This window comes from Denticeps clupeoides, chromosome 6 (assembly GCF_900700375.1).
Source record: "Denticeps clupeoides chromosome 6, fDenClu1.1, whole genome shotgun sequence".
NCBI classification, from domain to species: Eukaryota; Metazoa; Chordata; class Actinopteri; order Clupeiformes; family Denticipitidae; genus Denticeps; species Denticeps clupeoides.
This window is the reverse complement of record NC_041712.1, coordinates 1-116,552: the sequence shown is the minus strand read 5'-3', so window position 1 is coordinate 116,552 and position 116,552 is coordinate 1. Positions and strand designations below refer to the sequence as shown.

At 41.4% G+C, this 116,552-nt stretch overlaps 2 protein-coding genes, 1 long non-coding RNA gene, 2 other non-coding genes and 47 pseudogenes across 12 annotated transcripts; 51 read left to right on the top strand and 1 right to left on the bottom strand.

Moving 5' to 3' along the window:
* Positions 1 to 9,305: 9,305 nt before the first annotated feature.
* On the top strand, positions 9,306 to 27,659 carry LOC114793101 (dixin-like). 6 transcript variants are annotated; one of them, XM_028984793.1, is made up of 21 exons: positions 9,306 to 9,482; positions 10,611 to 10,737; positions 10,813 to 10,938; positions 11,011 to 11,263; positions 13,370 to 13,489; positions 15,751 to 15,818; positions 15,899 to 16,017; positions 20,907 to 20,996; positions 21,255 to 21,308; positions 21,593 to 21,643; positions 21,713 to 21,817; positions 21,894 to 21,947; positions 25,542 to 25,592; positions 25,691 to 25,762; positions 25,840 to 25,920; positions 26,047 to 26,208; positions 26,628 to 26,694; positions 26,775 to 26,883; positions 26,954 to 27,062; positions 27,147 to 27,258; positions 27,398 to 27,659. In XM_028984793.1, the coding sequence occupies exons 1-20, from the start codon at positions 9,474 to 9,476 to the stop codon at positions 27,228 to 27,230; spliced, it is 1,911 nt and encodes a 636-aa protein (XP_028840626.1). In that variant the 5' UTR covers positions 9,306 to 9,473; the 3' UTR covers positions 27,231 to 27,258; positions 27,398 to 27,659. The 6 variants fall into 6 exon arrangements, with proteins under 6 accessions (XP_028840626.1, XP_028840625.1, XP_028840623.1 ...); XM_028984792.1 differs by having other exon boundaries at positions 10,608 to 10,737; XM_028984790.1 differs by lacking the exon at positions 9,306 to 9,482 and adding an exon at positions 9,965 to 10,113 and having other exon boundaries at positions 10,608 to 10,737.
* Positions 27,660 to 31,040: 3,381 nt separating this feature from the next.
* elmod1 (ELMO/CED-12 domain containing 1) lies at positions 31,041 to 50,586 on the top strand. Of its 3 annotated transcripts, XM_028984521.1 has the most exons (12): positions 31,041 to 31,261; positions 33,108 to 33,161; positions 34,155 to 34,300; positions 34,482 to 34,510; positions 34,592 to 34,689; positions 34,787 to 34,916; positions 36,602 to 36,735; positions 48,195 to 48,263; positions 48,539 to 48,562; positions 48,751 to 48,801; positions 48,890 to 49,023; positions 49,143 to 50,586. In XM_028984521.1, the coding sequence occupies exons 2-12, from the start codon at positions 33,145 to 33,147 to the stop codon at positions 49,316 to 49,318; spliced, it is 1,008 nt and encodes a 335-aa protein (XP_028840354.1). In that variant the 5' UTR covers positions 31,041 to 31,261; positions 33,108 to 33,144; the 3' UTR covers positions 49,319 to 50,586. The 3 variants fall into 3 exon arrangements, with proteins under 3 accessions (XP_028840354.1, XP_028840356.1, XP_028840355.1); XM_028984522.1 differs by lacking the exon at positions 48,539 to 48,562 and having other exon boundaries at positions 31,044 to 31,261; XM_028984523.1 differs by lacking the exons at positions 48,539 to 48,562; positions 48,751 to 48,801.
* An 11,498-nt stretch (positions 50,587 to 62,084) lies between these two features.
* LOC114793278 (uncharacterized) lies at positions 62,085 to 62,203 on the top strand (annotated as a pseudogene).
* Positions 62,204 to 62,591: 388 nt separating this feature from the next.
* LOC114793267 (uncharacterized) lies at positions 62,592 to 62,710 on the top strand (annotated as a pseudogene).
* A 142-nt stretch (positions 62,711 to 62,852) lies between these two features.
* On the top strand, positions 62,853 to 62,971 carry LOC114793241 (5S ribosomal RNA). Its single transcript, XR_003750231.1, has one exon. It is a non-coding gene; the product is annotated as a 5S ribosomal RNA (ribosomal RNA).
* A 132-nt stretch (positions 62,972 to 63,103) lies between these two features.
* LOC114793201 (5S ribosomal RNA) lies at positions 63,104 to 63,222 on the top strand. The gene has a single exon (XR_003750213.1). It is a non-coding gene; the product is annotated as a 5S ribosomal RNA (ribosomal RNA).
* A 121-nt stretch (positions 63,223 to 63,343) lies between these two features.
* Positions 63,344 to 63,462, top strand: LOC114793208 (uncharacterized; annotated as a pseudogene).
* A 364-nt stretch (positions 63,463 to 63,826) lies between these two features.
* On the top strand, positions 63,827 to 63,945 carry LOC114793211 (uncharacterized; annotated as a pseudogene).
* Positions 63,946 to 66,339: 2,394 nt separating this feature from the next.
* Positions 66,340 to 66,458, top strand: LOC114793277 (uncharacterized; annotated as a pseudogene).
* A 160-nt stretch (positions 66,459 to 66,618) lies between these two features.
* On the top strand, positions 66,619 to 66,737 carry LOC114793259 (uncharacterized; annotated as a pseudogene).
* Positions 66,738 to 67,557: 820 nt separating this feature from the next.
* Positions 67,558 to 67,676, top strand: LOC114793206 (uncharacterized; annotated as a pseudogene).
* An 817-nt stretch (positions 67,677 to 68,493) lies between these two features.
* On the top strand, positions 68,494 to 68,612 carry LOC114793275 (uncharacterized; annotated as a pseudogene).
* Positions 68,613 to 68,772: 160 nt separating this feature from the next.
* On the top strand, positions 68,773 to 68,891 carry LOC114793204 (uncharacterized; annotated as a pseudogene).
* Positions 68,892 to 69,430: 539 nt separating this feature from the next.
* LOC114793245 (uncharacterized) lies at positions 69,431 to 69,549 on the top strand (annotated as a pseudogene).
* Positions 69,550 to 69,988: 439 nt separating this feature from the next.
* Positions 69,989 to 70,107, top strand: LOC114793203 (uncharacterized; annotated as a pseudogene).
* A 538-nt stretch (positions 70,108 to 70,645) lies between these two features.
* On the top strand, positions 70,646 to 70,764 carry LOC114793244 (uncharacterized; annotated as a pseudogene).
* Positions 70,765 to 70,924: 160 nt separating this feature from the next.
* On the top strand, positions 70,925 to 71,043 carry LOC114793251 (uncharacterized; annotated as a pseudogene).
* Positions 71,044 to 71,864: 821 nt separating this feature from the next.
* LOC114793274 (uncharacterized) lies at positions 71,865 to 71,983 on the top strand (annotated as a pseudogene).
* Positions 71,984 to 72,143: 160 nt separating this feature from the next.
* On the top strand, positions 72,144 to 72,262 carry LOC114793202 (uncharacterized; annotated as a pseudogene).
* A 539-nt stretch (positions 72,263 to 72,801) lies between these two features.
* On the top strand, positions 72,802 to 72,920 carry LOC114793235 (uncharacterized; annotated as a pseudogene).
* A 1,276-nt stretch (positions 72,921 to 74,196) lies between these two features.
* LOC114793250 (uncharacterized) lies at positions 74,197 to 74,315 on the top strand (annotated as a pseudogene).
* An 820-nt stretch (positions 74,316 to 75,135) lies between these two features.
* LOC114793273 (uncharacterized) lies at positions 75,136 to 75,254 on the top strand (annotated as a pseudogene).
* A 160-nt stretch (positions 75,255 to 75,414) lies between these two features.
* Positions 75,415 to 75,533, top strand: LOC114793284 (uncharacterized; annotated as a pseudogene).
* A 539-nt stretch (positions 75,534 to 76,072) lies between these two features.
* Positions 76,073 to 76,191, top strand: LOC114793223 (uncharacterized; annotated as a pseudogene).
* Positions 76,192 to 77,291: 1,100 nt separating this feature from the next.
* LOC114793272 (uncharacterized) lies at positions 77,292 to 77,410 on the top strand (annotated as a pseudogene).
* A 160-nt stretch (positions 77,411 to 77,570) lies between these two features.
* Positions 77,571 to 77,689, top strand: LOC114793249 (uncharacterized; annotated as a pseudogene).
* A 539-nt stretch (positions 77,690 to 78,228) lies between these two features.
* LOC114793214 (uncharacterized) lies at positions 78,229 to 78,347 on the top strand (annotated as a pseudogene).
* A 160-nt stretch (positions 78,348 to 78,507) lies between these two features.
* LOC114793283 (uncharacterized) lies at positions 78,508 to 78,626 on the top strand (annotated as a pseudogene).
* Positions 78,627 to 79,447: 821 nt separating this feature from the next.
* Positions 79,448 to 79,566, top strand: LOC114793271 (uncharacterized; annotated as a pseudogene).
* A 160-nt stretch (positions 79,567 to 79,726) lies between these two features.
* Positions 79,727 to 79,845, top strand: LOC114793248 (uncharacterized; annotated as a pseudogene).
* An 819-nt stretch (positions 79,846 to 80,664) lies between these two features.
* LOC114793270 (uncharacterized) lies at positions 80,665 to 80,783 on the top strand (annotated as a pseudogene).
* A 160-nt stretch (positions 80,784 to 80,943) lies between these two features.
* Positions 80,944 to 81,062, top strand: LOC114793282 (uncharacterized; annotated as a pseudogene).
* Positions 81,063 to 81,882: 820 nt separating this feature from the next.
* LOC114793269 (uncharacterized) lies at positions 81,883 to 82,001 on the top strand (annotated as a pseudogene).
* A 12,225-nt stretch (positions 82,002 to 94,226) lies between these two features.
* Positions 94,227 to 94,825, bottom strand: LOC114793115 (uncharacterized). The gene is made up of 3 exons (XR_003750200.1): positions 94,707 to 94,825; positions 94,583 to 94,627; positions 94,227 to 94,505 (listed from the first exon to the last, which is right to left on the bottom strand). It is a non-coding gene; the product is annotated as an uncharacterized LOC114793115 (long non-coding RNA).
* A 2,821-nt stretch (positions 94,826 to 97,646) lies between these two features.
* Positions 97,647 to 97,765, top strand: LOC114793246 (uncharacterized; annotated as a pseudogene).
* An 820-nt stretch (positions 97,766 to 98,585) lies between these two features.
* LOC114793268 (uncharacterized) lies at positions 98,586 to 98,704 on the top strand (annotated as a pseudogene).
* Positions 98,705 to 98,864: 160 nt separating this feature from the next.
* On the top strand, positions 98,865 to 98,983 carry LOC114793262 (uncharacterized; annotated as a pseudogene).
* Positions 98,984 to 99,793: 810 nt separating this feature from the next.
* Positions 99,794 to 99,912, top strand: LOC114793261 (uncharacterized; annotated as a pseudogene).
* A 2,858-nt stretch (positions 99,913 to 102,770) lies between these two features.
* On the top strand, positions 102,771 to 102,889 carry LOC114793281 (uncharacterized; annotated as a pseudogene).
* Positions 102,890 to 103,328: 439 nt separating this feature from the next.
* LOC114793258 (uncharacterized) lies at positions 103,329 to 103,447 on the top strand (annotated as a pseudogene).
* Positions 103,448 to 104,165: 718 nt separating this feature from the next.
* LOC114793260 (uncharacterized) lies at positions 104,166 to 104,284 on the top strand (annotated as a pseudogene).
* Positions 104,285 to 105,002: 718 nt separating this feature from the next.
* On the top strand, positions 105,003 to 105,121 carry LOC114793266 (uncharacterized; annotated as a pseudogene).
* Positions 105,122 to 105,925: 804 nt separating this feature from the next.
* LOC114793257 (uncharacterized) lies at positions 105,926 to 106,044 on the top strand (annotated as a pseudogene).
* Positions 106,045 to 106,762: 718 nt separating this feature from the next.
* On the top strand, positions 106,763 to 106,881 carry LOC114793276 (uncharacterized; annotated as a pseudogene).
* An 807-nt stretch (positions 106,882 to 107,688) lies between these two features.
* Positions 107,689 to 107,807, top strand: LOC114793280 (uncharacterized; annotated as a pseudogene).
* Positions 107,808 to 107,967: 160 nt separating this feature from the next.
* LOC114793212 (uncharacterized) lies at positions 107,968 to 108,086 on the top strand (annotated as a pseudogene).
* A 1,471-nt stretch (positions 108,087 to 109,557) lies between these two features.
* On the top strand, positions 109,558 to 109,676 carry LOC114793213 (uncharacterized; annotated as a pseudogene).
* A 160-nt stretch (positions 109,677 to 109,836) lies between these two features.
* On the top strand, positions 109,837 to 109,955 carry LOC114793265 (uncharacterized; annotated as a pseudogene).
* Positions 109,956 to 112,993: 3,038 nt separating this feature from the next.
* On the top strand, positions 112,994 to 113,112 carry LOC114793256 (uncharacterized; annotated as a pseudogene).
* An 810-nt stretch (positions 113,113 to 113,922) lies between these two features.
* Positions 113,923 to 114,041, top strand: LOC114793254 (uncharacterized; annotated as a pseudogene).
* Positions 114,042 to 114,843: 802 nt separating this feature from the next.
* On the top strand, positions 114,844 to 114,962 carry LOC114793253 (uncharacterized; annotated as a pseudogene).
* Positions 114,963 to 115,402: 440 nt separating this feature from the next.
* LOC114793252 (uncharacterized) lies at positions 115,403 to 115,521 on the top strand (annotated as a pseudogene).
* Positions 115,522 to 116,552: the final 1,031 nt, after the last annotated feature.

Genomic DNA, 116,552 nt, shown 5'->3' with positions numbered 1-116,552 from the left:
ATTGACAGCATGTCAGGGTTGAATAAAATTCAGCGGTCTTGAATAAAAAGAGCAATCACTGCAAATATTGACTCTTTACATAAACTTGATATTTGTGTCACTCTCAAACCTTTGGCCACAACTGTACATATATTGTATATTGTAAATATATTTTTGTGCGTAAGTTTTATTTCGTAGTTTTATGATTGAAATAAACGACTCACTCTGAAAAAAGGACTGTTTGGAATACAAACTTCTGAAATGAATTAAAAAGCCTCTGTAATAATTGTGTTGGGTAAAAATAATGAAATAATATTTAACAACTACATTTATATAGCAGAATGCAGCCTATATCACAATAATGAGATGCATATCAAAATTATTTCACAATTTTATGTTGATATTATATATCATTATCTTATTTGTTCATGGTTATTTATGTCATTAAGTCATTAAATTTCATTTTATTTAATTTTGGACACTTTCCATAATTAAGTAGTAAAAATAATAATGGTATGTAAATTTACTATGAGGTCACCATGGCACACCCCCCACCCTCTTCCAGGTTCACATTTTTAATGGGTAGGTCGGCTACATTAGGAGTGCAGCCCACAAACCCTGACAGCTTTGGGAGTGAAACTGAGTATCTGACATGTAACATCCACACCGTAGATGTTGTTTTAGGAGAGTAGGATATATACAACAATAAGAAGGGTACACAGTGGGTCTCCCACCATATGCACAGTCATCAACACAAAATATGTCTGATAAATGATAAAATTCACCATACCCCCAAATTTGTTTTTACAACTTGATTACTGGTGTTGCTATATTAGAAAAATCTTGATAAAAATCCTGGGGACTGCATCCACATGTGTTGTGGTGGATACGGCATGTAACAATTTAAACCTGAAAGTGATGAAAGTATCTTTGGAAAGATGCCTATTCTTCACAATTAACTTTACATTTACATTTACGTTATTTGGCAGACGCCCTTATCCAGAGCGACTTACAACGTGCTTCCATGTTACCATCAATGATGTGATCAATTCTGGTTCACTAGGACCCCCAACTATGAATACAATCTTTTTATTTTACTCTCTTGTAGTTTCTATACATAATTCAGACAATAAGGTTACAAGTTCATCTAAATATTCTCTAAAGAGGAAGGTCTTGAGATGCCATGTGAAGGTGCTCAGTGACTGAGCTGTTCTGACCTCGAGGGGAAGTTCACTCCACCATCGAGGGGCCAAGACAGAGAAGAGTCTAGATGAGCGTCTTCCTTTTACCTTCAGAGATGGAGGGACCAGGCGAGCAGTACTGGAGGCTCGGAGTATACCAGGTGCAGTGCGAGGTGTAATAAGGGCTGTGAGGTAGGATGGTGCTACTCCATGTTTGGCTTTGTAGGCCAGCATCAGTATTTTGAACCTGATGCATGCAGCTACTGGGAGCCAGTGGAGGGAACGTAGCAGAGGGGCGGTGTGGAGAACTTGGGGAGGTTGAAGATTAGTCGTGCTGCTGCATTTTGTATGAGTTGTAGAGGTCAGATGGTACTTAGTGGTAGACCAGCTAGAAGGGAGTTACAGTAGTCCAGTCGTGAGATTACTAAGGACTGAACCAGTAGCTGGGTTGCCTGGGTTGACAGATAAGGACGGATTTGTCTGATATTCACAATGCTGTTCAAATAGTGTGAGGTTTTCTATGGATGGAGAGACATTGAGGTCCAGGATCAGCATTGTGTCACACTCATCATGTATAAGCATTGTGGCAGTGGTGGCCTAATGGTTTAGGAAGCAGGTAATCAGAAGGCAGATCGGAATTCGGCACCTTGGGGAAGGTACCGTCCCCACACTGCTCCCCGGGCGCCTGTCATGGCTGTCCACTGCTCACCAAGGGTGGTGGTTAAAAGCAGAGGACACATTTCGTTGTGTCACCATGTGCTGTTCTGCAGTATATCACAATGACACAGTATATCACGTCACAGATGAGGGTTGTCTAGGCCTGACCATTGAGGAGACAATCAGCACAACACACTGACTGATCATGTCACAAGGGGAAGTAGCTGTAATGTATGAAAACTGGATCAAGAACAAACAGGAAGGCAGGATGTAACGTACGTACACTGAAGTGGTTGGATGGTTGACACCACAGCTCATAAAGGACTGTGTATGCACCATTCTGCAACACATCATATATTAAAAGTTGTGGTGTTCTGGAGACATGCACCCTACATCCGCAGCAGTAAAAAATATGTAGCGCCGTGTGGGCAATCATCTACAAGAACTACATGAACTACAAAACAAACCCTACATTTGTGAGAAGCTGATGGAACCCATGGAAAATCTTGCTGATCAGCGGTGAGTGAATTCTGTCAATAAGGGGAATTATTGTGGTAGAAACACACCGTCAAATGAGTCTGTGAAATTTGAACTAACCATCATATTATGTAACATCATAGATGATGAAGTAAGCAACAGTGCATGTCAGAACAATGCATGCAGCAGTTTTAACCAATGAACAACCTTTAAAAGCATATAAAAATTACCAGGAGAAGATCTAAAGCAGATGGGGGAACACTACCAAACCCTGTCATGGAACTATATCCTGTAACAGCGCGGTGGTAAAACAAGGTCTGACAAGCGAGTCTCTGATTGGTTATCAGAACAGGACATGAAACAGAAGGCCACAAAGTCCCAGGTTCAAACTCCACATACAGGTCCCTAATTAAGACGCCTGTAGATGTGACCAGTGAAGATTAAAATCACTCTGTTTAAATTATGTATAACAAAGGATGCAAAGGACAAAAATGTGAAGTTTAAATGCAAAACAGGAGACATAATGAGGGTTTCAAAACAGAGGGGCGTTTGCAAAACTAAATGAATTTTATATTGTAATTTTATATTATATTGTTTTTATATTAAAACTATATCAGAAAAACACCTCTCAACAAACTGAAAGATTATGATGATGATGATGATGATGAGGAGTTACAAAAAATGTACAAAATAGCAATTTAAAGTTGAGAACATTTTTGGAAAAAAAGGTGAAATTGTTTATGCTCTTCTTTGCTTGATTTACATATTCTGTCAGGATTGAACCTGATGCCTTCCTTCTCAAAATCCACTTTGCATAATTATTAATAGTGAGTATTTTGAGCATTAATTGTAAGATTGAACAAGTACAATGCAAAATGTTAATATATCTGAAACATGGGTAATGCGTATGTGTGCACAATTATTGAACAATTATTGTGTGCAGAATTATTACAATACAATTCTACTATTTCATTTTTATTAACACTTGTTAAAGTGAGAATTCCGTAAAATTTTTTGTAATTTAAACAAAAACTAGTGATCAATATTCCCTACCATTCTTTTAAAAGGATGAGATTTACATTTATGGCATTTATCAGAGGCTGTCACGGGTGGGCTGGACATGGCGATGAAGGAGGACGCATTCGCACGATTTCACACGACAGGGGTTTAATACAATCTTCACGAGAAGTTTGTGTAGATACAAATCTACACGCACAATGACCCGACGGTGAACAGACACGAACAGGATAGTTTTATACAATTATATAAATATTCACCAGGTGAACACGATCAGGGAACATTACACGAGACCAACATGAAACTCCGGAGTAACCCCTGCCGGTCCGGATCATGACAGTACTCCCCCCTCAAAAGCACTACTACTGGGAGTGCCCCACAAAACAGAGAAAGTCCATAAGGACGAGTGGCGGCTGTCCTGCACCGGCGGCGTCAGGCCCGGGCCAAAGCACGGCTCATCCGTGGGGGACCGGCGTCCTGTCCGCCGTCCGCAGGCACCGTCACTCCGGTCAGTCTCCAGTACGCCCGGCTGGAAAGTTCTCCGCCTCCCTCGTCTCGGTTCACGCCGGGAGCACCTGAACTGCGCGACCGGTCTCCTCGACCCCACGGTAGCTTTGTAGGCCATCGAGGTCCGGTCGCACGGATTTGTCGGTACTCCCCCGCCTCTGGAATCGCCAGGGGGAACATGGGACAGCGTGACAGATCCTCTCGACCCCACGGTAGCTTTCGTAGGCCATCGAGGTCCGGTCGCACGGATTCGTCGGTACTCCCCCGCCTCTGGAATCGCCAGGGGGAACATGGGACCGCGTGACAGATCCTCTCGACCCCACGGTAGCTTTGTAGGCCGTCGAGAGTCTGTCACGCTTGGGGAACTGATAAAACATGACGTGGATCATGGCGGGGAACGTCGCTGGAATCCGGACGAGACGGCGGCGTCGGGGGACGTCCATACATGGAACCTTGAACCTGGAACTGTGGGGCAGACGTCCTCCCGACCAACCACGGCTCCCTGGATCTCAGCGGGGCGTAGATCGGCTGCGTCCACATGGTGCGTGTTCATGTTCCCTTGTCTAGTGTATTGTGTATTAAACCCCTGTCCTGTGAAATCGTGCGAATGCGTCCTCCTTCACCGCCATGTCCAGCCCACCTGTGACAGAAGCCCTTTTCCAGAGGGACTTACAGTAGTTACAGGGACAGTCCCCCCCCCGGAGACACTCAGGGTTTCGCTGGCAGATGAACTGAAATATATTCATTTAGTAATTGTAAAATGTACAACTAGTTTTTTTAAATAATGCTTCTAATTCTGCAGTGTAGATGTATGTCTGATATTACATTTCATGCACAAACTTTGCAAGCCTCACATGCCCTCAGCTTCATGTGCATCCAAAATGCTTTCCTACTAACTACTGCTGGATGGACCGAGGATGTTCGAGGATATCTCAGAAGAATGTAGAAATAATTATTTACCGTGTAAAACACCGTATTAAAAAAACTAGAAACTCTTCATCTACAGGGCGGGGCGTCTGGAAGGTACAAAGGTCCAGTGTCCAGCTGCACAGCCGAGTCCAGACGCGGAAACAGGCAGAAGAAATGCTGCACGGTCCGAGCGCTGCCATGAAACACAATGGGAAACAGTTTTACTAAAACCCTCGAAAAGTAAGTAACCCGCACCGAGAAACGTACTTCGTGTGATTCGTTTGCGTGTTCGTTTCATGAACGCGTTTACACGACGCTTCTCGTGTTCTCCACCAGGTGGCGCGCTGGGCCAGCGCCATTTAAAAGGAGACCGAAGGAAGGTAAACTCTTCTTCTGCAGCATGGACACTTCATGTTAAGGTTCAAGTTTAGTTAAAGGGCAGATGTCGGTAGTAAATCCCCGCCAGTCCTCTTGTATTTTTGGACAGTATCATGATGTCTGGTAGTAAATTCCCGCCAGTCCTCTTGTTTTTTGGACAGTATGATGATGTCGGTAGTAAATCCCCGCCAGTCCTCTTGTATTTTTGGACAGTATCATGATGTCTGGTAGTAAATTCCCGCCAGTCCTCTTGTTTTTTGGACAGTATGATGATGTCGGTAGTAAATCCTCGCCAGTCCTCTTGTATTTTTGGACAGTATCATGATGTCGGTATTAAATCCCCGCCAGTCCTCTTGTTTTTTGGACAGTATCATGATGTCGGTAGTAAATCCCCGCCAGTCCTCTTGTATTTTTGGACAGTACGATGATGTCGGTATTAAATCCTCGCCAGTCATCTTGTTTTTTGGACAGTATGATGATGTCTGGTAGTAAATCCCCGCCAGTCCTCTTGTATTTTTGGACAGTATCATGATGTCGGTATTAAATCCCCGCCAGTCCTCTTGTTTTTTGGACAGTATGATGATGTCTGGTAGTAAATCCCTGCCAGTCCTCTTGTTTTTTGGACAGTATGATGATGTCTGGTAGTAAATCCCCGCCAGTCCTCTTGTTTTTTGGACAGTATGATGATGTCTGGTAGTAAATCCCCGCCAGTCCTCTTGTTTTTTGGACAGTATCATGATGTCGGTATTAAATCCCCACCAGTCCTCTTGTTTTTTGGACAGTATCATGATGTCGGTAGTAAATCCCCGCCAGTCCTCTTGTATTTTTGGACAGTATCATGATGTCGGTATTAAATCCCCGCCAGTCCTCTTGTTTTTTGGACAGTATGATGGTGTCGGTAGTAAATCCCCGCCAGTCCTCTTGTATTTTTGGACAGTATGATGATGTCGGTAGTAAATCCCCGCCAGTCCTCTTGTATTTTTGGACAGTATGATGATGTCGGTAGTAAATCCTCGCCAGTCCTCTTGTATTTTTGGACAGTATCATGATGTCGGTATTAAATCCCCGCCAGTCCTCTTGTTTTTTGGACAGTATCATGATGTCGGTAGTAAATCCCCGCCAGTCCTCTTGTATTTTTGGACAGTACGATGATGTCGGTATTAAATCCTCGCCAGTCATCTTGTTTTTTGGACAGTATGATGATGTCTGGTAGTAAATCCCCGCCAGTCCTCTTGTATTTTTGGACAGTATCATGATGTCGGTATTAAATCCCCGCCAGTCCTCTTGTTTTTTGGACAGTATGATGATGTCTGGTAGTAAATCCCTGCCAGTCCTCTTGTTTTTTGGACAGTATGATGATGTCTGGTAGTAAATCCCCGCCAGTCCTCTTGTTTTTTGGACAGTATGATGATGTCTGGTAGTAAATCCCCGCCAGTCCTCTTGTTTTTTGGACAGTATGATGATGTCGGTAGTAAATCCCCGCCAGTCCTCTTGTATTTTTGGACAGTATCATGATGTCGGTATTAAATCCCCGCCAGTCCTCTTGTTTTTTGGACAGTATGATGATGTCTGGTAGTAAATCCCTGCCAGTCCTCTTGTTTTTTGGACAGTATGATGATGTCTGGTAGTAAATCCCCGCCAGTCCTCTTGTTTTTTGGACAGTATGATGATGTCTGGTAGTAAATCCCCGCCAGTCCTCTTGTTTTTTGGACAGTATGATGATGTCTGGTAGTAAATCCCCGCCAGTCCTCTTGTTTTTTGGACAGTATCATGATGTCGGTATTAAATCCCCACCAGTCCTCTTGTTTTTTGGACAGTATCATGATGTCGGTAGTAAATCCCCGCCAGTCCTCTTGTATTTTTGGACAGTATCATGATGTCGGTATTAAATCCCCGCCAGTCTTCTTGTTTTTTGGACAGTATGATGGTGTCGGTATTAAATCCCCGCCAGTCTTCTTGTTTTTTGGACAGTATCATGATGTCGGTAGTAAATCCCCGCCAGTCCTCTTGTATTTTTGGACAGTATCATGATGTCGGTATTAAATCCCTGCCAGTCCTCTTGTTTTTTGGACAGTATCATGATGTCGGTAGTAAATCCCCGCCAGTCCTCTTGTTTTTTGGACAGCTCTTCTCTCCTCTGTCTCTGCCAGGTGCACCACCTGCTCCAGCTCGCCAGGTATTTTTATGACTGGACATGTTGAATAGTCTTTTCATTGTTGTATAGGCCGCTGTAACCTTTTTTTACATTTGTCCCCAGACAGTCGATGGCCGACTACACGACTCGGTGCCTGACGTGCCTGTTTACGCGAGGGTGCAGAAGGGCCAGCCCAGGGTGCGACCTCATGACGTCCAGTACGCTGACATTTACCCGCTGAAGTCCCCGCAGACGGACAGCAGGGGGCGCCCGAGCGAGACAGAATACGCCAGCATAGAGTTCCGCAGGGACCCGGGGAGACCCCCAGAACAGTCCACCGAACCCGCAGACCTCCTCATCCCGCCCGGCGCCCTGCACACACCCATGCCCAGGGCACAGAGGAAGAAAGGCGACGTTTTGCAGGGGGCTGTGCTGGTGTGACGTCAAGTTATAATTAAAGTCACTCGTGTCTGTTTAAATTCCTCAATCAAGAATTACGTTTGTACTTTTTTGTACCACAAGCCAATCAGATGGTTTAAGAAATCGGCACTCATTCACTAATGACGTCATACGTTGTGCTCTGTCACCAAGGGTGCAGAATCAGTGGAAGTAATTGTTTATGTCATTGTGAAATCCTTCAGCACAGCACACAGAGACACAGTGAAACGCGTCCTCTGTATTTAACCATGGGCATGACAGGCGCCCGGGGAGGCGGTTCATGGTACGGTTCGGGTAAAACCCGCTTTTTTATTGCCACTGAATAACCTGTACACTGAACTAGATACAGCTTGTCCTGAAACTGCACAGAATGAGGAAATATCAATGCAATAAATGTGATGACACCAAACGTCAGGTGCGTCGTGGCGAGTTTATTCTGCAAGATACCGTCTGGGGAGAAAAGATCTGGTTTAGCCATGGTTCTAATCGCTCTGGTGCTGTAGACATCTGTTTTAATAGATGTCCTGGAAATGTTGTTGCCTCCAAAGCTGATGAGTTGGGTCACTGGATAGTAGTTGTGTTAAATGTTGAAGGATATTTCATCATATTGTTGTTTATGGGTACGTGAATCCAAATGAGAATAACTTGTTATTGTCAAAATTAACAGATGTTATTTCTGAACTTAAAGACATTTACAACTAAAACTTTATTGTGTAGGTGGTGATTATAACCTGACACCAGATGACAGATGTCCTTCTAGATGTCATAGGGAAAGTTTGAATCCTACTTTATTCGAATCTATGACTATAAATGGATGTCAATTTATAGACAGAAAATGAAATAACAAATTAATAAGAAACAATCTAACTTCAATATTGTTTCCAGCCACCTTAAAAAGAAAACATTTAAAGATTATGATGTTATCTCTTTAAAGAAAATTAGAACCAAATACCTCTCTTTTCCAATACCACTGAAAGCTAAAGAAAATCCTTTTTAAAATGATGTATGACATTTATCCCTGTAATGATCTTTTGCAAAAGAAATTTGGTACAAATGACAATTCCTGTGTTTTCTGTAACTCTAATATTGAGACATTAGAACACCTCTTTTTGTTTGCAATGCCACACATGTTTTTTGAAGTGATTTTCAAAACTGGATAATGTGTAAAAAATCAATTCCACCTTTGAGCTTTGAGATAATAAGTGTTGGTCTGATAGGAGATGAAGTATCAGAAAACTGTAATAATAACTTAATTCTTCTGGCCAAATTTTTTATTCATAAGTCTCGATTTCTAAACTCAGCCCCATTTTAAAGATTTTTTAAATGAAATAAAGTTATTCAAGGAAGTGCTAAATCATTGTAAAAATACTAAAGCCCAATCATTATACCAATATATAGACAACTTAATTGAAGTATTGAAAGTCCTCTTATAAGTGACAACGATCAGGACTTTTGTTTTTCATATTATGTTTTTGATTTAATTGTTTGTTGTTGTTTTTTTTCTTTTGTTATGGTGCTATAGGTTGTACTATTTTGTACTATCTGTGCTCAGTTTATAATGTTCTGATGACATTCCTTAAAATGTGAAATGTGCCTTGTAATTTGTGATACTAAATACAGGTTCAGGAAAAAAAAGAAAGAAAAAAAAGATAAGAGTTTTCTGGTTACGGGCGCATCACGTGACCTGTAGCGTCATCTGCTTCGCGACTTCCTGCCTTCAGTTACGTCACGTCCGGAACAGGGTCACCATGGCAACTGAGGAGGCGAGAGAAGTACAGCCAGGTTAATGTCGCACCATGTTCCCGGTGAGTATTATATTAATGGAATTTTTATATTACCATGTGTAAGGTACATTTTAATTGCGTTTTCCTGTTTAATGTGGTAATGGAGGTCTGGGACATTAAAATGGACATGACTGGGATTTCACTTGTTCGTTACAGTAGGAACAATTACGTTTTTTTTGTTCTAGTTCTTTTATTTCTGCAGGATTCAGCGTGCATGGTTGGTTTATTTTTTTACCAGCAGGCTAGTGCAGAAGGGGAAGTGTAAACCATGGAAGGATGTGGTTTTGTGTCGCATATTAACAACTGTGGTTTTGTCTCATTTTTGTTTCGACAGAAATGGTGTTTGTGTTGTTCGTCAGGTGTCGTTCGTCGTGCCGTTACAGAAATATTTACGCTTGTTTCAAGAGACTACGCTTCTTGAAAGTCCTTTTTCACATCGTCAACAAAGTTAAAGCGCTGCTACGCGGACGGAGGACTGGTAGCCATGGCAACGCAGTGTGGCTGCGGCGCACGCATGCGCAGTGCGTGTCCGGTCTGCGCGTATCCTGTTTCACGCTAATGGGGGCTTCCCAAAAACTCAAGCCGCGGAGGGATGATCGCGTCTTTATCTAAAGGGAATCTGCTTGACGTGCTGCAGGAAGGTTTCAATCAGGTAGTTACCGCAATTCGCCAGGAAGTGCCCTGCGCGCATCACTTCTGCGACATTTTAGCAGCTTAAAATGACGAGATGAACAGCGGGCCCGTTGTTGCTGGAACCACCGGACCATGTGGCATTTTTACAGGATTTAGTTTTGTCACTTTGCAAGTGCCTGTCCCCAGGAACACTGTACCTGTAAAAAGTGAACACTGGCTAAACTTTTAATTCAGCATGGTATATAAACCGATTCGTTTAGCCAGTGTAGGGTGTGCCAGTCAGATCAGGGTCCTCAGAGTCATGGCCGGTGAAAGTTCGACTGAATGGGAGGCTTTACCCTGTCAGGAGGGATGAGGCTGGGGTGCTGACCACTAAAGCTCCTTTGACAGCTGGCATCCCACCATGCATCAGGATTAAACAAAGCCGCATTGTCTGCAGGGTGAAATTGGATGGTGAATACTCTGGTTAGTTGTGCCGGATCTCAACTGCATTCTTTGTCTCTTTGTGTTCAGCAGCAGCTGGCTGCATACGTGTCCTGGGTGAATGGACAGCTGCAGAAGAAGCCAGGAGTCAAACTTGTGCATGACCTCCATCAGGATCTCAGAGACGGTGTGGTCCTGGCTCATCTCATCGAGATCGTTGGTGGGTTGTCTGCTTTCTTTCGCTTCTTCTGAACTGCACTGTTGCAGATATCAGGATCTTTAGTCCTGTTTCCAGCGGAAGAAGTCCTTGATGGCATACACTATACCCCCTGTGACACCCAAGAGAAGAAGGAGAACGTGGAAAAGGTTCTGGAGTTTATGACGTCCAAGAGGATCCGTATGCCTCAGGCATCATCCAGAGGTGTGTAAGATGTCCTCTGTCCTCCATCTCTGGGTCACGACTGCTGCTTCACTTTTTTTTTTCTCATGGTAGATATTGTGGAAGGAAACCTGAAGTCTGCCATGAGGCTCATCCTCGCGTTGGCGGCCCATTTCAAGCCCTCTGCCTCCTCTGACCACAGGACATGTGTCAATACAAGGAGGAGCCTAGCTGGAGCCTCCACCAATCACAGACCTCGTTCTACCGTGGCAATGGCACAGACTGCGGTGGCAGCGCTCACTGCAGCCCGCCAGGATGCCTCTCGCCCATGTAGAAGCGTCCGCACCCTGAGGCAGGAATGGAGCAGGTGAACGTTTTGTAGTAGTTAGTTAGTAGTAGTTAGTAGTAGTTAGTGGGGTATAAAACATTTTTTAAATTTTACACAAAAATAAATATTGAGATTGGTACCGGTCCCTTAAAAACTTTGCCAGTGTGGATGTCTGTTCCTCTGTGGTGGTGGCCCAGCAGGTGAGGAAGCGGACCCGTAATCAGAAGGTTGCCGGTTCAAATCCCGAACCGCCAAGGTGCCACTGAGGTGCCACTGAACAAAGCACTGTCCCCACACACTGCTCCCCGGGCACCTGTCACTAAGGGTGATGGTTAAATACAGAGGCCACATTTCATTGTGTCACTGTGTGCTTCACTGTCACTTCACTTTTTTTTAAAAACTTTTTCAAAGTAGCTAAGTAACTCAAACTAAATTCTAAATCAAGTAATTATATGTCCTTCATTAGAATGGATTAAAGAATGAAATTAAGGTCATGATACATGCGGCAACTTTACCAACAGTCAGTGGTGGAAAAAGTACTGAAAGAATTTAATTAAGTAAAAGTACCATTCTAACCAGCAACCTTCTGAGTTGTCCTCTAATAATTCTCAGAATGCGCCGTTTCGGTGTCTGTGTGCATAAAATTCAAATGAGGAGGAGAGAGGCGGGACAAGGATGAGAGCGGCAAATCAAAGTGTGCGTGCATTTGTGGAAATGACGCCATTAACATTTACACTTACAGCATTTACCAGACGCCCTTATCCAGAGCAACTTACAATCAGTAGTTACAGGGACAGTCCCCCCCTGGAGACGCTCAGGGTTAAGTGTCTTGCTCCGAGATACAATGGTAGTAAGTGGGATTTGAAGCTGGGTCTTCTGGTTCATAGGCGAGTGTGTTACCCACTAGGCTACTACCACCCTAATACACTTCTTGGACTCTCAGACCATGAGAAACAAAAGGAAGAAACCAGGCACTGCTCATCACCAGGCCAATATCATCCCTACAGTGAGGCATGGTGGTGGCAGCATCATGCTGTGGGGATGAACTGGGAGACAGCAGCAATGGGTTTTGTGTGTAGAATTCTGAGGAAAAATGCCTTTAATAAGGCTGTAACATGGCAAAATCTGATCTGAAAAACTGATGCACTATGAATACCTTACAGATGCACTGAATAGGCTATTCTACTTCTACATGCTGTCATGCTGAAGGCTGTAAAAGGTTAGACGGCAGACACTGATCCTAATTATCTGGGCAACTGTTATCTCTAACAGTAGTCAAGTTGCCATTTGTGTTAAACAAATTGTGAATTTGTAATAACATAAAAATAAAAGATTACCTACTCTGTGCTCCAAGTGAGCTTGAAGCATCATTGTTTTCATTACAAGTAATAGAATTACACAAAGAATTTCAGGATACCTTTGCATTGGTTGTTGTGCTGCGTTCTGCCCAGATACAGTTTTGCTATATTCTGATTGGCTGTTGTGTAGGCCTTTTCTTTTTTGATTGGCTTGTAATTGACCAGCTCTAGGACCCAGAGGAGATGTCTTGTTTCATAGTGAGGCGCTTCTGTCCATGGTCTGAGATAATATGCTATTTACTTTCAGTTTGGGCGGAATTATTATTACTATTTTTTTTCTGCATTTAATTTTTTACCTCGTTCCCAGGTGTGGTGGTTGGGGGTTGTTCCAATGTAGCGAAGTAAAAGACTTGGGTTCAAATGTACTTGAGTTAAAGTAAAATTACCTATTTCAAAAACAACTTTAAAAATTACAAGTTACTCACAAAAACTACTCAATTACCGTAACGTGAGTAAATGTTATTCGTTACTTTCCACCTCTGCCAGCAGTGGACAACCTGGTGGGTCATAGGGCAGCGGAAACCACATAGATGGATGCTGAAACATTTACAGTACATCACTGCTCTCTTGGCCTCAACATTTATGTCAAAATATTTTTTTTCATTTTCAAACGTGTAGCCCCTGTAGCATATACATGGTGGTTGGCTAATGGCCGATTGAAGCTCACATGTGATTTGTTGCTTGCATTGGATGGTCTTGGCCACAATAACCAAAATTGTTCAGCTGGAAATGAAATATTTGGTGGTACTAGCGGTACTATGTTCACATTCATTGAATTTTGTTGCAGCCAGTGCAGCAGTGTGGATGAGAAGGTTGGTGGTTCTTGCCGGACTGTTCGGGCCTTGGTCCAGCAGTATGAAGGACAGCATAGGACGCCTGAGGAAGACCCTGGCATAAGGCTGTCATGGTAGGTGTCTGAGCTTAGCATGCTAGTCTCCCACATGCCAACTTCAAACATTACAGCTGTTAAATGATAAGGCCTCAATGCTTTTACATATCTTGGAAATTGAATTTGACATCAGTGATTAATTTTTATTTATTTTATTGATAAATGATATGTGTGAAATTGTGTGTTGCTGGAGCAGTAACCTAGTGGGTAAAAAACTCCTCTGAACCAAAAGATCACATTGTGTCCCTGATCAAGACACTCAAGACACCGGAATGTCTCCAGGGGGACTGTCCCTGTCACTACTGATTGTAAGGTGCTCTGGAGGACATTTAATTTATTAGAACTTGGGCTCTGGCTACGATCAGTTGCTATGCTTACAGCTCAGTTTAATCGGTCTTCTGTCCCAGTATACATTACTAATATTGTAGCCCTAGTTTTCAGTCTTGGTCTCGCTTTACGCAGTTTTGACTACAACACTACAGATCATTTCTTGATGCAGGTTGGAACAGGGTTTGTGATGCATATGAACTAATAGGCTGGAAAAAGGACCTATGACACACTGACACTTATATTACATTTACAGGCTTTACCAGATACCCTTATCCAGAGCGCCTTACAATCAGTAGTTACAGGGACAGTCCCCCTGGAGACACTCAGGGTTAAGTGTCCTGATCAGGGTCACAAAGGTTGAAGTGGTGTTTGAACCTGGGACTTGAGGCTACTTTCATTTGGCATAAATCTTTGGCATAAAATATGCCCTGTGGTGGTCTGGTGTTCTGGGATGAGATCCGGTTATTACATGGTTAGGGATGCTGAGTGAATGAGTGAGTGTTGTAGGTTGTTGGTAAGAGCTGATATCTGACATCGATGAAGTGATTAATTCTGGTATACTAAGAAGGTTACAAGTTAATCTAAATATTCTCTAAAGAGGAAGGTCTAAAGCTGCCATTTGAAAGTGCTCAGTGCTCCAGGGGAAGTTCATTCCACCACCGAGGGACCAAGACGGAGAAGAGTCTAGATGGGTGTCTTCCTCGTACCTTCAGAGATGGAGGGACCAGGCGAGCAGTACTGGAGGCTCGGAGTATACCAGGTGCAGTGCGAGGTGTAATAAGGGCTGTGAGGTAGGATGGTGCTACTCCATGTTTGGCTTTGTAGGCCAGCATCAGTATTTAGAACCTGATGCGTGCAGCTACTGGGAGCCAGTGGAGGGAACGTAGCAGAGGGGCGGTGTGGGAGAATTTGGGAAGGTTGAAGATCAGTCGTGCTGCTGCATTTTGTATGAGTTGTAGAGGTTGGATGGTACATAGTGGTAGACCAGCTAGAAGGGAGTTACAGTAGTCCAGTCTTGAGATTACTAAGGACTGAACCAGTACCTGGGTGGCCTGGGTTGGTAGATAAGGGCGGATTCGTCTGATATTGTAGAGAAGGAATCTACATGAGCAGGAAAGGTTGCTGATGTGAGTCAAGAAGGAGAGTTGGTTGTCTATTGTTACGCCAAGGTTGCGGGCTGTTGTAGAAGGAGAGAGCTGTGAGTTGTCCAGGTAAATAGCAAGATCCTGATGTGGTGAAGAATCTGCTGGAATGAAAATTAGTTCAGTTTTGGTGGGATTGAGTTTGAGGTGATGGGCTGCCATCCAAGATGAGATGTCAATTAGACATGCAGAGATTTTGGAAGCAGCATGTAGATCTGTGGGAGGAAAAGAGAAGACAAGAACAAAAAAATTACTTTTGAGGAACACAACTGAAAGATAAAATCAACTGGAAGATCATGACATTGTGTATTCCTTAATTTGATGTTATGATGTACTAACACCACACTACTAAAGCAAATGTATGAACACATTAAGTAGTACATGTTTTAGTCCTGCTCCTGGAGTGCCACATGCCAGAAAACCACACTGCTTACAACCAATCATGTGAACAACCAGACCAGTTGATCACTGTGGCAACCACTAACAGGAGCAGCAAGATGGAGACCATGACGACATGTGGCGCCTGCTTATTAAGCTGACTGGAAGTTGAGGAGGATGTGTGTAAACTCTTCCTCCTCTTTTGGCTTCTCCCATTAGGGGTCACCACAGCAGATCAACCGGTCACCTACAGCTAATTTAGAGATGACAAACATGGGGAGAGCATGAACATCAGTTGTGACCACAGTAGACCAAACCAACAGCAAAGTCTATATGTCTTTCTACATCTTTACCCAACCAACAGCCTCTCGCCTTTCATCCATCTGGTTGGTGGCTGGTTTATATCTCCTTTTTTTCTCAACCTGACAGCATTGGTTCTTCCAGCCCCACACACTCTCCCCAAGTCTCCACAGAAGATGGGGTGGCGGCTAAAATTGGTAGGCTTTCATCTATTTCATCAGAAACCAGGGTGCAGTGTTCTGTTTCCTGAAGGTACACGTTTCTCCCCGCTGTACAGCCGGCATGCAGCCTGATTGGATGCTGGGGGGCAGAGATTGGGATGATCAGATATGTGACCAGCAGGAGCAGTTGGAGACAGAGATACAGGAGGCCAGGAAGATGGTGGTTAGCTTGCAGGTGTGTTCTGGTGAAATACACCAAAAACACACACACACACTCACACACGCACACACACACAGTGGGTACAGAAAATATTCAGACCGCCTTAAATGTTTCACTCTTTGTTATATTGCAGCCATTTGCTAAAATCATTTAAGTTAATTTTTTCCTCATTAATGTACACACATTGACAGAAACCCCCACAGCATGATGCTGCCATCACCATCTTCACTGTTGGGACTATATTGGACAGGTTATGAGCAGTGCCTGGATTTCTCCTCACATACTGCTTAGAATTAAGGCTATAAATTTCTATCTTGGTCTCAACAGAGCAGAGAATCTTATTTCTCAACATCTTGGAGTTCTTTTGCTAACTTAATGCTGGCTTCTTGTGTCTTGCACTGAGGAGAGGCTTCTGTCAGGCCACTCTGCCATAAAAAAAAGGGGCAGTGGTGGCCTAGCGGTTAAGGAAGCGGCCCCGTAATCAGAAGGTTGCCGGTTCGAACCCGGATCTGCCAAGGTGCCACTGAGGTGCCACTGAGCAAAGCACCATCCCCACACACTGCTCCCTGTGCACCTGTCATGGCTGCCCAATGCTCACCAAGGGTGATGGGTTAAAAGCAGAGGACAAATTTCACTGTGTGCACCGTGTGCTGTGCTGCTGTGTATCACATGTGACAATCACTTCACATTAAAACCCTGACTGGTGGTTGACTTTCTACAACTTTCTCTCATCTCCCAACTGCATCTCTGGAGCATCTCTCATGTGATTGTTGGCTTCTTCTTTACCTCTCTCACCAAGGCTCTTCTCCCCCAATAGCTCAGTTCGGCAAGACGACCAGCTCTAGGAAGGGTTCTGGTCATCCCAAACGTCTTCTATGTATGGATTATGGAGGCCACTGTGCTCTTAGTGCAGCAGAAATGTTTTGCAACATTGGCCAGATCTGTGCCTTGCCACAATTCTTTCTCTGAGCCCACCAGGCAGTGCCTTTGACCTCATGATTCTCATTTGCTCTGACAAGGTCTTATAGAGACAGGGGTGTGGTCCAATCAGAATAATCAAACACAGCAGGACTCAAATGAATGTGTAGAACCATCTCAAGGATGATCAGAAGATTAGTTAAATATATGAGTGTCACAGCAAAGGGTCTGAATTTTCTTTGTTAATAAATCTGCAAAAGTTTTAAATGTTTTTCTGTCAGTATGGGGTGCTGTGTGTACATTAATGAAGGAAAAAAAATAACTTCAATGATTTTAGCAGAAGGCTGAAATATAAAACATGAGTAAAACATTTAAGGTGGTCTGAATACTTTCCGTACCCACTGTACATACAAACTCCTTGAGTTTGTGAGAAATGCTTATGAATGCATGTGAATGTTAGTTATTGTGTTTTATTAAAGCTGAATATATAACCTCTATATGAAGCAGTGGTGGCCTAGCGGGTAAACAAGTTGACCCGTAATCATAATGTGGATTTGAATCCTGAACCGCCAAGATGCCACTTAGGTCCCCTTGATGAAGGTAGCGTCACCACACACTGCTCCCTGGCCGCCTTTTACAACAAAACCTTCCAGAGGCTCAGTTCTCGAGGCTTCACCTGCTCACTAGATACATCTTCTTCTCAAACAGAGTACAGACATTGATTCATTCGCTTTTCAACACAAACATGTGTTTCCGAGTTGCACCTGCACAGGCTTGCAGCAAAAAGGAAACATTATTAAACCCTTCTGTTGATAAGACAAATTACACCTAAATCCTCACAATGCATGTAAAAAAAATTTCACAGCGCATCACTTTTCTCAGCTTTGGTTATTTTACAGCATTATTCCAAAAATTGATTACATTTTTTTTTACTCAGAGTTCTATACACAACACCCCATAATGACAACATTAAAAAAGTTTGAGGTTTTGGCAAATTTCTGCCAAAATTGAGAAAGCACATGTACAAGTATTCACAGCCTTTGCCATAAGCTCAAAATTTGACCTCAGGTGCCTCCTGTTTCCCCTGATAATTCTTGAGATGTTTCTAGAGCTTAACTGGAGTTGATTGGACATGAAAGTCACACTCCAGCTGACAGTTCATGTCATAGCACAAACCATGCATGAAGTCAAACGAATTGTCTGTACACCTCATGAGACATGATCACACAGCACAAATCTGGGGAAATCATCTGTAAGTAGAAAAAGCACCAGGACTCTTCCTACAGCTGGCCTGTTACCTATACTGAGCGATCAGGGGAGAAGGGTCTTAGTCAGGGAGGTAACTGATCCTTTTTCAGCAGAACAAGGACCCTAAGCACACAGCCAAGATATGAAAAGAGTGGCTTCAGGACAACTTTGAATGTCCTCAAATGGCCCAGCCAGAGCCCAGACTTGAATCCGATCTCTGGAGAGATCTTAAAATGGCTGTACACTGATGCTTCCCATTCCTGCTGCAAAGAGGAATGGCCAAGGATCGGTGTTCAAAGCTTGTGGCATCATATTCAAAAAGGCTGTAATTGCTACCAAAGATACATCGACAAGGTATTGAGCAAATAATACTGAATACTTATGTACCTGTGATTTTGCCAAAACCTCAATTAAACTTTTTTCCACATTGCCATTATGAGGTTTTGTGTATAGAATTCTGAGGGGAAAAAAAGATTTTGGAATAAGGCTGTAACATTACAAAATGTAGAAAAGGTGATGCACTGTGTGTTTTACCATCAAATATTATGTGTCAGATGCTCAGATTTTCTCCTAAAGAAGAATTTTCACTCAAATACAGGTGTGTGCGCACTGCACTCTCATGGCTACAGTCACAGTGTCTCTGCTGCAGTAGACTAGCTGATTCCTCCTCAACATGATTAATGATAGTAATGGTAGCGACATTTACCTGCCTGGAAAACTGAGTTTTTCCAGAAAAAATGAATCCCCTTTTGACTCTGAACGGCGAGGCAGAATGACACAGAAAGCACATTTTACACTTGGCACCATTTCTAGCCACTGCAGAACCGTAGACAGGCTAGAGGAACTCATATTAATGTTAAACAATCTCACAAAGTGAAATATAGGGGTCCTTTAATAGGCTTTGCTATGCAGGTACATTTTTGTGATTGTTCTTTCATATTAAGACACATTAATACAAACTACTTTTTAGAAAAAATGACCCCTGGATATATTGCATTTATTTCAAACCCCCTCAACTCGAGTACTGAGTATCAGCCTTTCTCCAATCTGGAACGTTCAGCAGAAAGTAGATGTGTCTCTTAGGAGGAAATAATGTCTGGGACTAAGGATTTTAATTGGACAAACCCACTGGAGCGTTTAATTGGATGGTGCATTCCTCTTACATTCCAACTAATGAACTGGGTCATGCGGACCGCAGAACTACAGCCTGATGTCAGCCTGTTGGAAGCAGCATGTAAACAAAAAGGATCCAAAAATGGCCCAAAACAGAACAAGTCGTGGCCAAAGGTTTTGAGAATGACAAATACTGGTTTTCACAAAGTTTGCAGCTTCAGTGTTTTTAGATATTTTTGTCAGTTGTATTGAAGTATAATTACAAGTATTCTATACGTTTCACAGGCTTATTTAGGTTTATGCAAAGAGTCAATACTTACAGGGTTGGCCCTTTTTTTCTCAAGACCTCTTGAATTCGCCTGGCATGCTGTCAATCAACTTCAGGGGCAAATCCTGACTGATGGCGACCCATTCCTTCCTAATCAGTGCTTGGAGTTTGTGGGGTTTTGTTTGTCCACCCGCCTCTTGTGGATTGATCACAAGTTCTCAATTGGATTAAGTTCTGGGGAGTTTCCTGGCCATGGACCCAAAATTTCAATGTTCTGTTCCCTGAGTCACTTACTTATCACTTTGGCCTTATGGCATGGAGCTCCATCATGCTGGAAAAGGCATCGTTCTTCACCAAACTGTGCTTGGACGGTTGGGAGAATTTGCTGTCTGAGGATGCTTTGGTATCATTCTCTATTCATGCCCATTCCCTTGGATGAGAAGCAGCCCCACACTTGAATGGTCTCATGATGCTTTACTGTTGGCACAAGACAGGACTGATGGTAGTGTTCAACTTTTCTTCTCTGGACAATCATTTTTCCAGATGCCCCAAACAATCGGAAAGCGGCTTCATCAGAGAAAGTGACTTTACCCCAGACCTTCCTAAACTCCAGCCTCTCAATACTCACCTGTGTTAACAAGAGGAGCACTGAAATGATCTTAGCAGGTCCTTTTGCAGCAGGGCTGAAATAGCAAAGAGGGACTTTGCATTTCATCTGATCACTCTTTATAACATTCTATAGTATATGCAAATTGCCATAATAAAAAGAGAAGCAGCAAACTGTGAAAACCAGTATTTGTGTCATTCTCAAGACTTTTGGCTATGATTGTACTATAGTTATTTGTGTTGTGGCCTGTGTTGCATGATTTTTTATGTTGTATATTCTTGCTGCACAGAAATCGCTCTGGGTCTTCTGGTTCATAGGCGAGTGTGTTACCCACTAGGCTACTACCACCCTGAAGAATAAAATAATAAAACTGAATGGAATTAAGACTGGGATGTCATTACCAGTGTCCCAATACGATAGTGAATATTGTCCATTTGCAGGTAAAATAATATGATGTATACATGTGATTGTGCTGACCTCATGTCACATGCTTGTTATTAAATGAAATGAAAGTGAAGTGATTATCATTGTGATACACTGCAGCACAGCACACAACAAAATGTGTCCTCTGTCCTTTCATCACCCTTGGTGAGCAGCGGGCAGCCATGACCAGGTGCCTAGGGAGCAGTGTGTGGGGACGGTACCTTTCCGATTACGGGTCTGTTTCCTGCTTGGCCACCACTGCCCCCCAGACATGTGCTGATGTCTCTGGTTATGTTGAAATCGTATTTATACCCATGTGATCAACAGGCTCTGCTGCTCTGTGGCTCCTTATCTGAGGACAAGCAGGAAGCCTCGCTGGGATTAGGAGAGGGGGTGGAGAACGGCGGGCAACAACTGGTATTGTCTTTTAACTCTGTACTCATATTTCCCTTCCGCTGCATTATGTGGTTTCTTCTTCTCTTCCTCCCCTCCCTGGATCTTATTTAAGTGGAGATCCAATTTTCCCCAATGGGGACCTGTATCAAGTCCACTGCCTCTGTTCAGAGTTTCACATTTCCTTTCTCTGCACTTGTTTTATGAACCAGTTTGTATGCAGGAGGGTTTTCCCCAATCACTGGCAAAGTAAGTGTGTGTTTCTGTCCCGCTCTGCTGCAGATTGTTACCCGGAGCCGTTTAGACCAGAGCATGGAGGAGAGCAGGGACTTGAAGGTAAATTCTCTGCTGTCTCCACTATGTACCTCCATGTTGAGGTACATTAACTACCTCCAGGGCCAGGGGGAAACATATTAACTGGGGTTGAAGGAGATTATATATTATAACTATATTATATGTGAAAATTTGTATGTGATATTTTAAGAACAAGTTGCACTGATGGGAATTTTTTTCATGTCTTATTATTGTGATACTATCTAACCTTATTTAGTGTTTTGGTCAAGGATCAATTGAACACACAGGAGATAATGTTTAACCGTCTTTCCATGTCTCTCCTCTAGAGGGAGCTTCTGAAGTTGAAGCAGGAAGGCCGGAATCTGCAGGGGATCAAGGTGAGAGTGGTATTGTGGCTGGTATGGAGGGTGCTGAGCTGTGCTGAGTGCTGAATTGTACCACATTAGGATGCCCTGCAGCAGCGCATGGCCATACAGGAGGAGTCTGTTTTACAACTGAAAGAAGAGCTGCTCAGGACCAGCATGGCCAGAGATGAACTTGCTGGACAGAATGTGAGTCCAGCTCATTTTTATTCTTTATTTCTGTCTCTCTGTGAACTGAGTGTCTGTTGAAACTCTGGACTCATAGGCAGAGCTGCAGCAGAAACTCGAGGAACGCAGCAATCGCCTGAGTGACTACATGGTATGTACAGCCAACAGCTGTGTGATAGATTACATTTACATTTACCTTTAAGGCATTTGGCAGACGGCCTTATCCAGAGCGACTTACGACATGCTTCCATGTTACCATCTATGAAGTGATCAGTTCTGATTCATTAGGACCCCCAACTATGAATACAATCTTTTTATTCACTCTGTTGTAATTTATATACATAAGTCAGACAACTATGTATATGGGGCACTTAGACACTTATGTATATGGGGCAGTGGTGGCCTAGCAGTTAGGGAAGCGGCCCTGTAATCAGAAGGTTGCCGGTTCGAATCCTGATCCGACAAGGTGCCACTGAGGTGCCACTGAGCAAAGCACCGTCCCCACACACTGCTCCCCGGGCGCCTGTCATGGCTCACTCAAGGTGATGGGTTAAATGCAGAGGACAAATTTCACCGTGTGCTGTGCTGCTGTGTATCACATGTGACAATCACTTCACTTTCTTTAAAAGAAGGTTACAAGTTCATCTAAATATTCTTAAGCTGCCGTTTGAAAGTTCTCAGTGACTGAGCTGTTCTGATCTCGAGGGGAAGTTCATTCGAGGGGCCAAGACGGAGAAGAGTCTAGATGAGCGTCTTCCTTTTACCTTCAGAGATGGAGGGACCAGGCGAGCAGTACTGGAGGCTCGGAGTAAACGAGGTGCAGTGCGAGGTGTAATAAGGGCTTTGAGGTAGGATGGTGCTGCTCCATGTTTGGCTTTGTAGGCCAGCATCAGTATTTTGAACCTGATGTGTGCAGCTACTGGGAGCCAGTGGAGGGAACGTAGCAGAGGGGCGGTGTGGAGAACTTTGTATGAGTTGTAGAGGTCGGATGGTTACAGTAATCCAGTTGTGAGATTAGAGGAGAGAGCTGTGAGTTGTCCAGGTAAATAGCAAGATCCTGATGTGGTGAAGAATCTGCTGGAATGAATATTAGGGTATGGACCCACATTATGAAGGCATCAGGCTGAGCTGGTCAGACCAGATATCCCTTACACCAGCAATGATCTCCATCCAGTCCTAGGACATTCCAAGGTGTTCCCAATACAATGGGGGGGTGTCATCTCGCCAGCAGATCCTGGACCTTTCCTAGGGCCTCCACCCAGTGGGACGTGTATACAGTGGGCTGCAGAAGTATTCGGCCCCCTTGGACTTTTCCACATCCTTCTTCAACCTGACTGCCACCCTCTACCAGCAGATCCTTAAAATCCAATACAAATAAGTAAATGTAACACCATTTTTACATGATGCACAAAATGTCAGTGCAGTTACAGTTATTCACAAACCAATAAACCTGCATTTAGAAGCCACCGTATATATTTGTGAAGAAACTTCCCTGGCGCTTGATGCACAAATGTTGACAATGGCTAAACAGGGAAGGGTCGCAGTGGAAGAGCCTTCAGCTCTCCTCCCTGTGTCGGACTTATAACCCAATTACAGGGCTGTGCAGTCAGGCGAAGTGCAGCCTCTGCCACAACCCCACTGTCAGTGTGGGGGGCTTTGCCGGGCCCCTCTCGGGTCATACTTTTTTTTGTCTCCGTTGGGGCGAGCAGACCCTCTTCCTGCAGCGATCTGGTTGGTGACGACCCACTGCACAGCAAGTCTCCTCCTCGCTGTCTTCCTCACGCACCAGGAATTCACATGGGCCCACACCGCACTGGCAATGATCCAGGAAGGGTGCTGGTTACACACTGACATAAAGTAAAACAGTGCAAGAATAACATTTAACACAATTAATAGATAATATTACAGATAGATCATTTTACTCCATATAACAGAGGTAGTGTGTGTGTGTGTGTGTGTGTGTTTGTCAGTCCAGAGTGGAAAGTCCCTGAGTGTCCAGGTGTCTGATGGCCTGTAGGATGAAGCTATTACAGAGGGCCCTAAATGGGCCCTTTTTCCGGATGGTAGGAGGGTGAAAAGTGCATGTGTGGGGTGTGGAGAGTCCTTCACAATGCTGGTGGCTTCAAAAAGCCCTCCCTCAGGGCTTCCGTAATTAAACGGATCTGCCCTTGTCTGTCAACACAGGCCACCCATATACTTGTTTAGTCCCACTTCTGACTGCCGGCCTCTACAACTAAAGGGGCAGTGGTGGCCTAGTAGTTAAGGAAGTGGCCCCGTAATCAGAAGGTTGCCGGTTTGAATCCCGATCTGCCAAGGTGTCACTGAGATGCCACTGAGCAAAGCACCGTCCCCACACACTGCTCCCTGGGCGCCTGTCATGGCTGCCCACTGCTCACCAAGGGTGATGGGTTAAAAGCAAAGGACACATTTCGTTGTGTCACCCTGTGCTGTGTTGCAGTATGCTGTGCTGCAATGACAATCACTTCACTTTAATACAAAATGCACCACTGGCTGGCCTCCTACCTCACAGCCCTTATTAAACCTCGCACTGCACCTCGTATACTCCGAGCCTCCAGTACTGCTCGCCTGGTCCCTCCATCTCTGAAGGTAAAAGGAAGACGCTCATCTAGACTCTTCTCCGTCTTGGCCCCTCGGTGGTGGAATGAACTTCCCCTCGAGGTCAGAACAGCTCAGTCACTGAGCACCTTCAAACGACAGCTCAAGAGAATATTTAGAGAATATTTAGAGAATATTTAGAGAATATTTAGATTAACTTGTAACATTTTTTAGTCTCACTTATGGATGGGAAAACTGGATGGTTTGAGTCCTAGTGAACAAACTGAGGATTTGATTTAATGTTGACAACATTTGCATTACGTTCATGCAGTGTCACAGTCTCTTTGAGGGAATCGAGAAATATATTTGTGAATGGTGTTATATTTATTTGCGAATATTAAAGCTGATTGCAGTGTAAGGAACCAGATTTTCTTGATCTAGTCTCCATTGTGTCTAGGGTGGTAGTAGCCTAGCAGGTAACACACTCGCCTATGAACCAGAAGAACCAGGTTCAAATCCCACTTATAACCATTTTATTCGCTGGTGCCGCTATCCTCACGTTTCTAACTGTGGAGTCATCAATGACTAGAGCCGGTGGGTTGTAGGGCCCAGCCTCGCTGAGGGGGGAGAAGGTGGTGGCCTGGTGGTGGGGGAGCTTGGCGGGTCGCCCTGGTAGCCGAGCCGTCACCCAACTGCCCTGCTGTCCGGAGGGCGCTACTGGTACCCTGGTAGCCGGGTTAGAGACACTCACCGGCTGACTGGGATGGAAATGAGTCTATTAAAACTTCTGACTCCATAATTAAATATAGGTTTCGAATGCTCTCTTTTCAGCTTTACGATGGGATGAAAGACATCTGTATGAAGCTGCATTGCAGACAGGGCAGAATAATATCCAAGACTAATCTGTTGTTTGTAATATGTCTATTATTCATAAAGATATTAGAACAGCAAAACTTTCCAGTGACCATTTACGGAAGCCTGCATGCAATAATTCTGCTGGTGATAATGACACTACTGCCACCTGTAGGTGCACATGTGCATAACAGTGGAGTCTGGCCACCAACCCGCAGGTCATAATGAATCAGTACCACGATGTTTGCACTGATGGTCCTCAAAACATTTATGTAATTGGGATACAAGTACTGAGTGATGAAATGAGTTTATATTCCATATTTATGCTCTTCACCAGAGGGAAACGGCCCAGAAAGAGCAGCTAATTCAGCAGCAGCAGCAGAAACTGGTGAGATACTCTGCAAGTTTAAAGACTGCAGCCAGCAGCAGGTGCTCTGTTCCACTCTGTCCCACACCCCTCACACTGTGCCACTCTGTTCTTCACAGACCAGCCTGCAGAATGAGCTGCAGCACAAGGACAGCATGCTGCACGAGCTAATGAGTCACACGCTGGACAAGGTTTTGCACACCCACAAACACACACTTCATCAAGCAGTGCCAGTTCACTCAACAAAGCACTATTTCTTTTGCTTCAGGTTCACCCCTCTTGTCCACAAACCAACAGCTGCTCCCTTCCAGCGTTCCCAGCTCTCAGCTTTTCCCAGACACACAGAGGGGTAGGGAAACTGCTGCTGTAATGGCTTTGTGATTATAGACCTTGGTGAAAATTGCTCTGAATCAAAAGGTCTGACTAGCTGCCTTCCTGATGATGGAGAATTGCTGAATTCTCCTCCCTCACACAGGCAGAGGAGCTGCAGCTGGTCCGGGATTCCCTCCGTAGCTTGAGAAGCAGCTTTGGTGGGCATGATCCTCAGCACCACACCTTGGACACACTGGAACAAAGTCTAGGCAGCCTCATGGACCGTCTCCACGCACTGGATAACTGCCACCAGCACTACAGGAAGGTACATCTCTCCATAAAAGATCTGTGAAATTGCAATTCGTTCCAGTTGCAGTTCCATCAGGGGTTAAATATTTGGTACCAAAACGAATGTATAAGGAGTGCAGATCCAGTACTAGCATTTAATGAATTAACTGTTTGACTGTGGCAAAGAGATTGATATTACTCTGTTGTAATTATGGAACCTTAGACTTAAATTGAACAATTATACATGCACTGGAACACACATATGAGTTCAGCAAATATCAGCAGCACAGGGTTACTGAGACCAAATACAGTTATTTCAGTAATTTGATAAATGTCCGATGCCTCCATACTTATTTATATTCTTTTGAACTGACCTTGTATCATTCAGACTTTGTCACAGTCACAGATACACAAATACATTTGCCTACTTAGAGGTCATTGGTTGTTCTTGTGCAGGTCAGAGGCACATCTCCAGAGTGCAAAGCCACCCCAACAGACCATAACTCCCGCCCCCCCAGCAGCAGTAAGATGATTTCCTGGATGCGTGTTGGTTGTACTGTTTCATTAATGCAAAATTTTAACATGTACCCTTCCCCCACCAAGCAACGTCTCACTCCAACCGCAGTGCCGTCCTCAGTTCTCCAGCGTGCACCAAAGTGCTTTACTTCACTGACCACTCGCCCACACCTTTCATGATCAGCATTGCCAAGAGGTCACTGCCATTTATAGTCATGTATGTGTGTGTAATGACCATGTAATCTGAAGCTGTCTGTTGTCATCAGGCTTGGAGAAGTGACCCTACATGACTTCAAGGCAGCCATTGACAAAGAAGGTAACCACAGGTACCATTTTAAGTCTCTGGATCCTGAGTTTGGCACTGTGAAAGAAGAGGTAAAATTCCATTTCTAAAGGTTTTACATTCTGAGCTGCCGGTTTCAGACAGTGTTTAACATACAGACTGATCGTACATGGCAGGTGTTCCACAATGAGGCTGTGATTCCGGGCTGGGAGGGCAAGATTGTAGCCTGGGTGGAAGAGGATTATGGAGAAGGCAGGTAAAGCGCTTCCTGTCCATCTGGATGTGACGGTGGGTTTGTACTTGTTCTGGCAACCTAGACATACCTACGTAAATATATTTTATATGTAAATATGATACCAATATGATACATACCCCAGTCTCTTAAACTCAACTACTGACTTTTTTCTCTTGTAAATGTTTATTGCAGGATATAAGAATGCAGGTAGTACACCCTGCCCACATCTGCAGCAGCTATAGTGGATGCACTAGGAAGTTGAAACTTGGAAACACAGAGGGCAGGAGAAACGACATTTTCTTCAGGACAGCTGAGTTTATGAAGAGATCCTCAGTAATTGACTTGAATTGGTCCACTGTAGAAAGGTTCTGTTAAATGAGAATTGTTCAAATGATTTCTTTAATACATAAATGCACACTTTTTGTCAGCGTGAATAAAACATTTTCACAACTCGGTTCTTCTTCTGGTGACACTTGCTGGTAACCAATCATAACATGGTGTAAATATTTCTTTCAGCACTTCAGTATTTAATCCAACACACTCTTCAGGTTACGGGAGCAGTATTACCACTCAGATCAAAATTTTATGGAGCAACAGCACATGAACAGCATAGGCCATAATAGTAAAGTATACCTTTATGTAAAGTATAACCGTAAAACATGTTCGATCGATTCTATTTTTTACTTACTATGTGTTTGACTCCTTGCGATTGGTGAATCATGCCTCTCAGTTGTATTCAGTTCAAACTGAGTCAAACGAGCTGTCATTCATCTAAATTCACCAGTGAGAATGACCTGTAATGCCTTTGGGTAACAGAGATGACAACAGAAGAACGCATATGAGAAGCAAAGTGCACAGCAGTAGGCGCTCTTTATTTTGATTATTCTTGCATTTTTATACTGCATCATGCATTGTAACAACATTACTCTGGTACATGGTACATGGGTTCAAAACTGTAAAGTAGTAATAAAACTGTAAATGTAGTCAACAATGCTACCTAGTGCTTAAATTTGACCTTATTGAGATCATATTACATTCTACTATCTGGATCAATCATCTACATCTTTCAAAACTACTTCCTTCAGTGCAGTACCTATATTTATACAAGAATCTACAGGGTGGGCCATTTATATGGATACACCTTAATAAAATGGGAATGGTTGGTGACATTAACGTCCTGTTTGTTGCACATTAATATATGGGTCGGGGGGGGGGGACTTTTCAAGATGGGTGGTGACCATAGTGGCCATTTTGAAGTCGGCCATTGGATCCAACTTTTGTTTTTTCAATAGGAAGAGGGTCATATGACATATCAAATTTATTGGTAATTTCACAAAAAAAAAAACAATGGTGTGCTTGGTTTTAACGTAACTGTATTCTTTCTTGAGTTATTTACAAGTTTCTGACCACTTATAAAATGTGTTTAATGTCACCAATCATTCCAATTTTATTACGGTGTGTCCATATATATGTCCCACCCTGTATATGTACACACAGCCATACCATACAAGAAAATGAAATACACAGGATAAACAGACATTCATCGTAGAATGTTCACAGCACCACAACAGACTGGCAGACAACAGCAAGTGTTTCTGTGACTAGATCTTCACTCTTGGTGGAGAAATTAAATTATTAGATATTAATCTGGCATGTGTACATTGTTGTTAGCTAAAGATTTTAATGTGGAAGGTACACTGTCATCACAAACGTCATCAGTCCTGCCCATGTGCAGAGTAACTAGTTATAAGGGAAAGTAATGTGTATGATGTGGCTCTGCCTCCTCCTTTATTAGTGGAGCTCACGCTTGTGCTGGTATCAAATTCCATGTTCTAGTTTTGATGAAGCGTAAGATTGAATTTGAATTTCTAATTACCGACTTATTTCCAGGGAATAATGTACATCTTACCTTAATTTTAACGAGGGAAAGTCACGTGTGTATTTCCACTGTAAACCCGCCATTGCCATGTCTCATTGGCGCGTGTGTTCGTGTCTTGCCGCTCATCATACAAAAGAAATCTGTTTGGATGTAAACAGCTTGATTACAGTAATGTTATTGTCAGTAATAATGGTTAGATGTTATTCCCTTCACAGCCAGGTGTAATGTTAATGAAGTGTTCATTTAACAGAATAACAGAATTATTTTTGTCTAAAAAGCGGTCATCGCAAATCAGTTCTACCTCAGATAACTGACTAACAATTTTTTCTTTTTTTATACAAGTTATCTACAATTCTCACAATTATGTTGTCTTATGTTATTGTTATAATCCTTGTTATATTATTGTTTATACTGTTCTAAAATTTTATTATTATTAAAAACACATGCTACTTGTCATTTTTTAACACTTTTGGACTTTTTTCTCCCTGTTGTATATTTTTCCTAGGTAGCCATTTTTAATTTATTTTATTGTGACATCTGTAGTAGAGACAGATCTAGAGTCGTGGCATTCCAGAATCCCAGAGAAAATTGCTTATGTAATGACTGCTACAACATTCAAGGACACAGCAATATAAAATAAAATGATATATAATAATAAAAGCTGTCTAAATAAACAAAAGACTATGTGCACATCATGCGAATAATGCTCAGTCTTTTACACATTGATAGTTTTAACTTAATAATATAGATATGTGTGTGTGTGTGTGTGTGTGTATATATATATATATCACATACATACATACATACATATATAAATATATATTTTTTTGAAAGTGCTAAGAAATAATGATTATCACTTTTAAATAAGGGCCTGTCAGGATTGACTGCAGCTGTGCTCAACACCGGTGGCCAATCCTGACGGCGCATAAATGCCGGATATCTCCGCCCCTTCGGAATCTCCGGCATTTTCGTGAACTTGACATTGCAAACATGTACGTGTTAATATTGTGAGTTCTGGCAATCGCCACATGCCTGCGGGTTTGTTTGTGTTGTTCCCCTTTATTTCCCGTTTTTGGCCACCGCGCCATTCTTTATTTGTGTTTATTGTTTGTTTAATAATAAAACCCCTTCCCAACATGTCAGACCTCTGCGCGAAAGGGCCATGAAATACTGTTCAAATAATGCGTTCAGCATAAATTAATGCAAGGTGGTAGTAGCCTAGTGGGTAACACACTCGCCTGTGAACCAGAAGACCCGGGTTCAAATCCCACTTACTACCATTGTGTCCCTGAGCAAGACACTTAACCTTAAGTTGCTCCAGGGAGACTGTCCCTGTAACTACTGATTGTAAGTCGCTCTGGATAAGGGCGTCTGATAAATGCTGTAAATGTAAATGTAAATGCTTATTTGCTTATTTCCTTCAGTGCAGTACCTATATTTATATACAAGAATCTATATGTACACACAGCCATACCATACAAGAAAATGAAATACACAGGATAAACAGACATTCATCGTAGCATGTTCACAGCACCACAACAGACTGGCAGAAAACAGCAAGTGTTTCTGTGACTAGGTCTTCACTGTTGGTGGAGAAATAAAAGCATTAGATATTAATCTGTGTGATCCACTACAGGTGTCGCCAGAAGGTGTCGCGCATGCGTGGAAGGGCTCGTTGGTGGCAGGTTTCGCCAGAAGGTGTCGCGCATGCGTGGAAGGGCTCGTTGGTGGCAGGTTTCGCCAGAAGGTGTCGCGCATGCGTGGAAGGGCTCGTTGGTGGCAGGTTTCGCCAGAAGGTGTCGCGCATGCGTGGAAGGGCTCGTTGGTGGCAGGTTTCGCCAGAAGGTGTCGCGCATGCGTGGAAGGGCCGGTTGGTGGCAGGTTTCGCCAGAAGGTGTCGCGCATGCGTGGAAGGGCTCGTTGGTGGCAGGTTTCGCCAGAAGGTGTCGCGCATGCGTGGAAGGGCCGGTTGGTGGCAGGTGTCGCCAGAAGGTGTCGCGCATGCGTGGAAGGGCTCGTTGGTGGCAGGTTTCGCCAGAAGGTGTCGCGCATGCGTGGAAGGGCCCGGTGGTGGCAGGTGTCGCCAGAAGCCCGCAGCTCCCCGCCACCCGCCTCATGGAGGAAGGACTGAGAGCCGCTGTCTTCTGAACCACACCGACGCGTTTTGCATCGGAACCGTGCGTCTGCTTTTCTTCATCTTTATATTTCCATCATATCTCTGACGTCATTGTATCCACCTCGCTGCTGCATGAAGCCGTCGGTGCCTGTGCGGAAAAGCCCGTCCTCGGCCTTAATCCGAGCCGCAGCGACGTGGTTGGAACCCGATACTCTGATGCAGATGCACAGATTCATTCCTGCGTTGTAATGTCGGACGCGTTTTTCTAAACATCTATTCGCGTTGCATTTCGCGACATGCCAGGGGTTCATATACACAGTACACCACGTTCTGTATAGTCGTGATGAGAAACGTGATTGTGTTGGCCTCCATCCTGCTGCCAGTTTTAATGTGTTTTGGGGACCAGTGTCCTGCAAGGACCCCCAGTCCGTTGTTTATGTGAAGTGAATTTGGAGGTACTCCTACTCCTCCTCCTTCTTTATTCCATCTGTTTAGAGCATCATTATTAATATTTTTCATAAATTCAAAGCTAGCTAAATATTAGACAATTAATAAAATAAAGAAAAATACAATAAACATAATAACCTTACAAATAAATTCAGGCAGGCAGTAGAACAATAACAATATAAGAACAGTTTAATGCCAAGCGGGTAGAGGGATGATGCTCAGAAACGTGACATTATGAATAGGGTTTTTTTTAATAAATTAAAACTAAACCAAACATGGCACAACGGCTAGAAACACCTATATAACACTACACACAACTGCTCAACACAACAGAACGGTAAACCAGCACATGGGGGTGTGGGAGTAATTAGGCGTCACATTGAAGGCTGTTCAGACACAGTTGAATGACGAGTGCTAGAACATGGCTTCTAGTTCTTTCCCAAGTATCATTCCACAATGCGGAAATAACACAGAATCCGCTATAAAAGTTAAATTCCTGTCCGCTGCAGCCCACTACACGTGTTTCTGGTTCAGACACCATGCAAACTCAATTTTATTATCATGTTTCCAGCTCATTATACAAGTTATACTTTTTTTTGCATTCCAGTGTCTCCCAAATGTTTATTTGATTGATAAGTTTTTTTTTAAGGTCAAACATGAAGCACTTTTATTTTACAAAAGGAAAAATGTGTAATATTGTGAAATAGTTCTTTGCTTGAAATTCACATATTAATTACATGTAAATGTACATGTAATTACATGTAAATTACATTACAAGTGCAAAAATTAAATGCCCAAGCACTTGAACAGTGATTAAACATGATTTGTCATATTGCAGGCTATTTTTCCCCCTCCCACTCCATAATCACATAGTTTTAGGTGAATAAATATGTTTATAATGGAAAACATGGAATTCAGAAGAATTAAAATAAAAAAAAACTATAAATACATGGGTCTGAAAGGTCTTAAGCGTTAAGACCAAAATGACCAATTTGCGCATTATGCTCATCTCCATCTTACATTTACACCATTTGGCAGACACTCTTATCCAGAGCGACTTACATAAGTGCTTTAAATATTCTTCATTGAAATCCTGTTTGGTTCACTAGGACCTGATCTGTACTGTTCGCCTGGATTAAAACTGGATTTTTTAAAAATAGAAAGTGTATTTATGAGCTCATTTAGGCCAAATATTTTCTAAACAGGAAGGTTTTTAGTTTGTGATGTTCGGACATCTAGTGGAAATTCCACCACCTTGCAGCCAAGACAGAGAAGAGATAATCTTGTGCAGAGAAGGGAATTAAGATACACAGACAGATTTCTTGAGATGGACCAAGACACTATCTGTATTCTACAGACTGAAATATAGAAGAACAGATGTTGTATTCCCATGCCTACTGTGAGCCCTGACCTGGGAAAGATGCTTAACTGTTGCTGCTTCTATCTCTCTTTTTTTATAGACCTGGTGTGCTGAAGTTAGTCCAACTCAAAGGCACAATGAAGCATTTTATGCGGTAGGGATGTCATTATTTATTTATTTGTTTTCAGTATTCTGCATAAAAGCTGCTCTTGTTAATGGTCCCTATGGCTTCACACATACCCACAAACCACATAGCATACAATCCTTGCAGTTTGCTGAATAGGGGACAAGGGGAGAAGTTTAAGAAATGCACAACAAAATGGTTATGTAGTCAATTTGCCTGGTTTTGAATAAACATATCAGTACCAACCTCCTCATTATAATGTAATGGCAGATTTTCTAAGGACGTCCTTGAAAAAGTATTTCATATGTTTTATTAATTGGGACTTAATATGAGCATAATTTACACACAGTTGTTACTGTGACGTATATGCAAAGGGAATGGTTTTAGAGGGTTAGGGGTCACATAGTTTATATACATATTAAACACTCATGGGCGCTGGATTCATCCTGGCGGGGGCATAAGGTATCCTACCTGGGCATCTGGCAGGCAGGACAACACACTTAACTACGTACACCTCCTATAATTTTCCTTGCCAACCATGACCGCTTTTCTTGGTGCGAATGGGCTCCTTGCTGCGCACTTCCCACCCCGGTCTTTTCCGCCTCTAAAATCTTCAGATGAGGCTGCTTCGGTATTAAATGGATGGTCTCACTTTTGAGACCAGGTGAAAGTGAAGTGATTGTTGTTGTAATACACTGTAGTACGACACTTTGTGACACAACTAAACGTGTCCTCTGCATTTAACCAAACACCTTAGTCAGCAGTGGGCATCCATGAAAGGTGAGCGGGGAGCAGTGCACTTACCTCCCAGGCCACCACTGCCCCTACAGTGTGTCACCATCAAAAGGAAATCAGAAACCCTGACAGGAAGAGGGCTTAATTTTTTACTGTAGTTTTTTATCTGTCCTATTATTCAATTTCAGAGTACAGTACGATATTGAACCATTTCAGTTAAAAAAAGGGAATATTTGGGGTGGTCTTAAAAACCTAACTGGTCTCTTTTCTTTTTGATTCGCTAAATAGGCTCCTGACCCAGTTGTTTCTATTCCTGTCCTGCAAATATTTGCGGCAGGGGCGGAAATTTCTGGTCCGCAAGCTCACTGGACGCTGCGAACTGCAACGCATTTGTTACAACAACAAATCTGGAGCCCACAGGACTCTAAAGATTGGTATGTGGCAGGATAGTTTTTAGTATTTCAAGACACTGGATACCTTTTCTATTGTGCATTGACAATAAATATCTCTTGAATTTTGAATAATCATTTTTTAAGGCTTAATGCACGAATTTAGATATGACGCTTAAATAAATCTTGAAATGCCACATTTAGCTTTTCAATTTTCCCTTTACAGAATCTTCACTGAAGTTTTCCAAAAGTGAGGTAAGCAGACCATTAAAAGTTAATAATTCCACTATTCCACACAAAAATGCTTTTCTGTTAAATGACTTTTCCCCACCACAGCTCCTGCAGTCTGCAGTCATTGTTCATCCAGATTCAGTAGAGAAGACCATTGATGATATCATGACTCTAAAAAAGATTGATCCTGACATAAATCCTCAGTAAGTACTTTAAAACCAGACATATCCACGAAGGACTTTCTCCATGTAAGCAGTGTGCACATACTCATAGTATCCATGCCCTTTCATTTTGTTTCAGGCTTGGCATATCTCTCCAGGCCAGCCTGCTCCAAATTGTGGGTTACCACAAGCTTATGGCAGAGGTGGAGAAACTGCGCAGAGAACCCTATGACTGTAACAACCCTGAACATGAAGAGATGCTTGTGAAGGTACTCTGCATAGCATACAACCTCCAGTGCTAATCATGTTTAGGTATGACCAGAATCACTTCTGCTCTGCACTATGAAGATTTATTTAATTATCCCACAGAATATTGCCTGTATTGTAATATAACATGCAAACAAAACATTTCAGCAAATAGATTCATAAATAGTATTAAAGATGAGCAACCATTCATTTTAAAGCCAAAGTTATACCCCATTTCAATTCAGTATTTCTAACCGATACTAGGCGCTCCCCGCTCTCGCATCTTTTTTCACCTCTAGTCCTCCTCTGGCAGGTTGGATTGTAAATGTTGGTGGACAGATAGTTTTAGCTCTCTCCAGAGATGCTCAATTGGTCTTAGAGCCACTCCTTCATTACTTTAGCTCTGTGCTTAGGGTCATTGTCTTGTTGGAAGGTAAACCTTCAGCCCAGTCCGTGGTCGTGAGAAGGTTTTTGTCCAGGAAATCTCTGTACGTGTCGGTCTGTGTTTGAGTCCAGTAGGAAGGGGCTTTTAACTCTTTGTGACAATGTTGTGTAGGTAAGTGTGAAGTGCGTGTTGCTTGCCGTTTGAGTGCAGCTGGCGTGTAGGTCAATAAAGGCCGGGTCCTGGTCCGAAGAGAAGTGAGGCTGACACGGATAATCTAATAAAACATGATCCGGGAACTAACAGTGTCATACAGGAGTGAGCCAGTCCGCAAATCTGCACCAGCACAGGATCCTGGATTCACTGCTGTTTTTATATCGTCTTCATTGCTTACGGACGCCTGCAGGACCCTGTTGACGCAGTGGACACCATGACATGGCTTAATATGAGAAATGACCTGCTTGTCTATTTTGCTACTACATCTTTTTGCATAGTTTACCTGCGAATGCTGGTTTATGAGTAATGTTAATGCTTTCATCATATATTCAAGCCACTCCACTTAAACATGAACTGGTTATTTTTATATTAATCTTTTAAATATAAATATTCAATAGGTCAATGTCATTACATTTAATAAACCAAGTTTCAGCTCACAGACACCAGTAATAGATTTGTAGTGTGACTTCATGGAACATGTGATTTTTTGCCGTATGGAGTACGTTTTTTAAAAAAAGCCCAATGGATGTCTTACTCCCAGCTTTCAATATTGGTAGACGTCTAAACTACAGAATAATTGAAGAACATGGAATTGTTGATGTATATTGAATTCTGGCTAAGTATGATTTATGATTGATAGGAAAAGGTTAACATCACAGTCTAGAAACATTTGCATCTAATGTCTGTCTTTTCATTGAGCGTTGGGTGGGCTTTAAAAGTGCAGATGGCTTGTAAGGCCTCGTCCGCACGGACGATCGAAATAAACTCCTGCGTTCAGTCTGGGGTGAACGCCATGAATGCCAGAAAAAAGGCTGGTTCAGATGTTTGTGTGAATGAGGGCTGGAGGAGTTCCCTGTGTGTCCATGTATGATATGGTATCACAGGTCTATAGGAATTACCATTTTGACAAAAATATGTAAAATATATGGAAAAATTACGAAAAAAAAAAAAAGAGTTATTCCCTGCCCTACACTCAGTGTACCACCACTAGTAACAGGACTAGGACAGAGTGAGAGTGGATATGACATCTCATGGGATAGGTTTTAAATCACCTTGCTATTACCAGTTTTGAGGAATGTCTTATAGGAAATGTTAACCATTTTTTTGCAGTTGTGGAAGGCTCTTCGCCCCGAGTCCCCCCTCACTGGACGGATCTCTAAGCAGTGGATGGAGATTGGATTTCAGGGCAGTGACCCAAAGACTGACTTCAGAGGCATGGGACTGCTGGGTTTACACAGCCTGCTGTGAGTTTGTGCAAGAGACTATGAGATCACGGTTTTATTCGCAGATGGACTCCATTTAAGCTGCAGAAATATCTCAAGGATGATCAGGGGAAACTTTCCTTTCAATTTAACATTCAATTTTGATAGTAAGATGATGACAAAACAAGGTTAATTGTAGATTCTCAGTTGTGTTGGCAAGATAACCCCAGATAATAACGCTGCTTCCACAGGCTTGTACATTTGGGACTATGAATATTGGCTACATCTTCACTTCCTACATAAAATTCATAGTGCAATATGAATTTAACCATAGACTGTATATATTGTGGTATATAACTTGATAAGTAAATTTAAGCTGTTTTAGAAAGGGTAACATGTGTCCATATCAGAGGCACTGCAGCAGGACGTTTTATATGACATATAGCATATCTGGGCAATTCGACTGAAAGTGGACATTCTGTCACACCCAGAAGGCCAGTGACATACCAGGTATTTGTATGATGTGATTATGTAAAATGTGATTTTGTATTTTCTGTATTCAATGACGTTACAGGGTATTTCCACCCCTGGTCATTTCCATGCGTGTTGTCAGTACCCGATCAGTATTACTTGCCCGATCGGTTCCGTGCCTGCGGTGGACATTTAAACTGTAGATTTAAGGATCACTAGTAATTTTTTATTATATTTAATGCCTTATTTTTTTGGAAACTCAAATTTAGGACGTTTAGGGATCTGTGGAAACCCTGCTGTGCACTCAAAACTAATGACTCGTGCTGCAAGTAGGCGTGCAAAGTGACAGGCCGCATCATTTTTGCAAGGAGCAGATATTTCTGTGGTAGGCCGGTTTAATCCTAATCTTCCCTGTTGGCCATATTTATATCGCATGCTGTTTATACAGTCTATACTACACAGTCCTACTTCCTAACCTGATGCACCATGACTCTGGACCTTGCAGAATGTTTAGCACCTTTTAGTCCTAATCCTGGAGGAAAGTGATCAAAACACATAGTGTCAACAAGATTAAGGTGACATTGGCATGGAAAAACTCCCTGAGCAAAAATTAAGAAAATCTATCTTCTTCTGGTCCTCAGTGGGTGACTCTGGGTGACTTGAGTGATGTATGATAATGTGAAGAATCTGCTGAATTAGTATGGTTCTTGTAAAGTCCATTTATATGCCATATCTCTGGACATCCCCCCCAAAACCATTATCACCTCACACACTTTTTAAATGATGCACCTTACTGCTCCTGTTATGTACAGTTATTTATCAAATATTATCATATTTTACATATGGGTCATGTGTCTATTGTAACAAGTGTTATATGTGAGCTGCTCCACTGTGCCTTCTTAATTCTTTGAATAGAATCAAATTGAATTGAATAATGTAGAGAGCCTAGTGTGGCTAGTAACCTGTTCTGGGAGTAGTTTTTAAGTGGTAATGTGTAATCTACTGTACATTACTGTGGTTCGTCCATTGGAGTTCTTAGCAGATGTCAGCAGATAATTGTTTTCTTGAGTTAAGCCTTGTGAAGATCGATTAATAAAAGTAAACTTGGGCAGGAGTCCATTCAGTGCCCTGATCAGAGAATGGCGAGAACACCCATTTACATTTACATTTACATTTACATTTACGGCATTTGGCAGACGCCCTTATCCAGAGCGACTTACAACGTGCTTTCAAGTTACCATCGATGAAGAGATCAATTCCGGTTCACTAGGACCCCAACTATGAATACATCTATTTAATTCACTCTGTTGTAGATTCTGTACACAAAGTTTGACAAGAAAATTACAATTTAATCTAAATATTCTTTAAAGAGGAAGGTCTTGAGCTGCCGTTTGAAGGTGCTCAGTGACTGAGCTGTTCTGACCTCGAGGGGAAGTTCATTCCACCACCGAGGGGCCAAGACGGAGAAGAGTCTGGATGAATGTTTTCCTTTTACCTTCAGAGATGGAGGGACCAGGCGAGCAGTACTGGAGGCTCGGAGTAGACGAGGTGCAGTGCGAGGTGTAATGAGGGCTGTGAGGTAGGATGGTGCTGCTCCATGTTTGGCTTTGTAGGCCAGCATCAGTATTTTGAACCTGATGCGTGCAGCTACTGGGAGCCAGTGAAGGGAACGTAGCAGAGGGGTGGTGTGGGAGAATTTGGGAAGGTTGAAGATCAGTCGTGCTGCTGCATTTTGTATGAGTTGTAGAGGTCGGATGGTACATAGAGGTAGACCAGCTAGAAGGGAGTTGCAGTAGTCCAGTCGTGAGATTACTAAGGACTGAACCAGTAGTTGGGTGGCCTGGGTTGACAGGTAAGGGCGGATTCGTCTGATATTGTAGAGAAGGAATCTACATGAGCGGGAAAGATTGCTGATGTGAGTTGAGAAGGAGAGTTGGTTGTCTATTGTTACGCCAAGGTTGCGGGCTGTTGCAGAAGGAGAGAGCTGCGAGTTGTCTAGGTAAATAGCAAGATCCTGATGTGGTGAAGAATCTGCTGGAATGAATATTAGTTCAGTTTTGGTGGGATTGAGTTGGAGGTGATGGGCTGCCATCCAAGACGAGATGTCTGTTAGACATGCAGAGATTTTGGAAGCAGCATGTAGATCAGAGGGAGGAAAGGAGAAGAGGAGTTGTGTGTCGTCAGCATAGCAGTGGTAGGATAATCCATGTGAGGAAATGACCTCACCAAGTGATCTCGTGTAGAGGGAGAAAAGGAGAGGACCTAGCACCGAGCCTTGAGGGACACCAGTGGAGAGTCTACGTGAGGTAGAGGTGGATCCTTTCCAAGTCACTTGGTAAGATCGCTCATCAAGGTAGGAAGCAAACCACTGCCATGCTGAGCCCCGAATTCCAAGCCTCTTCAGGATTGACAAGAGAGTCTTGTGGTTAACGGTGTCAAATGCAGCAGATAGGTCAAGGAGAATAAGAACTGATGACAGTTTTGCCAATCTGGCTGCATGTAGCTGCTCGGTAACCGCCAAAAGGGCAGTCTCGGTGGAATGAGCTGTTCTGAAGCCAGACTGGTTAGGATCCAGGAGGTTGTTCTGTGATAAATGGAGTGATAGCTGGTTGTAGACACAGCGCTCAAGGATTTTGGATAGAAACGAGAGGAGGGAAACTGGTCTGTAATTGTTAATGTCTGTAGGATCAGCAGTGGGTTTCTTTAGGATTGGAAGAACCCTGGCTGTTTTGAAGGCGGATGGTACGTGGCCAGATGAGATTGAGCCGTTTATGATATAAGAAATGAAAGGGATGAGGTCAGGGGAGATAGTTTGAAACATTGCAGAAGGTATTGGATCTAGTGGACAGGTGGTTGGGTTGCCTGTGGAAATAATCTGAATGATTTCATCAGATGTGATTTTAGAAAATTGATTTAGAGTAGTTGTCGAATTTTCAGAGGGAAGAGTAGGATTAGTGGTGGAGAATGTCTCACAGATTTTTTCAATCTTCCCTGTGAAGAAGTTGGCAAAATCATCAGCTGTTAATGAAGTTGGGGCAGGGGAAGTCGGGGGGTTGAGTAGGGATAAGAAGATGTTGTGGAGTTTTTGAGGGTTGTGGGCAGAGGCTTCTAGTTTTGTTTTGTAGAAAGCAGTTTTAGCAGTAGTGAGGTTAGTAGAAAATTTGCGCAGAAGATTCTGGTAATCCAGTAGGTCTGAGTCAAGTTGAGATTTCTTGTATTTTCTCTCCGCTGCTCGAAGAACTCTTCGATTGCTACGCAATGTATCGGAGAGCCAGAGCGCAGGGGGAGAAGTCCTTTTGGGTTTAGTTGATATAGGACAGAGTTGATCAATGGAAAGGGAAAGTGAGGTGAGGAGAGAGTTAGTAGCGGTCTCTAGTGGTAAGGAGAGGAATGAGTCAGGGGTTGGGAGATGTGAAAGAATGCAGGAAGATACAGATGAAGGTGAGACAGTGTGAAGGTTTTGTCTAATGAAGGATGGACGGGGGACAGTTGTGGATCCTGTAGGTACAGTGAGTGTAAAGGTCAGGAAGTGGTGGTCAGAGATGTGAAGGGGAGTGGAAGAAAGGTCAGAAGTTGGAGAAGGACGACTGAAGACCAGGTCCAAGACATTCCCTCCTTTGTGTGTGGGAGAGATGTTGCTGTTGGTTAAGGAGAAAGAGTGGAGAAGGGGAAGAAGGCAGGATGATTGTAGCTGGGCTGATGGAAGGTTGAAGTCACCAAGGAGAGTTAGGGGGGTTTCTAAGGAGAAAGTGCTGAGGAGAGTGTCCAATTCATCTATAAAGGTCCCAAGTGGCCCTGGAGGGCGATATAAGACTATGAGAATGATGTTCACAGGAGAAGAAACTGAGACTGTATGGAATTCGAAAGAAGAGATGCTAAGATGTGTCAGAGGCATTGGTGTGAAGGACCAATTTCTAGATATTAAAAGGCCAGTACCCCCTCCTCTCCCAGTTTTTCTAGGAGTGTGGGAGAACGTGTAGGCAGAAGAGAGGGCAGCAGGTGTAGCAGTGTTATGTGGGGATATCCAGGTCTCTGTTAGTGCCAGGAAGTTTAGGGAGTGGAGAGTAGTGAGACCAGAGATAAAGTCAGCTTTTTTAACAGCGGATTGACAGTTCCAGAGTCCACCTACCACCCTTGTTTGAGAAGTAGATGACAGGTTGGGGTAGATGAGGTTGTTTGTAACAGAGCCTCTGCAGCGTGAGTATGTTTTTCTGGGTCTGTAGGAGACAGTTACTGGGATAGTTTTCAGACACATGGTTACTGTGAAAAAAAAGGCTAAATGGAGGTTTAAGGAGAGATGCCAGGTTTGAATGAGACAGCTGCTGCTTTTCCGCTACAGACATAGTCTGTAGCGGAGTGACCTTCCTTATAAATCCCTAAGTCCAGCCCCCTAATTTGCACCTCAGGGAACCCGAAACTACCAGTGATTGACCAGCTGAGTATGATAATGATGCCAATCACTTGGTGCTACTTAAACACAATCTACCTTTCAAATACACACAACACAATTGATGCTGCTACACAGTCCTACAGCTGAGCTTACAAATAGACAGTAAACAAAATCTAGATCCTACCTTTCCAGAAGAGACTAATACAACGATGGACAAGAAGCACTCTGTTGGAAACACCCTATTGGAAAGACATATTTGGTGAGGGCTGTACATTAAATGGCACTAATTACTGTGGCATTGTTAATTGTAAAGGGATTATTTTAATAGTATGATAGGATTTAAATGTTGGTGTCTGATTGAAGTTCATTTCAAGTTGAAGTTGAGCTTTATCATCATTTCAGCTACAAACATATTAGACAGAACATAGTGAAATGAAACTCTGACAAAGTGCACGTGTGCGACACAGAAAAACTGGGACACAGGCAGCGCAAGAGTAACATTTACCCAAAAAAACATGCAGACAACAAGGAGACAGACAGCGCTAAACAGGTGAAATGAATAAATGTGCAAAGTAAAAAACGTGCAAAATAGAAGAGTGCACTCACTATGTTAATTTGGTGGACACATTCGTACAGTTAACATTCGGTAACTTAAAGCGGAAATACAGAACGACACAGTCTCGGTATAAAAATCTGGTATGGTATGCCAGGCTTCTTCTTTGAATGTCTGCACTGATCATGCAGCCAACCACGTCCGTAGGTGGGGCCACAATGCCACCAATGCCGGCAGGAAGCATTCTGCACGTGACAGTCCTGCAGGCAAACAGAAGACAAACAAACCCACCCCGCAGGGGACAGAACAGTGGGCATGTGTGTGTGTCAGTTCAGAATGGAAAACTGAGTGTTCGGTTTTCTGATGGCCTGTGGAGAAAAGGTACTGTGTTGCAGTACCTTTTGGATTGTATGAGATGTGATGGGTTTGTAGAGTCCTTCACAATGCTGGTGGCTTTCTGGATGCAGCATGTGCTGTCAATGTCCATTATGGAGGGAAGAAAGAATCCAATGATCTTCTCAGCTGTCCTCACTCACGCTGTAGGGTCTTGCGGTCTGATACAGTGTAGTTCCCAAACCAGACAGTGATGCAGCTGGTCAGGATGCTCTCAATGGTCCCTCTACAGAAGGTGGTGAGGATGGGTGGTGGGAGACGGGCTTTAATTTTTATCTCTGCAGGTAGTAGGGCTTTCTTGGCTGTTGAGCTGGGGTTGGGAGACCAGGAGATGTTCTCCTGATACTGGAATATTAACCAGAAGGTTGATTTGGGGGGTTTCTATTGTTCAAGAATTTGGGGGCAGTGGTGGCCTAGAGGTTAAGGAAGCGGCCACGTAATCAGAAGGTTGCCGGTTCGAATCCTGATTCGCCAAGGTGCCACTGAGGTGCCACTGAGCAAAGCACCGTCCCCACACACTGCTCCCCGGGCGCCTGTCATGGCTGCCCACTGCTCACTCAGGGTGATGGGTTAAACGCAGAGGACAAATTTCACTGTGTGCACTGTGTATCACATGTGACAATCACGTCACTTTTTTTTTTTTTATTAATCAATGAGGTTCTATGCTCTATTACCTGCAGTGACTTGTGATATATAGAACAAGGAGACCTGCTCCCATGGAGCAAACGGATTGGGTTGTGTATGTTGGGGTTAGACCCAAGATCTACCCCCACCACTAATGATAAAACTCCAGCTGGCTGCAATTTCCGGGTCTCAAAAGGAAACAAAGGGAAGAACGGGTAGTAACCGCGACAGGCCACTAACACGGGCGCCCTCATGATTTATTGTTCTGTCATGTTTTTATGTGCTATACGTGTTTGTGTTCACTGTTAACTTACGACTGCCATACAGTTTTGGAACTTGGAGTCAGCTTGGTCCTGAAGGACAGGCCCTTCAGGGGCAGTGGTGGCCTAGCGGTTAAGGAAGCGGGCCCGTAATCAGAAGGTTGCCGGTTTGAATCTGGACCTGCCAAGGTACCACTGAGGTGCCATTGAGCAAAGCACCGTCCCCACACACTGCTCCCTGGGCGCCGGTCATGGCTGCCCACTGCTCACTCAGGATAAATGCAGAAGACAAATTTCACTGTTTGCACCGTGTGCTGTGCTGCTGTGTATCACATGTAACAATCACTTCACTTTTTTTTTTTCCTCCTCCGCTCGTCTCTGGAATGCAAACCTTTCTCTGGGAGGTCGAGCCTTTACATATCCGGCAAAGTCGTCTTCTGGATTGTTCCTCTGGTCTGTTCAATACAGTGGTCTCCACCTATGTGGTCATCCCGTCCACCACAGCTTTTGTGGGGAGTAGATCACCGGAATCCGTGCCGTGCTGGTCCCGGCATCCATCAGGCCGGGACCAGCACGGCACGGATTCCGGTGGAAATTCAGATCATAAGCCTGGGTTATTTGATTTTCATCCTGCTTTTCAGCTCATGAAGCCGCGTGTTCCTGCTCAGCTCCGCCATGTTGTAAAATCCCGCCACTACTGTTTTACTTGTAACCAAACCTTGCTGTCTGGTAACTCCGAGGGGATTTTACTCCAATTTAATTCCGCCAAGATGCTCTGAACCAGGTAACTTCACTTAAAACGCAACAGTCAGTGCCAAAATCCAAACCATGGTTAAATTAGATTAGATTAGATTAGATTCAACTTTATTGTCATTACACATGTACAAGTACAGGGCAACGAAATGTAGTTTAGGTCTAACCAGAAGTGCAATAAGCAGCAAGTGCAGGATACAGGTCAAATAAGTTATGTGTATACATAAAGTGATATGTGCAGGACAAAGTGATATGTGCAGGAGTAGTACAGTACAGTGATTATCAGGAGTGTATGGGGGGGGCAGAGGAGTTCAGCAAGGAAACAGCTCTGGGAAAAAGCTGTTCCTAAGTCTGCTGGTTCTTGTCCGTGGTAGCCTGAACCGTCTGCCTGAAGGCAGGAGAGAGAACAGTACGTGGGCCGGGTGGGAGGAGTCCTTAAGAATACTGCGAGCTTGACGCAGACAGTGCTTCCTCTGGATTTCCTCAATGGATGGAAGTGGAGTCCCTGTGATGCGCTGGGCAGTTTTCACCACACGCTGCATCGCCTCAGCATCAGTGCAGCTTCCATACCACACTGTGAGACAGCTGGTTAGTATGCTCTCTATTGTAGAGCGGTAAAAGTTCACCAGGATGGTAGTGGATAGCTGGTTCTTCTTTAATGTTCTCAAGAAGAAGAGGCACTGGTGAGCCTTCTTGACCAGGCTGGAGGTGTTAATGCTCCAGGACCCACTCTGAGATGTGGGTCCCCAGGAACTTGAAGGATGTAACAGGCTCCACAGTCATCCCATTGATGTGGATGGGATCATGCGAGCCTCTTCTCTCCCTCCTGAAGTCCACAATGAGCTCCTTGGTCTTGGTGGTGTTTAAAAGAAGGTTATTTTCTGTGCACCAAGTGGCCAGCTGCTGGACCTCCTCCCTGTAGGCAGTCTCATCGTTGTTGTCGATGAGACCTATCACCGTGGTGTCATCTGCAAACTTAATAACGGAGTTTGATCCATGCATAGGTCGGCAGTCATGGGTGAAGAGGGAGTAGAGACCTGGGTGGTAGTAGCCTAGTGGTAACACACTTGCCTATGAACCAGAAGACCCGGGTTCGAATCCCACTTACTACCATTGTGTCCCTGAGCAAGACACTTAACCCTAAATTGCTCCAGGGAGACTGTCCCTGCAACTACTGATTGTAAGTCGCTCTGGATAAGGGCGTCTGATAAATGCTGTAAATGTAAATGAGTAGAGGAAGGGGCTCAGCACACAGCCCTGTGGTACACCAGTGTTGAGCGTGACAGTAGAGGAGCGGATGTGGCCTGACCTTAAAAAAAAAAACAAAACAAAAAAAAAACCTTACATGCTGTGGTCTGCTGGTCAGAAAGTCCATAATCCAGTTGCAAAGTGAGGTGTTGATGTCCAGGGCTTTAAGTTTAGAGATGAGTTAAATGCTGAGCTGAAATCAACAAACAGCATCCGTGCATATGTGTTTTGCTTGTCCAGGTGTGTGAGTACAGAGTGCAGCGCTATGGAGACTGCATCCTCTGTGCTCCTATTGCTACGGTACGCAAACTGGTGTGGGTCCAGAGTTGGTGGGAGATGTTGGGCTAGAATGTTTCGGCACTGGTACAATGGAGGTGGATTTGAGGCATGTTGGAACAGCTGCTTGGGCGAGGGACATGTTAAAAATGTCCGTGAATACGCCAGCGAGCTGCTCTGCACATGCTCTAAGTACGCGCCCCGGGATGCCGTCTGGTCCAGCAGCCCTGCGCGCGTTGATCCGGCTCAGTGCAGTGCAAACATCTGAGGAGGTGAGTATGATGGCCGAGTGGTCGGTAGAGGAGGGGATCTTGACAGCAGGTTGCTTGTTGTCTCTTTCAAAGCGAGCATAAAAGTCGTTAAGCTCATTCAGAAAGAGGATATTTGTGGTTGTGGGGGCTGAGTTGCTGGGTTTATAGTCTGTAATGGCCTGAATGCCCTGCCACAAGCGTCGAGGATCAGCATTGGAGAAGTATTCCTCTAGCTTTAGTTTGTAGCAGTGCTTGGCCTTTTTGATGCCCCTCTTCAGGTTCGCCCTGGAAATGCCGTAGGCCTGTGCATCACCCGATCTGAAGGCATTGTTGCGTGCCTTCAGCAGGAGACGCACCTCCTTGTTCATCCAAGGCTTCTGATTTGGGTATGTGGTGATCTGTTTCTGAGTAGTAACCGTGTCTATGGTGGTGTTAATGTAGTTCAGAACAGAGGAGGTGTAGATGTCGATGTCCGTGTGAGAGCCACAGGTGGCCTGTGAAGCAAACATACTCCAGTCTGTGTGTTGGAACCTGTCCTGGAGTGTGATGTCAGCCCCCGCTGGCCACACTTTGATGGTCCTCACTGATGGCTTCACACGGTTGATGAGGGGGGAGTACTTGGGGGTGAGAAACAAAGAAAGGTGATCTGATTGTCCGAAGTGGGGGAGGGGGGTCACAGCATAGGCTTCAGCCATGTTTGTATAAACTTGATCCAGAGTTTTGTTTCCTCTGGTGTGACAGAGAATGTTTTTATGAAATTTAGGAAATACAGTCTTCAAATTGGAATGATTAAAATCGCCCGCCACAATGTATGCAGCCTCTGGGTGATCAGTCTGTTGTTTACTGATGGCCGCATGAAGTTCGTTCATAGCAAGCTTGGCATCAGCATCAGGAGGAATGTAAGCAGCAGTTATAATGGTGGATGTGAACTCCCGCGGCAGATAAAATGGTCTGCACTTAACCATGAGAAACTCTAGGTTAGCTGAGCAGTGTCTCCCAATGATAGTAGAGTTCGTGCACCAGGCTTTGTTAACATAGATGCACAATCCCCCACCTCTGGTCTTACCGGAGTCATCTGCCGTTCTGTCTGCCCTACTCACGCCTATCGCTCTGGAGTGCTGAGTGATTGGTTGCAGGTTTCCTTTGAAATGGTCCGTGGGCCCTGGCGGAATTATGAAAGTAGCTAGATCTAAATTCTCTCTCTTACATGTTGAGAAATTTTATGCTGAAGTTAAACCCCTGGGGTTCCCCCTTAGAAGTTATTCCTCCAACCCTTGGGAATTTTATCCTCTCCATCGTTAAAAGAAGCCTAGTCTTCTACGGGTCTTGACACCACTGTTTTAGCAAGCTTTAGGCCAATTTCGAAGTTACCTTTTATATCAAAACTTCTTGAAAAGATTGTTCATGTACAGCTACAGCCATTTTTGAACGCAAATGCAATCCTGGAAGTTTTTCAGTCTCTGTTAAAATCCCATCACAGTAAAGAATTGGCTCTGCTAAGAGTCTTTAATGACATTTTCTTTTCAAATGATTCTGGGGATTCTGTATTACTTGTGCTTTTCGATTTAACAGCAGCTTTTGATACAATTGATCATGACATTCTTGTATTGACCTCGCTTCCCTAACCCCTTGTGAAACAAAATGTATTACAAACCTAGGAGTTAAAATGGACTTAACTCTAAAAATGGATGCACAGGTTAACAATATTGTAAAATCATCCTTTTTTCAGCTGAGGGGCCTGGCCAGTTCTTTCCAAATGAAATCTGGAAACAGTGATTCACACTTTCATTATGACCTGCCATGAGCTCTGTAATTCATTGCTTTTTGGCATCAGCCAGACATCTTCAATTCAGCTCATTTAACGGCATTTGCAGTGGCTCTTGTACAGTGTTCTTATGCAGTTCTTTCATAACTCTTCTACTATGTAGTCTTAAATGTTTTCTGTTTTATTCAACCTCTTGGTTAATTGAAATTTCTGCACTTTCTATTTTTATTTAGTTATTAATTAATTAGTCATTATTTCTGTGATTGGTAACACTGTCGTGTGCACTGTGTGCTCTGCTGTGTATCACAATGACAAATCACTTCACTTTCACTTACATTTTGTTTCACTTGTGACTTTACATGAAGTTTTTTTTGGGTATTCTTGCAATAGTTTTGATAAAATGTGGTAAATTGTTCATTCTTAGTAGTCTTCATTTAGTCCAACACAATAAGTGCAGTTGAACTGCAGTCTTCTTTCCTTTCTTTCCCCACCTCCTGCATTCCTGTGCCGCCTGTAGGTACTTTGCTGAACATGACCAGGCTGCTGCCCTCCAGGTCCTCCATGACTCCCTGCAACCAAAACACAGGTCAGGTCTGCATTGCCCGGTGGGTTTCAGTCCTGCATCCTGAATACACTCATCAGCCACCTTTCCAGCAACACCCATGCTGTATCATGCATTGACTGCAGTAGCTCTGGGCTGCTTTAGTTAAATAATCTCACAAGATGGGGTTCTGTATTTGGATTGTCATTTGCTTCGATTGCTTTTATAAAGCATGGTCTCATTGCATGGTATCAACCAACACAGTCTTTTTCTTTGCTTTGCCATATCAATTCTCATCTTCACTGTCATGTGTACTATAGGAAAATTGCTAAAGAAGAAGCCAGGTACTTCATCTTTTCTTTCCGTAAGACCTTGTAATTTTATTCATACACATATAATTCTTAAACTAGCCTCCTCACGCACTAAAGTGTCATCAGTCTCTATTCCTGTATTTTACAGATCACATTGCATGACTTGCCTATGTTTCTGAACAAATTTGGAGTTAACATACTTGTTGTATATCTTTAACCAGCAAAATGAGCAAAGCTGAATGGGATAAGAAGTCTTTTGAGAAAGCAATTGGGTGGGTCCCTCCTCTTCCAGATTTTAACCTCAAGACGTGAAAACTGCACAAATAAGTTGTAGGCATGTTTCTTTCTCTTCTACTGCAGATACTCATTTGCCATTGTTGGCATCAACATTACGGACCTGGCCTACACCCTGCTGGTGAATGGTGCCCTGAAGACTCATCTGTATAATGTGGCTCCAGAGATTCCTAACATGGTCCACTTCCAGCAGACCTTTTGTAAGAGCTTTTATGTGCAATGCTGTTTAAAAATGACAGTTGTTTAAACTATTTAAAAAGTTTAATTTGTACCATTTCTTCCTGTGTGGATAATACATTGTTGTTGTATTGTTTTTTAGCTTATCTGATGCAGGAGTTCCACCGGTTCTGGACAGAGGAGGACCCCTGTGACATCATGGAGTTCAACCGGGTCCGCAATAAGTTCTACAAACGCATCCTGACACAGCTGAAGGACCCTGACATGGTGTTGTGTCCCCACTTCACAGCCTCAGACCTCCACTTGATCACTCTGTAAAGACCACTGTCCCATTGTGTGTCTCTTTACTGCCAGCCAGGCATGTCTTGTAACCATCCACTTGCAGGCCTTTACTCTAGTGACGTCACATGAACACATTTGCCATTTATGGCTGTAATGGTCCATATGTTACCTTGGAATCAGGTTTATTTGTCTCCTGGCTGTAGCAACTTCACATAACTTATTTCAAATGTATGTGTTGTGTTTACGCTGATCCTCCACCCTGTTTTGTCATGCTTAGATATGATATGTATAATCTGGACACGTATAGATGTGTTGTTGGGTGTTGCTTGACTGTTCGTTTTAATTGTCACCACTTAAAATACATACATCTAGTTGAGCAGTTTGTCTCCATAGATGAGTGATGTTACAAACATGGGCACATGTAGGTTCTTAGGTAGAATTTAACAGGTGCTGTTAGAAGTAGTAGTGATGATTTTCACGGCAGAAATATGACCAATTTTTCATCACTTATTTAGGGTATCATCACTTTTAGGGTGCTGCTTTGTCTATGAGATGGCAAGATGAAAAGATCCATCCTGCTTTTCTTGAAAGTGATTTTATATTTAAAACAATGAAAATGAAAGGGAGATGGAGGTTCTAATTTCATACAGTTCATTAAATTAACTAAAACATGCAACATTAATGGAACATTTTTTGAGGGTGTAAAACAGGCACTCGTGTAATTGTTTATTCGTTACATATTAAATAACAATATCAGACTTTTGTGATTGAAGGGAGCATGGTCGGGGGGTAAATCAAGCGTAATTTTTGCTGTTCAGTGATTATGCTTTTTATTTGTTGAAGGCTTGAAGTGAGCATTGACCAGTTTGATCCAGAAGGCATTTCAGAGCACATTCGAAAGATCAAAAAGATGACCAGCTGTATTTCTGATCTTCGCATTGATCATAGACACAGCAAAGAATGTTGTTCTTTCAACATCATAATAAAATGAAAACTTGCATTTGAATTTCTGTTGAAGGGTTTAGAAAATTCTTCTCATTTCTGTCACTGCTACACTACTTGCTTTCTACCAACTATGGAATGTTATGACTATAGCATGGTTTGCATTACTGTTTATATTTAATGAAACATTATATTGTCATATATGGGTGGGGTGTCACCTTATATTGCTCTTCAGGAGCTAAGAAGTTGTTTTAAACTGAAGAACATTGTCTTTGATGTTAATCATTTTAATTTTTACTGTATAGTTCCATGCTCTATGAGATTCACTACAATCATCATTTTTAAAAAGTATATCACACAAACTGCTGTGAGTATTGTTTGTTTTTGTTACTATTTATTTGATTTTTATATATATATATATAGCAGTAACCTGACACTTCTCAGTTCAGAATCATGCTTATTTAATTAATTTACAGTATTACATAAAATTCTGAATGCTTCGCGACTGCATGTCATATTTCTGGATAGTCAAGTATGTGATCATGATCACCTATGCTTTTACATGTGGAACAATTGTCATTTAAATATTTACAAAAACAAGGACATTGTGCACCGACCCATAATATATTAATGAGAAAAAAAATCCAAATGGACAAGTAGCAGCTATATGATAATATATCAGTGTTTGGAAATATATAATGTACAAAATATTGTAATAATAATATGACATCATATGATAGTATCTGGTCAGTCAGCTGTTTGATGCTTTGATGAAACTAACCCTAAAAAAACAAAACAAAAAAAACGAGGCGACCCCAAAAACAGGAATAGTAGCTCACAGACATTTTCCCCCTGGTCTTGGTTACTGTGGAACGTGGAAGAGGTTTTTAGGTCACAGATGTACAAACACCCTCAATGAAGTTAGAAAACAGATTCTTACCTCCACATTTTTGGATCCAAGGTCCAGTGTATGTGACAGCAAATGAATTTTCTTCTCAAAGTGGAAAATCAAACATTTTTTTCTTTCAATTTTACTATCAAACAGGAGATGACAGTTTCAGCAAACCACCTTCCCCATTCTTAACACTGTACATCTTGACTTAATGGGCTTGAAGGTCATTCTAGCCCAGGTGACCAGCATCTCAAAGCCTTTGAAGATCCTTCTGCCCCTGGGACCTATGTTGTTATATTACTGAGATCATCCATTAACACAAAACAATTGAGATTTCAGTGACCCAATGCTGATAAACTTCAGTCTTCCTGCAAGAAGTGACCATTTATTACAGTATGCATATGAGCAAAGTTCCGAAGTGAGTTCTACAGTGAAGAAAGTTTTGGGCCAGACAGGTAATACTTGATACTATTCCTGCTCGTTTGGTAAGAAAATGCCCTTCATCTAATGCATAGTTTGAGCTTGATTTTTTATTAAAACTGTGTTGGGCCAAACATGTAACACTTCTACATGTTTTGTTTTATTTTACTTTGCAGATGCTTTTATCCAAAGTGAAAGTTTATAAAAAAGTTTACAAAACTAAGAGCCCTGATAAGGCCTAACTTGTCAGAAAAAGAACATGCTCAGAGATTGTTAAGTGCTAGACGATGAACATTTTTTGTGCAGTTTTTTGTGCAGTGTGTGTGCATGTCTAAGTGTTAGATTAGTCTGAAATACTTTTTGAATAAGTGGGTTTTCAACTGCTTCTTAAAGGTGGTGGTAGTCTCGGATAGTCGAATGGAGCAGGACAAGTTGTTCCACCAGCCAGGGACAACAAAGGAGAACAGAGTTGATTGGTAACGGAGACCCTGTGAAGAGGAAATTTTCAGTCTCATTTCATTTGCCGATTTGAGAGAGCATGCAGGAGTGTAGCTAGGTAGTATTGTATTGATATAGGAGGGTGCACTTCCATTTACAGCCCTGTAGGCAGCATCAAGGATTTGAACTGAATGTGAACAGCTACTGGGAGCCAGTGGAGAGAGGTAAGAAGAGGTGTAACATGGGTTTGTTTTGGCTGATTGAAGATGAGACGGGCTGCCACATTTTGGACCATCTGGAGTGGTTTATTGGTGACTTCAGAGGCTCCAGCCAGGAAAGAGTTACAATAGTAGAGTTTGCCTGGACGAGGAGCGTAGTCTGTTGTGAAAGAGGCCTAATATTTTGAATGTTGTAGAGAGTGAACCTGCAGGATCTGGAGATCGCAGCAACGTGATGACAAACTGAGGCTGAACCATCAATCCAAACTCCAAGGCTTTTTGCAAACGCCGTGGGTGTTAACAGTGGTGAACCAATTTGAATTGAGAAGTTTTGCTGAGGGGAGTTGTTGCCCGGAAAGATCAGAATCTCGGTTTTAGATAGGTTGAGTTGGAGGTGTCGCTCCAATATGTCCAAGAGACAAGCCAAGATTTTTGTCGCAATAGTGGCATCTTCTGGTGGGAAAGACAAATAGAGCTGGGTGTCATCAGCGTAAGAGTGATAAGAGAAGCCATGTGATTGTATGATATGACCAAGGGAGCGAGTGTATATTGAGAATAGAAGGGGCTAAGGACAGAGCCTTGTGGAACCCCTGTGGTTACCCTAGAGAGGACAGATGTCTCACCTCCCCATGATACCTTGAAAGACCTGTCGTGAAGATAAGAGGTGAACCAATTTAGTATGGTTCCTGTAATTCCTAAATCTGAGAGTGTGGTGAGAAGAATTTCATGATTAACTGTATCGAAGGCAGCAGATATATCAAGTAGGATAAGGACAGATGATCTGCGGGCAGCTCTTGTCATCAATCATTGCCAGGAGGGAGGTTTCAGTCAAATGTCCTTTCCTCAAACCAGACTGAAAAGGGTCAAGAAGATCATGCTCGTGGAGAAATGTGGAAAGTTGAGCCAGGACTGCCCTTTCAAGAATTGTTGAAAGAAAAGGAAGATTGGAGACTGGTCGGTAGCTATCCAATACAGACGTGTTTAATGTGGGTTTTTTGAGCAGGGGAGCAATGACAGCCTGTTTGAAAGCAGTGGGGAATGTTCCTGTTGTGAGTGAGGAATTTAAGACGTGTGTCAGAGCTGATACTATGGTGGGCAGTATGGACTGAAGGAGGTGTGAGGGGATTGGATCCAGGGAGAAGGTGGAGGGGTGACTAGACTGGAGAAGTTTAGATACGTCCAATTCAGAGAGCGGAGTGAAGGAAGACAGTTTCTGGTTTCAGAGATAACAGCGGGATGAGGTCAGGGGTTAGGGTAAAAATTGTTTGCTAATGTCAGCCACCTTCTCTGTGAAGGTAGCAAAGTCTTCAGATGAGAGAGAAGTAGAGGGGGGAGGTTGTGGAGGATTCAGGAGGTGGTTTAAAGTAGAGAATAGTTAGCGAGAGTCTTTGCAGTTGCTTACTTTGTCCTGAAAGTATCTAGTCTTTGCTGTAGTGACAGCAGCAGAGAAGGATTTCAGGAGAGATTGATACTTACTAAGTTAAACCGAGCACTTGGATTTCCTCCACTGCCTTTCAGCTCCTGTGGCAGCGAACCTTGTCAGAGATCCACGGCGAGGGTGGAGTCGCATGTGTCGGCTTTGAGGTTAGAGGACCCTAGGACCCTAGAGGGAAGAGTCTCTCAAGGCAAGAGGTTAGTGTGGAGCAGAGGATGTCTGTGGCACAGTTAGGGTCCTGATTAGAGAGGATGTCTAGGGGGGAAAGCTCAAAGGAAACAACAGAAGACAGTCGAGTAGGGGAGAGGGACGGCAAAATTGTGGAGATTACGGCAAAATTGTGTTAAGTGTGAGGTGGGTGTGGTGCGTGCCAGGGAGGATAGTCTGAAATGAATAAAAGAGTGATCGGATACATGTAGAGGAATGACACGTGTTGGCTGTGGAGCAGATGCGTGTAAGTACGAGATCTAGTTGCTTTCCAGCTCTGTGCGTGCTGGTGTGCTGAGAAGTGTGAAGTTGGAAGCAGAGATGAAATTTTAGAAAATCAGCTGTTTGTGGCTTGAGGAGGTCGAGGTTGAAGTCTCCTAGTAGCACAAGGGGCAGTTCCTTATCTATAATGGTGGAGAGTGTTGTGTCTAGTTCCTCTACAAAGTTCCCCAGCAGACCTGGAGGACGATATACAGCAACTATGGACATTTTTAACGGATGTGTAATAGTTGGACATTTACAGCATTTATCAGATGCCCTTATCCAGAGCGACTTACAATCAGTATTTACAGGGACAGTCTCCCTGGAGCAACTTAAGGTTAAGTGTCTTGCTCAGGGACACAATGGTAGGAAGTGGGATTTGAACCCGGGTCTTCTGGTTCACAGGCAAGTGTCTTACCCACTAGGCTACTACCACCTAGTTACTGCATGGAACTCAAAACTGGTTGTTTGAGTAGCAGAAAGTGAATTTCCAGTCCTTGGAAATGAGCAAGCCTGTGCCCCCTCCCCTGCCAGTGGGGCGTGGAGTTTGAGAGAAGAAGAAGTCTGTGGAAAGGGCTGCAGGTGTAGCGGAGTCGTGGGGGCGGATCCAGGTCTCAGTTAGTGCGAGTCAGTGCGCTTTTGCAACTGTTCTGTTGCAAAAGCGGGAATGAAGTCAGCTTTGTTGACTGCTGACTGACAGTTCCACAGTCCGAACGAGTACTCAGGGTGGCAAGACGAGGCCTGGGAGAGTGTGCGCAGGTTTTGTGTGTTGCGTGTTCTGTGTGTATTGAATCTAGGGGGGCGTCTGGAGCGAATGAGAGGAATGCTCTGGAAGGACATGATCAGCAGAAAGAAGCTGGAGACGAACATAAGTGATTTTACCTGGTTTTACTGCTTGGCTGAGTCACGCAGGACGAGTCACAGGTCTTTACCCAAGAGGGTCACGGTAGCGCGAGAGAAGTACCCAAAGTACAGGACAAATTGTAAAGTGGCTACAGGTGCGGTCCACATGTAGTGGGGATGACTATGACCCGTTTCACAACAACGCAAGAGTGGGCGTGTATCTAGTTTGAGTGAAACTGACACCGATTAACAACAAAGATAGCGAATGCTAATACATTAACTTAGCTCACCTAGTCACGTCAATAAAAACACAAGCACTTCTTAAAACAAGCTAATCCAAGACAGAGTCAAAATTTATTCACTCACCTCTACAGAGAACCACGCAAAAATGATTACCGCTGTGTCCTAAACAAGTGAAATTCCAGTTGTCCAAACCATAAAAACACATTAGTTATCCTACCTGAAAAATGTCCATATTCATCATAAATATATATGTGCATATGAGCCAAGTTCCCAGGTGAATTATACAGTGAAAACAGTGTGGGGTCTTACAGGTAACACTTGATACTTGTTTATAGTACAATGAGATGTGTAGAAAGAGTGAGATTTTTGTTGCCCAAAGCTTATATACCCTATTTATCTTACACGAAATGTGAAAGTGAAGTGATTGTCATGCTGCAGCACAGCACACGTTGCACACAATGAAATGTGTCCTCTGCTTTTAACTTGGGCTGCAACAACGAATCGATTAAATCGATAAAAATCGATTACTAAAAGAGTTGGCAACGAATTTTCTAATCGATTCGTTTGATTATTAAAAAAAAAAACTTTATTTGAGCGCGGAGCGGAGTGAACACACTCGGTCTCTCTCGTGCACAGATGCTAGCAGAGTTTGGCGCCTCATAGACAGCGCGGAGCAAAAATAAAAAAATACGAGCAGAGGTAGAGGACAGATACATGGCGGAGGCAGAAAAATCTGTGCGAAAATATGCAAAAGCGACATGGCACGGCACGGGAGCACCACGCCAATGATCCAGCGCCTGAAACGCGTGTTTGATGAGGAGGAAGGGAGTTCAGCAGCAGGGAAGTCACTACAGAATCCTACTTTTGTTCCGTTTTGAAGTGAGGAAAGTAATGTCCCTGGTGCTGGTGTTTAACTCACCGTGGAGGAGAACTAGACGGGGACTTACAGCGCCACCTACAGGTGTGGAGGGGGGATGAAACAACGTTCGGACTGTTCTCTGCAGTGGACGACGGAGGGTGGTAGTAGCCTAGTGGCTACACTCGCCTATTGTGTCCCTGAGCAAGACACTTAACCCTAAGTTGCTCCAGGGGGAGACTGTCCCTGTAACTACTGATTGTCGCTCTGGATAAGGGAGTTTGATAAATGCTGTAAATGTAAATGTTTACCCATCAAAGGTTAGCATTGGCTCGTTAATAACAGTAGTAAAGCAGGGGTGTTATAGTTATAGTTATAGCATTAAAAGACTAAAGACATGTTTTATACTAAAGAAGAGTTTTATACACACAATACGATGTGTGATTTGTGCTCTGAACGTCAAAGTGAAGGCGGGGGAAGCATTTATCAGATCCAAAACGCATCGCGAAGGCCTGCCGTGGGTGTTGACGCCACAGGACACGATCCTACCATCCTACCATGCAGCGAAAGGGAACGGGCTTGGCAAAATCAAAATGATTCCACGGTGCAGGCAGGCGGCCTCCACCCAGCAGATGTACCAGGGAGATAATATATTGGTCAGAGCACAGAGTATTTCTTAAGTGCCATTAATTTAGATATATTTTGTTACAAGAGTGCTCCTTGCCTTTTTAAAATCTTATAAGAAATGGGAAAACCTTTGGACTCATGGGCCATCCATATGGAGTGGCTCAGATGAAAAAGCAGATGGGGTTGCAATTTTATGTAAAAACCCACACATTGAGGTAAAGTCATGCAGCACAGTGGTGAGACAAGGACGAGTGCTTTTAACACACCTGACATTTTTAGATAGGGATTTTTAAGTATTAAACGTTCATGATTTTAATGATAAGGACAAGCGTTATAACCTTTTAGGAGACTTACAGGTCCACATGCTTGGGATGGTGCCATTAGTGGTAGGTGGTGATTTTAATTGCGTTTTATCTAAAACAGATAGGAAAGGAGGAGGAGAAGATTTTAAAATCAACAAAACATTTATTCTTTTGCAAGGAATTGTCAAAGATTTTAAAATGATTGATTGTTTCAGAGCAATTCATCCCAGAGAAGATGGTTTCACCTATTTATTTATTTATTTATGTATTGTTCACAAGGGACTGTCCTGCAAATGAAGCAGAGATTACAGAGATATTTTAACCTTTTAAACAGTGGGATAGATTGGTTTCTTTTATTAACTCCTTGCAAAGGACAAAAAAAAGTAAAGGGGTCATTATGAAAAAAAAAAAAAAGTAAAGGGGTCATTATGAAAAGTCGGGAAAGAGATTTAGAAGAGGGAGAAAAATGCACAAGATATTTCTTTAACAAAATATTGATGAAAGGGGAAAAATTTACGGTTTTAAAAGAAAATGGTAATACCTTCAAAGACAAGTATTTTAAAAGAAATTGAAAAGGTTTATGGGGACATTTATAAACAAAACAAAATAAATTAAGAAATCCTGAAAGAGAAATTACAGGCTGTAGAAACTGGGAGATCAAACCAGTGCTTTAAAACCAAGATTTTAGAGTTACAAGATGCTTTGAAAAGTTTTAAACTTGGGAAGTTGCCGGGTGAGTATGGATTCCCTGTGGAGTTTTATAAAACCTTTTTGGGATATTTTAGCACAAGACATTTAAATGTTTTTTTTAAGGCCTTTGCGAATTTAGATCGACTACCCGATAGTTTTAGAGGAGGAATAGTGACCCTGTTGGGTAAAATAGAGATAAACAGACCTATGAAATTGGCGACCGATCACACTTTTAAACCTTGACTGTAAACCTTTAAGTAAGATTCTATCACAACGTATGTCAACAGTTTTAAAAGACTTGATCCACCCAGACCAAGCCTGTGCCATCCCAGGGAAGAAGATAACAGACAGCCTAATACTGATCCAAGATGCCATCTGTTATGCGAGGGACTAGGCTCCTAGTATTAAATTTAGACTTTGAAAAAGCTGTTTCAGGTACTGGGAAAAATTGGGTTTTCAGGCAAATTCTTAAAATGAATGGAATTGCTATATAGGGACATAAATGGCAACATCTTGGTTAATGGGGTTTTGTCCAAAACAATAGACATTGGCGTTCGTCAGGGGTGTCTCCACTCCATTCCAAGAAAAGGAGATTCGACTGAAATCTCCCTCCTGTCAATGGTGGATGACCTTCGTGCTGCAAGAGCTGCCCACAGATCATCTGTTCTCATCTAACTTGATCTATCTGCTGCATTTGACACAGTTAATCATGAAATTCTTCTCACCACACTCTCAGATTTAGGAATTACAGGAACTGCACTAAATTTGTTCACCTCTTACCTTCAAGACAGGTCCTTCAAGGAATCATGGAGAGGTGAGACATCTGCTCTCTCTAGGGAAACCAAAGGGGTTCCACAAGGCTCTGCCCTTGGCCCCATTTTATTCTTAATAAACACTCACTCACATCATCCAATCACATGGCTTTTCCTATTACTCCTATGCTGATGAGACCTAGCTCTATTTGTCTTTCCCACCAGAAGATACCTCTATTGCAACAAAAATTTTGGCCGGTCTCTCGGACATATCGGCATGGATATGACACCTCCAATTGAAATTACCCAAAACTGTGATTCTGCTCTTTCTGGGCAACAACACAAACCTCTCAATTCAAATTGGCTTGCTACTGTTAACACCCACGGCATCTGCAAAAAGCCTTTGAGTTTGGATTGACGACAAACTGAGTCTGAACAATCACGTTGCTGCTATCTCCAGATCCTGCAGGTTCACTCTCTACAACATTCGCAAGATGCAACCTTTTCTTTCCCAACAGGCAACGCAGCTCCTCGTCCAGGCAATGGTCATCTCTAAACTTGACTATTGTAACTCTCTCCTGGCAGGAACTTCTGCAGTTACCATAAAACCCCTCCAGATGAGCCCTCCTCAGTGTCTGTTATTTTTCCTCAGCAATGTTTTTATCAAAACCTTTTTAAAAAAACAGAACATAGAGAAGGAGAACATTTTAACAAATGGTAAAAAAAAAAAAAAAATCTCTCTTGTGCAGGGATGGGAAGAAGTGATCCCAGCACGCTACCCCTCTATAGAGAAAGCAGACACCTCAGATGGAACAGCAGCTTGTCCAGGCATCACTGAGGGCAAACGCCACATGTAGTCATCCAGAGGAGGAAGCTGGGGTCACCACAGGAAGGTCCCGGCCGCCCCCAGACGGACCACTTGTAGATGCCCCCTACAGCAACCAAGCGACAGGCAGGAGCGAAAAAGGCAAGTCAAGTGTTCTAAACTGAAGTGGGATAAACTGGGATCATCAACCCTCTCTTCCCCGACAGAGTTAAACAAGTTTTTAAAGGACAACTGAAAAGAAGCTCTAATGGACTTATTTGTTATTTATTTGCTCTTTTTACAACATTTTTGTTAAAACCTGGAAAGGCTGTTACTGTGATTTTAACTTAATGTAATTTAGAAAACAGAACGGACTAAAAAAAGATTAATAATTAAACAGTCATGCAAAATAAAATATAATAAAAAATGTCCGATACGTCCCCCAGCGGGGGACTACATATTAAGCGGAATTTTAGAACAGGGAGTTGGCAAAGGGGGCTTGCTCCACGCATCGACCCAGCATTGCAGTGTCTCTGGGAGCGGTGCACTTTCTCTGTTGTGTTGCAAATACAAAAAAAACTTACCGCCCCCCGTCACACATGACGTACCAACCTTTTGCCTTTTTGCCGTCATGTTTTGACAGTAAAGGGGGAATTTTCACTCTTTGATATGTTTTCCCGCCTTTTTTAGCACCAAACACACAACAACAACATCATTTATTTCTTATATAGCCCAAAAATCACATACAGTATGTCTCAATGGGCTTTGACAGGCCCTACAGTTGACACCCCCCACACTTAACCCTTCTGCACACAAGGAAAAACTCTAGGAGAGAGAAAAAAAAGAGGAAGAAACGTTGGGAAGGAGTGATACAGAGAGGGACCCCCTTCCAGGGTAGAGTGAGCCTGCAAATGGTGTCAGTGCAGGGCTGGTGATTTGTACAATATAATAATAAGTCCTACAGCTGTAGGGTTGGAGAAGTCCAGGATGTAGTCAGTGTCATGGTCTACATTACATGTCCATTATGGTGTTACTGGTCCATTTGAAGATCCCTTTAGCTGTAGTTGTTACAGTGGTGGTTACCCATCAAATCTGGTTACCCATCAAATTTAGGATTGACTACAAAATACTACTTTTAACCTATAAAGCTCTAAATGGTCTTGCCCCACAGTACCTGAGTGAACTTTTGGTTCTTTACGCCCCCTTCGATCAATGGGTGCGGGGTCACTACTGGTACCAAAGGTGCAGAAGGTCACAGCTGGGAGCAGATCCTTCTCCTATAGAGCTCCGCAGTTGTGGAACAGCTTGCCTGTCAGTGTCCGGGATTCAGACACAGTCTCAGTGTTTAAATCCAATCTCAAAACCTATCTGTTTTCTCTGGCTTTTTGCTAAAGTCCTAGACCCTCATTTCACTTCATTTTGACGCAGTGTCAATTATAAAGTCCAGTTTATCACAGAGTCCCCCTGTTAGACACAGACTGTGTTAAATTCACTCTAGTTAGGCTGTCCTAGTTAGGGTACCGGGCCACTGTAGCACCAATATACCGCTATAACCACATATTTGAGTATCGGTCGTACAGTGCAACCGTCTGCCGCTGCTTCTGTTTGTTTTTCTCCGAGACACGGAATCTAGCACCCAGACTACTGGCAGACCCCAGTGATCAGACCAGCAAATAAATCCTGGTTCCTGACAACTGCTTAACAAGGACATACCATGAAACAAACCAGAGGGTCACCACAGCCACCACCACCGTTACAACTACAGCTTCAGGGATCTTCAAATGGACCAGTAACATCATTATGGACACGTAATCTAGACCATGACACTGACTACATCCTGGACTTCTCCAACCCTACAACTGTAGGACTTATTATTATATCATCCTCAACCCTGCACTGACACCATTTGCAGGCTCACTCTACCCTGGAAGGGGGTCCCTCTCTGTATCACTCCTTCCCAACGTTTCTTCCTTTCCTTTTTTTTTGTGTGGAGTTTTTCCTTGTGTGCAGAAGGGTCAAGTGTGGGGGGTGTCAACTGTAGGGCCTGTCAAAGCCCATTGAGACATACTGTATGTGATTTTGGGCTATATAAGAAATAAATGTTGTTGTTGGGTGGTCGTTAGCATTACCAAATCGGTGGGGGCGGACCTCACTCCCCAGGGTGTCTTCCATAAAATTCGGGCTGATCTCGACTTCAGGATGGAGAAGGACGTCAAGAACATGGGCTACGAAGAGGCTGCTCGTAGCCCAGTTGCCAATTTTGGTGGCGTCCAGACCATCGTCTCCTTTTGTCCTGAAAACGAGTAGTGGCTGCAGTTATATATTTAAAAGAAAAGCTCAAAAAGTAAAAGCGACTGCCTTTTGACTTCAGATTAGGGTGTGGGTTTTGGTGTATTTATTTGATTTATTTATTTTTATTTTGGTGTGTATTAAGTAAATACATAAAGGAAAAAAATATAAGGAAACGAACAAGATGTGCTTTAACTGCAGACTGTCAACTTTTATTTGAGGGTATTAGTCAGGTCCATAAATATTGGGACATTGACACCATATTAACATTTTTGGCTCTATACACCACCACAATGGATATCAAAGGAAACGAACAAGATGTGCTTTAACTGCAGACTGTCAGCTTTTATTTGAGGGTATTTGCATCGAAACCAGGTGGACGGTGTAGGAATTACAACAGTTTGAATGTGTGCCTCCCACTTGTTAAGGGACGAAAAGTAATGGGAGAATTGGCTTCTTTTCTCCATCATGTTTTGACATCGCTTTCTTACCTTTTTTCAAAGAGGGTTAAGAGTTATTTTCACTCTTTGATACGTTTTCAAGCCCCTTTTATTTAAAGTCCAAGATTTTCAAGCAGAGTATGCTTACAGCCATACCAGCCGATGAACGCCCGATCTCGTCTGATCTCGCAAGCTAAGAAGGCTTGGGCCTGGTTAGTACTTGGATGGGAGACTGCCTGGGAACACCAGATGCTGTAAGCTTTAACTATTGAAAAACTTTGTAAAATGAAGTATTTTACATTGCTTTGTTAGCTTTTTTAAAAGAGGGATAAGAGCTATTTTCACTCTTTGATACGTTTTCAAGCCCCTTTTATTTAAAGTCAAGATGTGCTTTAACTGCAGACTGTCAGCTTTTATTTGAGGGTATTTGCATCGAAACCAGGTGGACGGTGTAGGAATTACAACAGTTTGAATGTGTGCCTCCCACTTGTTAAGGGACGAAAAGTAATGGGAGAATTGGCTTCTTTTCTCCATCATGTTTTGACATCGCTTTCTTACCTTTTTTCAAAGAGGGTTAAGAGTTATTTTCACTCTTTGATACGTTTTCAAGCCCCTTTTATTTAAAGTCCAAGATTTTCAAGCAGAGTATGCTTACAGCCATACCAGCCGATGAACGCCCGATCTCGTCTGATCTCGCAAGCTAAGAAGGCTTGGGCCTGGTTAGTACTTGGATGGGAGACTGCCTGGGAACACCAGATGCTGTAAGCTTTAACTATTGAAAAACTTTGTAAAATGAAGTATTTTACATTGCTTTGTTAGCTTTTTTAAAAGAGGGATAAGAGCTATTTTCACTCTTTGATACGTTTTCAAGCCCCTTTTATTTAAAGTCCAAGATTTTCAAGCAGAGTTTGCTTACAGCCATACCAGCCGATGAACGCCCGATCTCGTCTGATCTCGCAAGCTAAGAAGGCTTGGGCCTGGTTAGTACTTGGATGGGAGACTACCTGGGAATACCAGGTGCTGTAAGCTTTAACTATTGAAAACTTTTTAAAATAATTATTTTTACATCACTTTCTAACCTTTTTTCAAAGACGTCTTTTCACTCTTTGATATGTTTTGAAGCCCCTTTTGTTTAAAGTCCAAGATTTTCTAGCAGAGTTTGTTTACAGCCATACCAGCCGAAGAACGCCCGATCTCGTCTGATCTCGGAAGCTAAGCAGGCTTGGGCCTGGTTAGTACTTGGATGGGAGACTCCCTGGGAATACCAGGTGCTGTAAGCTTTAACTATTGAAAAACTTTGTAAAATAAATTTTTTTACATTGCTTTGTTTACCTTATTTTCACTCCTTGTAATGTTTTCAAGCCCCTTTTGTTTAAAGTCCAAGATTTTCAAGCAGAGTTTGCTTACAGCCATACCAGCCGAAGAACGCCCAATCTTTTCTGATCTCGGAAGCTAAGAAGGCTTGGGCCTGGTTAGTACTTGGATAGGAGACTGCCTGGGAATACCACATGCTGTAAGTTTTAAAAAAAAATTTAAATGAAGTATTTTACATTGCTTTGTTATTTTTTAAAAAAGTAAGTTAAGTGGTATTTTTACTCTTTGATACGTTTTCAAGACCCTTTTGTTTAAAGTCCACTATTTTCAAGCAAAGTTTGCTTACGGCCATACCAGCCAAAGATAAGGCTTGGGCCTGGTTAGTACTTGGATGGGAGACTGCCTGGGAAAACCAGGTGCTGTAAGCTTTAACTATTGAAAAACTTTTTAAGATACATTTTTTTACATCACTCTCTTACCTTTTTTCGAAGAGGGTTAAGAGGAATTTTTACTCTTTGATACGTTTTCAAGCCCCTTTTGTTTAAAGTCCAAGATTTTCAAACAGAGTTTGCTTACAGCCATACCATCCGAAGAACGCCCGATCTCGTCTGATCTTGGAAAGTAAGAAGGCTTGGGCCTGGTTAGCACTTGGATGGGAGACTGCCTGAGAATACCAGATGCTGTAAGCTTTAACTATTTAAAAACTTTGTAAAATGAACTTTTCTACATCGCTTTCTTACCTTTTTTCAAGGTAAGTTAAGAGGTATTTTCACTCGTGGTAATGTTTTCAAGCCTTTTTTGTTTAAAGTCCAAGATTTTCAAGCAGACTTTGCTTGAAAAAGTCTTTTGATAAAACACTTTCGCATCAACATTTTAAACTTCTATCACTTTGAAATACATAAGAACATCATAAACTAAAAGGAGAAATAAAGAGAATTTCAAATTTCATGTGTTTTAGGCCTTTTTTCTGTAAAACTATGTTTGACCTTTGTTTGACACTTTCTCCTAAAACTACATTTTCCATCAACATTTTACATGTTAACACTGTGAAACACTTTAAGAACATAATTTCTAGCAGTATCCTTAAAGAAAATTTGAATTTTCATTTGTTTTTAGCTTTGTTTCTGTAAAATTATGTTTGACCTTGAACGGAGTGCTTTAAAGTGATTTTCAGCGCGTGTAAGGCCCAAACATGAAAAAATTGATTCCGGACAGTGACTTCTAATCTTTTTACATGTTTTTCTTTCTTACAACATAGATACTTCATTTCAAACACAGAAAGTTGAAGAATTCAGCATGTCTCACGTGTTTTCAGCATGTTTTCTGCAAAAACACTTTTGACCTTGAAAAAGAGACAATCTTTTGATAAAACACTTTCTCATCAACATTTTAAACATCTAACACTTGGAAATGCATAAGAACATCATACACTAAAAGGAGAAATAAAGAGAATTTGAAATGTCATGTATTTTAGGCCTTTTTCTGTGAAACTATGTTTGACCTTGAGAAACACATTTTCTCCTATAACTACACTTTTCCATCAAAATTTTACATGTCTGACACTGTGAAACACTTAAGAACATCATTTCTAGCAGTATCCTTAAAGAAAATTGGAAGTTTCATTTGTTTTTAGCTTTGTTTATGGTTGACTTGAACGGAGTGCTTTAAAGTGATTTTCAGCGCGTGTAAGGCCAAAACATGAAAAAGTTGATTCCGGACAGCAAATTCTAATCTTTTTACAACTTTTTCTTTCTTACAACATAGAAACTTCATTTCCAACACAGAAAGTTGAAGAATTCAGCATTTATCATGTGTTTTCAGCTTATTTTGTGCAAAAACACGTTTGACCTTGAAAAAGTGACAGTCTTTTGATAAAACACTTTCCCATCAACATTTTAAACATCTAACACTTGGAAATACATAAGAACATCCTAAACTAAAAGGAGAAATAAAGAGAATTTGAAATTTCATGTGTTTTAGGCCTTTTTTCTGTAAAACGAGGTTTGACCTTGAAAAACACATTTTCTCCTAAAACTACAATTTTCCATCAAATTTTTACATGTCTAACACTGTGAAACACTTAAGAACATCATTTCTAGCAGTATCCTTAAAGAAAATTTCAACTTTCATTTGTTTTTAGATTTGTTTCTGTAAAATTATGTTTGACCTTGAACAGAGTGCTTTAAAGTGATTTTCAGCGCCTGTAAGGATCAAACATGAAAAAGTTGATTCCGGACTACGAATTCTAATCTTTTTACAACCTTTTCTTTCTTACAACATAGAAACTTCATTTCCAACACAGAAAGTTGAAGAATTGAAGAATAGGAAGTGATTTTCAGCGCCTGTAAGGATCAAACATGAAAAAGTTGATTCCGGACTACGAATTCTAATCTTTTTAGAACCTTTTCTTTCTAACAACATAGAAACTTCATTTCCAACACAAAAAGTTGAAGATTTCAGCATGTCTCATGTGTTTTCAGCTTGTTTTGTGCAAAAACACGTTTGACCTTGAAAAAGTGACAATCTTTTGATAAAACACTTTCCCATCAACAATTTAAACATCTAACACTTGGAAATACATAAGAACATCCTAAACTAAAAGGAGAAATAAAGAGAATTTGAAATTTCATGTGTTTTAGGCCTTTTTTCTGTAAAACGATGTTTGACCTTGAAAAACACATTTTCTCCTAAAACTACACTTTTCCATCAAAATTTTACATGTCTAACACTGTGAAACACTTAAGAACATCATTTCTAGCAGTATCCTTAAAGAAAATTTGAACTTTCATTTGTTTTTAGCTTTGTTTCTGTAAAATTATGTTTGACCTTGAACAAACCAGCTGAAGAATGCCCAATCTTGTCTGATCTCAGAAGCTAAGAAGACTTGGGCCTGGTTAGTACTTGGATGGGAGACTACCTGGGAATACCAGGTGCTGTAAGCTTTAACTATTGAAAAACTTTTAAAATGAAAGTATTTACATGGCTTTTCTCCATCATAATTTGACAGTAAAGCGGGAGTTTACACTCTTTGATATGTGTTCAAGCCCCTTTGGCTTAAAGTTCAAGATTTTCAAGCAGAGTTTGTGTATGGACAAACCAGCTGAAGAATGCCCAATCTTGTCTGATCTCAGAAGCTAAGAAGGCTTGGGCCTGGTTAGTACTTGGATGGGAGACTACCTGGGAATACCAGGTGCTGTAAGCTTTAACTATTGAAAAACTTTTAAAATGAAAGTATTTACATGGCTTTGTTAGCTTTTTTTGCCTTTTCTCCATCATAATTTGACAGTAAAGCGGGAGTTTTCACTCTTTGATATGTGTTCAAGCCCCTTTGGTTTAAAGTTCAAGATTTTCAAGCAGAGTTTGCTTACGGACATACCAGCTGAAGAATGCCCAATCTTGTCTGATCTCAGAAGCTAAGAAGGCTTGGGCCTGGTTAGTACTTGGATGGGAGACTATGTGGGAATGCCATGTGCTGTAAGCTTTAACTATTGTAAAACTTTTAAAATGAAAGTATTTACATTACTTTGTTAACTTTTTTTAAAAGTAAGTTAAGGGGTATTTTCTTTCTTTGATATGTTTTCCCGCCTTTTTCTTTTTTTTTTTTTTTTTTTTTTTTTAACCTCCCTTCAGGTTTCTTTGTCTGTGTGTGCTCTACAACGATCATTCACAGGCTTGGCTATGGAGTGGGGTGGAGCTGAATCGATTAGGTGGGGTTTTCCAGCCCTCGGCCTTAAGGTGCTACGCACCCTGATGTCAGTTTAATATCTGATACGTCATATTAAGCGGATTTTTAGAACAGGGAGTCGGCAATAGGGCCTGCTCCATCCGCTCCATTCATCGACCCAGTATTGCATTGCCTCTAGAAGGTGTGCACTTTATTTGTTGTATTGCAAATAAAAGCTTACCACTCCAACTTTTTGCCTTTTCTCCATCATAATTTGACAGTAAAGCGGAGTTTACACTCTTTGATATGTGTTCAAGCCCGTTTGGTTTAAAGTTCAAGATTTTCAAGCAGAGTTTGTGTACGGACAAACCAGCTGAAGAATGCCCAATCTTGTCTGATCTCAGAAGCTAAGAAGGCTTGGGCCTGGTTAGGTACTTGGATGGGAGACTACCTGGGAATACCAGGTGCTGTAAGCTTTAACTATTGAAAAACTTTTAAAATGAAAGTATTTACATGGCTTTGTTAGCTTTTTTTGCCTTTTCTCCATCATAATTTGACAGTAAAGCGGGAGTTTTCACTCTTTGATATGTGTTCAAGCCCCTTTGGTTTAAAGTTCAAGATTTTCAAGCAGAGTTTGCTGTACGGACATACCAGCTGAAGATTGCCCAATCTTGTCTGATCTCAGAAGCTAAGAAGGCTTGGGCCTGGTTAGTACTTGGATGGGAGACTACCTGGGAATACCAGGTGCTGTAAGCTTTAACTATTGTAAAACTTTTAAAATGAAAGTATTTACATTACTTTGTTAACTTTTTTTAAAGTAAGTTAAGGGGTATTTTCTTTCTTTGATATGTTTTCCCGCCTTTTTTCTTTTTTTTTTTTTTTTTTTTTTTTAACCTCCCTTCAGGTTTCTTTGTCTGTGTGTGCTCTACAACGATCATTCACAGGCTTGGCTATGGAGTGGGGTGGAGCTGAATCGATTAGGTGGGGTTTTCCAGCCCTCGGCCTTAAGGTGCTACGCACCCTGATGTCAGTTTAATATCTGATACGTCATATTAAGCGGATTTTTAGAACAGGGAGTCGGCAATAGGGCCTGCTCCATCCGCTCCATTCATCGACCCAGTATTGCATTGCCTCTAGAAGGTGTGCACTTTATTTGTTGTATTGCAAATAAAAGCTTACCACTCCAACTTTTTGCCTTTTCTCCATCATAATTTGACAGTAAAGCGGAGTTTACACTCTTTGATATGTGTTCAAGCCCGTTTGGTTTAAAGTTCAAGATTTTCAAGCAGAGTTTGTGTACGGACAAACCAGCTGAAGAATGCCCAATCTTCTCTGATCTCAGAAGCTAAGAAGGCTTGGGCCTGGTTGGTACTTGGATGGGAGACTACCTGGGAATACCAGGTGCTGTAAGCTTTAACTATTGAAAACTTTTTAAAATGAAAGTATTTACATGGCTTTGTTAGCTTTTTTTACCTTTTCTCCATCATAATTTGACAGTAAAGCGGGAGTTTACACTCTTTGATATGTGTTCAAGCCCCTTTGGCTTAAAGTTCAAGATTTTCAAGCAGAGTTTGTGTATGGACAAACCAGCTGAAGAATGCCCAATCTTGTCTGATCTTAGAAGCTAAGAAGGCTTGGGCCTGGTTGGTACTTGGATGGGAGACTACCTGGGAATACCAGGTGCTGTAAGCTTTAACTATTGAAAAACTTTTAAAATGAAAGTATTTACATGGCTTTGTTAGCTTTTTTTGCCTTTTCTCCATCATAATTTGACAGTAAAGCGGGAGTTTTCACTCTTTGATATGTGTTCAAGCCCCTTTGGTTTAAAGTTCAAGATTTTCAAGCAGAGTTTGCTTACGGACATACCAGCTGAAGATTGCCCAATCTTGTCTGATCTCAGAAGCTAAGAAGGCTTGGGCCTGGTTAGTACTTGGATGGGAGACTATGTGGGAATGCCATGTGCTGTAAGCTTTAACTATTGTAAAACTTTTAAAATGAAAGTATTTACATTACTTTGTTAACTTTTTTTAAAGTAAGTTAAGGGGTATTTTCTTTCTTTGATATGTTTTCCCGCCTTTTTTCTTTTTTTTTTTTTTTTTTTTTTTTAACCTTCCCTTCAGGTTTCTTTGTCTGTGTGTGCTCTACAACGATCATTCACAGGCTTGGCTATGGAGTGGGGTGGAGCTGAATCGATTAGGTGGGGTTTTCCAGCCCTCGGCCTTAAGGTGCTACGCACCCTGATGTCAGTTTAATATCTGATACGTCATATTAAGCGGATTTTTAGAACAGGGAGTCGGCAATAGGGCCTGCTCCATCCGCTCCATTCATCGACCCAGTATTGCATTGCCTCTAGAAGGTGTGCACTTTATTTGTTGTATTGCAAATAAAAGCTTACCACTCCAACTTTTTGCCTTTTCTCCATCATAATTTGACAGTAAAGCGGAGTTTACACTCTTTGATATGTGTTCAAGCCCGTTTGGTTTAAAGTTCAAGATTTTCAAGCAGAGTTTGTGTACGGACAAACCAGCTGAAGAATGCCCAATCTTGTCTGATCTCAGAAGCTAAGAAGGCTTGGGCCTGGTTAGTACTTGGATGGGAGACTACCTGGGAATACCAGGTGCTGTAAGCTTTAACTATTGAAAAACTTTTAAAATGAAAGTATTTACATGGCTTTGTTAGCTTTTTTTACCTTTTCTCCATCATAATTTGACAGTAAAGCGGGAGTTTACACTCTTTGATATGTGTTCAAGCCCCTTTGGCTTAAAGTTCAAGATTTTCAAGCAGAGTTTGTGTATGGACAAACCAGCTGAAGAATGCCCAATCTTGTCTGATCTCAGAAGCTAAGAAGGCTTGGGCCTGGTTGGTACTTGGATGGGAGACTACCTGGGAATACCAGGTGCTGTAAGCTTTAACTATTGAAAAACTTTTAAAATGAAAGTATTTACATGGCTTTGTTAGCTTTTTTTGCCTTTTCTCCATCATAATTTGACAGTAAAGCGGGAGTTTTCACTCTTTGATATGTGTTCAAGCCCCTTTGGTTTAAAGTTCAAGATTTTCAAGCAGAGTTTGCTTACGGACATACCAGCTGAAGATTGCCCAATCTTGTCTGATCTCAGAAGCTAAGAAGGCTTGGGCCTGGTTAGTACTTGGATGGGAGACTATGTGGGAATGCCATGTGCTGTAAGCTTTAACTATTGTAAAACTTTTAAAATGAAAGTATTTACATTACTTTGTTAACTTTTTTTAAAGTAAGTTAAGGGGTATTTTCTTTCTTTGATATGTTTTCCCGCCTTTTTTCTTTTTTTTTTTTTTTTTTTTTTTTAACCTCCCTTCAGGTTTCTTTGTCTGTGTGTGCTCTACAACGATCATTCACAGGCTTGGCTATGGAGTGGGGTGGAGCTGAATCGATTAGGTGGGGTTTTCCATCCCTCGGCCTTAAGGTGCTACGCACCCTGATGTCAGTTTAATATCTGATACGTCATATTAAGCGGATTTTTAGAACAGGGAGTCGGCAATAGGGCCTGCTCCATCCGCTCCATTCATCGACCCAGTATTGCATTGCCTCTAGAAGGTGTGCACTTTATTTGTTGTATTGCAAATAAAAGCTTACCACTCCAACTTTTTGCCTTTTCTCCATCATAATTTGACAGTAAAGCGGAGTTTACACTCTTTGATATGTGTTCAAGCCCGTTTGGTTTAAAGTTCAAGATTTTCAAGCAGAGTTTGTGTACGGACAAACCAGCTGAAGAATGCCCAATCTTGTCTGATCTCAGAAGCTAAGAAGGCTTGGGCCTGGTTAGTACTTGGATGGGAGACTACCTGGGAATACCAGGTGCTGTAAGCTTTAACTATTGAAAAACTTTTAAAATGAAAGTATTTACATGGCTTTGTTAGCTTTTTTTGCCTTTTCTCCATCATAATTTGACAGTAAAGCGGGAGTTTTCACTCTTTGATATGTGTTCAAGCCCCTTTGGTTTAAAGTTCAAGATTTTCAAGCAGAGTTTGCTTACGGACATACCAGCTGAAAATTGCCCAATCTTGTCTGATCTCAGAAGCTAAGAAGGCTTGGGCCTGGTTAGTACTTGGATGGGAGACTATGTGGGAATGCCATGTGCTGTAAGCTTTAACTATTGTAAAACTTTTAAAATGAAAGTATTTACATTACTTTGTTAACTTTTTTTAAAAGTAAGTTAAGGGGTATTTTCTTTCTTTGATATGTTTTCCCGCCTTTTTTCTTTTTTTTTTTTTTTTTTTTTTTTTTTAACCTCCCTTCAGGTTTCTTTGTCTGTGTGTGCTCTACAACGATCATTCACAGGCTTGGCTATGGAGTGGGGTGGAGCTGAATCGATTAGGTGGGGTTTTCCATCCCTCGGCCTTAAGGTGCTACGCACCCTGATGTCAGTTTAATATCTGATACGTCATATTAAGCGGATTTTTAGAACAGGGAGTCGGCAATAGGGCCTGCTCCATCCGCTCCATTCATCGACCCAGTATTGCATTGCCTCTAGAAGGTGTGCACTTTATTTGTTGTATTGCAAATAAAAGCTTACCACTCCAACTTTTTGCCTTTTCTCCATCATAATTTGACAGTAAAGCGGAGTTTACACTCTTTGATATGTGTTCAAGCCCGTTTGGTTTAAAGTTCAAGATTTTCAAGCAGAGTTTGTGTACGGACAAACCAGCTGAAGAATGCCCAATCTTCTCTGATCTCAGAAGCTAAGAAGGCTTGGGCCTGGTTAGTACTTGGATGGGAGACTACCTGGGACTACCAGGTGCTGTAAGCTTTAACTATTGAAATTTTTTTAAAATGAAAGTATTTACATGGCTTTGTTAGCTTTTTTTACCTTTTCTCCATCATAATTTGACAGTAAAGCGGGAGTTTACACTCTTTGATATGTGTTCAAGCCCCTTTGGCTTAAAGTTCAAGATTTTCAAGCAGAGTTTGTGTATGGACAAACCAGCTGAAGAATGCCCAATCTTGTCTGATCTTAGAAGCTAAGAAGGCTTGGGCCTGGTTGGTACTTGGATGGGAGACTACCTGGGAATACCAGGTGCTGTAAGCTTTAACTATTGAAAAACTTTTAAAATGAAAGTATTTACATGGCTTTGTTAGCTTTTTTTGCCTTTTCTCCATCATAATTTGACAGTAAAGCGGGAGTTTTCACTCTTTGATATGTGTTCAAGCCCCTTTGGTTTAAAGTTCAAGATTTTCAAGCAGAGTTTGCTTACGGACATACCAGCTGAAGATTGCCCAATCTTGTCTGATCTCAGAAGCTAAGAAGGCTTGGGCCTGGTTAGTACTTGGATGGGAGACTATGTGGGAATGCCATGTGCTGTAAGCTTTAACTATTGTAAAACTTTTAAAATGAAAGTATTTACATTACTTTGTTAACTTTTTTTAAAAGTAAGTTAAGGGGTATTTTCTTTCTTTGATATGTTTTCCCGCCTTTTTTCTTTTTTTTTTTTTTTTTTTTTTTTAACCTCCCTTCAGGTTTCTTTGTCTGTGTGTGCTCTACAACGATCATTCACAGGCTTGGCTATGGAGTGGGGTGGAGCTGAATCGATTAGGTGGGGTTTTCCATCCCTCGGCCTTAAGGTGCTACGCACCCTGATGTCAGTTTAATATCTGATACGTCATATTAAGCGGATTTTTAGAACAGGGAGTCGGCAATAGGGCCTGCTCCATCCGCTCCATTCATCGACCCAGTATTGCATTGCCTCTAGAAGGTGTGCACTTTATTTGTTGTATTGCAAATAAAAGCTTACCACTCCAACTTTTTGCCTTTTCTCCATCATAATTTGACAGTAAAGCGGAGTTTACACTCTTTGATATGTGTTCAAGCCCGTTTGGTTTAAAGTTCAAGATTTTCAAGCAGAGTTTGTGTACGGACAAACCAGCTGAAGAATGCCCAATCTTGTCTGATCTCAGAAGCTAAGAAGGCTTGGGCCTGGTTAGTACTTGGATGGGAGACTACCTGGGAATACCAGGTGCTGTAAGCTTTAACTATTGAAAACTTTTTAAAATGAAAGTATTTACATGGCTTTGTTAGCTTTTTTTACCTTTTCTCCATCATAATTTGACAGTAAAGCGGGAGTTTACACTCTTTGATATGTGTTCAAGCCCCTTTGGCTTAAAGTTCAAGATTTTCAAGCAGAGTTTGTGTATGGACAAACCAGCTGAAGAATGCCCAATCTTGTCTGATCTCAGAAGCTAAGAAGGCTTGGGCCTGGTTGGTACTTGGATGGGAGACTACCTGGGAATACCAGGTGCTGTAAGCTTTAACTATTGAAAAACTTTTAAAATGAAAGTATTTACATGGCTTTGTTAGCTTTTTTTGCCTTTTCTCCATCATAATTTGACAGTAAAGCGGGAGTTTTCACTCTTTGATATGTGTTCAAGCCCCTTTGGTTTAAAGTTCAAGATTTTCAATCAGAGTTTGTGTACAGACAAACCAGCTGAAGAATGCCCAATCTTGTCTGATCTCAGAAGCTAAGAAGGCTTGGGCCTGGTTAGTACTTGGATGGTAGACTACCTGGGAATACCAGGTGCTGTAAGCTTTACCTATTGAAAAACTTTTAAAATGAAGTATTTACATGGCTTTGTTAGCTTTTTTTGCCTTTTCTCCATCATAATTTGACAGTAAAGCGGGAGTTTTCACTCTTTGATATGTGTTCAAGCCCATTTGGTTTAAAGTTCATTATTTTCAAGCAGAGTTTGTGTACAGACAAACCAGCTGAAGAATGCCCAATCTTGTCTGATCTCAGAAGCTAAGAAGGCTTGGGCCTGATTAGTACTTGGATGGGAGACTGCCTGGAATACCAGGTGCTGTAAGCTTTACCTATTGAAAAACTTTTAAAATGAAAGTATTTACATGGCTTTGTTTAGCTTTTTTTGCCTTTTCTCCATCATAATTTGACAGTAAAGCGGGAGTTTACACTCTTTGATATGTGTTCAAGCCCCTTTGGCTTAAAGTTCAAGATTTTCAAGCAGAGTTTGTGTATGGACAAACCAGCTGAAGAATGCCCAATCTTGTCTGATCTCAGAAGCTAAGAAGGCTTGGGCCTGGTTAGGTACTTGGATGGGAGACTACCTGGGAATACCAGGTGCTGTAAGCTTTAACTATTGAAAAACTTTTAAAATGAAAGTATTTACATGGCTTTGTTAGCTTTTTTTGCCTTTTCTCCATCATAATTTGACAGTAAAGCGGGAGTTTTCACTCTTTGATATGTGTTCAAGCCCCTTTGGTTTAAAGTTCAAGATTTTCAAGCAGAGTTTGCTTACGGACATACCAGCTGAAAATTGCCCAATCTTGTCTGATCTCAGAAGCTAAGAAGGCTTGGGCCTGGTTAGTACTTGGATGGGAGACTATGTGGGAATGCCATGTGCTGTAAGCTTTAACTATTGTAAAACTTTTAAAATGAAAGTATTTACATTACTTTGTTAACTTTTTTTAAAAGTAAGTTAAGGGGTATTTTCTTTCTTTGATATGTTTTCCCGCCTTTTTTCTTTTTTTTTTTTTTTTTTTTTTTTTTAACCTCCCTTCAGGTTTCTTTGTCTGTGTGTGCTCTACAACGATCATTCACAGGCTTGGCTATGGAGTGGGGTGGAGCTGAATCGATTAGGTGGGGTTTTCCAGCCCTCGGCCTTAAGGTGCTACGCACCCTGATGTCAGTTTAATATCTGATACGTCATATTAAGCGGATTTTTAGAACAGGGAGTCGGCAATAGGGCCTGCTCCATCCGCTCCATTCATCGACCCAGTATTGCATTGCCTCTAGAAGGTGTGCACTTTATTTGTTGTATTGCAAATAAAAGCTTACCACTCCAACTTTTTGCCTTTTCTCCATCATAATTTGACAGTAAAGCGGAGTTTACACTCTTTGATATGTGTTCAAGCCCGTTTGGTTTAAAGTTCAAGATTTTCAAGCAGAGTTTGTGTACGGACAAACCAGCTGAAGAATGCCCAATCTTGTCTGATCTCAGAAGCTAAGAAGGCTTGGGCCTGGTTAGTACTTGGATGGGAGACTACCTGGGACTACCAGGTGCTGTAAGCTTTAACTATTGAAATTTTTTTAAAATGAAAGTATTTACATGGCTTTGTTAGCTTTTTTTACCTTTTCTCCATCATAATTTGACAGTAAAGCGGGAGTTTACACTCTTTGATATGTGTTCAAGCCCCTTTGGCTTAAAGTTCAAGATTTTCAAGCAGAGTTTGTGTATGGACAAACCAGCTGAAGAATGCCCAATCTTGTCTGATCTTAGAAGCTAAGAAGGCTTGGGCCTGGTTGGTACTTGGATGGGAGACTACCTGGGAATACCAGGTGCTGTAAGCTTTAACTATTGAAAAACTTTTAAAATGAAAGTATTTACATGGCTTTGTTAGCTTTTTTTGCCTTTTCTCCATCATAATTTGACAGTAAAGCGGGAGTTTTCACTCTTTGATATGTGTTCAAGCCCCTTTGGTTTAAAGTTCAAGATTTTCAAGCAGAGTTTGCTTACGGACATACCAGCTGAAGATTGCCCAATCTTGTCTGATCTCAGAAGCTAAGAAGGCTTGGGCCTGGTTAGTACTTGGATGGGAGACTATGTGGGAATGCCATGTGCTGTAAGCTTTAACTATTGTAAAACTTTTAAAATGAAAGTATTTACATTACTTTGTTAACTTTTTTTAAAAGTAAGTTAAGGGGTATTTTCTTTCTTTGATATGTTTTCCCGCCTTTTTTCTTTTTTTTTTTTTTTTTTTTTTTTAACCTCCCTTCAGGTTTCTTTGTCTGTGTGTGCTCTACAACGATCATTCACAGGCTTGGCTATGGAGTGGGGTGGAGCTGAATCGATTAGGTGGGGTTTTCCATCCCTCGGCCTTAAGGTGCTACGCACCCTGATGTCAGTTTAATATCTGATACGTCATATTAAGCGGATTTTTAGAACAGGGAGTCGGCAATAGGGCCTGCTCCATCCGCTCCATTCATCGACCCAGTATTGCATTGCCTCTAGAAGGTGTGCACTTTATTTGTTGTATTGCAAATAAAAGCTTACCACTCCAACTTTTTGCCTTTTCTCCATCATAATTTGACAGTAAAGCGGAGTTTACACTCTTTGATATGTGTTCAAGCCCGTTTGGTTTAAAGTTCAAGATTTTCAAGCAGAGTTTGTGTACGGACAAACCAGCTGAAGAATGCCCAATCTTGTCTGATCTCAGAAGCTAAGAAGGCTTGGGCCTGGTTAGTACTTGGATGGGAGACTACCTGGGAATACCAGGTGCTGTAAGCTTTAACTATTGAAAAACTTTTAAAATGAAAGTATTTACATGGCTTTGTTAGCTTTTTTTACCTTTTCTCCATCATAATTTGACAGTAAAGCGGGAGTTTACACTCTTTGATATGTGTTCAAGCCCCTTTGGCTTAAAGTTCAAGATTTTCAAGCAGAGTTTGCTTACGGACATACCAGCTGAAGAATTGCCCAATCTTGTCTGATCTCAGAAGCTAAGAAGGCTTGGGCCTGGTTAGTACTTGGATGGGAGACTATGTGGGAATGCCATGTGCTGTAAGCTTTAACTATTGTAAAACTTTTAAAATGAAAGTATTTACATTACTTTGTTAACTTTTTTTAAAAGTAAGTTAAGGGGTATTTTCTTTCTTTGATATGTTTTCCCGCCTTTTTTCTTTTTTTTTTTTTTTTTTTTTTTTTTAACCTCCCTTCAGGTTTCTTTGTCTGTGTGTGCTCTACAACGATCATTCACAGGCTTGGCTATGGAGTGGGGTGGAGCTGAATCGATTAGGTGGGGTTTTCCATCCCTCGGCCTTAAGGTGCTACGCACCCTGATGTCAGTTTAATATCTGATACGTCATATTAAGCGGATTTTTAGAACAGGGAGTCGGCAATAGGGCCTGCTCCATCCGCTCCATTCATCGACCCAGTATTGCATTGCCTCTAGAAGGTGTGCACTTTATTTGTTGTATTGCAAATAAAAGCTTACCACTCCAACTTTTTGCCTTTTCTCCATCATAATTTGACAGTAAAGCGGAGTTTACACTCTTTGATATGTGTTCAAGCCCGTTTGGTTTAAAGTTCAAGATTTTCAAGCAGAGTTTGTGTACGGACAAACCAGCTGAAGAATGCCCAATCTTGTCTGATCTCAGAAGCTAAGAAGGCTTGGGCCTGGTTAGTACTTGGATGGGAGACTACCTGGGACTACCAGGTGCTGTAAGCTTTAACTATTGAAATTTTTTTAAAATGAAAGTATTTACATGGCTTTGTTAGCTTTTTTTACCTTTTCTCCATCATAATTTGACAGTAAAGCGGGAGTTTACACTCTTTGATATGTGTTCAAGCCCCTTTGGCTTAAAGTTCAAGATTTTCAAGCAGAGTTTGTGTATGGACAAACCAGCTGAAGAATGCCCAATCTTGTCTGATCTTAGAAGCTAAGAAGGCTTGGGCCTGGTTGGTACTTGGATGGGAGACTACCTGGGAATACCAGGTGCTGTAAGCTTTAACTATTGAAAAACTTTTAAAATGAAAGTATTTACATGGCTTTGTTAGCTTTTTTTGCCTTTTCTCCATCATAATTTGACAGTAAAGCGGGAGTTTTCACTCTTTGATATGTGTTCAAGCCCCTTTGGTTTAAAGTTCAAGATTTTCAAGCAGAGTTTGCTTACGGACATACCAGCTGAAAATTGCCCAATCTTGTCTGATCTCAGAAGCTAAGAAGGCTTGGGCCTGGTTAGTACTTGGATGGGAGACTATGTGGGAATGCCATGTGCTGTAAGCTTTAACTATTGTAAAACTTTTAAAATGAAAGTATTTACATTACTTTGTTAACTTTTTTTAAAAGTAAGTTAAGGGGTATTTTCTTTCTTTGATATGTTTTCCCGCCTTTTTTCTTTTTTTTTTTTTTTTTTTTTTTTAACCTCCCTTCAGGTTTCTTTGTCTGTGTGTGCTCTACAACGATCATTCACAGGCTTGGCTATGGAGTGGGGTGGAGCTGAATCGATTAGGTGGGGTTTTCCATCCCTCGGCCTTAAGGTGCTACGCACCCTGATGTCAGTTTAATATCTGATACGTCATATTAAGCGGATTTTTAGAACAGGGAGTCGGCAATAGGGCCTGCTCCATCCGCTCCATTCATCGACCCAGTATTGCATTGCCTCTAGAAGGTGTGCACTTTATTTGTTGTATTGCAAATAAAAGCTTACCACTCCAACTTTTTGCCTTTTCTCCATCATAATTTGACAGTAAAGCGGAGTTTACACTCTTTGATATGTGTTCAAGCCCGTTTGGTTTAAAGTTCAAGATTTTCAAGCAGAGTTTGTGTACGGACAAACCAGCTGAAGAATGCCCAATCTTGTCTGATCTCAGAAGCTAAGAAGGCTTGGGCCTGGTTAGTACTTGGATGGGAGACTACCTGGGAATACCAGGTGCTGTAAGCTTTAACTATTGAAAAACTTTTAAAATGAAAGTATTTACATGGCTTTGTTAGCTTTTTTTGCCTTTTCTCCATCATAATTTGACAGTAAAGCGGGAGTTTTCACTCTTTGATATGTGTTCAAGCCCCTTTGGTTTAAAGTTCAAGATTTTCAAGCAGAGTTTGCTTACGGACATACCAGCTGAAGATTGCCCAATCTTGTCTGATCTCAGAAGCTAAGAAGGCTTGGGCCTGGTTAGTACTTGGATGGGAGACTATGTGGGAATGCCATGTGCTGTAAGCTTTAACTATTGTAAAACTTTTAAAATGAAAGTATTTACATTACTTTGTTAACTTTTTTTAAAAGTAAGTTAAGGGGTATTTTCTTTCTTTGATATGTTTTCCCGCCTTTTTTCTTTTTTTTTTTTTTTTTTTTTTTTTTTAACCTCCCTTCAGGTTTCTTTGTCTGTGTGTGCTCTACAACGATCATTCACAGGCTTGGCTATGGAGTGGGGTGGAGCTGAATCGATTAGGTGGGGTTTTCCATCCCTCGGCCTTAAGGTGCTACGCACCCTGATGTCAGTTTAATATCTGATACGTCATATTAAGCGGATTTTTAGAACAGGGAGTCGGCAATAGGGCCTGCTCCATCCGCTCCATTCATCGACCCAGTATTGCATTGCCTCTAGAAGGTGTGCACTTTATTTGTTGTATTGCAAATAAAAGCTTACCACTCCAACTTTTTGCCTTTTCTCCATCATAATTTGACAGTAAAGCGGAGTTTACACTCTTTGATATGTGTTCAAGCCCGTTTGGTTTAAAGTTCAAGATTTTCAAGCAGAGTTTGTGTACGGACAAACCAGCTGAAGAATGCCCAATCTTGTCTGATCTCAGAAGCTAAGAAGGCTTGGGCCTGGTTAGTACTTGGATGGGAGACTACCTGGGACTACCAGGTGCTGTAAGCTTTAACTATTGAAATTTTTTTAAAATGAAAGTATTTACATGGCTTTGTTAGCTTTTTTTACCTTTTCTCCATCATAATTTGACAGTAAAGCGGGAGTTTACACTCTTTGATATGTGTTCAAGCCCCTTTGGCTTAAAGTTCAAGATTTTCAAGCAGAGTTTGTGTATGGACAAACCAGCTGAAGAATGCCCAATCTTGTCTGATCTTAGAAGCTAAGAAGGCTTGGGCCTGGTTGGTACTTGGATGGGAGACTACCTGGGAATACCAGGTGCTGTAAGCTTTAACTATTGAAAAACTTTTAAAATGAAAGTATTTACATGGCTTTGTTAGCTTTTTTTGCCTTTTCTCCATCATAATTTGACAGTAAAGCGGGAGTTTTCACTCTTTGATATGTGTTCAAGCCCCTTTGGTTTAAAGTTCAAGATTTTCAAGCAGAGTTTGCTTACGGACATACCAGCTGAAAATTGCCCAATCTTGTCTGATCTCAGAAGCTAAGAAGGCTTGGGCCTGGTTAGTACTTGGATGGGAGACTATGTGGGAATGCCATGTGCTGTAAGCTTTAACTATTGTAAAACTTTTAAAATGAAAGTATTTACATTACTTTGTTAACTTTTTTTAAAAGTAAGTTAAGGGGTATTTTCTTTCTTTGATATGTTTTCCCGCCTTTTTTCTTTTTTTTTTTTTTTTTTTTTTTTTAACCTCCCTTCAGGTTTCTTTGTCTGTGTGTGCTCTACAACGATCATTCACAGGCTTGGCTATGGAGTGGGGTGGAGCTGAATCGATTAGGTGGGGTTTTCCATCCCTCGGCCTTAAGGTGCTACGCACCCTGATGTCAGTTTAATATCTGATACGTCATATTAAGCGGATTTTTAGAACAGGGAGTCGGCAATAGGGCCTGCTCCATCCGCTCCATTCATCGACCCAGTATTGCATTGCCTCTAGAAGGTGTGCACTTTATTTGTTGTATTGCAAATAAAAGCTTACCACTCCAACTTTTTGCCTTTTCTCCATCATAATTTGACAGTAAAGCGGAGTTTACACTCTTTGATATGTGTTCAAGCCCGTTTGGTTTAAAGTTCAAGATTTTCAAGCAGAGTTTGTGTACGGACAAACCAGCTGAAGAATGCCCAATCTTGTCTGATCTCAGAAGCTAAGAAGGCTTGGGCCTGGTTAGTACTTGGATGGGAGACTACCTGGGACTACCAGGTGCTGTAAGCTTTAACTATTGAAATTTTTTTAAAATGAAAGTATTTACATGGCTTTGTTAGCTTTTTTTACCTTTTCTCCATCATAATTTGACAGTAAAGCGGGAGTTTACACTCTTTGATATGTGTTCAAGCCCCTTTGGCTTAAAGTTCAAGATTTTCAAGCAGAGTTTGTGTATGGACAAACCAGCTGAAGAATGCCCAATCTTGTCTGATCTTAGAAGCTAAGAAGGCTTGGGCCTGGTTGGTACTTGGATGGGAGACTACCTGGGAATACCAGGTGCTGTAAGCTTTAACTATTGAAAAACTTTTAAAATGAAAGTATTTACATGGCTTTGTTAGCTTTTTTTGCCTTTTCTCCATCATAATTTGACAGTAAAGCGGGAGTTTTCACTCTTTGATATGTGTTCAAGCCCCTTTGGTTTAAAGTTCAAGATTTTCAAGCAGAGTTTGCTTACGGACATACCAGCTGAAGATTGCCCAATCTTGTCTGATCTCAGAAGCTAAGAAGGCTTGGGCCTGGTTAGTACTTGGATGGGAGACTATGTGGGAATGCCATGTGCTGTAAGCTTTAACTATTGTAAAACTTTTAAAATGAAAGTATTTACATTACTTTGTTAACTTTTTTTAAAAGTAAGTTAAGGGGTATTTTCTTTCTTTGATATGTTTTCCCGCCTTTTTTCTTTTTTTTTTTTTTTTTTTTTTTTTTAACCTCCCTTCAGGTTTCTTTGTCTGTGTGTGCTCTACAACGATCATTCACAGGCTTGGCTATGGAGTGGGGTGGAGCTGAATCGATTAGGTGGGGTTTTCCATCCCTCGGCCTTAAGGTGCTACGCACCCTGATGTCAGTTTAATATCTGATACGTCATATTAAGCGGATTTTTAGAACAGGGAGTCGGCAATAGGGCCTGCTCCATCCGCTCCATTCATCGACCCAGTATTGCATTGCCTCTAGAAGGTGTGCACTTTATTTGTTGTATTGCAAATAAAAGCTTACCACTCCAACTTTTTGCCTTTTCTCCATCATAATTTGACAGTAAAGCGGAGTTTACACTCTTTGATATGTGTTCAAGCCCGTTTGGTTTAAAGTTCAAGATTTTCAAGCAGAGTTTGTGTACGGACAAACCAGCTGAAGAATGCCCAATCTTGTCTGATCTCAGAAGCTAAGAAGGCTTGGGCCTGGTTAGTACTTGGATGGGAGACTACCTGGGACTACCAGGTGCTGTAAGCTTTAACTATTGAAAATTTTTTAAAATGAAAGTATTTACATGGCTTTGTTAGCTTTTTTTACCTTTTCTCCATCATAATTTGACAGTAAAGCGGGAGTTTACACTCTTTGATATGTGTTCAAGCCCCTTTGGCTTAAAGTTCAAGATTTTCAAGCAGAGTTTGTGTATGGACAAACCAGCTGAAGAATGCCCAATCTTGTCTGATCTTAGAAGCTAAGAAGGCTTGGGCCTGGTTGGTACTTGGATGGGAGACTACCTGGGAATACCAGGTGCTGTAAGCTTTAACTATTGAAAAACTTTTAAAATGAAAGTATTTACATGGCTTTGTTAGCTTTTTTTGCCTTTTCTCCATCAGTAGTAATAATTATATACTTTATGTCAAAAATGATTGATGACATATCTGTATGAGGAAAAAGCGCGTTATTTATGACCATCTACCCTTCTACATTCTCCCCTTCTCCACTGGACACTGGACACTGTGCGCGTAATTTATGGCCTTCTCCCTTTCAGCCTTCTCCACCGGACACCCTGCGCGTAATTTATGACCTCCTTCCCTTCTCCCTGACCCTTCTCTAACCCAACCCATACATATGGCTAATGTGTTGTGTGTGTGTGTGTGTGTTTACCACGGTTGCATAGGATAATAAAAGAGGCGTAGGATGTCTCTGAACAGAGTACAACAGATTCTGTTACAATGGGGAGCCCGCTTGGTGCAGCTATGAAGAGACGTATTACGCCTACGCCTGTTACAAACAGGATAGTTTGTGATACACCATTTGCGCCAAAAAGGAGAAGGCCACGATCCTTGGTGAGTTTTCTTCAGAACCCTGGTGGCTGTGAAGAATACGAATGGATGTTATCCGATGGACGTGTCGGCGGTTATATTTTTGACAAGAAGGAGCGTCATGTGAGACTGTACTCGGTGGACACGGACCAGGAGTATACACCGGACGACCAATTGTGTGTGTCGTTTTATGCTGAAGACTGGTGTTTGTTCAAGAATAACGGGTGGAAAAAGATTGAAGATGTAAATACGGGTCCTTTCTACATATCGTGGACCGGTGCTACGGATCAAAACCACTACTACATGTGTGGTGGATGTCAAGAGCAGAAATCAGAGTCTTACATTTACGTGTGTAGTGGTAAGAATGTCAGTCGTGTGGTGCCAGACGGTGAACGCCGTGTGTATGGATCGCCAAAGGATGTGAAAGTGATGTACCCGTGGTGTGATGCGGCCATACTCCACAACGTCTTCAAGAAGATTGACAGATTGTTTAAATGGAGCGAGATTTTGGCCGGATACAACGAAATCAGGGTGTGTCTTTTTCATGGGGAGGCGGAGTGTGACAATGCCACGTCACACCCTGAACCACCCCCCCACACCGGCTAACCATTAAAAAGCAGAACAGGACCTCAGACCCCTAACACAATCTGGGTGATCACAGGTTCTGTTAAGTCATGGCTGTTAGACTGAATGGTGCTGCTGATGCTGTTGAAGACTGTTGTTGGATCGACAAACTGGGTGACAGTCTGGGGTTGCAGAATTTGACATACATGCCTGGACCATTGGTAGACATCCCGTCGTTGCAAACCTCTGATGAGAAGCCACCACCGGCTGCGACACATGTAAGCGATGTCTCAAACCCATGGGATGGCGACGAATTGACATGTTCCACACTAAAAGCTTTTAAAACCATAAAGTTTTGCGTGTGCAGAATCCTTCAAAACATTATCGGACGACTGCTGCGGGAAACCTGTTATGGATGCATGGTGGACCATCCGAGTCAGACCCAACACCCGTGTCTCTATGAGCCGGAGGGATATTTCTACATTACCAACATGGACAAGATAAAGCAGAGACTTTTCCAGCCTGAGACACACCACCTCATCACAAACGTTCTAACAGCGAGCGGCCTCTATGTACATCCTCAGAAAATCAACGGTGCTGTGGGGGCGCTGGCCTACGAATTAGAAGATGAACCTTTCTTTTTCCAGAGGCTGGATCAGATGACTGAGAGGCTTGCTGACTCACAAAGTGCTGATGTAATTTATGAAGCGCTAAAGAGCTGGGGTGAGAAGACTGTTCTGTAAACATGGGTTTCAGTCTGTCAAAAGATTTGTTAAATCTGAAAATGTCATGATGAATGTTTATACCTTATTGAGAGAGATTTAGACGTATGTGTGAAATTTTTACATTACCTCGACAACGCATAATTTGAAAATAAATAATGTGTGACCAAAATAGAATGTGTCATTATTTCACGAAGCAACCATCATGACTGACCTTTTAAAAAAATACTACTATACGCCAGACAGCGAGGGCTCCTTCGGTGGTAAAACAAGGTTAAAAGATGCCGTGTTTAAAAATACAGGGGTCAGGTTGTCTAATAAGACGGTTTCTGACTGGTTATCAGGGGAGGATGCATACACGTTACACAAACCAGCGCGTTTAAAATACAAGCGGAATAGAGTCGTGGTGTATGGTATAGACAAACAATTCCAAGCAGATCTTGTTGACATGTCTATGTATTCAAAGGAAAACGATGGTTATAAATTCATGTTAACGTGTATAGATGTTTTTAGTAAACATGCGTGGGCTCGTATTTTAAAAAACAAGACCAGAGCTGAGGTGACTAGAGCATTTGAAACTATTCTAAAGGAAGGACGAGTACCTCAAAAATTACAGACCGATCGAGGAAAGGAGTTTTTCAACAAAGGATTTCAAAATCTAATGAGAAAACACAGCATCACCCATTTTGCCACAGGTAGCGAATTAAAGGCAAGCGTTATCGAACGTTTTAACAGGACTATTAAGGGTAGAATGTGGCGATATCTGACATCGGTCAATTCTAAAAGGTATATAGACGTACTTCCTGATTTAATAAAATCATACAATGCAAGCTACCATCGTAGCATTAAAATGAAACCTGCACAGGTCTGCTCTACAAATGAAGCACGAGTGTTTCAGTCATTGTACGGTGTGAACGATGCGAAGCAGAAAAATGTTACGTTCAATTACAAAACAGGCGACGTTGTAAGAATTTCTAAAGCAAGAGGTGCATTCACAAAAGGATATGAACAAAACTTCACAGATGAATTCTTTACTATATCAGCATGTATCCCGCGTAATCCACCGGTCTACAAATTGGTAGATTATGACGGCGATATAATAGACGGTACCTTTTATGAAGAAGAATTGCAAAAGATCAAACTAATCAGTAATAAACCGTTTAAAGTTGAGAAAATTTTGGAAAGGAAGAACATGGGGAAAAGACGCATGGTCTTTGTGAAGTGGTTGGGGTGGCCTGAAAAATTTAACTCATGGGTTGATGAAAAAGACGTAGTAGATGTTTAAATAGTTTGTTCCAGAATCAGTCTTTCATTCACGATAAAACAACGCCATGGGGGACGAAGGCTTTTATGTAACCCTGCCGTGTAATGCCTCACAGAGCGTATATCCTGATAATACCATATCAAAGTATAGGACCAAACTCGCGAAACCTATTATTTTAAAGGGCGATTGGGAAGTAGCGCTGATTGAATTCCAGTACCCGCGATCATGGCCGACTTTTGGAGAGGATGACAAAATCATCTTTTTGACTAATAATATAACAGGGGAGAGATTGGATGTTACAATACGCGTAGGTTATTACACAAGCATTACAGACATAGTCAAAGAGATAAGCGGCTATACCAGGGTACACGGCGTTACATTTGGTTATGATGACCTTATTAATAAGGTTTATGTCTATTCGAACAAACCTGTCACCATAGCGATATCAGGCAAGCTTAGGATTATTTTAGGATTTAAGAATAACGAATTTTTTGACGCAAGCATTACTGTGGATCCGTTGAGTCGAGCATATGCATCATATCCGGCCGACCTGTATGGTGGCGAATATAGCCTTTTTGTCTATACAGACTTTATAGAATATCAGGCGGTGGGTGACTATTTTGTACCCCTTCTACGATGTGTACATATAACCGGGAAAAACAAAGAGTTTGTCACAGTCAAGTATGACAGAGCGCACTACGTACGTGTTTCGAAATCACACATCAGCGATATAGCTGTAGAAGTGAAATCAGATCAGAATTGTGTCATACCATTTAAGTACGGCAAGGTGGTTACAAAACTACACTTCAGACCCACGAAGCAATCTCAAAGAATTTGAGAAACTATGAAGGCTTTTAATCCGTACACGATAGACCCTCATCGTTATGTGACGTATTATCAAAACCAAGCTGGGGGTGGGATTCCAGGTTTTTATGGCGCCCCTTCCATGTACGGCGCAGGGCTTGGCGGTATTTTCCGAGGTCTTTTCCGAATGGCACTACCGCTATTGAAAAAAGGTTTCGCTATAGCAAAACCCCATCTAAAATCGGCGGCAAAGAACATTGTTACCGATGTAGTAACGAATGTCATGAGACCTAGACAAAATGATGTTGGACAAGATGGTTCAGGTATGATGGTAATGAACAGGCGATATGAACACAAACCACCGGGTGTAAAACGAATCACACATGGCAAGAAAAGCAAAGTAAAGAAGAAACAAAACTCAGTGTCTAAAAGAAACTCGAGGGGTAAACAACGCATGCATGAGTATCGGACTAAAAGAAATTTAAAAAACATCTTTTAGTCATGGCGTTAATACACGGGATGTCCGATGAATGCGTAAAGTCAGAGTTGGATTTGTTTACAGTCCCCATGACGCAGTTGTCTATAGAAAAAAGTACATACATCGAAGTGCCGCCTATCTCGGCACTGACTGACTCGGCACCCCTGGAGTTTTTCATAGCTGGAAACGGTGAAGACTATATTGATTTAAACAATACACTTTTATACACAAGACTCAAGATCACTAAACCGGACGGCACCGATGTAGATGAGGGTGCACCAGTCGGCTTGGTTAATTACCCCGGAGCTACAATATTTTCACAGGTCGACGTATCCCTGGGGGATCGGCTGATCTCACAGAGTTCAAATACTTACCCGTACAGAAGTATTCTTGAATGTTTGATAAATTATGACCGTCATGCGTTAGAAACGCTTTTCTCAGCGGGCCTATTTTACAAGGACACTGCGGGTCATATGGATACTGCGGATCCGGCTGGAGCAAACCGGGGGTTGAACAAGAGGGCCGCATTCACTAATGCTAGTAGCGTTGTTGAATTATTATCTCCCATACACAGCGATATCTTTTTTCAAGAAAAACTCATGTTGAACGGCGTTGATATAAAAATTCGATTAACACGTGCTAAAGATGAATTTTGCTTAATGCGCAGTGACAATTTGGGTTATAAAATAAACATACTGGCAGCGTCCATGTTTGTTAAAAAGGTTTCAGTGTCACCAGCTGTCAGGTTGGGACACGCGCAGGCATTACTCACAGCAACAGCTAAATACCCTATCGACAGGGTATACTTAAAAAATTTCTCCGTGCCCGCCGGAACACGCGTCGCTAATCAGGAAAACCTGTTTTTGGGGACACTACCAAAAGCCATTGTGATTGGGATGGTTGATAATGACGCATTTTCAGGATCTTATGCTAAAAACCCTTTTGCATTCAAACATTATGATTTAGAATTCCTAGCAGTGTATGTGGACGGACAGCAATTCCCAGCCAAGCCGTTTCAACCACAGTACATAGAAGGTTCTGCTATAAGAGAGTTTTATCAGTTGGCGTTATCAACCGGCAGACATCTAAAAAATCGGGCATTGTCTATCGACAGAGAGGATTTCTTGAACGGTTACACACTCTACGCTTTTAACCTCACGCCGGACGAAGAATGCAGCCAACACATGTCGTTAATTAGATCAGGGAACATCAGATTGGAAATGCGTTTTAGACAACCGCTTCGAAACACTATCAATTTAATAGTTTACGCTATATTTGATAGCATGATTGAAGTGTCCAATCGCAGGCAGATTCTTGTGGACCACTACTGAATTAATGAACACCGTACAACTATTAAATATTATGGACAAAATCTCCACAAACACGTGTTTTTTAGGCGTACTACCGTCCGACCAATTACCCAAAAGACCTGTGGCAACATTACCAGCATCTGTGATAATTAACACACACAGTTCGGACCAACCGGGTGAACACTGGTTAGCTGTGTACATAACTGAAGACCGCGTCGGTTGTTTTTTTGACAGTTTTGGAAACAGGCCAGACAGCAAGATGTTTCCGTCAACCGTCTATAAATTTCTAAAAACTACATGTTACAATGTACAATTTTCAAATAAACAGGTTCAGGATTTATCATCGGTTACGTGCGGCGAACACTGTGTATTCTTTCTCTACCACATGTCAAAGGGTTTGAGCTATGAAGATGTTTTATCTAAATATTCCAACGACTTGACTAAAAATGATAAAAAGGTCTCGCTATTTGTGAAAAAACTACACCCGCATGTCTATAATTGTGATATGTTTAAAAACTCTCAATGTATACAATCTGGTGAGGTGTTTATGAAAAAATCTTATTCTAAATAAATGAGTCGAAAAACAAATATATGTATCATCAAGTTTGTTTATTGTCATCGCATGTTCAAACACGTTTTAAACAAGACTGTATACACTTTTTAAAAATGTAACCATGCGCTTGTATCTAAACGTGGCGATGAAAACACGGGTGGTTCTGAATCACCATCATCATCACGGGTGGTAAAAGTCTTGTTAATGTTTTTAAATGAATTGACCTCATCTTTAACACGTCTGTTTGGAACCGTAGAAAGAGGTATGTTCAACATTGCTATAGCACTCAGGAATTCACGCCACCCCTTGGGTCTCCTATGAGGATTCATAGATTGAGGCGTGGTAACGTTCTTAACCAAATCGAAAATGTGAGATCCTGGAATGATCGTACCATTGAAAACAAATTCGCCATCTCTACCCCATGCAGCAACTCCCTGTGATTTCATCATTTTTTCTAATATATACCGGACATTCCTTTTACTTCTCTGCGGTACATTTTGTAAAACCTCTTTAACCGTAGCGTCGTCATCAACGGTCGCTGCTTCTGTGGGTGATGTCTGTACATTTTCAGATGCCTGTGGTAGGTTAAGCGTTATCGATTTAGTCTCATGATCACCCTGCTTAACCACCGATATATACCTCTGCAAGAGTGTCGAGTATAATTTGGCTTTTTCATAATCCCCCAAATCAGTTCTGTCCAAAACACTTTTTATCGATGCATCCAAATCATTTTCCGCGCGTTGTCTCAGAGGTATAGGTGCACCATCGTTTTTTAACCTGTCCAGCTGTCGCTGGGGTACCAAATACATCCTTTCAGCGTGTTCCATTAGCCCCCCTGTCTTGACGCTATTAGACTACTTATAAAGGGAACTGCGACGCTTAACAGAGGTAAAAGGAACCCGCCCTCTTGATTGATCACATATTTCTTTCTTAACACACCAATTTTTTTACCGGCTATGAATTTTATAGCTTTTTTCTTTTTTTCCAACTTTTTATATTGTGACTTTGTCAATGGTATTGTACCGCTGAGCACATTCAAAACCACTTCGCATAAGGTTAGAATCAACTCATTCGAAGATTCTTGTAAAATGAGACGTCTCTGTATCGGCTTAGCCTTAAGTAAGAGTTTTAGAAGCGGCAGATTTCTATAAAGACGATTAGACATGTCAGCGTCTAAACTCTTTTTTTCTGAACATAGACCACCGGATACTCTGAAAGCAGATCCGTTCTGAGACGAAGTGTGTCAGGTGTTCTAGATTTATAATCAATCATGAGGTAGCCAAAGGGTTTTTCAGTAGCGTTTTTAAAACATTCAAGGAAGAATTTGGTATTACCCGGATACATCTGTCTCGCTAATACAGCAATCTGTGTATTGTCTCTTGGGTTTTTGAAAAGTATTAGGTAATTTGTGTTTAAACTGATTGTTCTGCTGGATTTCCCCTGAAAAAACAAATTCTGAACCATGTAGATAGCGCTGAGATTTCTATGATGCACGTATTGTGTAAACACTTTTTCAACCTGCTTATTGCCACTCGCAACATCCATTAAGTCATCGATAATTAATAGCGATGGTTTGGTCGGCGGCAAGAGTTGGTCGTCCGATAGTGTGTCGGGAATACCTTGTATAAAATTAATATTCCTAATTTTTAACAACTCGTCATAAAGAGGTTGCCAGCAGTCGTAAATGTAGACAATGTTTTCAATCGTTGTAGATATTAAGCGGTCGGCATCGGCTATTAACGCTTTCACAAAAAACGTTTTTCCAGAGTTTGATGGTCCGCTTACTATACACGAGAACGGATGTTGCAATCTGAGATCGAATCCTGAGATGATACACATAAATTTTTATTGTAGAAAATAACACACATGCATATAATAGCATAAAAATACAAATATAAATATACAAATGTCACAGACATTGAAAAAATCACACATATGCAAATAATGCAAACATCCATATATACAATATGTTACAAACATGTTGAAAATCACACAGATACAAATAATAGAAAACTGTACATATATACAGATGTTACAGACATAATGATAAAAAAAAAAAAAATGTTTTATTTACATATTTACCTGTGACATCTCTCAAAGTCATCTTGTGTCAATACCCATAGGGGAGCGTCGTAAAGTCTGGGAGCAGGACTCGTTTGTTGTACACAACTTTGAACCTTTTGACATCTGATTTGTTATGTAATGTGAGGTGTCTTTTATTCCTGGTAATTGTGTTTGTGCGTGTTAAAACATGTTGCGACCGGTCTCTATCTATTACATAGCTGTTAACCAAATCAACCAGAGAGCGTAGATTTACAGCTTTTGAATTTTCAGCATTGAGAGTGATACCCTTGGCCTTCATGGATGTCTTACCGTTAGCGGTGATGTAACCATATGTTTTCGGACCGCCTGAACAAAATTCTGTAATGTAATCCCCGGGGCCTACCTCGTCAGTAAGATCGCCCAGATATGGACCTAGGGGTGGCTCCCAGTCACCATCTTTTGAGACAAAGATTAGACTGTCTGTGTCGCTGTACAGCAGCCGATCACCCAATTTCTCCATCACAGAATATAATTCTAGGCGTGCATGAGCAGTTGTAAACGCTCCAAGAAACACATTAATGTCACGCATTTGAGCGCCATAACCGTCTGCATAACGCCACTGAACCAATGCCACTTCGTCCGAGACAAATGCAAAATGTGTGATTTCACGACCGCCCCCAAAAATGTATCGCGAAAAGTCGTCAGGATCTTTCAACAACTCTGTGTATGGAAGGTTTTCCCGCATTGAAAATCGGCCCCAAAGTGAATTCAATAGGAGTTTGTTAATATTTCTCCTTGCAGGGTTTGAACAGATTTTTTCAGGATTCAGACGGATACCCTGTTTTTGAAAATAATCTTCAATGTAGGCATGCTTTTCAACATCCGTCACAACCCCCGGCGGGTACCCACTGGCTTCCTGCTTGTATTGTAGAAACGTTTTCACATAATCTGCAAACAACGTTTCTGATCTTTGTTCAAAATGCCACACTTCATGAATCTCTGCCAAAACATAGCCCATCTGTACAGCTTTCATCAATTCAATGCTGACCCAACAACCCGAAAGAGATCTCTCGCCGTCAGTATGAGTACATGGTGACGCTTGATTCTCAAGATGACAACATGTTCTACAAAGCGGGAACATTAGTTTGCCGCCGCATCGGTATGGCAACACAGGGTGTAAGAGACCACGTGGCGGGTACACCGTTGCTTTAACCAACCCATAGTAATTTTCGAGACTATCAAAGTCTTTCAAAATGATCTGTGGGTGGCCGGTCGGATATTCCTTTGATGATTGACAAAACGGGTAGAGACTGGTGAAATCAAAGTAACGAATTTTTTCACCGTCCGATGTTTTGTGATAGAGTTTGTACGCATTCGTTCGACCGCCAAAGAGGCTGTCTCTCGGCTTTAGACGACTGGGGTGTGCATATGTTGACATGAACTCTATGACTGATGGTTCGACCTGTTTTAAACGACGCCACTGGCACTCCCACATAACTTCGACTTTTAAGCCGTACACCTTGGTGAGGGTTTCAATCTTATCATCAAATTGCCTTCTTAAAACACTGTACGGGAGCCTTGACAAAGGATGAGTCTGGGTGGGTGTGTATTTACAATCATGTCCGTGATGCATACACCCATTAAATTCTAAACCGTATTTACGACCATTTTTTTCATAATAGCCGTCAAGACAGTATTTCCCAACCACAACCTCACCCTCTGTCAGAGCGTGTTGGATGTACACATGCCTGGTTGTTTTGACATATTCCAGCCATTCGATGCTAATGTCTGAAAATGCCTTGTTTTGGCTTGTGTACGCGTTGTTATGTGTAAGAGCGAGTGTATCACGCGGTAGGTAGTGTGTTTTGTATACAGCCATGCAGCACGATGCCAACGTGGTTTGACCAAAAGGGTCTAGACCCGTGCATTCTATGAACTCGTCACGGTATTTCAGACACGCCTCTCTTAACAGCACGACGTCGTTTCGACCGTAGAAACGGAGTTCCTTCTGAAAATCAAAAACACCGCACGCTGATTCGTTGTACCAGTCATCAAATTCACGTCTGCCAGCATTGGACATGTTGTCATATCCATAAAAGGTCTTATCCGGGTATGGGCCTATGTAATGGCTGTTTGAGCGTGTGTTAAACTTGTGTGGGAAATAACCCTTTTCTGTGGTGGTGAGATTTAACGCAGCTGTTGTTTTTGCCAGACTCATCGGTAGAAAAGAATAGCTGTCGATAAAACGCTGTTTAAAACATGCATCATACATGAATATCAGACGGCATCCAGTCATTGTCACATCTAGTTTGATCCCGTTTTTGGAGTAATATTCCAAAAGTATGAAATTATCAAACCCTGCAGCGTTGTGTGCTAAAAATGTGAAACCGTTGAACCTCGGTCGACGGAGCCAATTCACAAATTCACGCACACACCCGTCACCCTCAGCCGTGAACTCCACACCTGTAAATGTAATTGCGCAAACAAAATTTGCATGATGTTTGCCGTTCTCGAAACGTGTTTCAAAATCAAAAAAAATGTAGCGGTTGTTTGTCTCCTTCAATCTAATGGGTTGTATGAAGCATTCATGCTTAGCGTCTGGAATCAGTTCTTCACGACAATGAACACAGTGTGGTGTCGGACACGTGTGTGGTTTGGGTTTTTTAACACTAACGTGGTAACGCCTGTTACAATTCTTACAAAATTTTGTAAGATCACAATTTGACGCCACCACGCCAGGATCGCTCTTCATAGGACGCGGCTGTTTATGTTTGTCAAAACAAAAATCAGACTTGCAAAACCTCCCACAAGACGAGCAATATCTCGAACCTGTGACCCTTGAAGGGCAGCCGGGGTCGTTACAAACATCACACCTGTATTTGCAACCATGCTCTCGGAACGAAGTGTAACCGGCATAGCAGAATTCACAGACATACGGCACCCCCATGAACGCCTTGAGGTTTAATATTCCGTAGTAATGGCTGTCGTGTATGTATAAAAAGGCTGTTTTTGTATGCGGTACAGTGCTAGTTTGAAATTTCTGCAACACCCCTACGTCTGATCTGTAAAAGATCACAATCTTGATGTCCAATAAGCTCTCAAATTTTGGAACATCATTAAAGCCGACTTTATGGTGAATAGGTAGCCCACACCGTGTCTGAAATGTGGCAGCCAATTTTTCTAAATAAGCTGTTGGTTTCTCAGGGTTTACAAAATTTGCCAGGCATATCGCGAAGCACAATTGGTTTGTAACATTAACGGGGCAGAATAGATTCATCCTGTTCTTGCTTATTATCTGATCATGAGCCAAATCACGCAATTTACGCCGTGCGCCCCCATCACGACCTCTAGCGATTGAAACAGTCAGGTGTAGTGTCTCATCGCACATGATTTTTTTATTGCTTTGGATTATTTTTTCGATGGCGTCCATCAGAATTTCATACGAATGGTTATTCGCGGGTGAAAGGATCGCATTAACATCTGAAACCAGGGTATCGCCACTCAGTGTGACGTCGAAAACACCGCTCTGTCCGGCCAGTGTGTGTGAGAATTTTACGATGTCTTTGAATACATCGTGGATGTGTGAAATATATGATGTTATGTCGCTGCTCGAAACGGATCTGAAATTAATATCACGACGCAGTACCACCCCATTGAACCGTGGTTTAGGTGTAACATGATACCCGTCTATCACAGCATGCCTTATCGACCCTTCTTCTAAGGATACTGGATCAGATTCAGCACCACAACCATTTTGAATTTGATGTAAAACATTATTAAACATCTCAATTTCCCCCCATGTCTCGATGTTTAACATGTCGTGTAGTGTTTTATTAAAATTGTCCACTGCATCACCACCAATACATTGACGTTTAGACGGCTCCATTATGGTTGACAACAAGGTTTAAAACACCCCTTACACACGTGAAATGCCACTTAAACGCAACAAAACCGTTGATAACGATGACCAATCGACACGCTTCAGATCTGATGTATGTTCTACAGCTTTGGCTATAATCCCCACAGTACTAATCAACTTTTCTTGCAAGTCATACACCTTAACAATGTTATCTAATACCTGTTTAAGGCATACACAGCATTCAGAATGATTAGAAAACCGCCGGTACCTCTGTGGGTCGATGTGGTTTGGTTCTGTTTGCGTAGCGATGTCTGATCTGGCAAAATCTACAGCATCCCACGCTTTGTAATCCGCGTTGGTCCAATCGGTGACAAAGTCGAGATCAACGTTTACGGGGATTCTACCTGTAACAAAATCACACGATGTTAAAATTAATATTTCATTAAAATAACGATTGCGTTAAAACCATGTAAATACACACCTTCTGGCTTTTCCGGGAGCTTGAAAGCTGTTTTCGTCTTCTTTCCTGATAGTTTTATCAAACCTGATTGTCAATATTTTATTAAAATAATAATAAATTGTGTTAAAACATATGTAATACACACCTTGCGGCTTTTTCACCATATGTTTTTGTGCCTTTTCCACGCACAGATCCACCACGGGAGCTAGGTGCTTGCGTTTGCGTGTAGCCTTCCGACCTGACGGCTTGTCGACCCCTGTATTATCAACGCGTGGCTTAGGAATGGTGTCCACTAGTTGTCTGATGGTTGCTGTACAGAACGAGAGATATTACAATCACAACCATATGATGAAAATTTCATAAAAACCGTATTAGATAGTCATAAATATATTACCTAAACTGTCGGCTGAGCATCCAACATCCGCGGTTACAACGTTGTAATTTGGATAATGTTCTGCTATTAGAATGCATACACGGTCAAAAACACACACTCACAACTATGTAGTGGTATTATTATTAGTAGGATCTGTGGTTTTTACAATTACCTTGGTATGAAATTTGTGGTTCAGAATCACCCGCACCAAAACCCTCGGTCCATAGACTTTCGAACCCCGGTGTTTCAAAACACGCCAGGTTTGATGGTCCTTCGAGTGGTTCTACAGAAAAGTTACACCTATTAACAAATAAATAAATAAACACACGCATACGTTGTAACAAGACTTATAGTTTATGTGTTATGAAAAACTTACTGAGAGTCCATAGCCGGTGATGATCCTTGTGATGTCGAACAGTTGAATGAAGACCTCGTGGGCCTCTCTTGTTAAATAGGCCTCTGTGTGTGTGTGTGCGCGCGTGAGATTTGTAAGGTCCCACGTGATTCGGTGTTTGCGAGAATGGTGAAACCAGATGACTCTCGTTGTAAACATATGGTGCGTTAGTTGTTAAAATATTGTTGGAGGATGTGCTAGGGTCTGTGTGTGTGTGTGTGTGTGTGTGTGTGTGTGTGTGTGTGTGTGTGTGTGTGTGTGTGTCAATATGAGACTCTGCTAGGTGTCGGGGAAGAATGTGTGATGAACCCGGGGAGGGATGTGCGTGGGGAAAGGGATGTCATTGGGAGAAATGGGGCATAAGCCATCAGCAATGGCCGTAGTTGTAAATAAGTGATAAGAAATCTGTTTTAAAAGTTAGTCTAAGTGTATATGACATCTGTAATGCGTCACATGGGAGAGAGCGATAGAGTGGGGCCTGAAGGTGCTGTGATACTTCCTACATACAAAATGGGGTTCTACCATATTTCAGTCAGTATATGAATAGAGTATGCGTTTGTATTTTTAAAATAAGTCTGTGTAAGTATTGTGTTTAAACGTGTTAAACACTGAAACAGTAGTTGAGTAAAACCATACACTTAAAAATAAGGTTTCTGTTTTAAAAGAAAGTTCTAAGGGGTGTGTGATATTTGTAAAAGGTCACACGTTGATTCGGCGTTTGCGAGAATGGTGGAACCAGATGACTCTCGTTGTAAAAACATATGGTGCGTTAGGTGTTAAAAAGATTGTTGGAGGATGTGCTAGGGTCTGTGTGTGTGTGTGTGTGTGTGTGTGTGTGTGTGTGTGTGTGTGTGTGTGTGTGTGTGTGTGTGTGTGTGGGTGAGGGAAATCATAAAACGGTTTCATTTATTTTAACAGTAGGGGTATGAAATTAACATTGTTTGAAGGCAAATAGTTTTCTTTAACTAGAAACAGTTTTTAAAAAACATATATCATTTAAATAAGGTTTCTGTTTTGGTCTGTGTGTGTGTGTGTGTGTGTGTGTGTGTGTGTGGGTGTGTGTGTGTGTGTGTGTGTGTGTGTGTGTCAATATGAGACTCTGCAAGGTGTCGGGGAAGAATGTGTGATGAACCCGGGAAGGGAAGTGCATGGGGAAAGGGATGTCGTTGGGAGAAATGGGGCATAAGCCATCAGCAATGGCCGTAGTTGTAAACATGTGATAAGAAATCTGTTTTAAAAGTTAGTCTAAGTGTATATGACATCTGTAATGCGACACATGGGAGAGAGCGATAGAGTATGTCCTGAGGGTGCTGTGATGCTTCCTACATACAAAATGGGGGTTCTACCATATTCAGTCAGTATATGAATAGAGTATGCGTTTGTATTTTTAAAATAAGTCTGTGTAAGTATTGTGTTTAAACGTGTTAAACACTGAAACAGTAGTTGAGTAAAACCATACACTTAAAAATAAGGTTTCTGTTTTAAAAGAAAGTTCTAAGGGGTGTGTGATATTTGTAAAAGGTCACACGTTGATTCAGCGTTTGCGAGAATGGTGGAACCAGATGACTCTCGTTGTAAAAACATATGGTGCGTTAGGTGTTAAAAAGATTGTTGGAGGATGTGCTAGGTCTGTGTGTGTGTGTGTGTGTGTGTGTGTGTGGGTGAGGGAAATCATAAAACGGTTTCATTTATTTTAACAGTAGGGGTATGAAATTAACATTGTTTGAAGCCAAAATAGTTTTTCTTTAACTAGAAACAGTTTTTAAAACATATATCATTTAAATAAGGTTTCTGTTTTAAAAGAACGTTCTAAGGTGTGTGTGAGATTTGTAAGTCACACGTGATTCAGTGTTTGCGAGAAAGAGGTAATGGCATGCTGGCTTATAACACCTCCACAACAGCCATAGTTTGTAAACAAGTGGTAAGACATCTGTTTTTAAAAAACCTGTCTAAGTGTTTATGTAAGAATGGACATCGCGGGAACATACTTGTCTTACATAACAGATGTCCGAAGGGGGAAGGATGGAAGGAGGTCATAAATTACGCGCAGGGTCCGATGGAGAAGGCAGAAAAGGGAGAAGGCCATAAATTACGCGCACTGTGTCCAGTGTCCAGTGGAGAAGGGGAGAATGTAGAAGGGTAGATGGTCATAAATAACGCGCTTTTTCCTCATACAGATATGTCATCAATCATTTTTGACATAAAGTATATAATTATTACTACTTCCATCATAATTTGACAGTAAAGCGGGAGTTTTCACTCTTTGATATGTGTTCAAGCCCCTTTGGTTTAAAGTTCAAGATTTTCAAGCAGAGTTTGCTTACGGACATACCAGCTGAAAATTGCCCAATCTTGTCTGATCTCAGAAGCTAAGAAGGCTTGGGCCTGGTTAGTACTTGGATGGGAGACTATGTGGGAATGCCATGTGCTGTAAGCTTTAACTATTGTAAAACTTTTAAAATGAAAGTATTTACATTACTTTGTTAACTTTTTTTAAAAGTAAGTTAAGGGGTATTTTCTTTCTTTGATATGTTTTCCCGCCTTTTTTCTTTTTTTTTTTTTTTTTTTTTTTTTTAACCTCCCTTCAGGTTTCTTTGTCTGTGTGTGCTCTACAATGATCATTCACAGGCTTGGCTATGGAGTGGGGTGGAGCTGAATCGATTAGGTGGGGTTTTCCAGCCCTCGGCCTTAAGGTGCTACGCACCCTGATGTCAGTTTAATATCTGATACGTCATATTAAGCGGATTTTTAGAACAGGGAGTCGGCAATAGGGCCTGCTCCATCCGCTCCATTCATCGACCCAGTATTGCATTGCCTCTAGAAGGTGTGCACTTTGTTTGTTGTATTGCAAATAAAAGCTTACCACTCCAACTTTTTGCCTTTTCTCCATCATAATTTGACAGTAAAGCGGAGTTTACACTCTTTGATATGTGTTCAAGCCCGTTTGGTTTAAAGTTCAAGATTTTCAAGCAGAGTTTGTGTACGGACAAACCAGCTGAAGAATGCCCAATCTTGTCTGATCTCAGAAGCTAAGAAGGCTTGGGCCTGGTTAGTACTTGGATGGGAGACTACCTGGGACTACCAGGTGCTGTAAGCTTTAACTATTGAACATTTTTTAAAATAAAAGTATTTACATGGCTTTGTTAGCTTTTTTTACCTTTTCTCCATCATAATTTGACAGTAAAGCGGGAGTTTACACTCTTTGATATGTGTTCAAGCCCCTTTGGCTTAAAGTTCAAGATTTTCAAGCAGAGTTTGTGTATGGACAAACCAGCTGAAGAATGCCCAATCTTGTCTGATCTTAGAAGCTAAGAAGGCTTGGGCCTGGTTGGTACTTGGATGGGAGACTACCTGGGAATACCAGGTGCTGTAAGCTTTAACTATTGAAAAACTTTTAAAATGAAAGTATTTACATGGCTTTGTTAGCTTTTTTTGCCTTTTCTCCATCATAATTTGACAGTAAAGCGGGAGTTTTCACTCTTTGATATGTGTTCAAGCCCCTTTGGTTTAAAGTTCAAGATTTTCAAGCAGAGTTTGCTTACAGACATACCAGCTGAAAATTGCCCAATCTTGTCTGATCTCAGAAGCTAAGAAGGCTTGGGCCTGGTTAGTACTTGGATGGGAGACTATGTGGGAATGCCATGTGCTGTAAGCTTTAACTATTGTAAAACTTTTAAAATGAAAGTATTTACATTACTTTGTTAACTTTTTTTAAAAGTAAGTTAAGGGGTATTTTCTTTCTTTGATATGTTTTCCCGCCTTTTTTCTTTTTTTTTTTTTTTTAACCTCCCTTCAGGTTTCTTTGTCTGTGTGTGCTCTACAACGATCATTCACAGGCTTGGCTATGGAGTGGGGTGGAGCTGAATCGATTAGGTGGGGTTTTCCAGCCCTCGGCCTTAAGGTGCTACGCACCCTGATGTCAGTTTAATATCTGATACGTCATATTAAGCGGATTTTTAGAACAGGGAGTCGGCAATAGGGCCTGCTCCATCCGCTCCATTCATCGACCCAGTATTGCATTGCCTCTAGAAGGTGTGCACTTTGTTTGTTGTATTGCAAATAAAAGCTTACCACTCCAACTTTTTGCCTTTTCTCCATCATAATTTGACAGTAAAGCGGAGTTTACACTCTTTGATATGTTTTCAAGCCCCTTTGGTTTAAAGTTCAAGATTTTCAAGCAGAGTTTGTGTACAGAAAAGCCAGCTGAAGAATGCCCAATCTTGTCTGATCTCAGAAGATAAGAAGGCTTGGGCCTGGGTAGTACTTGTATGGGAGACTACCTGGGAATACCAGGTGCTGTAATCTTTAACTATTGAAAAACTTTTAAAATGAAAGTGTTTACATGGCTTTGTTAGCTTTTTTTGCCTTTTCTCCATCATAATTTGACAGTAAAGCGGGAGTTTTCACTCTTTGATATGTGTTCAAGCCCCTTTGGTTTAAAGTTCAAGATTTTCAAGCAGAGTTTGTGTACGGACAAACCAGCTGAAGAATGCCCAATCTTGTCAGATCTCAGAAGCTAAGAAGGCTTGGGCCTGGCTAGTACTTGGATGGGAGACTACCTGGGAATACCAGGTGCTGTAAGCTTTAACTATTGAAAAACTCTTAAAATGAAAGTATTTACATGGCTTTGTTAGCTTTTTTTGCCTTTTCTCCATCATAATTTGACAGTAAAGCGGGAGTTTTCACTCTTTGATATGTGTTCAAGCCCCTTTGGTTTAAAGTTCAAGATTTTCAAGCAGAGTTTGTGTACAGACAAACCAGCTGAAGAATGCCCAATCTTGTCTGATCTCAGAAGCTAAGAAGGCTTGGGCCTGGTTAGTACTTGGATGTGAGACTACCTGGGAATGCCAGGAGATGTAAGCTTTACCTATTGAAAAACTTTTAAAATGAAAGTATTTACATGGCTTTCTTAGCTTTTTTTGCCTTTTCTCCATCATAATATGACAGTAAAGCGGGAGTTTTCACTCTTTGATATGTGTTCAAGCCCCTTTGGTTTAAAGTTCAAGATTTTCAAGCAGAGTTTGTGTACAGAAAAACCAGCTGAAGAATGCCCAATCTTGTCTGATCTCAGAAGATAAGAAGGCTTGGGCCTGGGTAGTACTTGGATGGGAGACTACCTGGGAATACCAGGTCCTGTAATCTTTAACTATTGAAAAACTTTTAAAATGAAAGTGTTTACATGGCTTTGTTAGCCTTTTTTGCCTTTTCTCCATCATAATTTGACAGTAAAGCGGGAGTTTTCACTCTTTGATATGTGTTCAAGCCCCATTGGTTTAAAGTTCAAGATTTTCAAGCAGAGTTTGTGTACGGACAAACAAGCTGAAGAATGCCCAATCTTGTCTGATCTCAGAAGCTAAGAAGGCTTGGGCCTGGTTAGTACTTGGATGGGAGACTACCTGGGAATACCAGGTGCTGTATCTTTAACTATTGAAAAACTTTTAAAATGAAAGTATTTACATGGCTTTGTTAGCTTTTTTTGCCTTTTCTCCATCATAATTTGACAGTAAAGCGAGAGTTTTCACTCTTTGATATGTGTTCAAGCCTCTTTGGTGTAAAGTTCAAGATTTTCAAGCAGAGATTGTGTACAGACAAACCAGCTGAAGAATGCCCAGTTTTGTCTGATCTCAGAAGCTAAGAAGGCTTGGGCCTGGTTAGTACTTGGATGGGAGACTATGTGGGAATGCCAGGTGCTGTAAGCTTTAACTATTGTAAAATTTTTAAAATAAAAAAGTATTTACATCACTTTGTTAACTTTTTTTTAAGGTAGGTTAAGAGGTATTTTCTTTCTTTGATATGTTTTCCCGCCTTTTTTCTTTTTTTTTTTAAACTTCTCTTCAGGTTTCTTTGTCTGTGCGTGCTCTACAACGATCATTCACAGGCTTGGCTATGGAGTGGGGTGGAGCTGAATCGATTAGGTGGGGTTTTCCAGCCCTCGGCCTTAAGGAGCTACGCACCCTGATGTCAATTTAATATCTGATACGTCATATTAAGCGGATTTTTAGAACAGGGAGTCGGCAATAGGGCCTGCTCCATCCGCTCCATTCATCGACCCAGTATTGCATTGCCTCTAGAAGGTGTGCACTTTATTTGTTGTATTGCAAATAAAAGCTTACCACTCCAAATTTTTTGCTTTTTCTCCATCATAATTTGACAGTAAAGCAGGAGTTTTCACTCTTTGATATGTGTTCACGCCCCTTTTGGTTTAAAGTTCAAGATTTTCAAGCATATTTTGTGTACAGACAAACCAGCTGAAGAATGCCCAATCTTGTCTGATCTCAGAAGCTAAGAAGGCTCTGGCCTGGTTAGTACTTGGATGGGAGACTACCTGGGAATACCAGGTGCTGTAAGCTTTACCTAATGAAAAACTTTTAAAATGAAAGTATTTACATGGCTTTGTTAGCTTTTTTTGCCTTTTCTCCATCATAATTTGACAGTAAAGCGGGAGTTTTCACTCTTTGATATGTGTTCAAGTCCCTTTGGTTTAAAGTTCAAGATTTTCAAGCAGAGTTTGTGTACAGACAAACCAGCTGAAGAATGCCCAATCTTGTCTGATCTCAGAAGCTAAGAAGGCTCTGGCCTGGTTAGTACTTGGATGGGAGACTACCTGGGAATACCAGGTGCTGTAATCTTTAACTATTGAAAAACTTTTAAAATGAAAGTATTTACATGGCTTTGTTAGCTTTTTTGCCTTTTCTCCATCATAATTTGACAGTAAAGCGGGAGTTTTCACTCTTTGTTATGTGTTCAAGCCCCTTTGGTTTAAAGTTCAAGATTTTCAAGCAGAGTTTGTGTATGGACAAACCAGCTGAAGAATGCCCAATCTTGTCTGATCTCAGAAGCTAAGAAGGCTTGGCCCTGGTTAGTACTTGGATGGGAGACTACGTGGGAATGCCAGGTGCTGTAAGTATTAACTATTGTAAAATTTTTAAAATGAAAGTATTTACATCACTTTGTTAACTTTTTTTTAAGGTAGGTTAAGAGTTTTTTTTTTTTTTTGATAGGTTTTCCCTCCTTTTTTCTTTTTTTTTTTTTTTTTTAAACTTCTCTTCAGGTTTCTTTGTCTGTGCGTGCTCTACAACGATCATTCACAGGCTTGGCTATGGAGTGGGGTGGAGCTGAATCGATTAGGTGGGGTTTTCCAGCCCTCGGCCTTAAGGTGCTACGCATCCTGATGTCAATTTAATATCTGATACGTCATATTAAGCGGATTTTTAGAACAGGCAGTCGGCAATAGTTCCTGCTCCATCCGCTCCATTCATCGACCCAGTATTGCATTGCCTCTAGAAGGTGTGCACTTTATTTGTTGTATTGCAAATAAAAGCTTACCACTCCAACTTTTTGCTTTTTCTCCATCATAATTTGACAGTAAAACGGGAGTTTTCACTCTTTGTTATGTGTTCAAGCCCCTTTGGTTCAAAGTTCAAGATTTTCAAGCAGAGTTTGTGTACAGACAAACCAGCTGAAGAATGCCCAATCTTGTCTGATCTCAGAAGCGAAGAAGGCTTGGGCCTGGTTAGTACTTGGATGGGAGACTACCTGGGAATACCAGGTGCTGTAAGCTTTACCTATTGAAAAACTTTTAAAATGAAAGTATTTACATGGCTTTGTTAGCTTTTTTTGCCTTTTCTCCATCATAATTTGACATTAAAGAGGGAGTTTTCACTCTTTGATATGTGTTCAAGCCATTTTGGTTTAAAGTTCAAGATTTTCAAGCAGAGTTTGTGTACAGACAAACCAGCTGAAGAATGCCCAATCTTGTCTGATCTCAAAATCTAAGAAGGCTCTGGCCTGGTTAGTACTTGGATGGGAGACTACCTGGGAATACCAGGTGCTGTAATCTTTAACTATTGAAAAACTTTTAAAATGAAAGTATTTACATGGCGTTGTTAGCTTTTTTTGCCTTTTCTCCATCATAATTTGACAGTAAAGCGGGAGTTTTCACTCTTTGATATGTGTTCAAGCCCCTTTGGTTTAAAGTTCAAGATTTTCAAGCAGAGTTTGTGTACAGACAAACCAGCTGAAGAATGCCCAATCTTGTCTGATCTCAGAAGCTAAGAAGGCTTGGGCCTGGTTAGTACTTGGATGGGAGACTACCTGGGAATACCAGGTGCTGTAAGCTTTAACTATTGAAAAACTTTTAAAATGAAAGTATTTACATGGCTTTGTTAGCTTTTTTTGCCTTTTCTCCATCATAATTTGACAGTAAAGCGGGAGTTTTCACTCTTTGATATGTGTTCAAGCCCCTTTGGTTTAAAGTTCAAGATTTTCAAGCAGAGTTTGTGTACAGACAAACCAGCTGAAGAATGCCCAATCTTGTTTGATCTCAGAAGCTAAGAAGGCTCTGGCCTGGTTAGTACTTGGATGGGAGACTAACTGGGAATACTAGGTGCTGTAATCTTTAACTATTGAAAAACTTTTAAAATGAAAGTATTTACATGGCGTTGTTAGCTTTTTTTGCCTTTTCTCCATCATAATTTGACAGTAAAGCGGGAGTTTTCACTCTTTGATATGTGTTCAAGCAACTTTGGTTTAAAGTTCAAGATTTTCAAGCAGAGTTTGTGTACGGATAAACCAGTTGAAGAATGCCCAATCTTGTCTGATCTCAGAAACTAAGAATGCTTGGGCCTGGCTAGTACTTGGATGGGAGACTACCTGGGAATACCAGGTGCTGTAAGCTTTAACTATTGAAAAACTTTTAAAATGAAAGTATTTACATGGCTTTGTTAGCTTTTTTTGCTTTTTCTCCATCATAATTTGAAAGTAAAGCGAGAGTTTTCACTCTTTGATATGTGTTCAAGCCCCTTTGGTTTAAAGTTCAAGATTTTCAAGCAGAGTTTGTGTACGGACAAACCAGCTGAAGAATGCCCAATCTTGTCAGATCTCAGAAGCTAAGAAGGCTTGGGCCTGGCTAGTACTTGGATGGGAGACTACCTGGGAATACCAGGTGCTGTAAGCTTTAACTATTGAAAAACTCTTAAAATGAAAGTATTTACATGGCTTTGTTAGCTTTTTTTGCCTTTTCTCCATCATAATTTGACAGTAAAGCGGGAGTTTTCACTCTTTGATATGTGTTCAAGCCCCTTTGGTTTAAAGTTCAAGATTTTCAAGCAGAGTTTGTGTACAGACAAACCAGCTGAAGAATGCCCAATCTTGTCTGATCTCAGAAGCTAAGAAGGCTTGGGCCTGATTAGTACTTGGATGGGAGACTGCCTGGGAATGCCAGGAGATGTAAGCTTTACCTATTGAAAAACTTTTAAAATGAAAGTATTTACATGGCTTTCTTAGCTTTTTTTGCCTTTTCTCCATCATAATATGACAGTAAAGCGGGAGTTTTCACTCTTTGATATGTGTTCAAGCCCCTTTGGTTTAAAGTTCAAGATTTTCAAGCAGAGTTTGTGTACAGACAAACCAGCTGAAGAATGCCCAATCTTGTTTGATCTCAGAAGCTAAGAAGGCTCTGGCCTGGTTAGTACTTGGATGGGAGACTACCTGGGAATACCAGGTGCTGTAATCTTTAACTATTGAAAAACTTTTAAAATGAAAGTATTTACATGGCGTTGTTAGCTTTTTTTGCCTTTTTTTCATCATAATTTGACATTAAAGCGGGAGTTTTCACTCTTTGATATGTGTTCAAGCCCCTTTGGTTTAAAGTTCAAGATTTTCAAGCAGAGTTTGTGTACGGACAAACCAGCTGAAGAATGCCCAGTCTTGTCTGATCTCAGAAGCTAAGACGGCTTGGGCCTGGTTAGTACTTGGATGGGAGACTACGTGGGAATGCCAGGTGCTGTAAGCTTTAACTATTGTAAAACTTTTAAAATGAAAGTATTTACATCACTTTGTTAACTTTTTTTTTAAAGTAGGTTAAGAGGTATTTTCTTTCTTTGATATGTTTTCCCGCCTTTTTTCTTTTTTTTTTTTTTTTTATCTTCTCTTCAGGTTTCTTTTTCTGTGCGTGCTCTACAACGATCATTCACAGGCTTGGCTATGGAGTGGGGTGGAGCTGAATCGATTAGGTGGGGTTTTCCAGCCCCCGACCTTAAGGTGCTACGCACCCTGATGTCAATTTAATATGTGATACGTCATATTAAGCGGATTTTTAGAAAAGGGAGTCGGCAATAGGGCCTGCTCCATCCGCTCCATTCAACGACCCTGTATTGCATTGCCTCTAGAAGGTGAGCACTTTATTTGTTGTATTGCAAATAAAAGCTTACCACTCCAACTTTTTGCTTTTTTCCATCATAATTTGACAGTAAAGCGGGAGTTTTCACTCTTTGATATGTGTTCAAGCCCCTTTGGTTTAAAGTTCAAGATTTTCAAGCAGAGTTTGTGTACAGACAAACCAGCTGAAGAATGCCCAATCTTGTCTGATCTAAGAAGGCTTGGGCCTGGTTAGTACTTGGATGGGAGACTACCTGGGAATACCAGGTGCTGTAAGCTTTAACTATTGAAAAACTTTTAAAATGAAAGTATTTACAAGGCTTTGTTAGCTTTTTTTGCCTTTTCTCCATCATAATTTGACAGTAAAGCGGGAGTTTTCACTCTTTGATATGTGTTCAAGCCCCTTTGGTTTAAAGTTCAAGATTTTCAAGCAGAGTTTGTGTACAGACAAACCAGCTGAAGAATGCCCAATCTTGTCTGATCTCAGAAGCTAAGAAGGCTTGGGCCTGGTTAGTACTTGGATGGGAGACTACCTGGGAATACCAGGTGCTGTAAGCTTTAACTATTGAAAAACTTTTAAAATGAAAGTATTTACATGACTTTGTTAGCTTTTTTTGCCTTTTCTCCATCATAATTTGACAGTAAAGCGGGAGTTTTCACTCTTTGATATGTGTTCAAGCCCCTTTGGTTTAAAGTTCAAGATTTTCAAGCAGAGTTTGTGTACAGACAAACCAGCTGAAGAATGCCCAATCTTGTTTGATCTCAGAAGCTAAGAAGGCTCTGGATTGGTTAGTACTTGGATGGGAGACTACCTGGGAATACCAGGTGCTGTAATCTTTAACTATTGAAAAACTTTTAAAATGAAAGTATTTACATGGCGTTGTTAGCTTTTTTTGCCTTTTCTCCATCATAATTTGACAGTAAAGCGGGAGTTTTCACTCTTTGATATGTGTTCAAGCCCCTTTGGTTTAAAGTTCAAGATTTTCAAGCAGAGTTTGTGTACAGACAAACCAGCTGAAGAATGTCCAATCTTGTCTGATCTCAGAAGCTAAGAAGGCTTTCGCCTGGTTAGTACTTGGATGGGAGACTACCTGGGAATACCAGGTGCTGTAAGCTTTAACTATTGAAAAACCTTTAAAATGAAAGTATTTACATGGCTTTGTTAGCTTTTTTTGCTTTTTCTCCATCATAATTTGAAAGTAAAGCGAGAGTTTTCACTCTATGATATGTGTTCAAGACCCTTTGGTTTAAAGTTCAAGATTTTCAAGCAGAGTTTGTGTACGGACAAACCAGCTGAAGAATGCCCAATCTTGTCTGATCTCAGAAGCTAAGACGGCTTGGGCCTGGTTAGTACTTGGATGGGAGACTACGTTGGAATGCCAGGTGCTGTAAGCTTTAACTATTGTAAAACTTTTAAAATGAAAGTATTTACATCACTTTGTTAACTTTTTTTTAAAGTAGGTTAAGAGGTATTTTCTTTCTTTGATATGTTTTCCCGCCTTTTTTCTTTTATTCATTTTTTTTAACTTCTCTTCAGGTTTCTTTGTCTGTGCGTGCTCTACAACGATCATTCACAGGCTATGGAGTGGGGTGGAGCTGAATCGATTAGGTGGGGTTTTCCAGCCCTCGGCCTTAAGGTGCTACGCACCCTGATGTCAATTTAATATCTGATACGTCATATTAAGCGGATTTTTAGAACAGGGAGTCGGCAATAGGGCCTGCTCCATCCGCTCCATTCATCGACCTAGTATTGCATTGCCTCTAGAAGGTGTGCACTTTATTTGTTGTATTGCAAATAAAAGCTTACCACTCCAACTTTTTGCTTTTTCTCCATCATAATTTGACAGTAAAGCGGGAGTTTTCACTCTTTGATATGTGTTCAAGCCCCTTTGGTTTAAAGTTCAAGATTTTCAAGCAGAGTTTGTGTACAGACAAACCAGCTGAAGAATGTCCAATCTTGTCTGATCTCAGAAGCTAAGAAGGCTTGGGCCTGGTTAGTACTTGGATGGGAGACTACCTGGGAATACCAGGTGCTGTAAGCTTTAACTATTGAAAAACTTTTAAAATGAAAGTATTTAATTGGCTTTGTTAGCTTTTTTTGCCTTTTCTCCATCATAATTTGACAGTAAAGCGGGAGTTTTCACTCTTTGATATGTGTTCAAGCCCCTTTGGTTTAAAGTTCAAGATTTTCAAGCAGAGTTTGTGTACAGACAAACCAGCTGAAGAATGCCCAATCTTGTTTGATCTCAGAAACTAAGAAGGCTTGGGCCTGGCTAGTACTTGGATGGGAGACTACCTGGGAATACCAGGTGCTGTAAGCTTTAACTATTGAAAAACTTTTAAAATGAAAGTATTTACATGGCTTTGTTAGCTTTTTTTGCTTTTTCTCCATCATAATTTGAAAGTAAAGCGAGAGTTTTCACTCTATGATATGTGTTCAAGACCCTTTGGTTTAAAGTTCAAGATTTTCAAGCAGAGTTTGTGTACGGACAAACCAGCTGAAGAATGCCCAATCTTGTCTGATCTCAGAAGCTAAGACGGCTTGGGCCTGGTTAGTACTTGGATGGGAGACTACGTGGGAATGCCAGGTCCTGTAAGCTTTAACTATTGTAAAACTTTTAAAATGAAAGTATTTACATCACTTTGTTAACTTTTTTTTAAAGTAGGTTAAGAGGTATTTTCTTTCTTTGATATGTTTTCCCGCCTTTTTTCTTTTATTTATTTATTTATTTTTTTTAACTTCTCTTCAGGTTTCTTTGTCTGTGCGTGCTCTACAACGATCATTCACAGGCTTGGCTATGGAGTGGGGTGGAGCTGAATCGATTAGGTGGGGTTTTCCAGCCCTCGGCCTTAAGGTGCTACGCACCCTGATGTCAATTTAATATCTGATACGTCATATTAAGCGGATTTTTAGAACAGGGAGTCGGCAATAGGGCCTGCTCCATCCGCTCCATTCATCGACCTAGTATTGCATTGCCTCTAGAAGGTGTGCACTTTATTTGTTGTATTGCAAATAAAAGCTTACCACTCCAACTTTTTGCTTTTTCTCCATCATAATTTGACAGTAAAGCGGGAGTTTTCACTCTTTGATATGTGTTCAAGCCCCTTTGGTTTAAAGTTCAAGATTTTCAAGCAGAGTTTGTGTACAGACAAACCAGCTGAAGAATGTCCAATCTTGTCTGATCTCAGAAGCTAAGAAGGCTTTCGCCTGGTTAGTACTTGGATGGGAGACTACCTGGGAATACCAGGTGCTGTAAGCTTTAACTATTGAAAAACTTTTAAAATGAAAGTATTTACATGGCTTTGTTAGCTTTTTTTGCCTTTTCTCCATTATAATTTGACAGTAAAGCGGGAGTTTTCACTCTTTGATATGTGTTCAAGCCCCTTTGGTTTAAAGTTCAAGATTTTCAAGCAGAGTATGTGTACAGACAAACCAGCTGAAGAATGACCAATCTTGTCTGATCTCAGAAGCTAAGAAGACTTGGGTCTGGTTAGTACTTGGATGGAAGACTACCTGGGAATACCAGGTGCTGTAAGCTTTAACTATTGTAAAATTTTAAAAATGAAAGTATTTACATCACTTTGTTAACTTTTTTTAAAGTAGGTTAAGAGGTATTTTCTTTCTTTGATATGTTTTCCCGCCTTTTTTCTTTTTTTTTTTTTTTTAAACTTCTCTTCAGGTTTCTTTGTCTGTGCGTGCTCTACAACGATCATTCACAGGCTTGGCTATGGAGTGGGGTGGAGCTGAATCGATTAGGTGGGGTTTTCCAGCCCTCGGCCTTAAGGTGCTCCGCACCCTGATGTCAATTTAATATCTGATACGTCATATTAAGCGGATTTTTAGAACAGGGAGTCGGCAATAGGGCCTGCTCCATCCGCTCCATTCATCGACCCAGTATTGCATTGCCTCTAGAAGGTGTGCACTTCATTTGTTGTATTGCAAATAAAAGCTTACCACTCCAACTTTTTGCTTTTTCTCCATCATAATTTGACAGTAAAGCGGGAGTTTTCACTCTTTGATATGTGTTCAAGCCCCTTTGGTTTAAAGTTCAAGATTTTCAAGCAGAGTTTGTGTACGGATAAACCAGCTGAAGAATGCCCAATCTTGTCTGATCTTAGAAGCTAAGAAGGCTTGGGCCTGGCTAGTACTTGGATGGGAGACTACCTGGGAATACCAGGTGCTGTAAGCTTTAACTATTGAAAAACTTTTAAAATGAAAGTATTTATATGGCTTTGTTAGCTTTTTTTGCTTTTTCTCCATCATAATTTGACAGTAAAGCGAGAGTTTTCACTCTTTGATATGTGTTCAAGCCCCTTTGGTTTAAAGTTCAAGATTTTCAAGCAGAGTTTGTGTACGGACAAACCAGCTGAAGAATGCCCAGTCTTGTCTGATCTCAGAAGCTAAGACGGCTTGGGCCTGGTTAGTACTTGGATGGGAGACTACGTGGGAATGCCAGGTGCTGTAAGCTTTAACTAATGTAAAATTTTAAAAATGAAAGTATTTACATCACTTTGTTAACTTTTTTTAAAGTAGGTTAAGAGGTATTTTCTTTCTTTGATATGTTTTCCTTTTTTTTTTTTAAACTTCTCTTCAGGTTTCTTCGTCTGTGCGTGCTCTACAACGATCATTCACAGGCTTGGCTATGGAGTGGGGTGGAGCTGAATCGATTAGGTGGGGTTTTCCAGCCCTCGGCCTTAAGGTGCTACGCACCCTGATGTCAATTTAATATCTGATACGTCATATTAAGCGGATTTTCAGAACAGGGAGTTGGCAATAGGGCCTGCTCCATCCGCTCCATTCATCGACCCAGTATTGCATTGCCTCTAGAAGGTGTGCACTTTATTTGTTGTATTGCAAATAAAAGCTTACCACTCCAACTTTTTGCTTTTTCTCCATCATAATTTGACAGTAAAGCAGGAGTTTTCACTCTTTGATATGTGTTCAAGCCCCTTTGGTTTAAAGTTCAAAATTTTAAAGCAGAGTTTGTGTACGGACAAACCAGCTTAAGAATGCCCAGTCTTGTCTGATCTCAGAAGCTAAGACGGCTTGGGCCTGGTTAGTACTTGGATGGGAGACTACGTGGGAATGCCAGGTGCTGTAAGCTTTAACTATTGTAAAATTTTAAAAATGAAAGTATTTACATCACTTTGTTAACTTTTTTTAAAGTAAGTTATGTAGTATTTTCTTTCTTTGATATGTTTTCCCGCCTTTTTTCTTTTTTTTTTTTTTAAACTTCTCTTCAGGTTTCTTTGTCTGTGCATGCTCTACAACGATCATTCACAGGCTTGGCTATGGAGTGGGGTGGAGCTGAATCGATTAGGTGGGGTTTTCCAGCCCTCGGCCTTAAGGTGCTACGCACCCTGATGTCAATTTAATATCTGATACGTCATATTAAGCGGATTTTTAGAACAGGGAGTCGGCAATAGGGCCTGCTCCATCCGCTCCATTCATCGACCCAGTATTGCATTGCCTCTAGAAGGTGTGCACTTCATTTGTTGTATTGCAAATAAAAGCTTACCACTCCAACTTTTTGCTCTTTCTCCATCATAATTTGACAATAAAGCGGGAGTTTTCACTCTTTGATATGTGTTCAAGCCCCTTTGGTTTAAAGTTCAAGATTTTCAAGCAGAGTTTGTGTTGAGACAAACCAGCTGAAGAATGCCCAATCTTGTCTGATCTCAGAAGCTAAGAAGGCTTGGGCCTGGTTAGTACTTGGATGGGAGACTACCTGGGAATACCAGGTGCTGTAAGCTTTACCTATTGAAAAACTTTTAAAATGAAAGTATTTACATGGCTTTGTTAGCTTTTTTTGCCTTTTCTCCATCATAATTTGACAGTAAAGCGGGAGTTTTCACTCTTTGATATGTGTTCAAGCCACTTTGGTTTAAAGTTGAAGATTTTCAAGCAGAGGTTGTGTACGGATAAACCAGCTGAAGAATGCCCAGTCTTGTCTGATCTCAGAAGCTAAGAAGGCTTGGGCCTGGTTAGAACTTGGATGGGAGACTACGTGGGAAGGCCAGGTGCTGTAAGCTTTAACTATTGTAAAACTTTTAAAATGAAAGTATTTACATCACTTTGTTAACTTTTTTTAAAGTAGGTTAAGAGGTATTTTCTTTCTTTGATATGTTTTCCCGCCTTTTTTCTTTTTTTTTTTTTTTTTTTTAACTTCTCTTCAGGTTTCTTTGTCTGTGCGTGCTCTACAACGATCATTCACAGGCTTGGCTATGGAGTGGGGTGGAGCTGAATCGATTAGGTGGGGTTTTCCAGCCCTCGGCCTTAAGGTGCTAAGCACCCTGATGTCAATTTAATATCTGATACGTCATATTAAGCGGATTTTTAGAACAGGGAGTCGGCAATAGGGCCTGCTCCATCCGCTCCATTCATCGACCCAGTATTGCATTGCCTCTAGAAGGTGTGCACTTTACTTGTTGTATTGCAAATAAAAGCTTACCACTCCAACTTTTTGCTTTTTCTCCATCAAAATTTGACAGTAAAGCGGGAGTTTTCACTCTTTGATATGTGTTCAAGCCCCTTTGGTTTAAAGTTCAAGATTTTCAAGCAGAGTTTGTGTACAGACAAACCAGCTGAAGAATGCCCAATCTTGTCTGATCTCAGAAGCTAAGAAGGCTTGGGCCTGGTTAGTACTTGGATGGGAGACTACCTTGGAATACCAGGTGCTGTAAGCTTTAACTATTGAAAAACTTTTAAAATGAAAGTATTTACATGGCTTTGTTAGCTTTTTTTGCCTTTTCTCCATCATAATTTGACAGTAAAGCGGGAGTTTTCACTCTTTGATATGTGTTCAAGGCCCTTTTGGTTTAAAGTTCAAGATTTTCAAGCAGAGTTTGTGTACAGACAAACCAGCTGAAGAATGCCCAATCTTGTCTGATCTCAGAAGCTAAGAAGGCTTGGGCCTGGTTAGTACTTGGATGGGAGACTATGTGGGAATGCCAGGTGCTGTAAGCTTTAACTATTGTAAAACTTTTAAAATGAAAGTATTTACATCACTTTGTTAACTTTTTTTTAAAGTAGGTTAAGAGGTATTTTCTTTCTTTGATATGTTTTCCCGCCTTTTTTCTTTTTTTTTTTTTTTTTTTTTTTTAAACTTCTCTTCAGGTTTCTTTGTCTGTGCGTGCTCTACAACGATCATTCACAGGCTTGGCTATGGAGCAGGGTGGAGCTGAATCGATTAGGTGGGGTTTTCCAGCCCTCGGCCTTAAGGTGCTACGAACCCTGATGTCAATTTAATATCTGATACGTCATATTAAGCGGATTTTTAGAACAGGAGTCGGCAATAGGGCCTGCTCCATCCGCTCCATTCATCGACCCAGTATTGCATTGCCTCTAGAAGGTGTGCACTTTATTTGTTGTATTGCAAATAAAAGCTTACCACTCCAACTTTTTGCTTTTTCTCCATCATAATTTGACAGTAAAGCGGGAGTTTTCACTCTTTGATATGTGTTCAAGCCCCTTTGGTTTAAAGTTCAAGATTTTCAAGCAGAGTTTGTGTACAGACAAACCAGCTGAAGAATGCCCAATCTTGTCTGATCTCAGAAGCTAAGAAGGCTTGGGCCTGGTTAGTACTTGGATGGGAGACTACCTGGGAATACCAGGTGCTGTAAGCTTTAACTATTGAAAAACTTTTAAAATGAAAGTATTTACATGGCTTTGTTAGCTTTTTTTGCCTTTTCTCCATCATAATTTGACAGTAAAGCGGGAGTTTTCACTCTTTGATATGTGTTCAAGCCCCTTTGGTTTAAAGTTGAAGATTTTCAAGCAGAGTTTGTGTACGGACAAACCAGCTGAATAATGCCCAGTCTTGTCTGATCTGAGACGCTAAGAAGGCTTGGGCCTGGTTAGAACTTGGATGGGAGACTACGTGGGAATGCCAGGTGCTGTAAGCTTTAACTATTGTAAAACTTTTAAAATGAAAGTATTTACATCACTTTGTTAACTTTTTTTAAAGTAAGTTAAGAGGTATTTTCTTTCTTTGATATGTTTTCCCGCCTTTTTTCTTTTTTTTTTTTTTTTAACTTCTCTTCAGGTTTCTTTGTCTGTGCTTGCTCTACAACGATCATTCACAGGCTTGGCTATGGAGTGGGGTGGAGCTGAATCGATTAGGTGGGGTTTTCCAGCCCTCGGCCTTAAGGTGCTACGCACCCTGATGTCAATTTAATATCTGATACGTCATATTAAGCGGATTTTTAGAACAGGGAGTCGGCAATAGGGCCTGCTCCATCCGCTCCATTCATCGACCCAGTATTGCATTGCCTCTAGAAGGTGTGCACTTTATTTGTTGTATTGCAAATAAAAGCTTACCACTCCAACTTTTTGCTTTTTCTCCATCATAATTTGACAGTAAAGCGGGAGTTTTCACTCTTTGATATGTGTTCAAGCCCCTTTGGTTTAAAGTTCAAGATTTTCAAGCAGAGTTTGTGTACAGACAAACCAGCTGAAGAATGCCCAATCTTGTCTGATCTCAGAAGCTAAGAAGGCTTGGGCCTGGTTAGTACTTGGATGGGAGACTACCTGGGAATACCAGGTGCTGTAAGCTTTAACTATTGAAAAACTTTTAAAATGAAAGTATTTACATGGCTTTGTTAGCTTTTTTTGCCTTTTCTCCATCATAATTTGACAGTAAAGCGGGAGTTTTCACTCTTTGATATGTGTTCAAGCCCCTTTGGTTTAAAGTTGAAGATTTTCAAGCAGAGTTTGTGTACGGACAAACCAGCTGAAGAATGCCCAGTCTTGTCTGATCTCAGAAGCTAAGAAGGCTTGGGCCTGGTTAGAACTTGGATGGGAGACTACGTGGGAATGCCAGGTGCTGTAAGCTTTAACTATTGTAAAACTTTTAAAATGAAAGTATTTACATCACTTTGTTAACTTTTTTTAAAGTAGGTTAAGAGGTATTTTCTTTCTTTGATATGTTTTCCCGCCTTTTTTCTTTTTTTTAACTTCTCTTCAGGTTTCTTTGTCTGTGCTTGCTCTACAACGATCATTCACAGGCTTGGCTATGGAGTGGGGTGGAGCTGAATCGATTAGGTGGGGTTTTCCAGCCCTCGGCCTTAAGGTGCTACGCACCCTGATGTCAATTTAATATCTGATACGTCATATTAAGCGGATTTTTAGAACAGGGAGTCGGCAATAGGCCCTGCTCCATCCGCTCCATTCATCGACCCAGTTTTGCATTGCCTCTAGAAGGTGTGCACTTTATTTGTTGTATTGCAAATAAAAGCTTACCACTCCAACTTTTTGCTTTTTCTCCATCATAATTTGACAGTAAAGCGGGAGTTTTCACTCTTTGATATGTGTTCAAGCCCCTTTGGTTTAAAGTTCAAGATTTTCAAGCAGAGTTTGTGTACAGACAAACCAGCTGAAGAATGCCCAATCTTGTCTGATCTCAGAAGCTAAGAAGGCTTGGGCCTGGTTAGTACTTGGATGGGAGACTACCTGGGAATACCAGGTGCTGTAAGCTTTAACTATTGAAAAACTTTTAAAATGAAAGTATTTACATGGCTTTGTTAGCTTTTTTTGCCTTTTCTCCATCATAATTTGACAGTAAAGCGGGAGTTTTCACTCTTTGATATGTGTTCAAGCCCCTTTGGTTTAAAGTTCAAGATTTTCAAGCAGAGTTTGTGTACAGGACAAACCAGCTGAAGAATGCCCAATCTTGTCTGATCTCAGAAGCTAAGAAGGCTTGGGCCTGGTTAGTACTTGGATGGGAGACTACCTGGGAATACCAGGTGCTGTAAGCTTTAACTATTGAAAAACTTTTAAAATGAAAGTATTTACATGGCTTTGTTAGCTTTTTTTGCCTTTTCTCCATCATAATTTGACAGTAAAGCGGGAGTTTTCACTCTTTGATATGTGTTCAAGCCCCTTTGGTTTAAAGTTCAAGATTTTCAAGCAGAGTTTGTGTACAGACAAACCAGCTGAAGAATGCCCAATCTTGTCTGATCTCAGAAGCTAAGAAGGCTTGGGCCTGGTTAGTACTTGGATGGGAGACTACCTGGGAATACCAGGTGCTGTAAGCTTTAACTATTGAAAAACTTTTAAAATGAAAGTATTTACATGGCTTTGTTAGCTTTTTTTGCCTTTTCTCCATCATAATTTGACAGTAAAGCGGGAGTTTTCACTCTTTGATATGTGTTCAAGCCCCTTTGGTTTAAAGTTGAAGATTTTCAAGCAGAGTTTGTGTATGGACAAACCAGCTGAATAATGCCCAGTCTTGTCTGATCTGAGACGCTAAGAAGGCTTGGGCCTGGTTAGAACTTGGATGGGAGACTACGTGGGAATGCCAGGTGCTGTAAGCTTTAACTATTGTAAAACTTTTAAAATGAAAGTATTTACATCACTTTGTTAACTTTTTTTAAAGTAGGTTAAGAGGTATTTTCTTTCTTTGATATGTTTTCCCGCCTTTTTTCTTTTTTTTTTTTTTTTTTTTTTTTAACTTCTCTTCAGGTTTCTTTGTCTGTGCTTGCTCTACAACGATCATTCACAGGCTTGGCTATGGAGTGGGGTGGAGCTGAATCTATTAGGTGGGGTTTTCCAGCCCTCGGCCTTAAGGTGCTACGCACCCTGATGTCAATTTAATATCTGATACGTCATATTAAGCGGATTTTTAGAACAGGGAGTCGGCAATAGGGCCTGCTCCATCCGCTCCATTCATCGACCCAGTATTGCATTGCCTCTAGAAGGTGTGCAATTTATTTGTTGTATTGCAAATAAAAGCTTACCACTCCAACTTTTTGCTTTTTCTCCATCATAATTTGACAGTAAAGCGGGAGTTTTCACTCTTTGATATGTGTTCAAGCCCCTTTGGTGTAAAGTTCAAGATTTTCAAGCAGAGTTTGTGTACAGACAAACCAGCTGAAGAATGCCCAATCTTGTCTGATCTCAGAAGCTAAGAAGGCTTGGTCCTGGTTAGTACTTGGATGGGAGACTACCTGGGAATACCAGGTGCTGTAAGCTCTAACTATTGAAAAACTTTTAAAATGAAAGTATTTACATGGCTTTGTTAGCTTTTTTTTGCCTTTTCTCCATCATAATTTGACAGTAAAGCGGG

Excerpts from the sequence above, each read along its gene's own strand:
- elmod1 (XM_028984521.1), top strand. Across the intron at positions 34,301-34,481 it reads CCACAGGACTCTAAAGATTG|AATCTTCACTGAAGTTTTCC; the intron begins GTATGTGGCAGG and ends TTCCCTTTACAG. Across the intron at positions 34,511-34,591 it reads TGAAGTTTTCCAAAAGTGAG|CTCCTGCAGTCTGCAGTCAT; the intron begins GTAAGCAGACCA and ends TCCCCACCACAG.
- LOC114793101 (XM_028984790.1), top strand. The coding sequence starts at position 10,054 with ATGATCGCGTCTTTATCTAAAGGGAATCTGCTTGACGTGCTGCAGGAA. Across the intron at positions 10,114-10,607 it reads TGCAGGAAGGTTTCAATCAG|CAGCAGCTGGCTGCATACGT; the intron begins GTAGTTACCGCA and ends CTTTGTGTTCAG. Across the intron at positions 15,819-15,898 it reads TGGGGTGGCGGCTAAAATTG|CCGGCATGCAGCCTGATTGG; the intron begins GTAGGCTTTCAT and ends CCCGCTGTACAG.